This window comes from Hyperolius riggenbachi, chromosome 10 (genome assembly GCF_040937935.1).
Source record: "Hyperolius riggenbachi isolate aHypRig1 chromosome 10, aHypRig1.pri, whole genome shotgun sequence".
Taxonomy (NCBI): Eukaryota; Metazoa; Chordata; class Amphibia; order Anura; family Hyperoliidae; genus Hyperolius; species Hyperolius riggenbachi.
In genome coordinates, this window is record NC_090655.1 from 27,168,713 (window position 1) to 27,312,891 (window position 144,179).

Below are 144,179 nucleotides of genomic sequence, written 5' to 3' on the forward strand. Positions count from 1 at the left end.
AACAGGCCACTGTGCCTACACTGTGCGGCCCTGTCCACGCACGTCCTTGTTCCTACTCCCGCCACCTGGAGCATCCGGCGAGATTTTCTTTCACTGCGTCTGCCCAGAAAGCTCCCGGCGAGTTCAAGTCCACTTTAAGTTTGTTTAGAGGGGCCCAGTGCTGGAACCATGGAATGAAGAAGGAGGATGGGGAAGCCTCTGGACTATACAAAGGCCACAGAACATAGCCTAACTTAGATGCAAAGTAATGAAAGATGCGACACATTCTGTAAAACATCACAGTTGGTTTTATTGGGCTTTCCAAGTGAAATGAGGACATAAAGCAATAAAACATATAAAAATACATCTTTTGTCGTTTATTTGAATGTAAAAGAAACCTGTACTGGGAGTTATATGGAGGCTGCTGTTGCTGAGCTCTGACTGAAATACCTGCTGCCTGACCATCATGCTAATCCTTCACCTTTTCTACAATCCACAAGGAGTTTTGCTAAATGAGATGGGTAGTACAATCTGGGAAGAAAGAACAAAGCTGTATCCACTTCAGTTATCCAATCACAACCAGAGGCGTTGCTGTTGTTTTTACAATTCCTCACACCTAATTGGATACTTAAAGGTAACTCCGCCTCCCTGTCTTCACTGCACATCAGCTCATCCAGAACAAGTATGCAGATCAGGAGTTCAGACATAAACTGCAGGATGCTTGTTCAGCAGAGACATTCAGTGATCACTAAAGCCAGCGGATCAGCACGACAGCCTTGTGAGGGGAATCTGTTGGTTTTCACTCTTGGACAGCTGGCCGCATACCAAGTAACAGTATAGGGTGGTGAGCGCTGTATCAGCTTCTGAAAATTTGGATCAGCACGACAAATAAACTAGTGTGTTGTACAAAGAGCTCTGCAAATGCAGCATCCATATTCACTTCAGTACAGTTTTCCATCGAGAAGCAGGTGCTGTAAGTTGGTCCTGTAAAAAGTTGATATTTTGACATCCCAGCATCTGTAGTGAGGGTACGATTATCCGGGATCCCTCTGTGTCATAAGTATCACCTGGAAAGGAAGCACACAACAGTTTAGAAACTTCATTTAGGGCCCGATCACATTATTAATGTTGGCAGTATCAACAGAATTACTTTAAAGAGACTCCGTAACAAAAATTGCATCCTGTTTTTTATCATCCTACAAGTTCCAAAAGCTATTCTAATCTGTTCTGGCTTACTGCAGCACATTCTGCTATCACAGTCTCTGTAATAAATCAATGTATCTTTCCCCTGTCAGACTTGTCGGCCTGTGTCTGGAAGGCTGCCAAGTTCTTCAGTGTTGTGGTTCTGCTATAAACTCCCCCTTCCAGGCCCCTCTATGCACACTGCCTGTGTATTATTTAGATTAGAGCAGCTTCTCTCTTCTCTCTTATCTTTTACAAGCTGGATAAATCGTCCTCTGAGCTGGCTGGGCTTTCACATACTGAGGAAATTCAGACAAGGGCAAAGCTGTTTACAGGAAGAAAAGAGCAGCCTGAAACTTCAGTGCATGAGAACAGGGGGAAAGAAACACACAAATGATCTCTTGAGATTCAAAAGGAAGGCTGTATACAGCCTGCTTGTGTATGGATGTATTTTCTATGTGTGTACATACTGTACATCAATCTACTTCCTGTTTTGGTGGCCATTTTGTTTGTTTATAAACAAACTTTTTAAAACTGTTTTTAACCACTTTTAATGCGGCGGGGAGCGGCGAAATTGTGACAGAGGGTAATAGAAGATGTCCCCTAACGCACTGGTATGTTTACTTTTGTGCGATTTTAACAATACAGATTCTCTTTAAACTGCAGTACAGTAAAGCAACCACAAGAGGTCACTGTGTATGTAATACTGTACTGTTATACTGAAGATTGTTCAAGGTTGATACCAAGGCAGGCTTTTACTTTTTTAATACCTTTCATTCTCGAAGACTAATAGTGGTCTTTAGCTAGTCCATCCTGCAAACATACACTGTATAGGCTTCAGTTGCTGGTTTTCTGTCCCTGAATGAACAGGTAAAGGATTGGCAGTGCTCAATAAGGCTGCAACTGAAATGAAACCAGCAGAGTAGTGCACCGCCCTCCAGGGACTTACAGAGGGACTCCAGTGAAAAGAATGTAATAAAAAGTGCTTCATTTTTACAATAATTATGTATAAATGATTTAGTCAGTGTTTGCCCATTGTAAAATCCTCTCCCTGATTTACATTCTGACATTCATCACATGGCGACTTTTTTACTGCTGGCAAGTGATGTCGGTGTAAAGAGCTGCTGCTTACTGTTTTGGCAGTTGGAAACAGCTGTAAACAGCTATTTCCCACAATGCAATGAGATTAACAGACAGGAAACTGTCAGGACCATGTTCCTGACATCATACTGTGGGAGGGGTTTCACCACAATATCAGCCATACAGAGCCCCCTGATGATCTGTTTGAGAAAAGGAAAATATTTCTCATGGGAAAAGGGGGTATCAGCTACTGATTGGTATGAAGTTCAATTCTTGGTTATGGTTTCTTTTTAAATTACACACCTTAAGTACTAATAAGATGCAAAACTATGCACTAAACCCTAATCTAAATAAGTTGAATGCAAACTGATACACATGAATGCAGCTAGCCATAAGTAGACTTACATTTTTGTACAACAGGAGATATTGGCAGCGCTTCCAGATAAAGGCTGCACTTGAGTTGACCAACTGCATAGATGTGCGGAGCCCACACACGGGCAGATTACACAACTTGCATTCAAAACAAGCCCTGCCAATATCTCCTGTTGTACAAAAATGTAAGTCTACTTGTGACTAGCTGCTTCCATGTGTATCAGTTTGCATTCAATTTATTTAGATTAGGGTTTAGTGCATAGTTTTGCATCTGATTTGCATTCAAGGTGTGCAATTTAAGTGCCTGGGGGTCGTGCATGCCTCTGTTGGTTTCATTTCAGTTGCAGCCTGATTGAGCGGCGCCAATCCTTTCCCTGTTCTTTAGAAAATGTGTAGACCATTTATGGCTAGCAGCCTGAGATTCATACTATACTACAACTGTTAGCTAGTGGTTATGTGTCTTCCTAGAGGGCACCTCATCGTCGTGGAAGAGTTTAGTATTGTACAATCTGTGCGCAGGCTGTCCTTGAAGCCAAAGTCTTCCTGTGCTGCATCAGTTTTGAATGCAAGCTGTGTAATCTGCCTGTGTGTGGGCTCTGCATATCTATGCTGCTGGTCAACTCGGGTGCAGCCTTTATCCGGAATCGCTGCCGATATCTCCTGCTGTCCCTGAATGAGCTGTCAAGATAAAAGGCTTTTCTGAAAGATGCAGAGGTCAGCACTGCCTGTGATGTCACTTTTCACATAAACTCACCTCTGCTGCCAACAGATTGTTCCAATGCTTATACAACTGATTCAGCTTTTGGCTCTGATATTGAACATGAAAAAGTGGGAAAATGTTCACACAGTTATTAAAGCGGACCCAAACCCAGAACTTCCTCTCTGCTTCAAAAGGTAAACAGCATAATAACCTTGAAAAAATAAATTCTTTGTTACAGCTTCCAAACCTCCTACAATACATTTGCAGTGTGTCTACTTCCTGGTTTCATGGGAGCACAGAAGGAGTTAACCTTCTATGCTTACATATTAGCACACAACTCAGCACACCTCGGCACAGATCAGACAGAGCTGACAGCTCAAATTACACTGGCTTGTTACTTGCAAATAAGGGAGAATTAGACAGGCGGTTCTTTCTAAACACATACAGGGTTGATTTCTCTGTGTTTTACTAGTGTCTTGTGCAAGAGTTTACGCCCACTTTAAATAATACTTAAACATTATTTATGCATTATAGTTTTATAGCACTTGGCAACTGACAGTCATCCTTTAGGGGGAGGCCCAGCACTGGCATTTTGGTACAAAGTAGGGATGGTCAGCCGCAAACAGTTCTAGCTTGCCTGCACATTTAATGTAAATTGTGTGCATATTGGAACTGGGCCAATGAAAATAGCAGGCAGTCTATTTGGCCAGCCAAATTGTAAGCATGCCAATAAATTGCATGAACTGCAAGCCAGAACGATTAGCAGCTCACTGTCTAGTGATGAGGTAGTTTCCATATTGCTGTCCTCAGTGCCCTGTTTGTGTGAATGGCGCTACCATAATCAAAATATTCGGCACCAGGACATCCAACGACTTCAGCAAAGTGAATCAGATGATTGAGAGCTTTTACAAACAACTCTAGAACCTCGGAATTTGCATATAGGAAGGATAATGATTATATAAATGAACGTCTACAACAGGGGTGCCCAATAGGTCGATCGCGATCTACCGGTAGATCGCGACCGCCTATTTGGTAGATCGCGGCCGCTTGGCCGCATCTCGTCAAATTTAGCTGCGCTGTTGCCTCCTGTGTTCCCGCGGCTGTCAGAATATACTTCCCAGCGCGCGGCTGACTGAGGGAAGAGGCGCGGCTGAAGGGGAGAGGCGCGGCTGAAGCGGAGAGGCGTGGCCGAAGGGGGAAAGGAGCCAATTGTGACCATCTCCTCTCCCTCCTCTATGATAGCGTTGTGACCACGCCCCCCCCAGGTCATGCGGGTTTTTAGGGCGTTACGAGACCAGTAACCACCGCTCCGCCATCCTGTGAGAAGTGGCGATTCGGCGAACGGATACTTTGCTGCGAGGTGGGCAATTTGAAATTATGTTGGTGAGTCGGGTCGTGTGGGGTGTATTCCTTACTGCGGGGCTGACTCTGAGGCCTAGTCTAGTAGTATTTGCAGGGGGAAGGGGTCATTAGAAGCCATGTGCGGGGCGGTGGATAAGTGAGCTAAACATGTGGGCACTGAAGAGGATTCTTTGTATATGCTGCCAGCCTGCCAAATATGCTGGGGTGGGGAGGGGGGTTTATGCGACTGTGTGGGGAAAGATTCTGTGTGCTGCCAAATATGCTGGGGTGGAGAGAAGTCATGAGAGAGAGAGAGAGTGTACCCCAGCAGTCATCAGAGTGTGTGTGTGTGTACCCCAGCAGTCATCAGGGTGTGTGTGTGTGTGTGTACCCCAGCAGTCATCAGAGTGTGTGTGTACCCCAGCAGTCATCAGAGTGTGTGTGTGTGTGTGTGTGTGTGTGCGTGTGCGTGTGTGTGTGTGTACCCCAGCAGTCGTGTGTGTGTGTGTGTGTGTGTGTGTGTGTGTGTGTGTGTAAGTGTGTGTAAGTGTGTGTGTGTGTGTGTGTTATGTCAGTCATGGTTGTGGTGCAAGGTGCAATTCTGATAGCCAAATCCAAGATATCTACCAACATTTCCCATGCTAAACTAAGCATTTCACGCTGTTATATGACTATACATGACTTGTATAGTAGTATACCAGCATTCTTAATGCTAGGTTCAGTATTTTAAATGTTGGTAGATCTCCTGGCCTCGGCGAATTTTAAAGTAGCTCGCGAGCCGAAAAAGTGTGGGCACCCCTGGTCTACAATATAATAAATGAATAGAAATCTAATTTACACTTCTGGTTGGGTGTTCATGGATATGTACCTTTTTAACTGCAGGGGGCGCTGTACTTGGTCACAGCATAATCACCTGGAAGAGAAGAGGGGTTGTGTTATAAATAACCAGAAAAAAAGGTCATACCCAAAGTCCTGCATTGTCCACCTTTGTGTAATGAATGGGTGTTATAGCAAACCTCTAGGCTCTGAGATGATGGAAATAGTGCTACACATAGCAGGGCAGTTTCTAGGCTACGTAGCTTGCAGGGCGACGGTGTACAAATTGCACCCTCCCTTCCCCTCTGTATAGGTAGCCAGTGAGCCTCCCCTTTGTATAAGTAGCCAGGGAGCTCCTCCCCTCTGATGGTGTGGGTAGCCAGTGAGCCCCACTGCCCTCCCACAGTATAGTTAGCCAGTGAGCTTTCCCCCTCCCCTCTGTATAGGTAACCAGGGAGGTCCCCCATATAGATAACAGAGAGCCCCCACCCATCCCACAGTATAGGTAGCCAGAGAGGTCCCCCTCTCTCCTCCTCCACTACTCTGCAGTAGTAACTTACAGTACCTCTCCATGACCCACACACTGAATAACTTCTTCCTCCTTCAGTCCGTTTAGTTGCACCGGTAGCAGGCAGCCTCTTTTTTTCCCCTACAGGTTTACATTAAAGAGGTTCTGTGGAGTGCTGCAAAAACCAAAAACTGACACTTACCTGGGGCTTCTATCAGCCCCCTGTAGCTGTCACGTCCTCCTCTGATCACTCGTTCCCCGCCACTGGTCCAGGTCTATTTACGCATCTAACGCTACTGCGGCTGTGTGGCCGCGCACGTGCTCGCTACCGCTCGCGTCTCCAGGAGCTTACTGCACAGGTGCAGTACAAGAAAACCTCGTACTGCGCCCGGGAAGCGAGCGGGAGTGAGCACTACTCATCTTGTTAGAGGAATAATTGCCCGGTGCCGGCAGCGGGGAACGGCCGATCGGAGGAGGACGGCGCAGGACATGACAGCTACAGGGGGCTGATAGAAATCCCAGGTAAATGTTTTTGTTTTTTGCAGCACTCCACAGAACCCCTTTAAGTCTCTAGTTATTACCTGTCTCATAATAGTCGTAGACTGATGCTGTAGCCGGCCTCAGGTTGCTCATAGGAATGTCTTGTTCAACGGAGAACATAAACGTCTGGACATCTTTGGTCAGCTGAGGAGGAGAACGGGAGAAGATGAATACAGAATCACGATCAAGTTTATTTGGCCAAATAAGTTCTGGGAATTTGACTTGGCAGTTGCATGATGGATGGACACAGACAAAACAATACAAGGACAGACAGTATGGCTACTAAAAGGCAATCTAGGTCGCTCTCTTTCTGCACCTGCTAACGTAAAGATCCTGCAGGCTGCAGGGAAGGTAAGCTGGAGCCAATGATTCTTTCTGCTGATCGAATGATGCGCTGCAGTCTCACCTTTTCTCATACAGAGCAAGAGCTGAACCAGACAGTCAGGTCTCATTCACACTGGAGGCGTTTTCGTCCTTTTTTCATCCGTGGCCGATTTTTTAAAACCGCCCCCCCCCAAACGCTTGTGCAGTGCATGTCTGTGAGAAGGTTCATATCAGCGTGGGTTGTGCGCTGTTCGTTCAGTAAAGCGGTGCGTGGACCCATTTTTGATGGAAGGTATAGGAAAACGGCAAAACACTCACAAAATTGATTTGTGCATCGATTGCGTTTGATTTTTTAGGAATAAATACATTGTATTTATTCTTTTCCGGTTCAAAGAGTTCACTTCCAGACTGACGTCAGGAAGTGAAAAATCGCAATCGCTCGGCAAAACCGCTTAGAAAAGTGTTTAAAAAACAAAACAAAAACAGCGCGCAGGTAATCGCCAGGGAATTGCTAAAGAACCCCCCAACAAAACCCGCCCAACCCGGACGGATACTCGAACGGAACACAATGTGAACGAGGTCCCATAGTTAATGTCATGATGGATTCGATGATCACAGTGTAGAATGCACCAATATTTTTTGTGGTTAGCCAAACTTTTTCAGTTGCCATAGGTGGTCCATCCTCTGGTGCACTTTCTTGATGATGTTGACAGTATTGTTGTCCCATTTTAGGCTGTTGGAGATTGTGGACCTAAGACATTTGATTGACTCTACCAGGTCACTGCAGATCCATTTCTGGTTACGGGGAGGTGCTGATGGATCAGTCACATGGAAAATGCCAATTTACTTGTGGCCACCACTTGCTTTCCATTGCACATTCGTGGTAACATATGCAGCAAATTGAATATACTTCTGTTTTATTTCATTCCCTCTTACTTTGCTCCCTTTTAAAGCCTCCTGTACGGTATTACTATTATTACAGAAATTACCTTCTCGTAGTAGACAATGACTTTGTTGGGTTCACTTGTTGCCATTTTTATCATACTGTTGCTGGTTAGCTGAAAAAGAAGAAATTCGTGTGAATAATGTACAGGTGTGTTATGTGTATGAAAGCTCATGGAGAAGCCTGTGATACTGGTCTGATCAGGTGATAGATGTGTATGGCTCTGATTTGTCAGTCATGATAACGTGTCACTTCTGTTTCCTGTGGGGCCTGAAGAAGGAAGTGATCACAGTATTAATGTTAAAATATGGTGATTAAAAACAGTTACCTCTTTGGATAACAAAAGTCTTGAATTTAAAGAGCCTCTAACAAAAATGTCATCCTTTTTTCTACCATCCTACAAGTTCCTAAACCTATTCTAATGTTCTCTGGCTTACTGCAGCACTTTCTACTATCACAGTCTCTGTAATAAATCAATGTATCTTTCCCCTGTCGGACTTGTCGCCCTGCGTCTGGAAGGCTGCCAACTCTTCCGTGCTGATCTGTTATGCACACCCCTCTCCAGGCCCCTCTATGCACACTCCCGTGTGTGTGTTATTTACATAAGCCAGCAGCGTCTCTGCTCTCTGATATCAGTGAGAGAAGAGAGCTGGATAAAAATTCTCCTCTGTTAGGCTGGGAAAAGAACTGGCTGACACATACAGAGGAATTACAGACACCGGCAGAGCTGCCTGCATGAAGAAACACTCTTCCTGTCACTATTCAGTGGATGAGAGCTGCAGGGGGACAGAAGGTAAACACTCAAATGATCTCTTGAGATTCAAAAGGAAAGCTGTATACAGCCTGCTTGTGTATGGATGTATTTTCTATGTGTGGACATACTGTACATCAACCTACTTCCTGTTTTGGTAGCCATTTTGTTTGTTTATAAACAAACTTTTTAAAACTGTTTTTGACTACTTTTAATGCGGCGGGGAGCGGCGAAATTGTGACAGAGGGGAATAGGAGATGTCCCCTAACACACTGGTGTGTTTACTTTTGTGTGATTTTAACAATACAGATTCTCTTTAATGCATTACTTGCACTCTTTATTTAGGATACATCTTTTTTGGGGTTACTTCCTTTAGCATAGTTTTTGATTTATTTACAGTGTCTACTGGATTTTGATTCCTTATTCCCAATCTATTATTTGAGTGCGGAGAGCGACCAGACATTTGGCTGAAGGCACTACATGGCTGGAAAGAGAGTAATATCTCTATGGACGCTAAATAGTAATAATCGAAATCAGCTAGTTAAGATTATGCAAAATGTTGTGTAAATTCAGCAATTACGCCCATTTATTATGTTTTGCAAAATCAATTGATTTTTGTAATCCATTTGCAATTGCGTAATTTTGTGCTGACTTAAGAAGTTAAAGTGGACCCAAATTAAAAATACAAGATTTCAGAAATAAAATCTATTTTCTAAATTATAATAATAAATAGCAGTCTTTTTTCAGCTGCATGGTGACAAATATAAAATATTTTACATTTATTGGAGGAACCCCTCCCCTTCCTTTCAAATTGCCGGGACAGAATCCGGCAAAATGCTGGAGTAGGTAGTGTCTGGCAAAGGAGGGATTGCTAATGGCTGCCACCTGTATAACTCTAGTTATGAACAGAGGAGGGTGAAAAGCATGCACTGAAATGCTCATAGGCTTGAAGGAGTGTTTATTTATCTTTGTATGTGTCAGAGTGGTGCAACCAAATATTTTAAATTTAAAAAATGGTTGGTTTGTGTCCGCTTCAATAGCAAAATGCTATTGTCATCAAAATTGCCACATGTTAAAGTGGTCTGAAACTCCGACATAACATTCAATAAAAGTGTGTTTTCCTACTTTTTATTACTCATACAGTTATCATATTTGCTTTTGTGCACAAGTAATATTGTCTGCTTACAAAGTTCAAGTTTCCAAAGTGTAGTTTATCCTACCCTGAAAGCTGGCATTGCATAAACAGCTTTTTATTATATATTAACATCTTCAGATGAGCTTTTCTGAACTGTGTGGGTGTGTGTCTGAAGCACAGAGAGCTCCTTTCCACTTTTTACACAGTGTTTACACACATTGTTACAACATTGGAATGCAAACAAAGATACTGTTATCTACAGTTTGGATGTAGATTGAAGCTGAACAGCAGGACAAACTGCTTTTGTTTAACAATTTCAGTGATGTTCTGCTAAAAAAAAATCTGGGATAGTAGCTTTCAAGCTGTGAGGAATCTTCTTTTAGAGCAAAGTAGAAATGCTGTCTTTCAGACCACTTTAAGGAGAATTATGAATACAAGTCAAAAATGCAAAGGAAAATTGTTTTTAAACTTTTTTTTTTTTTTTTTACTTTAAAAACCATTTTTTCTTTGAATTTTTAAAGTCCATTTTCTCAAAAACGACAAGGTCTTTTTTGATTGTACCCATTATTGCACCACACTAAATTTGACTTAGACCCACTATTCTCCTTAGCAATTTTGGTTACAATAGCATGTATGGGTGGGCTTTGCTATTTACTGCTAAAGCCAGCACACAATTACGCAAAAATTGCGCAAAAATGCAAAGTTACGGTTCCTGATTCCAATTAAAGATGAAATTAATTATGATTTTTCCTGAAATTTTGCATTGCGATTTTGCATCGTAATTGCGATTTTCGATAGGGACTCTCCTTCAGCATGGATTGGGTTGCAGTCCAGTAAAAACAAAACACACAGAAAAGGAATGGCTGGATAATTATCACAGGTTACACCCCTGGTGGAAGGGAAGAACTGTGCACAAATTCAGAGGAGGTGCCCCCAAAAGTAGTATGTGATCAATTTTGATGTCGGTGAGGATTTGGATTTCTCCAAGTTTGTGTGTGCAGTTGCTAAAGACACTGTACTATAAACCTGAAGAAGGGGGCAGGCCCCGCGAAATGTGTTCTCATTAGTGATGAGCTGAAATTTAGCATTTTCGGAATTACGACACGAATTTGTAATTGTAATTCGTAATCAGAAATTTCGTAATTCCTAATTTCGTGTCCTAATTTCGTGTTAAATCATAATATTGTGTTTCATTTCGGGTTATTCGTTATTTTGTATTTTCTTGTCCAACAATAATATTTAATAGAATTATGAAATTATGGGTAACATGAAATTGTAATTTCGTGTTTTAAACTAAAGTTCGTCCTGAAAACTACTTGTTATTTCAAAAATTTTCTTAACTCCGAAAAATGTCATCATGAAAACAATTGTAATTACAAAAATTTGTGTATGGTAAAAATTACACAAAATTTCACATACTTTTTTATGATTACGATTTTTCCATTAAGACTGTAAATATAAAATCGTAATTAGCAGTTTACAATCATCACTAGTTATTTCTGGTGGCAAATATAATCTTAAACCTCCAATTTGAGTTTATTTATTTCCTGTTTAGATCACGACTTTTATCCTACACTCAGAAGCTCCTGGCCCCATCTTTTCCTTTATTTAAGGTCCTTTGAATCCAGTTTTTTTCTCCACAAGTTCTGCTACAAACCAACACCTAGGCCTCGATTCACTAAGCTTTATCAAACACTTTATCGAATGTCTTATAATTTACCTTATGGATAAAATCTAATTTTGAATTCAATAAGGGGTTATAGATTTTTTAAACGAGGTAAATTATCAAACGTTTGCCAAAGTGTTCGATAAAGCTTAGTGAATTGAGGCCCTAGAGTCCAGAGTTTTGCATGACCGGACCATTTGTAGTATATGTACTGACCTGCCTGACAGAGGACTTTACAGGAGAGAAACCAGATGGCAGCTTTACATCCACTATGGCCATGTTGGAATTGTCCCGACTGCCAGTGTAGCTGTGAGAAACAGAAGGAGAATCATGAATTCATTTCAGTGGACTTCTTAGTAGTAGTCTTCTTAGGAGTAGTCTTATAGGAATTAAAGAGAAAGTTAAAGCGGAATATAACCCAGCATTTCAACTTTTCACTAAAACATTATTTACAGCATATTATATGCAACCAGCATTTTTTTTTTTACTAGACCAGCATTGGAAGGGTTACACACAGAGCTTTAAAGTTCCGTGGAGAGAAATGCAGATGCATCCTAAGTTTAGATAGATACATTTAAGTAAACACAATGTAACAAGTGTGGAATGTGACTCACACTCTGACTGTCCAGGAGCTCCCGGACACAGAGAGAGAGAGTGAGTCACATTCCACACTTGTTACATTGTGTTTACTTAAATGTATCTATCTAAACTTTGGCTGCAGAAGCATTTCTCTCCACGGAACTTTAAAGCTCTGAGTGTAACCCTTCCAATGCGATCCTCCAATCCAAAGTGAGAAGTTAAAACAGAGAGAGGTCAAGAAGTGACTGATATTGTATGTAATTTGTTCGTATTGTTTGATCCACAATCAGCCTGCATGTAATCATCTTCACTACTGGCAGACGTGAAACAAACAAACAAACACCACCAACTGCCATTATCTATGTCCACATCCACTAACAATGCAATAGGTCTTAAAGGTTTTTTTTTAATATAGATATTCATATGCACAGAGGGAGGTACTGGTTGCTTGGCAGTTGGAACCAGCCTAGGTCCTGACATCACACTGTGGGAGGAGTTTCACCTCAAAATTAGCCATGCATGCCCCCCGATGGTCTAATCGAGAAAAGGTAAAGATTTCTCATTGGAAAGGGAGTATCAGCTACTGATGATTAGGATTAGAATTTCAATCCTTGGTTAAAGTTCCTCTTTAATTCTGGATATGGGATTTCACAGAATATGGCGACTGGCGAGTATGGATTCACTCATGAGGCTGAGTATATGTCGTGCTACCCAGCAGGGAAGGGATGGAATTTAGAGTAAATTCACAGAAAATATGTGTGGAAATGCCTGGCAGGGGACGGGGAATTAGAGTCTAATCAGAGTCTAATCATTCATGATAACATTGCCCAACACCTGCAGAGACACTGCCAATGCTATGTAGCCTCACCTCACATTGACAGCAATGCTGAAGCCCTTGATGGATTTGGCGCTGCATTCCTGGGGTACCGTGGTCACCGTCAGGGCGAATGGAGCGTCACCTTCAGGAGGGGGGACGTTGTATTTCAGAACACTCTGCAAGACAAACGGGGTAATATCACACAGCTGAATTCCGATTTCGTCGAAATTTCGTGTACCGCATGCGAAAACCGAGTTTCGCGTTCCGAATTTTCGTGTTCCGAGTGCATTTCTATTGAATTAAATAGTGTTAACTTCTGCGGTTAATTGTAAAGCCCCCGTACATGCTATCATCACCAAATTTGGCATGTATGTTAAGCAGATGAGTAGGAACATGGTAAAAAAATTTTTTTGTGAAAAGAGCTTATAGTTTTTGAGCAAATCGATTTCAAAGTTTCATAAGAAAAATGTTTTTTAAACTGTGTAAAATGACACTGCTGCAGAGCAGGTTACTGCATTCCGAGTTCTGTATACGTATTGTATACATTTCATGAAAACAGACAGCGTGGGGTCCCCCCTCCCAAGCCTCCTTAACCCCTTGTCCCCCATGCAGGCTGGGATAGCCAGAATGCGGAGTCCCGGCCACGTGGGGCTTCACACCCTGAGCTATACCAGCCCGCATGGTCCATGGTATGGGGGGGCTCTGGAGGAGAGGGGCGGCCAACCTCCCCCTCTCCTCCAGAACCCTTGTCCAATCCATGGACAAGGGGCTCTTCCCCACCTCCGGTGCCCCAGGAGGAGGTGGGGGCCGCCGACGTCCTGGGGGGTTCATGGTGCCATCCGGGGTTCCCCTTTAACAAGCGGACCCCGGAAGCCGCCCCCTACCCAGGAGAAATGAGTATAGGGGTACACGGTACCCCTTACCCATTTCAGCAGAGTTAAAAAAAGAAATAAAAACACGACAACTAAAAAAGTCCTTTATTGTTCTAAATTAACCAGGGATACTTACCTTGGGATAATCTCACGCCAGTAACCTCAGGAGTGGTCCCACGCCAGTATCCTCTTATGACATCCCACCTCCCTCCCACACTGGCGAACTCCCACCACTGAATGGTCACAGTCAGCCTCTGCATCTGTATAGCAGAGGCTGAGAACACGAAAATTTTGCCTTTAAAACAAGAAATTTCGGCAAACAGTGATGCAATCAAAATGGCCACTGGGAAATCCCCGATCGCTGGAGGCCACACTAGAGTGGCGAAACCAGTGATTTTTCACATAGATGGTGGGTCCAGGTGACCAGAGCAGGAGGTGCCCTAATCCCCTGGACCCACCCATTCATGTGAAATAACGCGTATTCTGACACTCTGAGGTGGCCTCCGGGGAACGGGGATTCCCCAGCAGCCATTTTGTTTATGACACTGTTTGCCGAAAATTCTTGTTTTAGCAAACAATTTTCGTGTTTCTAGCTTATGCAATACAGATTGCAGAGGCTGTCTACAGCCATTCATCCCCAGGAGTTCTGCAGGATCGGCAGGTGCGCGGGACCTCCTAAGAGAATAGAGGGGGGCACAGCGCAGGAAGGTGGGAAAGTGGGCACAGAGCGGCGGGGAGGGGGGCAAGCCTCCCCTCCCTCACCTAGGGCCCCCCCTTGCGCACTCCCCCTCACCTCCAGAATTTCAGCCAGCCAGCGGAACGGCTTACCGAGAGCGATAGCTCTGTGTGCCGCTGGTCTGGTATTCTGCACTGACACTGTCCAATCACGCTTGCGCAGTACTTCCTGTGAGAGCGTAATTGGACAATGCAATGCAGGAGACCAGACCAGCAGCGGCACACAGAGCTCTTCTCTCGGTAAGTGATTCCCGCTCGCTGCCGCTGCTGGCTGCAATTTTGGAGGGGGAGCATGGAAGGTTGACCTTGTATGTAAACAATGTAAACACGAATTCGGTACTCGGAATTGCAGAATTTTCGAGTTTCGAGTGCTTACTCGGAACTGCCAAATTCCGATGGCAAACTCGAAATTCGGAATCCGAGAGCTCAGCCCTAAATATCACCACCATACCGTGCTACTATTCTGTACTATATTCACAGCAATCAGACAATTATACTCCAACTCTATAACATTAAGAATACATTTTAACTTATTATTTGAGAAAGTGGCAAGACGCAACCTAGAAGTGGGAATGGTAAACTAATGCATAGGGAAAAGAGGGAATCTTACCTCCAAAGGAAGAAAATGGAAATCAAGTCTGGTAAAAGAAGGTGCAGACCTTATTCACAACGCGTTTCACCAGATGACTCTGGCTTCATCAGGTCTGCCTAATGCAAGTATCAATATTAGCAGCGCATCTGAAATGCATCAGAAATAAAGTCCTTACCTTCTTCAACCAGACACCGTTTTCTTGTTTTGGAGGCTACTGTGCTTTTCCTATGTATTAGCAGGGCCGGATTTGTGCTCTTTACCGTCCAAAGCCACTGTTACCAGCTGCCCTCCTTCAGTATAGGTAGCGAGTTGATCCTCCCTCCCCTTCCCTCCAATATAGGTAGCCAGATGATCCCTCCCCCATTCCCTCTAGTATAGGTAGCCAGATGACACCCCCCCCCCCTAGTATAGGTAGCCAGATGATCTCTCCCCCCTTTCCCTGCAGTATAGGTAGCCAGACCACTCCCTTAAGCTTTCCCCCTCCCCTTCCCTTTTCAGTATAGGTAGCCAGCTCGTCTTCACACTGCACCAGCCACCCGCATCACTCATTTCTCCGCTCGTCTCCAGTGCAAAAGCTTCCTTTTCCTCTCCTTCTCCAATGCTGCCCAAGTCCATAGCCGCCGGCCACAATGCAAACATGCACACTGCACAGACAGCAAGGTGGCTGCTGCACAGGTGGCTATCAGCAGAGTACCGCTGTCAGGCACTCGCCTGATCTCCCTGCATTGCGGCATTTGCATGCTTGCAAATACTGCACCAGTTTAGCCTGTTGCTTTGGTGCCCTTGCTGCTGTGGTGCCCTAGGCCATGGCCTAGGAGGCCTTTGCCTAAATCCAGCCCTGTGTATTAGGATATACTTCACACTTTTTAGGGCATTTCTTGGTACAATCACATTTAGTTTGCAGTTCCTTTTTTGGTTCAAACCCTTATTCTAACTCAGGCAACACAAGAGTGAGTGACCATCGACCATTATGACTGCAGGCAGTACGAGACAGTCCTGGAAATTCCTTTGCCCAAAGCTTGCCTAGTGCTTGTCCCTGAACATCCCCAACCTGACAGTTGTGAGATTTCCCACCCAATTATATTTAACCCCTTTGGCAAGCATGAGGGTGATTACCACCAGGGCCAGATCCAAGGGGGCACCTGAAAATGAAAAACAGGTTGCTGTATATGAAAGAGAAGGCTGCAAATGGGGAGCAACACCTGAAAGAAGTGGAGCTAATATCCAAGGGAGCTGTACATGAAAGAGAGGAGATACAGCACAAGGAAGATACACATGGAATTGGGGGCGGCACATGGAATGGGAGGGGCGCTGCTGCATAAGGAAGGGGAGTCCCAACACACTTGGCCTAGGGGCAGAAAAAGTATAAAACCGGCCTTGACTACAACAAATCCAGCTCCCCAGGTGTTCCATTCTGCTTTATTCTACTTAACCTGCACTGTGGAGTTATTTTCAGAAAGTGGGCTAACCTATCCTGTAAGATATTTAAAGCGGACCCAAACCAAACATTTTTTTTAATTCAAAATGTTTAGTTGCACCACTCTGACACATACAAAGATAAATAAACACTCCTTCAAGCCTATGAGCATTTCTGTGCCTGCTTTTCATCCTTCTCTTTTCATAACTAGGGTTATACAGGTGGCAGCCATTACTTCTGAGCTTAGTAGGAGGTTTTAGATTATGGGTGTGTTTGTCATCAGCTACCCTCCCTCACAGGGGCGTCATCTATATGAAATCTCACACAAGCTGAGATCACCTCCCCTGTGACATCATCAGTAGCAGCCTGTGTTTTGTTTTTTATCTCCTCCACCAGTCTGCAGGAAGGGAGGGGTTCCTCCAATAAATGTAAAATATTTTATATTTGTCGTCATGCAGCTGAAAAAAGGCTGCTATTTATCATTATAATTTAGAAAATAGATTTTATTTCTGAAATCTTGTATTTTTAATTTGGGTCCACTTTAAGAGCCGAATCTTCCACAAGGCAACTAAGGCAGGTGCCTGGTTATGGGGTCTGTGCAGGTTTCAGCAATCCCTATACATCACTCTAGAGATTATGCCACCTCCTACACCAGAACGCGTGCATGAAAATAGGGTGCCAGGAAAAAAGGGCATGGCTGGATAGCGAAATGGTGTTGGTGGATAATCTCAATAACTATAATTGGTTAACGATAAATAACGTTTTAAAACAGACGGTAGTTGATAACAAAAATATATTAACGTTAAAAATCGTTACGTAAATCGACAATACAGCTTAACCCAACCCTACTCTCACACAGAACCCTCCCCTGGTGGTGCCTAAAACTAACCACCCCCCCGGTGTTGCACAACCTTACCCGCCCCCCAGGTGGTGCCTAGCCCTAACCACTCCCCGGAGGTGCATAACCCTAACCACCCCCCCGGTGTTGCACAACCCTAACCGCCCCCGAGGTGGTGCCTAACCCTAACCCCCCCCCCCCCCTGGAGGTGCATAACCCTAACCACCACCTCAGTGTTGCACAACCCTAACCGCCCCCCAGGTGGTGCATAACTCTAACCACTCCCCCTACAGAAACACCATTTACACATAGAAACGATAATACTGTATCTTTCATAACGTAAAGTCTGTACATACAAACTAAGTAAAATGACAAAAACTACAACGCTGCAAGCTTCTAAAACGATAACACATTTAAAAAACTTGAATGTTGTAATGGTGTTAAGATATTTATCGGGCGCCCTTTTTTCTGCTTTGGGCGCCATATTAACGATAAATGCATTAGCGTCTATGGCGGCGCCCGTTTCGTCCACTAGCCATCAGCGTCCTTTTTTCCAGCTTCCATTATTCAGGATACCCACTTTTACGTTAAAGTGGAGCTGAATTCTTGCACAGGACAGAAGAAAACATAGAGAAATGCACCCTGTATATATTTAGAGAGTTTAGCCTGTCTGATTCCCACTTATCTGGGACTAAGCACAAGTTGCAATTTTATCTCTCAGCTGTGCCAGCTGGCTGCCTCTGCAGAGCAGCTAATTTGTAAACACAGGATGTTAACAATATGTCTGCTTCCATGAAAGCAGGAAGTAGACACACTGCAGACTTATTGCAGGATTTGTATCAGTTGTAACAAAGAAATGTTATTCTTTTAAGATTATTATTATGCAGTTTATTTTTTAGAGCAGAGAGGATGTTCTGAGTTCAGGTCCACTTTAAATATCTTGGTTTCAGCGTCAGAAACACTACCTAAACCTATACATTCTGTATATATTGGTTATGTAGCCACGCCCTCCCAGTGATGTCACAGCCTAGGCTGTTTAGCTATGCGGAATTCTCTTCCCAGAGCATTCTGGGAGACCAGGCACTATTTTCACTGGCTTTGGCATTATCCGTAAACAAACATTCCGCAGAGTTGCACCTGACAGGACTAAAGATATCGCAACCTGTGATAAATGTCAGAATGTAAATCGGGGTGAGGAAAGTTTTTACAATGGGCAAACACTGACTTAATCATTTATTCATTAATATCGTAAAAATACACAATTTTATTCATTGCATTATTTTCACTAGAGTTCCTCTTTAAAGTGTAAGGAAAATAAATCGGTTTAAAATAGGAATAGACGATCGGATTTCAAATATTTACAGACGATTGGACTTCAGCCTGGTCACATGCAGAGCAGTACCGTCCTGTTTGTGCACTTATAGATGACCTTTAAAGATAAGTCTTGATTTTGGCCACAGGCATTGCCAAGGCTGAAATACGAAGCTGCTGGGACTTATGCAAACATGGCCAGATTGCATAAGAGATCCTAAAAAGGGCTGTATGTGGGAATCAAACACGGGTATTCCGGTAAATGAGGCACAAAGAGGTTAGCTAAAGAACACCAGCAGTCAGTGGTGTAACTAAGGAGCTTGGGGCCCCAGCAGGGCCGGATTTACCATAAGGCAATGTAGGCACGTGCCTACAGGCGCCTGATGATACAAAGGCGGCTCACTTTGCTCCTCGAGTGCCTTCCTCCATTTTCCCTATGCAACTTAATACTGAGGGTACCTCTGGCTACCTAATACTAAGCACAGAGCTGGATCTTCAACCAGGCACTACAAGCGTCCGCTTAGGGCCCCATTCAGTTCTAAGAGCCCTGTCAACATGTCATTTTTTTGTCCTAACATGCCTGCTGCTGCTGCTGTGGCTAAGGGGCCCCAGCATGTAATAACTGGACTGCAGAGTGGCTCTCTACCTTCCTGCCTGTTGCAGCTGCAATCAGTTTCTGAAAGGCTGAGCATCGGGTTACCATGGTAACGGGACGCTCTCGCCACTCCAGCCTGCACCATGTGACTCTAGTCAGCATGCTCTAGTGATGGGAATTCCGGCTCTTCTGAGAGAATCGGCTCTTCTGAATCTGCTCCCATTAAAGAGCCGGCTCTTACGGCTCTGAATCGGCTCTTCATTAAATATCACTAGACACCACTCAGAATTGTAGTAAAAGCCCCGCCCCGTCTCCATGACAACTCCAGACTGCTTATCTGACTGGGGCAATCCCTCCTGCTACTGCTCTGCTCCGCCCCATACACTCCTACAAGCTGCAAGAGGAGGAATACATCTCCCAGCATGCCTCAGCACCCTTTATTACACAGCAAATCAGAGATGTGTGGGGCGGGTGAGGCATCGGCTCTTTCAAAACTGAGAACCGGCTCTTGTCGTTCGCGAACGACCCATCACTAGCGGTGCTCACTGTGGCTGGGAGACACTGCTGACCTCTTGGCGCACTGCAGTGAGACTGAGATCCCGGGCAGCGAGGAGGATGAGAAACATCAGGTCTCCTTCCTCCAGTCAGAGGCACATATTCCTTGTTCTCATGGTGTCTCTCTCCAGCTTCAGCAAATGCTAAGGAGAGACGAGATGCAGCTAAGCCCGCCTCATCCCCACAACAGACACTCAGCAAGTAGAAGGAAATATGGTTGTTCTCCATTAGTGATGGGAATTCCAGCTCTTCTCAGAGAATCGGCTCTTCTGAATCGGCTCCCATTAAAGAGCCGGCTCTTACGGCTCTGAATAGGCTCTTCATTAAATATCACTAGACACCACTCAGAATTGGAGTAAATGCCCCGCCCCCGTCTCCATGACAACTCCAGACTGCTTATCTGACTGGGGCAATCCCTCCTGCTACTGCTCTGCTCCGCCCCATACTCTCCTACAAGCTGAAAGAGGAGGACTACATCTCCCAGCATGCCTCAGCACCCTTTATTACAAAGCAAAGCAGAGCTGTGTGGGGAGGCTGAGGCATCGGCTCTTTTAAAACTGAGAACCGGCTCTCGTTGTTCACTATTCTCCATAGTAATATAGGGCGGACAGGGGCACTGATAGCACAGGAGGACACAGTGACATATAAGTCAGGAAGTCTCAGGACAGAAATCCCTCCAGCGTGCTCCTTAATGCAGAGGCTGTGTGGCTGTGTGACTGTGACCTCCAATGGACCTCAGCCAGACACAGGTAATAAAGTGCAGCAGATACAAATCAGTGGTGCTGCTTGACAAATCTAATGTTATGTGATTCCTGACAGAGCTTTCCTGTGTTGTAGCCTGTGTTTGTAAATTACATTTTCCATATAAAGGTGCCCATAAGTTAAATGATGACTGAGCACATCGATCTCTGATTGTAGGGAGATCTCTTGGCTGCCCATACACCCCAGGTTAATTCAGAAGCGAGAGATTTTAGCATAAAACCTCTTGGGAATCAGCCTTGTGATGCCGCCTCCATCGCTGCCCCCCACCCATGCAATTAATACTTACCTGTCCTCCGCTTTCACCCGCCGTGGTCCCCATTCATCTTCTGCTTTGCGGACGGGCTTCCGACGTTAAGCACATGGGATGTGTGACTTCACAGACGCTAGGTACACTGACCAGACATCCCGCTTTACCCGGGACAGGTCCCGTATTCGGGGTCCCCTGTCCCAGGCTGCATGAGGCCTCGGGACTCTGGCCACCGTACCATTGCATGAATTGCCAGTTCATAGCCCGCAGCCCTGCTCCAGCAGCCTGCATAGTGTTTGGCAGACAGAGCAGGGCTAAGGGAAGATGGCGTCCGGAGACTATTTGTGTCTCCAGTACAGGGCTTCGGGCGCCATCTTCCCGTAGCCCTGCTATTCCTCAGCGCCGGAGATTGCAGAAGCAAGATCGTCCGGGGGAGCTGCGCGATGCCGGCGCGTCACCGCTCGTCCACGTGTGCGCACGGATCGATTCCCGCTGCGGGGATCGAGCTGGTAATCTATCCGGCGGATCATCGGACCTGTCGGATATTATCAATCGAGCCATCAGCGGCTCGACTGATAAGGAAACAAACTAACTGTGTATGCCCAGCATTAGAGGCAGAAGATCAGCAGGACAGCCAGGCAACTGGTATTGCTTAAAAATAAATAAATTAGGCAGCCTCCATAACCCTCTCGCTTCAAGGACAACTGAAGCAAGAAGGATATGGAGGCTGCCATATTTACTGTATCTCTGTTTAGACACTGCATATTGCCTGGCTGTCCTGCTGATCCTCTGCCTCGAATACTCTTAGCCATAGAATCTGAACAAGCATGCAGAACAGATGTTTCGGACTAAAGTCTGACTGGATTAGCTGCATGCTTGTTCCAGGTGTGTGATTCAGACACTACTGCAGCCAAATAGATCAGCAGGGCTGCAAGGTAGCTGGTATTGTTTAAAAGGAAATACACTATATATGTCAGCCTTCTTCTCACTTCAGTTGTCCTTTAAAGAGTAACTCCAGTGAAAATGACGTAATGAAAAAAGTGCTTCATTTTTACAATAATTATTTATACCGTAAAAGTCAGTCCCTTTAGTCAGTGTTTGTCCATTAGAATGTAAATCAGGGAGAGAAAATATTTTGTGACATTTATCACATGGTGACATTTTTTCTACTGGCAGGTGATGTCAGTGGAAAGAGACAATGTATTTTTGGCAGTAGGAAACAGCTGTTATTTCCCACAGTGCAACAATGCAGCGTGATGTCAGCACCCTGGTACAGACTCTCCTGATGATCCGTTTAAGAAAAGGAAAGTATTTCCCATGGGAAAGGGGGTATCAGCTACTGATTGGGATGAAGGTCAGTCCTTGGTTACGGTTTCTCTGTAAGTTGTCCTATAACAAGACTATGGCAGGGTGCTATAGGCAAAAAGCACAGTTACCTTCCACACGTGATGACCTGATGCAGTTTTATCCCTACCACAAGGAGAACAGTTTGAAGCAAAATGAACGAGGCCCCTTGCATTTTAGTACTGTACTGACAGAGATGTGGTTGTTGTGACCTCTGCAATCCCAGTCTGGGGAGCCCTAAGGAGCCTCAGACCCTAGGTAATTGCCCAGTTTACCTCTGTAAAAAAGCAACAACCCGGATTGTAAGAAGAGCTATACTAGTGTAATTGAAGACTGGTGCCCACTAATCATGTCACCAATATCAAATGAGTAGGGACGGGATGATAATAGGAGCCAATGGAAGCACCATAACAAAGCACACCTGAATTTGAGCCAATGGTCCATTTTTACGCATCCATGCAAAAAGGGCGTAGGGAAAAAAGGGTGCGTGGTGTAAACGATAAGCGGTAATAGCGTTTATAAAGATATTGTGTTGAATTTCGTTTACAATAATGTTTTACAAATTGAAAACCTTTAATAATGTTTATGAAATCGCAAATTGTGAAAATGACAATCTTCCCTGTTTTGAAAGTGAAACCTATAATTACTGTACGTTTGTTAAAAACGATAATATATGTATAATCGTTATAATTGTATAATATTGTGTATAACCTTCATTTATCGTTTCTTCATGTAATAAAATCTGAAAATATTGTTTAGAACAATGAAAAAAATAACTGTAGTAAATAATAACAGTAGTAAAACATTAGTAAATATGACTAACATTTTTACTACAACTAAACCTAACCCTACTCTCACACAGAACCCTCCCTCAACTTATCCCTAATCCTTAGACCCCCTGATGGTGCCTAACCCTAACCACCCCCCTGGTGGTGCCTAACCCTAACCACTCCCCTGGTGGTGCCTAACCCTAACCACCCCCCTGGTGGTGCCTAACCCTAACCACCCCCCTGGTGGTGCCTAACCCCAAGACCCCCTTGGTGGTCCCTAACCCTAAGAACCCCTGGCAGTGCCTAACCCTAAGACCCGCCTAGTGATTGCTTTATTGTGTGGATAATAATGTTTTAAAATGAGTGACTGTAAAAAATATATTACGATTTACTTACTGATCGCTTTATTATGTGGATAATAATGTTTTACAAATAGTAAGTGATACAATTTTAAATAACGGTTTATTTAAATACGATAGATATGTTTAGTATATTTGCAAACGTAATTCGTCACGGGCGCATTTTGTAAACTTAGATCATCACAAGAGCAGTTTGAAAACGTTAATAATCTCTGGGAGCCCTTTTTTCCTGTTCGGCGCCCGTCAAACGATAATAATGATTAATATAGGAGTGAATGTCCACTTGCCTCATGCGCCCAAATTTCCTGCTTCCCATTTTTACATACCTACTTCCAGCCTTGCATAGTCATTCAGGTCCCTCTGTGTCCTCCCACTCCCATCCATTGTGCGATTGCTCTTCTGAAAGGTCTGCGACTAGATCCTCAGCTGCGAGCTTCTGCGCATGTGCAGCCCCCTCCGCACAGTTCTTGGATTGCGCTCCCGTCGCTGGAAGCATTTAGCACATTCGCAGCACAATTCTTTTGAGAGCCCCACATGCTCAGAACACTCACAGTGATGAGAGCACAATTGAGGAGGTGCGCAGATGGGGCGGTGCATGGGCAGTAGACTGCGACTGGAGTTGTAGTGCAGATCTTTCGGAGGGGGCAGCGGCACAATGGAGGGCACACGGTGGACACAGAGGGACCTTAAAGCGGATCTGAGATGAAAAACTAACTATAACAAGTCACTTGTCTATACATCGTATCTAAAGTTTACACAGCATATCTAGCTGCAAACAGCTTCAACAGTTTATGATTATTTCTTCCGGTGATACAATGAGAGCAGCCATATTCTGCTTGTCATTACACAGGCAAGTTGCTCTGCATCTCCAGCCCTCAGCCTGTGAAAACTCCACTCCCCTCTCCACCCCCTTGCCTCTGAAATCTCTGGCTGATAATGCCTCCTCCTTCCCACCAGACTGAGATCTCATAAGCCCTTGCTACATGGGTCTCAAAGTGCCTAGGCGCCGGAGGAGCTGTGGGCGAGGCTTATTTAGTTTATAGGGAATTAGGGTATTAAAACAAAACAAAAAAAGCATTTGGCTAGAGGAATGCCCTATAAACTACTGTATATGTAAGAAGCACAATTATGCAATGAGTAAAAGTTTATCTCGGATCCACTTTAAAGATTGGGGGGGGGGGGGGGTGGAAGAGGCCCCAGGTAAGTATAGGTCTACTTTTTTGGTCCAGTTCAGGTGTGGTTTGGCAGAGGAAGGGGCAAGCACAATTTATGACTCTCTCTATGACTCCAGCGGAAATCTCACTCCGTATACATATGGTACATACGGTATATAACAGACAATTTCAGAGAACATAAGAATAACATTGAAGCTGGAAATGGAGAGATTTTGTAAGAGGGCATCACGTTGAGGGTTCTCATAGGTTTGCTTTGGTTCTCAGGGTTTGGATACAGGTTCTCTTTGCAGCCCTGTCCTGTACGTCCAGCATCTCTCCGGGATATTCCTATATGTGTGTGTATATGCGTCACTGACCTGTATGAAGACGCAGCCTGGTCCACTGATGGACACGCTATAATCTCCAGGCACGTTGGGCAGTGTAGCACGCTGCAGAAGTAGACGGTTGGTGTCATCCACGTGGAGGTTGGCGACTGGAGCCCCTTCTGCAGTGACAGCGACTTCCCGAGGTCCATCATGCTTGTGGGCGTGGTGACCATAGGTGGCCAGGGCTTGGAGAGCAACCACCGTGTCCTGATGAGAGACAAAGGGAGGGCATGGCTATTGTTTATCACTGTCCAGTCCTATCTCCAGAGAGCTACTCCAGACTAATAGAACTTTACCAAATCACACTCACATCAACATTCACACAGCTTAGGAAAGTTTGGGCCAATCATGAGACAATGTGGCTTCTAATCATTGTTTTCTGAGGTATTGTGTTATATATGATGGGGCTTTCACCCTGGTACAGTAAAGTCTAACACTATGAGCGAACAGCTGGCTGCTCATCATTGATGGAATGCTAGCCATGCTCTCCATATCACACATGGACTCCTAGGTCTCTAACACTTTCCCCCTTTTTGACATTCCACGTATACCTACCTCAGCCCTGGTCCTCATTATGTGACTGCTTCCCATTAGGGTTGCTTCCTAACCTAGAAAGATTGTTCTACCTTGTTTTTATTCTTTTTTACTTTTCTCTTACTCCTTCTTCTCTCCTCCTTTCTTCCTCTCTGTGTGGTGTTCCTCTTATTTTTTTTTTTTTTGCCTTAAGGTGCCCCTACATCAGACAATTATGGGCAGATCAAACAAGAGACAGATCACTCTCTGATCGAATCTGATTGGAGAGAGATCTGTTGCCTGCCCATACAATGCAGGCCGATTCCCAATCAACAGATTTTGAATACCATGAACTAGATGGAAGTGGTAAAACTGGGCAACCGTTGGCCAATCAAAATTGGATCCCTTGAGTGACAGTTCTGTTCCGATGCTGTACAGATGTGTCAGTAGCCTCCAGGGTAGTGACGCATCTGCTGCTATTGGGGGTGTGTGTGTGTGGGGGGGGGGGGGGGGGGAGGGTGGAGCGATAATGAGTGGCACATGATAGAGCTGATTCCCACAGGACGGAGAGGGGGGAGAATGATGTGTTTGGGTGGTGTTTGGGCATCGGAGATCGCTAAGGATCTGGCATGCTGGATCTTCAAGAGACATTATGCGGCCACTCTATGCACATTGGGTTGACTCACGATTCTCAGTCGAGTTCAGCCAGTGCAGAGTACAAACCAGCATGCGTATGTAAGAGCTGGAGACTACTTTTGTTTTATTTCTGTATAATAACTGCCACATGGGAGCTTGCTGATTGGTGTGACATGTAATGAGGCATGAACATTGGAGAAAGGAAGAAAAGTAGGGAAGACTGAAGATAACAAGTCACGGGTGGCACTTACTTGGGTTGAAGTGAAGCCACCATTGGGGTTCTGCTGCTTTATGATCCATGAGACCACCTTAGTGGCATGCGTCAGGTCCTCATTAGTGAGCTCAGGCTTGTGTAACATGGCCAGCAGAATGTAGGAAGTCATCTCAATTTCCAGTGATGGAGCCCTGCTGGACGGAGTCCATACTTTGCCAGAGCCTTCCGAGACTTCTGGACGATGCCAGTGGATGGTTCCCTCTGGAAGAACAAAATATTATTAGTGACCATAATCAGGCCCGGATTTACATCACAGGAGCCTATAGGCACAGATGTCCTGGCATGTTAGACTTCACACTTCATGGACCTACAAACCCTCACCGAACCGCACCGCAAGTATGCTGGCTGGTCCAGCTGTCACCTCTCCCCCACTTCCCCTGCCCAGAGTTGATAGCTACAGGTGCCCCTTAGTATTAGGTAGAAAGAGGTGCCCTCGGTATTAAATAGCTAGAGGTGACTCTGAAGGGAGATCTCATCAGTGGAATGCAGAGAGCAGGGTGAGTAACCTCTCATTTATATCTGCTCAGGACTCTGCATAGGGAAGGTGGGAGGGAGGCACCCAGAAAGGGGAGAAAGCCCTCTTTCCATCATCGGGCGCCTGTAGACACAAGCCTACAGAGCCTTATAGTAAATCCGGTCCTGACCATAATTATTACCAACAAGCTCTAACAGTGAAGATCTGCCTGTTTTATGTAGTTTTTGTGGCATCTATTCATTAACTCCTTGAGTAGCTGTGGCCTACAGATCATCAAGAGCGAGGTAGTACATGCAAATTGTACAAATGGTGTATTCTACTCTGTCTTGGCACGTTGCTTGGCAGAGAGGGATTAATATGAAATGGGTCCCAAGGCAAGGTAGTGGTTTGGGCTCCCCGACAATCTTTTGAGTAAGCTGAGGTCAGAGAGGGGTCAGGGAAGGTGGCAGCCACCAGCCAGGCCCTCCGACACCCACTGGGCCCCAGGAACCTGCCTAGGCTGCCTTTTGGATGATCTTGTTATGATACTTGATTTTCACTATGACCAAGATGCACTAAACATTTTGGATAAGTTATTTCACGTTTATTTATTCACCCTATCTATAAATAGCCCTTCAGCTTATTGACAGCAGAGAAAACCCTCAACAGGCCTAATTTCCTGAGCCCCGGTACTGCAGTTTGCAATCCGTTGGCTTGTCATGCCCGGCCGGCAGCTGTATTTGTCAGGCAGGAAACAATCGCTTCTGAGTGTGGCTTGCAAAGTGCAATAGTGTGCAGAGAATTATGGGTTACCGCTGCCGGGCATAACATATGGGAAGCCGTGAATGGCCCAATTGTGTGCACCAATCCTTAGTTGCAGTATGTGCCACACCCATCGTTATGCCCCCTGCTTTGTTTATGAAAAAAAGTGCATGCAGTGCAATGCATATTCTATTCATGTACATGCAGTTTATTAAAGCTGTCTTGGACAGTTAAAAAGGGACACCACGTTGCGGAGACATAGCTAAGGGAGGGCAAGGGAGGACATGTATCCCTGGGCGCAGCATCTGCTGGGCGCTGGATTGGACCGTTCCATCCTCCAATACCTTCCGGTCCGTGCAGCACCTTTGAAAGAATAAGGAAGGGGCAGATCTTATCCCCTGCTCTATCCTGCTGTCTGCCCATTCCCCATCTATTTCCCGCCTCTCTCCAGCCCTCCTCTCCTCATCACTGATAAAGTACCTACTTTCAGTGCACTTAATTTTATATTTTTTTGCACAGGATCCAGTGCTCCAGTCCACATATGTCATTTGGCCCCACTGGTTCATTATTGAGTTAGTTCAGCTAACTAGTTTGGCAACAAAATGTACCCAACCGTAATAAGCTACACGTGCGCCACAGGAGTTTACCAGGTGGCACAAAAACCGTATTTGTCCCCGGGCGGGGAAAAACCAAGCTATGCCTCTGCCACGTTGCTGTTCGAACCAGTGAGCAACTAGAAGAGGGACCCATAGGCGTGTCCCCAATCTCCTATAAGCTAACACTGAGGGGTGAAATTGCGAGGGAAGGGGGGTGGGGAGAAGGGTGTGTGTGGAAAAATCCTTTGTAAAGCACCCTTGGCTCAGTGTTGAGGGACAAAATGCTTCTCCACACATCCAACCCCTCAAAAAGGATATAAATGTAATATGGTCGTGGGTAGCTAAGGTTTGGGGGTGTTGGGGGGAGGGTTATATGTTATATAGCCACACTCAGAGCCGAGACAATGTCCTCCAGCAACCAAGGCTGAGACAACAAAGTGCGCCCCTCCACCCCCCCACCCCAGCCGTCACACACTGATTGCTATTAGACTAAGAGGGCCACAGGGCCCCCAACCCCCCTAACAGCTTAATCTCTAGTTATCTGGCTTTTAGTCACTGCCATGTATCCCCTTTTCTTATTTATCTCTGCTTCAAACACAATAAGGGAATTATAGCGGAATGAGTTGTGCACCCCCTCCTACACTGGCCCTGAGGCTGGAGCCTCTCTCGCCTCTGCCAGGCTCACCTTGTGCCCCCTCCTACACTGGCCCTGAGGCTGGAGCCTCTCTCGCCTCAGCCTTGCCCCCTCCTACACTGCGCCCTGAGGCTGGAGCCTCTCGCCTCTGCCTCGGCCCTGCCCCTCCTACACTGCGCCCTGAGGCTGGAGCCTCTCTCGCCTCAGCCTTGCCCCCTCCTACACTGCGCCCTGAGGCTGGAGCCTCTCGCCTCTGCCTCGGCCCTGCCCCTCCTACACTGCGCCTTGAGGCTGGAGCCTCTCTCGCCTCTGCCTCGGCCCTGCTTCTCCTACACTGTGCCCTGAGGCTGGAGCCTCTCTCGCCTCAGCCCTTCCCCCTTCTACACTGCGCCCTGAGGCTGGAGCCTCTCTCGTCTCTACCTTGGCCCTGGCCAAACTTTTAATTGCAGTCTGATTAAAAAGTTACCACAACCCAGTTATGCAGCTAAGTAGAAATGTCTGTATCGGATCTCTAACTTGGTTCTAATGATGATAAAAAGGACCAGTGTGGTTTGAATTTTAAAATTACATCTTTTGCTTATGATGTGGTACATTTGCATAACTAGGGGTGTGGCAGGTGCATGTGTAGAAGTGTGACACAGCCTAAGTAAAGGTGTAGCAGGGGCGTGTCTTAAATGGTGTACCCCCTCTTTATCTCAAAAAGATCATTAGCGGTGTGGCAGGGTGTGTCTTAAAGGTGGCCTTCCTTATCTCAAAAAGTTCGGAAGTATGTAATAAACTTGTATTCTGTCCTACAATGCCCACTTAAAGGTAAGGTCCAGGAACAAAAAAATCCACTTACCTGGGGCTTCCTCCAGCCCCTGGCAGCTGCCCTGTGCCCTCGCCACAGCTCCGGTGGCTCCCGGTCCTCTCCGGTGCAGATGCCGACTTCGCTAGGTTGGCATCTGCTTGAGCTTCACCATGTGGCTCACTGAGTCGCACTGATGTCATCCGGACTGTACTGAGCAGGAGCAGAACTTCTGCGCTTGCGCAGTACAGTCCAGATGACGTCAGCGCGACTAAGTGGGCCTCTGGTACCAGAGGGGACCCCGGGCTACTGTCGGGGAGCAGAGCTGTGGCAAGGGCACAGAAAGGCTGGAGGAAGCCGCAGGTAAGTGGATTTTTTTTGTTTGTTCCTGGATGTGTCCTTTAATTTTTAGCATGAAATTCAACCAATTCTGAATGCGGGTTAGGCTGAACACTGGTACACCACTAGTGGGCGCTGTTTGATCTTTTCACATGATCACGCGCAGGTCAGGGACAATGCAGAAGTACTGAGGAGTTGGTGACTGCTTTGAGGACAGGTAGATACCTCAGCAAATCCTATTTCCTCACCTTGTTTAATGGCCTTCTCATCCAAGGAGTGCAGAAGCTGGGACCGAATGTCCATTTTTCCAGCGAGAGTGAAAGCGTAAGCCATTAAAGCCTTGGTGTAGATATTGAGGTCCCCCTGTAGCGCACTCTCCAGGCAGAAGAAGGCATTGCGGACCACAACATCCTGTGAAGACAGCGAGATCACTTATAAAGCTGCTGTAGGTGTGGCTAAATTATACAAATGGCAACATAAGTATTTCAGCTGTTTGACTCGGGAAAGTGTTCCTCATGCCAGCAGAGGCGCATGGATCAGGGGGGTGGTCAGCTTCGTGGCCACTTGTTCTATACACAGCTCCTCATGTATAGTGTAATGGCTACATCTTCTACGTTTTTGTCTATATTCACAATAAAGCTATGTACACATGATGGATGCAACGTGATCTGAGGTGGGCGTGTCCGCAGAATATCCTAAACTGCCAACAGCTGCTCTATGGTGTGCTGCACTGTCTTCCATCAGAGATTCATGAAGTTTAGGCACTCTTCTTCAGAGATTTACTAGGTTTTGGCGCCCTACAGAGATTCACTAGATTTTGGCACCCTACAGAGGTTCAATACTTTTGGCAACCTACAGAGATTCACTAGGTTTTGGCACCCTACAGACATTCACTAGGTTTTGGCACCCTACAGAGATTCACTAGGTTTTGGTGCTCTACAGAGATTCACTAGATTTTTTTTCCCTACAGAGATTCACTAGATTTTGGTGCTCTACAGAGATTAACTAGGTATTGGCACCCTACGGAGGTTCACTTGGTTTTTCTTCCCTACATAGATTCACTAGGTGTTGGTGTTCTACAGAGATTCAGTAGGTTTTGGTGCTCTACAGAGATTTACTAGGTTTTTCTTCCCTACAGAGATTCACTAGATTTTGGTGCTCTACATAGATTCACTAGGTTTTGGCACCTTACAGAGATTCACTAGGTTTTTCTTCCCTACATAGATTCCCTAGGTTTTGGTGTTCTACAGAGATTCACTAGGTTTTGGTGCCCTAGAGACAGGGCTGAATTTCTTGAAAAGCCACAAAGGCCTGGGCCTTGGGCACCTGCAGCCCAAGGGGGAGGCTGGACATTACATAGGGGCTGCTGAACAAGGTAGACAAGGATATACATTTAAAAAAAAGAGGGTGGAAATGGGGAGCAACACATGGAAAAGGGGTGCTGCTGTCTATGAGAGCTGTGCATGAAAGAGAGATGCCTTTGTACACTGATAATACACATAGAATCGGGAGGCTGCACATGCCATGGGGGGGAGGGGGCTGCTGCACACGGAGGGAAAGTAACGAGAAAGTTGGCTTAGAGGCACTAAAAGTATAATCCGGCCCTCAGAGGCGTAGCTAGACTTAATAGGGCCCAGCAGCAGAAATGATAGCATGGGGCCCCCTTGGTCCTCAAACCTCATGAGGGTCATGTGATTGGGAGCTGTTGAATGGCAGCACAGAGTGTACTGCTGTGAAGAAGCATCTGGAAGCAGCAAAAAATTACAGACGCCCGCTACTCGCTACTCTGCATGGTGGGCCGAGGTGGCGGGGAGCGTACGAGAGAGAACGGCGCCGGAGACTTGGGCGCAGGACACAGCCAGTATATGACTGATCCTGCTGCCGCACAAGTCCAGGCCGTATTACATACTATTCCCCCTCCAGGCCGACATGGATAGTGGGGGGAATGAAATAATTCGGCTTCCAGCAATCGCTGGAATCCGAATTATTGTTTTAAAAGCAACTTCAGGTCCGTCTTCTGACGGCGCTGAAGTTACTCCCTGTAGTTCCTATTACGGCCTATGGTGGCGCCGGCTGCGCCCAAGTCTCCTGCGCTGCTGCGCCCAAGTCTCCAGCGCTGGATTTACCGTGTTCGGGCGGGGACGGTTTTTGCTAGTGAACAGGGAGATTTAATTGCTAATTGGCTGCACTTGCAGCTGGGGAGAGGGAGGTGGAGAAGCCCCCAAAGCCTTTGGGCCCCCTTGTGATGGCAGGGGCCGCAGGGGTGATTGCTACGCCCATGCTGGCCCTGCCTACAAACATTCACTAAGATTTGGCACCCAACAGAGATTCACTCTGGTTTTGGTGCTGCAGGTATGGGTGCCCTGCAGAGTGTCACTAGGCTTTTTTGGTTGATGACTCCTTTAAAGAGCATTTTATTGATAAGATGTAAAAATATCACTTAGAGGAAAACTTAGGAGAGAAAGGGAATGAAATAAGGGCAATCAGGTCTTACCAGGCCATGCCATAGGGGGTAAATATGGTCAAAGGTATCCATGTGGTAAAAACAAAAAACAATTTACATTGTACGGAACAGAGATTTATTGTTTACACTAAATTAAATTTGAATTACTTGCAGGTTCTTAGAATATAACACCTGTAAGGTAAAGGGAAGCAAAAGGTTTTTGAACCACAAAACCAAAACAGTTGGTTTTGTCTAATGTTTTTATTAGTGATGGGAGTGCCCTCTCTAGCACCTATAGGAAGCCATGAGGACATGCTGCTAGTGGGAGCCATGAGGACATGATACTGGTGGGAGCCATGACGACTTGCTGCTGGTGGGAGCCATGACGACTTGCTGCTGGTGGGAGCCATGGCGACATGCTGCTGGGGGGAGCCATGACAGCATGCTGCTGGTGAGAGTGCCCTCTCTAGCACCTATGGGAAGTCATGAGGACATGCTGCCGGTGGGAGCCATGACAACATGCTTCTGGTAGCTGCTCCACCTCTAATGTCACCTATTGTCATACCGTAACGGGACGGTGCATTTCCAGCAGTGTGATGGTGATATAGGCGGCCAAGGCAACTTCATCATTCACTCCTCCCTGGAAGAAAACAAATGCATTATCCACAGATGTCTGTTATGTAACAACATGAATTCATTCCACAGGCACGTCCCTGACAGTACTGGGTTCCTTAACCTCCTGAGCGATAATCCCGAGCTGAGCTCGGGGTATATCGCGCAGGAGGATTTCTCAGGCCCTGGTGGGCCGATTTGCATAATTTTTTTTTTGTTACACGCAGCTAGCATTTTTCTAGCTGCGTGTAACTTCCACTTGCCGCCGCTCCGCGCAGCCCCCCCCCCCCTCCCCGACCCCTTGCGCAGCCTGGCCAATCAGGCCAGGCAGCGCTGAGGGGTGGATCGGGACTCCCTCTGACGTCACGACGTCCAAGACGTCGGTGACGTCATCCCGCCCCGTCGCCATGGCGACCGGGGAAGCCCAGCAGGAAATCCCGTTCTAAACGGGATTTCCTGCTTACTCTGATCGCCGAAGGCGATCGGAGTGGGTGGGGGGATGCCGCTGCACTGCGGCTATCATGTAGCGAGCCCTGGGCTCGCTACATGATTTAAATTTTTTTTTAAAAAAATAGTGCTGCGCCACCTCCTGGGCGATATAATTGTATCGCCCAGAGGGTTAAGCTACGCATTCATCGTGAAAGATTCTTGTCACCTGAAACGATCACTCATTTCATCATTTCAGGTGACAGATTGCTGAAGTGCACTGTACAAACACTTCACAGCTCTCTGCTGCACAACTTCCTCTGTCCTATAGAGACAGGAAGGTGAGCAGGAGGCAATAAAAGTCTAGCGTGTGTAAAAAATTCTACCAATATTTTTAAAAACTTAAACCCCCCAGTGACCAGGCCATTTTTTTTACAAAATAGACCATTGTAGCTTTAAAAGGGAAGGTTCAGGGAGGGTATTGAAAAAATAAAAATCAATTTCCACTTACCTGGGGCTTCCTCCAGCCCGTGGCAGGCAGGAGGTGCCCTCGTCGCCGCTCCGCAGGCTCCCGGTGGTCTCCGGTGGCCGACCAGGTCGGGTCGGCCACCGGAGACCACCGGGAGCCTGCGGAGCGGTGGCGAGGGCACCTCCTGCCTGCCACGGGCTGGAGGAAGCCTCAGGTAAGTGGAAATTGATTTTTATTTTTTCAATACCCTCCCTGAACCTTCCCTTTAAGGGCTCGCTGCAGGCCTTACAACTCAACACACAAGTGATTCCCCCCAGGGGTCTAGTCCTGGGAAAAGAAGTAAGTGGACTGACTTGCGGCGCGCCAAAAATGGGCGTGGTCAAGCACACCATGGGCGTGGTCATGGGTGGAGCCAAATATTCATGACCTTAGCAGTGGTGTAAAAGGTCTGCCGAGGAAGTTTGAGCTCTGCTGTAGTGTATCCCCCAAAAATAGATGTAATCTGACAGCAATTCACCAAAAAGACACATAATGTGGTAGAAGTTCCTCCAAAATACAGATAATATGGAAGTGGTTCCCCCAAAATAGACAATGTGGCAGCAGCAGTTCCACCAACATACACATAATTTGGAAGCAGTTCCCCAAAATACGCGAAACCTGGCAGCGGATCACCCAAAATACACGCAACACCCAAAGGACATATAATCTGGCAGTAGTGGTCCCCCAAACATACATAATCTGGCAGCAGTCGTTCCCCTAACATACACATAATCTGGCAGCTGTTCCCCAAAATAGGTACCCCCAGGTAGCCAGGTCTATAGGTGTCCCCAGTATAAGTAGCCATGAGTATAGTAGTCCCCAGTATATGTAGCCAGAGGTATAGTTGCCCAGTATATGTAGTCAGGGGTATATGTGCCCAGTATATATAGCCAGGGGTATATGTGCCCAGTATATATAGGCAGGGGTATATGTGCCCAGTATATATAGCCAGTGGGATATGTGCCCAGTATATACAGCCAGTGGGATATGTGCCCAGTATATATAGGCAGAGGTATATGTGCCCAGTATATGTAGCCAGTGGGATATGTGCCCAGTATATGTAGGCAGGGGTATATGTGCCCAGTATATGTTGCCAGGGGTATATATGCCCAGTATATGTCACCATGGGTATATATGCCCAGTATATGTAGCCAGGGGTATATATGCCCAGTATATGTAGCCAGGAGTATATATGCCCAGTATATGTAGGCAGGGGTATATGTGCCCAGTATATGTCGCCAGGGGTATATATGCCCAGTATATGTTGCCAGGGGTATATATGCCCAGTATATGTAGCCAGGGGTATACATGCCCAGTATATGTTGCCAGGGGTATATATGCCCGTATATGTAGCCAGGGGTATATATGCCCAGTATATGTAGGCAGGGGTATATGTGCCCAGTATATGTGCCCAGTATATGTAGCCAGGGGTATATGTGCCCAGTATATGTAGCCAGGGGTATATATGCCCAGTATATGTAGCCAGGGGTATATGTGCCCAGTATATGTAGCCAGGGGTATATATGCCCAGTATATTTAGGCAGGGGTATATATTCCCAGTATATGTAGCCAGGGGTATATATGCCCCGTATATGTAGGCAGGGGTATATGTCCCCAGTATATGTTGGCAGGTGTATATGTCCCCAGTATATGTAGGCAGGGGTATACAGTATGTGCCCAGGTAGCCAGGGGTATATGTGCCCAGGTAGCCAGGTGTGCCCCCACCCGGAGGGAGCAGAGCAGAGAAGGAGAGCTATGGGGACAGTGGGGATGGGCGGACATCCCCCCCCCATCCCTCACCTTCGTGCTCCCCTTCCTGCCTCTGCCCTCCAGTGTTGTGAAGTGTCGGGCCCGGCGGCGAAAGTGGGCGGAGACTTACCTCGTTCCAGCCGCAAGGGACGCTCCGCTCTGTGTGCGGCTAGTCTGGTCTTCTAGCCGCACACAGAGCGGAGCGTCCCTTGCGGCTGGAAGAAGGCGGAAAGTCTCCGGCCACTTTCGCCGCCGGACCCGACATTTCAAAACGCTGGAGGGGAGAGGCAGGAAGGGGAGCACGAAGGTGAGGGATGGGGGGGAGGGGGAGATGTTTTTTTTGGACAAATATTTAGGTTTTCCTTTTTTTATAGTACTGTATATTTCCCTATTTCTTTAAAAAATGTTTTACACCTCCCTCCCTCCGCCAGCTAGTCAGCGTGATCGGCTGTCATAGGCTTTAGCCTATGACAGGGGATCACTTTTGTGTGTCTCAGGGGGACATCCGTGTCACACGGCTGACCCCAGTACAGCGCTGCCTTAGATCTCAGCATTGTGCTGTGTTATTAGATGGTGGTTTCACCTTCTAACAGTCTCCTAGTGGCAATCGCCGCTGGGATTCTGATGGCGGAGCAGAGCTCCGTCATTCGAGTGAGGATGCGCGTGCATCGGTGCATGCGATCCCCTGCAATCTCCGCCCTTAGCACTTGGCATGGAGAGGTCCTGGGGCCGCTGCTCTGCTCACGCAGCAGTCGTTTAGCGGTTAATATATACCGTGTGTGTCACCCATGCAGGCTGGGCTAGCCAGTATTTGGAACCTGGAACGCATGGGGCTAAATGCATACATAATAAAAGGGCGCCTGGAAATGTTGGCGCTCAGGAAAGCAGATAGTAAAATATTGGTAAATGTATCAATATTCTACTGTTAATGTGTAAAGGAGGATCATAAAATATCAGTATCAAATTCCAATATTTTACTATGGCTAAACCTAACCCTACTCTCACAGAGAACCCTCCCACTACACCCTTTCTAATAGAAACAGCTCCCCTTCCCTACCCACTTTTGGCCTCTGACGAAGCAGGGGAAAGGCTGTCAGGCCATCCTTGTTCACTTCCTAATGTAGCCTTGCTGTACTTTTTGGATTAAAAATTACACTGAAGCATCAGACTGATGCCCGACCTGCTTTCCTTCTCCGTACTGGATCTATGTCTAGGGATGAGCGTAATGACTTAATTACGAATTTCCGAAATTTCGCGAAATTACTACAATTACGATTTTAGCAGTAATCGAAATTTCGTAATTTTCGCAAATTACGCAAATTTTCGTAATTACGATTACGAAATTTAGTATTTTAAAGTTTGCAAAGGTTTCTATCCCTCTAGATGCCTAAAATGAATAACCAACCAACTCCTCCTCCTCCTCCTCCTCCTCCTCCTCCTCCATCCAGGAAAAGACATGCCTGGATGGAATCGAACCTGTAACCTTGCTGTTACCAGCCAGACACACTAACCAATTGCACCACAGCCAGGCTAGCTGTGACCTAACTCTACATGGCTATCTGGGGCTCTGTTGGCTCTGTTTGGACAACTGTTGAACGCAAAAGGAAAAGACATGCCTGGATGGAATCGAACCTGTAACCTTGCTGTTACCAGCCAGACGCACTAACCAATTGCACCACAGCCAGCCTAGCATTTAGCATTGTGAAACCATCCTCTGCTAGGCATGATTTCATTTTTGCACCTCACTCTATCGCATGGTCCATGGTCCAATCACAAAGCCCTGCACCCAGCATGTGTCTCATATGACTGTCTACAAGTAAGATTTAGGTTAGCAGTCTATTTAGTGTGTGTTTGGTGGTATGGTGGTGAGCATAGCTGTCTTCCATGTGGTTGGCCTGGGTTTGATCCCTGGACATGTCATGAATGTGAGTATGGTTTTGAAATACTACAGATCTCTGGAGAGAGAGAGAGAGAGAGAGGGAGGAGGAGGAGGAGGAGGAGGAGGAGGCTGGCTGTGCTATTCATTTTAGGCATCTAGAGGGATAGAAACCCTTACAAACCTGAAAAAGTAAAATTTCGGTTGGAGACATGAAATTCGTCATTACGGGAGTGAAATTTCGATTACGAAATTGTAAATTACGATTTGAAAATTAATTACGAAATTACGAATTTGGGTCGTAATGTTAAATTTCGCATTCGTAATAAAAGCAGTTCGAAATTTCGAAAATTTCGGCTCATCTCTATCTATGTCTAGTCACTGGTGGTGAGCACAGACAAGTGTAGTCTTCAGTATCCAAGTGTTTTTCTCCAGCATGCTACGAGTGCCAGTCACTCTTTTCCACCTATTGCAATAACCCCCCCCCCCCCCTCCACAGTACTAACACCCAACCTGATGCCTAACCCTAATAAATATGCTTCCCATGGAGCCTGTGCTCCATTTTTGTCAGCATAGTGACTCCCCTGTCCCGGCGCTCCGCTCCAGTCCATGCTTCATCCTCACTGGGGTGTCTCTTCTCAGTGACCCGGCGCACATAATTACATGTACAGGCCATGGAGAAGAGACAGCCAGTGGGGGCAAAAATGGCAAGCACAGATGTAGCAGCGTACCGGGGCAGGTGAGTTGCTATGCTATACCCAAAAATAGGGTCTCGGGGATCACAAGCAAGTCAACAGTAGACTGGGGGGGGGTTGGCTGTATCGCTTGAGGGCCTATGGTAGCTCCAGCACTGCCAGTCGGCATTCTTACCTGCAAAGCATTATTAAAGAGATTGCCAATGTTCTGGAAGCAGCCATTTTCTTTCTGTCGCTGTGAGAGCCAGGCTAACGAGTCTGATATGTGCTTTGGATCAATGAATATGTGTGACTGAGCCCTGGCGAAGGACCTCAACACGAAAGCTGTCAGCCTATAGAGAGAAACGGCTGTGAGTCAAAGTTAAACTGACTGCAGAGGATGCAAAATGGCAGCTCCTCTTTTAAACATTTCATTCATTTATCTCACCCTGATAGTTGTCTTTCCCAAGCACAGAGTACATGTGGTGCACAGTTACCATCCATGGGACCAACGTTCAGTAACCAGAAGAGGTAGTCATTCCCTAAACTCCTTAGTTCTCCTATTTCTCTATTGGACAAATGAAAGTCCTCTCACTTGTAAATATCCCGGGTAATAATTTATCTAGTGTGATATTCAGAGCACAATTAAAGGGGCACTACAGCGAAAAATTGTAAAATTTAAAATATGTACAAACCTATACAAATAAGAAATACATTTTTTTCCAGAGTACAATGAGACATAAATTGCTTTTCTGCTATGTTGCTGTCACTTACAGTAGGTTGTAGAAATCTGGCAGAAGTGACAGGTTTTGGACTAGTCCATCTCTTTATAGGGGATTCTCAGGGATATATTTATTTACAAAAGCACTTAGTGAATGGCAGTAGCTCTGTCCAACTGCCAAAAAACTGTGTAGGGAGCAGGGAAGCTGGCCAGCATCATTGTTTAAATCCTTTTTAGGGAATATCTTTATAAAGAATAAAAGCCTTGCTGAGAATTCCCTATGAAGAGATGGACTAGTCCAAAACCTTTGGCTTCTGTCAGATTTCTGCTACTTACTGTAAGTGACAGCAACATAGGAGAAAAATCATTTATGGCTCATTTTACTCTGGAAAAAACATACTTCTTATTAGTCTATGTTTGCACATATTTTAAAATGTTTCGCCATAGTGCCCCTTTAACTGTTCAAGAAGGCAGGTGCTCTCCATGGTGCTGATTTTTTACTGGCACTGTCAGAAGATGCCTGATTTTCAGGAAACCTTTCATTCAACTTGTCATGCTGTGGCCCACCGAAGGGATTTCCTCCCACTTCCTGTTCCAGTCAGAGGTGTCATCCAGAACAGGAAGTGAGGTGAAATATCTGAAATATCCCCACAACAAAAGCCTGGTAATGTATGCTACACGCAATAAACGTCTAACACTAATAAATCTTGTTAGTAACGTACTGGAGAATGCAGCAGTTTGCCTACCAGGTATTCGCCTGTGAAAATCGGGATCCAAAGACGCTGTAAGAACCATCTGGCTGTTTGTACATCAGCTGCCTCTGATATCCTGTAAGATAACATAGAAGAGTTAGAAGGAAATAAAATAACGCAAGGTAGCTGGGGCGCCTGAGCCACACTCCAGGGTGGAGTTTGGTGTAGTGCAGCCCACATTTAGCACAAGGGAATGGAGCTGCCCATTTCTGGGCATGGTAGAGGATGGTTCTGTGTGGGCTGCTCTGTAAACTGACACAATACATCACCCGCGGCAACATGAAAATATGACATCTGCCACTTCTAAAGCTTTAACCACTTAAGGACCACAGGCTTTACGCCCACCAGTGACCAGGCTATTTTTTTTTACAAATTAGGCCACTGCAGATTTAAGTACATTTGTCTATTTTATTTTTTATTTTTTCCAAGCCCTCCCTCCCCCCTGCCAGCCAATCACCGCGATCGGCTGTCACAGGCATCGGCTCCTAAGTCTCCCAGGGGGACAGCCAAGTGATACGGCTGTCCCCAGTACAGCGCTGCCTTAGATCGCAGCGCTGTACATTGTAAATAGATGGCGGTTTTGCCATCTAACAGTCCCCTAGCGGCGATCGCAGCTGGGAGACTGATGACGGAGCGGAGGTTCATCATTCAATCGGAGATGCACGTGCACCGGCACGTGCGATCCTCTGCAAAACACGCCCCCAGGACTTCACGCCAATTGGTGTTGAGCGGTCCTAGGGGAGCTGCCGCGTTCATGCTAATTGGTGTAGAGTGGTCGGCAAAGTAGTTAAAGGTGCCCATTAATGATACAATTGCACGAACAATTGACTGTATGATCAATCGGATCGGGTTCCATCAATCCAAATTTCGGAACGATTCATTGATTGGATTTATTATTATTATGTAGCGCCCACATCATCCGCAGCGCTGTACAGAGTATATTGTCTTGTCACGTAAATGTCCCTCAGAGGAGCTCACAATCTAATCCTTACCATAGTCATACGTTTTGCAATATCATGTAGTGTATGTATTGTCGTCTAGGGTATTACCTCAGCGACATAGACTCAAATGGTCAGTATCCAGTAGAAAAAATGGTTTACTCGTACACGCCAAAAAATGTAACGCATTTTAAGAGCATTTACCAGCTTCATCAGGCAATCAGTTAGGAGTAACTGGTTTGGGGTTCTGAGCAACCAAAAGCACCTCCGTGTCACTGGATACTGACTGTTTAAGGTCATAAAACATGGGTGATCATCATAATCTTTACGCACAAAGTGTAGCCACAAAAACACCTGGTCTGAAGCATGGACCCCTTTATCAGAGGGAGTCAAGTAGTATTTTTTGCCCCCTTACAGCACTGGACCCCCCTGCAGTCGCAGGAGCTGCTCCCATGTAGTTACACCTCTGCTTACAGGAACCCAGAGGGGTCAGACAATGTCCATCGAGGATAATAAGAGCAATTAAGTTTCAATGGAAGGTCACTGAATTAATTATATACAGTGCGATTTGCAATTTTCCTCTTGGAAGACGACCCCTGTGTGCGAAGGGGAATCCCCCCCCCCCCCCCATATCCCGCATTGTTTGTGAGCTGTCCCCTCTGCATGTGGCAGTACGGGTAACATATATGATGGCAGCACTGTCATGTGACCTACAGACTGACATCTCTCACCGGTGTTCAGGTGGGTCAGAGCTTTTGATTTGAGGTCTGGAGTCAGCTGACCGGTGCTATTCAGATACTCCAGCACGTAGATGTTTGGCGTAAAAAGGGCGATGTTCTGCTCTCCACATCCAGATGGCATCTGCAGCAGGTTACCTAGATTCTGCATGGCGGTGCCCATGATGTCACCTGAAAGGGAAGAACACGCAAAATTATTCAATGCCAACTCAATGCAACATGTTCCGTAATAGACACCTGTCTAAATAAGTTCCTCCCTGTGCTAATAGACATGGACCAGGTTGGCTTTATCTCCAACAGACAACCATCGGACAATGTCCGCTGTAACCTGCTACTTATTAACATGGTAACCTGAACAAGAGCCCTCTTGTATTGTTGAGCCTGGACATGGAAAAGGCTTTCGACAACCTGGCCTGGCCCTTTCTATTTGCAGCCATGTCTAATGTGGGTATATCTGGCAACTTCCTCTGTCTCACTTGCTCCCTATATTCCCACCCCACCGATATCCTGAAATTGCCCACCCTTATGCTCTCAACCATAGCCATTCAGAAAGGCACAACGCAGGGATACCCCTTGTCCCCTGCTCTATTTACATTGGCCGTCAAACCTATGGCTCAGCAGATTAGGGCCAGGCCCGAGGCAGAGGTGAGAGAGGCTCCAGCCTCAGGGCGCAGTGTACAAGGGGCCCACAACTCACTCAGCTATCATTCCCCTATTGTGCTTGAAGCAGAGAGAGATAAGAAAAGGGGATACATGGCAGTGACTGCAAGTCAGATAACTAGAAATTAAGGTGCTGGGGGCCCTGCGGCACCTCTTAGTCTACCAGCAATCAGTGTGTGACGGCTGGGGTGGGAGGGGTGGAGGGGCCCACTTTGGTGTCTCAGCCTTGCAGCAGATCCAATTGCACTTTTACCCCTAAAATAAGTCTCTTCACCGATGACATCAATTCCTGACCTTTTGTCTATTCTCAATAAATTTGGCGAGATATCTGGGCTAAAAATTAATCTAGCAATGAAAAAAATTGTAATGTGTGTGGGCAACTTTAGGAAAACTTTTTGGCAAACTCACCAATCACGGAGAAGTGGGCGCGGCCTGATCCCTCCACGACCTGTTCCGGGAGCTTCAGAGAAATCTTCTCTGTTGTATCAGAGCCTAAATATAAGAATGAGTTATTAAAGCACATTCCATTTTCTACCTAGTGTGCAAAATCACAATCTGTAAGAGATCTGCTACATACAGGCCTTAAGCTGAATATTCACCTGACGGCACAGAAAGATGGATCCCAGCGACGTCCCCCAATGACGAGCGGTACCCGATCCATCTCCCTGCCCCCGGGGAACACGCAACGTCACGCGATGACACATGATAGGTGCGACGAGAGTTCAAACGATTGCGGCACTTTGCATGGGAGCTGTTGGGGATCTTAAAGATCTGATCCACAGTGTTTATAGCCCTGCGCGTTGCCAAGCGCCGTTTGTGTAATCTCGTGCCTGTACTCATGTCTCCAGATAACAGAAATGATTGCTCGTTGCATGAAAAATCACTGGTCGGCAGAAAAATCGTCATAGAAATCGCTTAGTGGGGGTGGGCCTTTTCTTAGAACTTTTAAAAAAATTTTTAACAGATTTTTGTTTGTGCTGTTTCTTAATTTTGGAAATAAGCTTGGCCAGGCCCGGATTTATATCACAGAAGCCTATAGGCACAGAGGTTCTGGCAGCCTAGACTTTGCCCTCCATGAACCTACAAACCCCTATCGAACCGCAATACAAGTGTGCTGACTGACTGGCCCAGCTGTTGCATCCTTACATCCCTTGCCTGTCATAGGTAGCTACAGGTACTCAGTGTTAAGTGGCCAGAGGTACCCCCAATTTTACGTTGCTAGAGGTGCCTTCGACTGAAAGGACATCTCATCAGTGGAATGCCAAGAGCCCTGTGAGTAATCTAATTTACGCTTCGCTTTGGACTCTGCGTAGGGAAGGAGGGATGAGGCACTCAGGGAGGAGATTGAGCCGCCTTTCCATCATCATACGCCTGTAGGCACGAGCCTACACTGCCTTATGGTAAATCCAGCAATGAGTTGGGCTTCAATTCACAAAGGGCTGTTAGATTAAAAAATTTTTTTTTAAATACAGTTCGGTAAAATATCACATTTGGTATTTTAGACTTTTTCCCCCAAATTTGCAAAGATTTTCACAGGTGCGGTAGAAGTTCAGTAATTTAGTGAGAAATGTTGCTTCAATTCGCTAAGCCCTGTTTGCAGGGGCGTAGCAATAGGGGTTGCAGAGGTAGCGACCGCATCGGGGCCCTTGGGCCAGAGGGGTCCCGAAGGACCCTCCCTCAACTACAGTATTAGCTCTCTATTGATCCTGTGCTCATAATAATCACTTCTATAGATACTTTGAATAGTGGTAATCCTTAACAAACTGTTCCCCATCCCCTTCTTGCACCTCTGACACTGTAGTTGCCATTGGCAGGTTTTGGTGCGCCGTATCAATTGTTATGTATAGAGTGCTTGGGGGGCCCCAATGTAAAACTTGCATCGGGGCCCACAGCTCATTAGCTACGCCACTGCCTGTTTGGTATGAAGTGGAGAGTGGAGTAGGTTTCTGCAGCAAGCTGTGCGGACTGGTCTGCATTAGTTGCTCCTATGTTGGAGAGGAAAAGGATTCCTGCATCCCTTTAGATGTGCTTACTGTACATGCCACTAGTCTTCTCTTCTGTGTATGACTATATAGATCTGCACATCTAAAGTCATGCAGAAAAGTCTCACTTAATGTCTCCTTCTCCTGCTCTCACTGTCATGATGGCCCACCCGCAAGTGCATTGGATCGAATGGGGTGAGAAGCAGGAGGGGGAGGCTCTTCCTATTGGCTCTCTGTCCTCTGCTGTCTGTCAATGCTATCGCATGCTATCTTCCACTTTCTGTCAGATCGGAGCTGGAGGTAAATACCGAACATCTCTCACAGCTTTACTGCATGCTCACATCTTTGTAAATTGACATTTACTGACACACGAGGTGTTTACTGCGCAATTCGGTAATTTAGCTCAATGGTCATAAATTTCAGCTTGCCATGCGGTAATAGCCTTAGTGAATTGACATGTCACTAAATGTTCGATAAAATCAGCTGTTTTCTGTGGACAATGTTTTGTGACTTGAAGCCCTTGGGCCTGATTCACTAAAACGTGATAACTCAAATATCACACCTTATCAAAGATATCACACTGTATAAATGTGAACCCGCCTTATCAGAGTAGCATAGCGAGCGCTACGAACTTGCAGGGGCTCAGGGCAGGACAAGTACCATTGCCAATTAGCAGGCATAAGTTTGAAGCGCTCGCTATGCTACTCTGATGAGGCATGTTAACTTTGATAAGGTGTGATATCTTTGATAAGGTGTGATATCTTTGTTAAGGTGTGATATTTGAGTTATCACGGTTTAGTGAATCAAGCCCTATGAGTGATAAAGGAAACCTGGTGGGAACTTCAAATTGAATAAAAAGATCAGAGACCACACCTGTATTGCAGATCATGGCTGAGTGCGTCTCCTCTTTCTCCACCCCCTCTGCCTGTAATAAAAGACAAACAAAAAACATAATGTTTCGTTTTAGTGTTCTGCAGTCTGTACAGCATTCATAAATCCTTATACATTTTCCAGGGTTCATTTAGGTAGATGCTATGGGCAGATTTTGCACATACTGAGTAGTGATGAGCACAAATTTCGCATAAACGTAATTTTGCATAATCGTAACTCACAATTAAGAAGCAAAATTGTAATGCGAAATTTGGGGTAAAATCGTAATTAATTGTGTTGGTAAATGTACTCAGGAACCATCATTTCACAATGTTGCTAATTTTTGCGTTATTTGCGACATGAATGGCTTACAAAAAAATCAGTTGAATGTCCAATTCCTAGTTTCTTGCAAAAATTACGAGAAACTGTGATTAGCAGGTTAGAAGCATCACTAATACTGAGGCGATATGCACAGCAGTGGATGGTGGGATATCAGATTAAATATAATACAGTTACAAGAATATGTATATTCCCTGCCCATAAACAACTGAAAACTATGTATATATTTTTTTAATTAAAAACAAAAATGTGGGGTTTATTTAAAATGTAACTGTATTAAATACATATCAGACCTGATGGGTGTCACAATTCATTAGAGTGACTTGAAAGAAATCAGCTTTTCTTGATCCTGGTCTTAAAAACAGTAAATTCCACCATGCAATGGCACACCAATATACTCGGATCATGTAAAGTTGATTTACTCACGCTGATGTTTACAGAATGGGTATCAGGTAAATCAGGTGCATGCCGCTTCTGGACAACTCAGGCGCCACCATAGACTTTAATTGAAAATATTGGCAAGGCGGCGACAAAATGGAAGTTTGGGCAACAGATGCCACCTGGTACTTATCGTTTTTGTGCTGTTTGTTTTTACTCCTCTTAGTGCAGGGGGGTAGTTAGTTTGAGGCATAGAGTTAGGCACCACCGGGGGGGAGGGGGTCTTAGGGTTAGACTCCACCAGGGGGGTTCTTAGGGTTAGGCACCACTAGGGGGGGGGGGGGTCTTATGGTTAGGCACCACTAGGGGGGGGGGTCTTAGGGTTAGGCACCACTAGGGGAGGGTCTTAGGGTTAGGCACCACTAGGGGAGGGTCTTAGGGTTAGGCACCACTAGGGGAGGGGGTCTTAGGGTTAGGCACCACCAGTGTGGGGGTCTTAGGGTTAGACTACACCAGGGGGGTTCTTATGGTAAGGCATCACCGAGGGGGGGGGGGGGTCTTAGGGTTGGGCACCAACACTGTGGTCTTAGGGTTCGGCACCCCCAGGGGTGTCTCAGGGTTAGGCAAAACCAGGGGTTGTCTAAGGGCTACAGCAAATAATTGCAGACTTTTGGGAAAGAAATGCAAATGCTAGTGTCTTGGGATTGCAATTCCTGATTCCTAGTGGGCTCCAGCTCTTAAAGGAAACCTGAAGTGAAAATAAACTTATGATATAATGAGTTGTATGTGTAGTACAGCTAAGAAATAGAACATTAGTAGCACAGATATGAGTCTCATATTGTTTACAGTACGGGAAGTGTTAAGAAACTTCAGCTTGTTTCTATGCAAAAGAGCTTCTCTGATCTCTCCGACCAAACTTGGATCGAAGTCCTGTTTTCTTGCACTGCTCAGATCGCTCCCACGCCGCCGTCCTTCTCTGCCCGCAGCAACAGGAACATTGTCCCATCACTTCTGTCAGTTGGCTCCAGTCTCCGCAGTAGAAATGCGCCCTCTGTGTATCTCTCCAGCAGCTGCTGGAGAGCTACGCAAACACACTTCTCCTGCGTAGACTGGAGCCGACTGACAGAAGTGATGGGATCCAGTTCCCTTAGCTGCGGGCAGAGGAGGACGGCGGCGTGGGACTGATCTGAGCAAATGGGGCTGGAGGAAGCCCCACCCAGGTATGTATAAATCTTTTTTGTTTTTTGAGCTCTGGTACACTTTAAACAGCCAAGAAGCAGTGAGTGACAGCTTGATATCAGGTTTTACTGCAGGAAAGTTCAAAAGGTCATTAGCTCAGCTTTGTTTTAGAGCTTAAAATACTGTGTGGTTTGTAAACTGCAACTGTGACAGAATGATGTAATGTTATATATAAAAAAGCTATATAACTGAAAATAAAAATAAGAGACTAATTTTTCTTTGCTACTAATATTCTATTCTTTATCTGTACTACACATACAGTATAATTCATTATATCATGTGTTTTTTCCACTTCAGGTTTGCTTTAAGGAAATTTATTTTTTTCACACTTTATCCACTTGTCAAAAAGATTTTAAAGATTTGTTTCACCATGTTTATCTAAGAGTAATAATTTGTTTCACTATGTTTATCTAAGAGTAATCATTTGTTTTACCATGTGAGAGTAATACATTGTTTCACCAGGTTTGTCTAAGAGTAATAAATTGTTTCACCATGTTTATCTAAGAGTAATAAATTGTTTCACCATGTTTATCTAAGAGTAATAAATTGTTTCACCATGTTTGTCTAAGAGTAATAATTTGTTTCACTATGTTTATCTAAGAGTAATCATTTGTTTTACCATGTTTATCTAAGAGTAATAAATTGTTTCACCATGTTTATCTAAGAGTAATAAATTGTTTCACCAGGTTTGTCTAAGAGTAATAAATTGTTTCACCAGGTTTGTCTAAGAGTAATAAATTGTTTCACCAGGTTTATCTAAGAGTAATAAATTGTTTCACCATGTTTGTCTAAGAGTAATAATTTGTTTCACCATATTTGTCTAAGAGTAATAATTTGTTTCACCATGTTTATCTAAGAGTAATAATTTGCACAGGCTTCCGGAGTGTAAATTTTATAACAGGATCAGCCAGTAAGTAACTTGTGTGGAGGAGAGAAGGGAGAGAAGGGAGAATTGCAAGAAGCAAGTGTTTTAGACTAGTCTCTACAGTTGAATCAGGTGACATAAGATTCTCACCTCCACCAGAATGTGCTTGGTAATTGTGTCCTTTCTTCCTTGCGCTGGATCGACAATCTCATTGCCGCACAGTCCTCCTCCTGGCATGGTCTGAGCACTCACTGTCATGTCCACCTCACCTGAGACAGAGAGAAATGTTGGGGAAATTAGTTATGGGACAGTATTTTTCAGGTCTGTTCATCATCTGGGTGCAGTAGTTACAGAAAAAACTTCAGCTTGATAGGCGAGTGTTGCCAACTAATCAGGTTACCAACAAGGAAGAGTGTGCAAAAAAGTGTGTTCCTTGCGCTCAAACTCTGGACCACCAAACCAGTCAAATCCAAATGTGTCAATTGTCCAAACCAGATGACCACACGATGTGCTGCTCCAAAACAGGGTATACATACAAGGAAATCTAAGAGAAGAAGGAGCGCTCTAAGTGCGTTAACCAGGTAGGACTTTATTTGCGCATAACAAGTGAATACTTACAAGAGGAAGAATTAAAAAGCGCTTATCTGCGGGTAAGCCACCCGCTCTACCCCTCTGCGGCAGGCTGCACGCGCTGTGGCCAGCAACGGCGTGTCCGGTGTTAACAGGAGGCTCGTCTTGCGAGGCGGTGGGCGGGGCTTATTGTCGTGGTGCGTGTAGCGTCATGACGCGTTTCGGCGCCCTGCGCCTTCATCAGATGACCAGCGCCGTTGCTGGCCACAGTGCGTGCAGCCTGCAGCAGAGGGGTAGAGCGGGTGGCTTACCCGCAGATAAGCGCTTTTTAATTCTTCCTCTTGTAAGTATTCACTTGTTATGCGCAAATAAAGTCCTACCTGGTTAACGCACTTAGAGCGCTCCTTCTTCTCTTAGATTACCAACAAGGAAGGGCTGGGGGGGAAGGGACACAGAGGCAGAGACGGTTCTAGATACAATGGGGCACCAGGGAAAAAGTTACCTGACCCCCCCACCCCCCGAACTTGGATAAGGTGAGTGTGTGCCTGCCCCCACTGCCTCCATAATGCTTCAGGGAGTGTGTGTGTGTGTGGGGGGGGGATGGGAGGGGGAGGGGAGGAAACATAATTTAGTGGGGTGATGGGGACACTTGCAGGCCCCTATGGATGCTGGGCCTCTATGGTAGCGTCGACCCTTGACAGGGTTGGTTAGCATTAGATATGAGAACAGTTTAGTGGTAGTTTATGCTTAAGTCAGGGGTTAATGAGTAAGGTTAGAAGGTTAGAAGTTGAATGGTTAGGTTAGAGTAAAGTGTAGATCAAGCGGTAAGTTAAAGTTAAGTGTGATTTGAAGGGTTAAGGATGGGGTTAGGTACAAGGGTAAGTTTAAAGTGTACCAGAGATCTCCACTCACAAAGATTTTTTACTTACCCGGGACTTCCTCCAGCCCCACAAGCAGGGATGCATCCCTCACCGTCCTCCCGTTGTCCTCCGTTTAACGGCAATCAGCCACGGTATATGGCTCAGTGACGTCAGCCGTGGTCTTCTGTGCATGTGCAGGAGGTTCGCACATGCACACAAAACCCAGACTGAAGCCGACTGAGCCAATTACCAGGGCTGATCGCAGCTGAACGGCAGACCGTGGGAGGACGGCGAGGGACACATCCGTGCTTATGGGGCTGGAGGAAGCTCCGGGTAAGTAAACAATCTTTGTGAGCGGAGATCTCTGGTTTTCTTTAGGTATCTGGGTTAAGGGGCATTAAGGTTAGTTGCAAGGTAGGGTTAAGCTTGTTAGGAAGGTTAGGGGTCAGAGGAGTTATGACTAGCATTAGACACGGGGGTACAACAAAGCACACGGAGACATAAAAGCACAGGATATTTGGTTTGCTCCTTCTTCTGCTTAAAGGGAGACTTAAATCAACTTAAAAAATGAGTTTAACTTACCTGGTGATTTTTGCCGCTAACTGGAGTCATCCTGTGCCCACGATGTCCTCATGAGTTCTCCGGCCAGCAGCGGCGACACCCGCAAAGCTAGCAGGTCGCTGCCTATAGGTGGCTACTGCGCATGCGCGGCCCTGAGCCACACGCACCCTGATTGCGCTCCAGTAGCTGGGAGCACTGTGCGCATGCACAGTTGGTGTTTTCATGTACTGAGCTTGAGCAGTTTGAAGAAGGGCTTGTCCCGAAACAGCGGTCTGTCCTGCTGCCATTTTTCACTTTAATAAAGAGCTTTGATTACATGTGAGCAGTGCCGGTCCTTCCTTGTTGTATGGACTAGTTGCTCCCCAGGAGGCACTGGGGTTTGGAGTCGGACCTGGGCACGCTTCAACTGCTGGCATTCCGGTGCTGCCTTCCAACTGTCCTGCACATGCACAGAACACTCCTGTCCGTGGGAGCGCGGTGAGGAGGCGCATGCAGGGCCGGAGCTACCATAGGAAAAAATTAGCAATTGCCCCAGGGCCCCAGAGCCTGTAGGGGCCCCCAAGTTGTCCCTCCTCCATCTTAACTGTTGCTCCCCAGGGACTCTGCAGAGTCTGTTAAAGAGAATCTGAAGCGAGAATAAATCTCGCTTCAGACCTCATAGTTAGCAGGGGCATGTGTGCCCCTGCTAAACCGCCGCTATCCCGCGGCTTAACGGGGGTCCCTGATCCCCCAAATCCCCTCCGTACAGCCGGGGAGCGCTTCCGCATTGGGGCAGGGCTAACTGCTGCAGCCCTGCCTCATGCACGTCTATCAGACGCGTATCTCCGCCTCTCCCCCGCCCCTCTCAGTCTTCCTTCACTGAGAGGGGCGGGGGAGAGGTGGCGATGCGCGTCTGATAGACTTGCTGAGAGGCAGGGCTGCAGCCGTTAGCCCTGCCTCCAGGAAGAGAAAATTTACGACCAAGTTAACGACCAAGTTTTGTGGGGGTGGGTTTGGGGGTGAAGGGACCCCCGTTTAGCCGCGGGATAGCGGCAGGGGTCGAGTCCTGCGTGGACGCGGGTGAGCGGCGTTCACCCACTTTTTCTTCAGAGTGAACGCCGTTCACCCTGGCTTGTGTGGAGGGAGCAGAGCAGAGAAGGCGAGCTATGAGGACAGTGGGGATGGGCGGACATCTCCCCCCCATCCCTCACCTTTGTGCTCCCCTTCCTGCCTCTCCCCTCCAGCGTTGTTAAGTGTCGGGCCCGGCGGCGAAAGTGGGCGGAGACTTTCTGCCTTCTTCCAGCCGCAAGGGACGCTCCGCTCTGTGTGCGGCTAGAAGACCAGACTAGCCGCACACAGAGCGGAGCGTCCCTTGCGGCTGGAACGAGGTAAGATGTCCGTCCATCCCCACTGTCCTCATAGCTCGCCTTCTCTGCTCTGCTCCCTCCGGGTGGGGGCACACCTGGCTACCTGGGCACATATACCCCTGCCTACATATACTGGGGACATATACACCTGCTTACATATACTGGGGACATTAACCCCTGCCTACATATACTGGGGACATATACACCTGCTTACATATACTGGGGACATATACCCCTGCCTACATATACTGGGGACATATACCCCTGCCTACATATACTGGGGACATATACCCCTGCCTACATATACTGGGGACATATACACCTGGCTACATATACTGGGGACATATACACCTGCTTACATATACTGGGGACATATACACCTGGCTACATATACTGGGGACATATACACCTGGCTACATATATTGGGGACATACACACCTGCCTACATATACTGGGGACATATACCCCTGCCTACATATACTGGGGACATATACACCTGGCTACATATACTGGGGACATATACACCTGGCTACATATACTGGGGGCATATACCCCTGCCTACATATACTGGGGACATATACCCCTGCCTACATATACTGGGGACATATACCCCTGCCTACATATACTGGGGACATATACACCTGGCTACATATACTGGGCACATATACACCTGCCTACATATACTGGGGACATATACCCCTGCCTACATATACTGGGGACATATACCCCTGCCTACATATACTGGGGACATATACCCCTGCCTACATATACTGGGGACATATACCCCTGCCTACATATACTGGGCAGATATACCCCTGGCTACATATACTGGGCAGATATACCCCTGCCTACATATACTGGGCATATATACCCTTGGCTACATGTACTGGGCATATATACCCCTGGCGACATATACTGGGCACATATAACCCTGCCTACATATACTGGGTATATATACCCCTGGCTACATATACTGGGCACATATACCCCTGGCTATATATACTGGGCACATATACCCCTGACTACATATACTGGGGACATATACCCCTGACTACATATACTGGGGACATATCCCACTGGCTACATATACTGGGCACATATACCCCTGGCTACATATACTAGGCAACTATACCTCTGGCTACATATACTGGGGACTACTATACTCATGGCTACTTATACTGGGGACACCTATAGACCTGGCTACCTGGGGGTACCTATTTTGGGGGAACTCCTGTCAGATTATCTGTGTATTTTGTGGAACCGCTGTTATGTATTTTAGGGAACAGCTGCCAAGTTATGTGTATGTTAGGGGAACGGCTGCTGCCAGATTACGTGTATTTTGGGGAACTGCTGCCAGATTGTGTATGTTTGGGGACCACTGCTGCCAGTGTCCTTTGGGTGTTACGTGTATTTTGGGTGATCCGCTGCCAGGTTTCGTGTATTTTGGGGAACTGCTTCCAAATTATGTGTATGTTGGTGGAACTCCTGCTGCCACATTGTCTATTTTGGGGGAACCACTTCCATATTATCTGTATTTTGGAGGAACTTCTACCAGATTATGTGTCTTTTTGGTGAAATGGTGTGAGATTACATCTATTTTAAACTTCCTCGGCAGACCTTTTACATCACTGCTAAGGTCATGTATATTTGGCCCTACCCATGACCACGCCCACTGTGTGCTTGGCCACGCCCATTTTTGGCACGGCGCAGGAACTCTCCGTGTGAGTCCACTCACGTCTTTTCCCAGGACTAGACCCCTGGATAGCGGCGTTTTAGCAGGGGCACACATGCCCCTTCTAACTATGAGCTCTGAAGCGAGATTTATTCTCGCTTCAGAGTCTCTTTAAGTTGGGAGTTGATTGGGGGAGGGTCAGCAGCCAGCTCAGGGGCCCCGGAGGGAAGTTTGGCTGCAACAAAGGGCCTCTAATGACGCTTTTTGGTCGGGGGTGTCTGTTGGGGTGCCCCCAGGCTAATTTTACCCTAGGGCCCAATTGTTACATGAACCCGCCCTGGGCGCATGGCTGGCCAGCTTTGCGTCATAACAGTCTGTCCTGACTACACCCAATTTTTACTGCTTCTTTATTGCACTCAGGAGTGTACTGGATATTCTGGGAGCCTAGCAATGCCACCAGGGACAAACTATTATCCTTTCTCAAGCCGGATTGTAAAGGGAACCCGATGTGAAAGGCATATGGAGCTAGGCAATAATGCACATTGCCTGGCTGTCCTGCTGATCCTGTGCCTAGGGAATCTGAAGAGAAAATAAACCCATAATGAATTGTAGGTGTAGTACAGCTAACAAATAAAACATTAGTAGCACAGATATGAGTCTCATATTGTTTCCAGTACAGGAAGAGTTAAAAAAAACTTCAGTTATCCATGTGAAAGAGCTTCTCTGAACTCTCCATCTAATTTAGTCAGAGAGCAGTGCTATTTTCTGAAGCACTTATACATCAAAGAAACAATGGGCTCGATTCACAAAGCGGTGATAACCCAGTTATCACGCCTAAAAGACTTTAGGCGTGATGACCTTTTCACCACTGAGTTATCACCGCTTTTTCCTGCTCTTCGCGCGAAGTTACCGCGCGTACGCGCGTTCGCGCGTACGCGCGTGAGAGCGCGCGCAAAGTCCCATAGGGTTTAATGGAAGCTTCGCGCGTACGCGCGGTAACTTCGCGCGAGTTTCTTCTTATCACGCCTAAAGTGAGTTTAGGCGTGATAAGGGGCTTTTCACTGGCGTGCAAACACTTTGCACCGCTTTGTGAATCAAGCCCAATGAGAGACAACTTCAGATAAGATTTTACTGCAGAGAAGTTCAAAGGGACATTAGCTCTGCTCTGTTTCATAGTTTAACCACTTAAGGACCAGGGGATTTTCCAATGATCGGTGCTGCGTGGGCTCGCCAGCCCGCAGCACTGATCGGGATTGTGGCAGGGCGATCAAACTTCCCCCCTTTTTTCCCTATTAGGGGGATGTCCTGCTGGAGGGGGGTCTGATCGCCGCCGGCTATTACTGATTAGCGGGGGGGGGGGGCTCCTCAAAGCCCCCCTCCGCAGCGTTTTCCGCCATCTCTGCCGTTCCCTCCCTCTTACCCACAGCTGCGCAGGACGGATATCTGTCCTGTGCCTCTTAGGATAGGCTTTAGCCTATCAGATGCCGGCGATCCCCGGCCAACCAGAGGCCGGGGATCGCCGATCTCCTTTACGGCGCTGCTGCGCAGCAGTGCCGTATTGATGTAAACAACGGGGATTTCTTCCCTGCGTGTTTACATTACGCGTGCGAGCCGCGATCGGCGGCTCGCAGGCTGTTCAAGGAGACACCCTCCGTGAACTGGCATGGAAAGGCCTTCGATCGGCCGTTTCCATGCTATACCACTAACGACCTGCTGACGCCTATCGGCGTTAGGCGGTCGTTAAGTGTTTTTTAAAATGCAGAGTCTAGTTTATAAATTGCAAATTATTAGAGAATGAAAGTGTTTTTTAAAAAAAAAAAAACTATGTAACTGAAAATAAAAGTAGGAGACTCTTTTTTTGCTACTAATGTTCTATTAATTATCCATACTACACATAGGGCTTGATTCACAAAAGCGTGCTAACAGTTAGCATAAAAAACATAAGTTTAGGCGTGATAAGTTTAGGCGTGATAAGTTTAGGCGTGATAAGTTTAGGCGTGATAAGTTTAGAGCGTGATAAGTTTAGGCGTGATAAGTTTAGGTGTGATACGTTTAGGTGTGATACGTTTAGGTGTGATAGGTTTAGGCGTGATACGTTTAGGTGTGATAACTATAGCACCAACTGGGTTAGCACCGCAGTGCACAGCTGATCAAAAAAGTTTTGCGCTAGCAAAGTCTGGTGCACTTCGCATAGAGTTTAATGGCGCTGCTTTGTGCGCGGGACTTTGCGATCTAAACATAACTTATCACGCCTAAACGTATCATTCATGCCTAAACGTATCACTCCTAAACTTATCGGGCTCGATTCACAAAGCGGTGCTAACCCAGTTAGAGACTTTAGGCATGATAACCATTGCACCACGCTGGTGAAAAGTCAGTTTAGGCGTGATAAGTTTAGGTGTGATAAGTTTAGGTGTGATAAGTTTAGGCATGCTAAGTTTAGATACGTTTAGATCGCTTGCAAAGTCCCGCACGCAAAGCAGCGCCATTAAACTTCATGCAAAGTGCACCAGACTTTGCTAGCGCAAAACTTTTGATCAGCTGTGCACTGCGGTGCTAACGCAGTTGGCGCTTAAACTTATCACGCCTAAACTTATCACGCCTAAAGTTATCATGCCTAAACTTATCACACCTAAACTTATCACACCTAAACTTATCATGCCTAAACTGAGTTTAGGCATGATAAAGGGCTTTTCACCAGCGTGCTAACTGTTAGCACCGCTTTGTGAATCGGGCCCCTCATGCCTAAACTGAGTTTAGGCGTGATAAAGGGCTTTTCACCAGCGTGCTAACTGTTAGCACCTCTTTGTGAATCAGGCCCATTATATCATAAGTTTTTTTCTCTCTCCTTGTTGATACTTTAAGCCATAGACCCTAAAACAAGCATGCAAATCAGGTGCTCTGACTAAAGTCTGACTGGATTATCTGCATGCTTGTTTCAGGTGCTACTGCAGCCACAGCTCCTACTGCAGCCAAAGAGATCAGCACGACTGCCAGGCAACTGGTATTGTTTAAAAGGAAATCAATATGGCTGCTTTCATATCCCTCTCACCTCGGGATGTTTTTAAAGTGCCCCATGCAAATCTGTCCAATCCTGTCCTTACCGAGTGACTGTAGGATCACCTCCAAATCAATGGTCACTCTTCCATTGGCATCTATACAATATCCCTCATCGTCTTCATTTATATTCTCAGCCATGTACTTGTCAGAACCCTCCAAGGTAATTTTTACCTGTTAAATAAGAATTTAAAAAAATGCAACGTACAATAAGCAAATGTAAATATGAAAACTGATTTCTGTAGGGTTGACGGTAAAGGCTCTGGCTCATACACACATCAGACCATAGTCTTTGGAAAATGAAAGATCACAGACCAATCTTACCACCCTTCGTGTAGTATGAGAGCCATTGGGCTCGATTCACAAAGCGGTGCTAACCCAGTTAGAGACTTTAGGCGTGATAACCATTGCACCATGCTGGTGAAAAGCCAGTTTAGGTGTGATAAGTTTAGGCATGATAAGTTAAGGTGTGATAAGTTTAGGCATGCTAAGTTTAGATACGTTTAGATCGCTTGCAAAGTCCTGCACGCAAAGCAGCGCCATTAAACTTTATACGAAGTGCACCAGTCTTTGCTAGCGCAAAACTTTTGATCAGCTGTGCACTGCGGTGCTAACGCAGTTGGCGCTTAAACTTATCATGCCTAAACTTATCACACCTAAACTTATCATGCCTAAACTTATCACACCTAAACTTATCACACCTAAACTTATCATGCCTAAACTGAGTTTAGGCATGATAAAGGGCTTTTCACCAGCGTGCTAACTGTTAGCACCGCTTTGTGAATCAGGCCCATACTCTACACAGTCTATTCTATGGAGCTGAACTCCCCATCAGATAGAAATCTTTGCAAGATGCTGCACACAATGATGCTGTAGACATTCAAAAGATCATTATCTGCAAAAGATCTCTTCCTGCAAAAGATCCATTCCTGCAAAATGCATTCATAGGGCCTGATTCACAAAGCGGTGCTAACAGTTAGCACGCTGGTGAAAAGCCCTTTATCATGCCTAAACTCAGTTTAGGCATGATAAGTTTAGGTGTGATAAGTTTAGGTGTGATAAGTTTAGGCATGATAAGTTTAGGTGTGATAAGTTTAGGCATGATAAGTTTAAGCGCCAACTACGTTAGCACCGCAGCGCACAGCTGATCAAAAGTTTTACGCTAGCAAAGTCTGGTGCACTTCGTATAAAGTTTAATGGCGCTGCTTTGCGTGCGGGACTTTGCAAGCGATCTAAACTTATCTAAACTTATCATGCCTAAACTTATCACACCTAAACTTATCATGCCTAAACTGGCTTTTCACCAGCATGGTGCAATGGTTATCATGCCTAAAGTCTTTTAGGCATGCTAACTGGGTTAGCACCGCTTTGTGAATCGAGCCCATAGTCTATGATATCTGCAGATCCTCATACACACCTTGTTTAACTGACATTCATCTGCAGATCAGATCCACCAGGATGGATTTTCAGATCTGCAGATGATTGTCTGATCTGCAGATGAATGTCAGTTAAACAAGGTGTGTATGTTGATCTGCAGATCTCATAGACTATGGGCCTGATTCACAAAGCGGTGCTAACAGTTAGCACGCTGGTGAAAAGCCCTTTATCATGCCTAAACTCAGTTTAGGCATGATAAGTTTAGGTGTGATAAGTTTAGGTGTGATAAGTTTAGGCATGATAAGTTTAGGTGTGATAAGTTTAGGCATGATAAGTTTAAGCGCGAACTACGTTAGCACCGCAGTGCACAGCTGATCAAAAGTATTACGCTAGCAAAGTCTGGTGCACTTTGTATAAAGTTTAATGGCGCTGCTTTGTGTGCGGGACTTTGCAAGCGATCTAAACTTATCTAAACTTATCACGCCTAAACTTATCACACCTAAACTTATCACACCTTAACTTATCATGCCTAAACTGGCTTTTCACCAGCATGGTGCAATGGTTATCATGCCTAAAGTCTTTTAGGCATGCTAACTGGGTTAGCACCGCTTTGTGAATCGAGCCCTATGAATGCAATTTGCAGGAACGGATCTATGGCAGGAACAGATCTTTTGCAGATACTGATCTTTTGGGCCTGATTCACAAAGCGGTGATAACTCAGTTATCACGCCTAAAAGACTTTAGGCGTGATAACCTTTGCACCGCTGAGTTAGCACCGCTTTGTGCTCTTTATCGCGCGCAAAGTCCCGCGCGCAAAGTCTTGCGCGCGCAATCACGCAATTCCGCGCGCAGCGCCCATAGGGTTTAGTGGGCGCATCGCGCGCCGCGCAATTGCACGCGCAAAGCTGTGCGCGCGGGAATTTCGCGCGAGGTTCATTTTATCACGCCTAAACTGAGTTTAGGCGTGATAAAGGGCTTTTCACAGGCGTGCAAACACTTTGCACCGCTTTGTGAATCAGGCCCATTGTGTGTCTGTACAGCATCTTTGTGTGCAGCATCTTGCAAAGATTTTTTTCTGATGGGGAGTTCAGCTCCATAGAATAGACTGTGTAGGTATGGCTCCAGAGCCGGATTAAGGCTAAATGGGGCCCTAAGCAAAGTAACTGATTTGGGCCTCCCCATCACGTCGTAATAGAATCAGAAGATGCAGCTGCACAGCAACATGCCGCACACACCGGGGCAGCCGAGCTACTGGTTATTATGGGCAACAGCCCGCTTTCCTCTGTGGGTGCACAATGCAGGGAATAGCAGCGGCAAAATGCAGAGTGAGAGATGAATGGCTGGGACATTTGCACTCAGGGGCTGGGGCACCCCTGTGAAGAGGGCGTCAGATATCACAGCAGCAGCACTTTCCCCCTGCATCTCCAGCCTGGCAATAGCAGAAAGCTCTGGACACCGCCAAACCGGAAGCCGTCCCCAGACAAAATTACATAACCACCCCCACCACCGAACAACCGATTTCCTCCCAAACTAGACAGCCACCATGCAGCCTCCATCCCAGTGAATACGATAGTCCAGCAGAGAAGGCACCCGTAGTGGGGGAGAATGACAGCACCAGATGACTCACATTCACCTATTGCGATCCAAGCAATAGAGGTCCCGTCATCCGGAGCCCATCTGTCTCCTCTAGAGTGCTGCCGCTCTGTTACTACTACTATTACTACTTCCTGTCTGATCTGAGAATCAGGAAGTTCAGAGTGAGCGGCTGGACTGTAGAAGAGACAGATGGGTTTCAGATGACGGGATCTCTATCGCTTGGATCATGAATAGGTGAGTGAGCGTTTGCCATCTGCTGCTATCATTCTTGCTGCAGCTGTGGTTCTCTGTGGGTAGGGAGGGAGGAGTGGGCAGTGGAAGAGTGCACAGTAGCAGGAGGGGGACCTAGGAGGAGAGCCTGGCTCTGAAGACAATCAGCAGCGCACGGCATCATTTGACAAGACAAGACAAATAACATTTATATCGCGCTTTTCTCCTGGCGGACTCAAAGCGCCAGAGCTGCAGCCACTAGGACGCGCCCTATAGGCAGTAGCAGTGTTAGAGAGACTTGCCTAAGGTCTCCTACTGAATAGGTGCTGGCTTACTGAACAGGCAGTGCCGAGATTCGAACCCTGGTCTCTTGTGTCAGAGGCAGAGCCCTTAAAGGGACTCCAAGCAGTGCCTGTGGGTATGCCTTTAAGCATACCCACAACTAATTAAATACTTCCGCACACCTACCAGCATGATGTTTGTAATTATATCCCCCTGGGTTCCTTATATTTCATTGCATTGTACTGAATCGAGCTGCCGACTTTGGAGAAAAGTCGTCCTGTGTAATCCAATGTAACTATGGAAAGATGCATATCATTTTGAAGCTCTCTTTCTCCTCTATCCAATGATAGATAAACTGCCACCCTACGCCTTTTAGTTTTCTATTTTCGCAATCGAAATTGCCTGGCCGCGATTTCGATCGCGAAAATAGCGAAAACTAAAAGGCATAGGGCGGCGGTTTATATATCATTAGAAAAAGGAGAAAGAGAGCTTTAAAATGATATGCATCTTTCCATAGTTACTGCACTGCTCAGAGTCCCTTTAACCATTATACCATCCAGCCACCGCTGACAGGATGGTGAGGCCTGGTTTGTGTGCTGATGGGGCCGCTTTGACTCTGAATGGGGACCCCAAGCGACTGCTTTTGTTGCCTGGTTGGTAATCCGGCCCTGTATGGCTCTCACGCTACATGGAAGGGGGTAAAATTGGTCTGTGATCTTTCATTTTCAAAAGACTATGGTCTGATGTGTGTATGCGGCCTAAGGCTCGGTTCACATTAGCATTTGCCAACGGAACCAGCAACACGATTCCATGGTCTATTCCGCTGAACGGACAAAGAAATGCAGCAGGACCCAATTTTCCAGACCATCTCACTCAGCGGAATGGAAACCGAAGGTTTTGTACCACACTGGCTGTAAAAACGGACAGTTTTCCCGGATCCAGTTGGCTGGATCCGTACTGCCGACTCCGGAAAAAAACGCAGATGTGAACTGGGCCTTAGTCACACTTGACAATAACCCTCCAAAAGACCACTTACTAATTTATTAAGCACATAAAAGATAATGGGGCATACTCACTAAATGGCGGTAGAGATGTCAGCCAATGGTGCAGGAACCGTTCGCCGGCAAACCTCTCACCCTGTACAACTTCCGGGTCGCTATGACCCGTATTAGTATGGCTGCGCTGGGCCGGCCGTGCGCGTCGTTGATCACATGCCTGTTGCCGGGCACTTTCTGCGCATGTGCGTGACGTCATGAGTGACGTTACGCTCATGCGCAGAGAGTGCCCGGCAACAGGCGCGCGATCAAAGACGCGCACCACCGGCCCAGCGCAGCCGTACTACTACAGGTCATAGCGACCCGGAAGTAGTAGCGGCCCATAGAGATTCGCTGGCGAACGGTTCGCCAGCATCTCTAAATGGCGGTCAAATTTTAGTTTTACCATTACTTGAACCAGTTAAATAGTATCTGTAGTGAGAAAAACATAGTTACCTGTAGTGAGAAAAACCTCCCCTGGGTGGTGCTCACCTGGTGTGGTGGAAGCCTCCGGATCCTATTGAGGTTTCCCCCGTCCTCCTCGGTCCCACAGCAGCGATAAAGCTCCCAGAACAGCGGGGATGTAAATATTTACCTTCCCGGCTCCAGCGCAGGGGCAGTATGGGCTCTCCGCTAGGAGATAGGCGGAAATAGCCGATCGATGCACAGTAGAGCAAACCCGACGGAGATCAGCTACTTTCGCCTATCTCTGTGCGGAAAGCCACAACAGTGCCCCCGCTGGAGCCAGGAAAGGTAAATAAATCAGCGCTTGTCAAGCTTGTCGAGGGAGGCAGTTCAAAGGAGCCAGCGCTGGACTGCCTGCAGCTACAGGGGAGGGGGAAGCCTCATTGGGACCCTGAGGCTTCCCCCTCAGCTTCACCACTATACCACCACCAACACTACATGCTGAAGCCAGCCTAGCATGTACCATTATGATATATCCAAGAGAAAAATGAGCTTGCTTAAGGATTTGTAGCATGTCAAAAGCCAACTCACATTGGCTGGGAATAGAACCCAGGCCTACCGCTCTGTAGGCTGCTATCCTAACCCTTATACCACCAACACAACACACTACAATGCTTTATGCTGAAGCCAGCCTAGCATGTAACATTATGATATATCCAAGAGAAAAATTAGCTTGCTTAAGGATTTGTAGCATGTCAAAAGCCAACTCACATTGGCTGGGAATAGAACCCAGGCCTACCGCTCTGTAGGCTGCTATCCTAACCATTATACCACCAACACAACACACTACAATGCTATATGCTGAAGCCAGCCTAGCATGTACCATTGTGATATACCCAACAGAAAAATGATCTCTCTCTCTCTCTCTCTCTCTCTCTCTAGGACTTGATGCCATTGAACTGAATTTTCAGCTTAAAACCATCAACGGCTACCGGCAGAATTTCTCAGGCAATTTCGGAATTCCGCCAAATTGAAAAAGCACCGATTTCCGCCTAAAATTGCGGAAAATACAATTCCACGGAAAGCGGTGACCATCCCTACGAGAGAGAGAGAGAGAGAGAGAGAGAGAGAGAGAGAGAGAGAGAGAGTGGGCTTGAACCACCAACCTTGCAGTTAACAGCCAAACGCGCTAACCAATTGTGCCATACAGACTGTGTACCACAAAGACTGTGCATGCAGTTGCTGTTGAATGATTTTATGGGGATGTATGTGTGTCTTTTGGAGGGACGAAGTAAGTCTGCTCCAAGAAGTTTCAGCATGTAGTGTTGGTGGTATAATGGTTAGGATAGCAGCCTACAGAGTGGTATGCCTGGGGGTTCTATTCCCAGCCAATGTGAGTTGGCTTTTGACATGCTACAAATCCTTAAGCAAGCTCATTTTTCTCTTGGATATATCATAATGGTACATGCTAGGCTGGCTTCAGCATGTAGTGTTGGTGGTGGTATAGTGGTGAAGTGAGCTACATACCACACACTCAGACCTGGGTTCAATTCCCAGCCACAGTATGTAAGCTGGCTTTTGAAATACTACAATTCCCTGGAAGATGAGACCCTCCTCCCTCCAGGAGGAAGGGAGGAGGGAGGAAGAAAAGGACTAAGGGAACAGTTAATAGGGTCTATGGGCTACCATATAGGATAAACAAGGTTACTTTAGCGATTATTATAATTTTTCCGATGGAATCCGGAATTCCGCAGAATTTCGTACAAATCCGGCGGAATTTTCATAGCGACGGAATTTAACCCTCACAGAATCCGCGATTTCCGGCGGAACGAAATTGGTCCTTCCGATCATCCCTAATTAGCATCTCAGCTAGGTGGATTCCATATAGCTGAGACAATTATTGCCCCACCTGTGCAAAGGCTAGGTTGCCTGCAAAACATGAACCATTTGGGAGTTACGAGGACAGGTTTGAGAAAAGTAAGGTTTGAGAGTAACAACTAATATTTATTATCTCATTTTCAATATTTTTCGGGAAATATAAGACGCTCCGGACTATAAACCACACCTAGGTTTAGAGGACAAAAACCAGGGAAAAAAATGTACTAAATCTGGTGCATCCATAGTCCAGGAACGTCTTGTAGATGTTCTCCCCCATCATGTGTCCTCTCTGTCCCCCGTATGTCTTCCGTCTGCACCCGTGTGTCCTCCTTTGACCCCCCTGTGTGTTTACCTCTGCTCCCCCCTTATGGCCTCCTCTGCTCCCTGTGTACTAGTATAAGCAGCGGCAGCACAGCTCACCTCATCCACTGCTCCAGACACCTCTTCTATTTCTCACTGTTCCCCTATTGCCGGCTTCTGCTGATCGCGTCATCAGTAGAAGCCTGCGCTAGGGGCACTGCGAGAGAGAGAATTTGGCATATAAGACACATGGACTTTTTCTTCACATTTTTCATGGAGAAAAAGTATGAATGATATGGTGAAAAATACAGTGATATCTCAACTGGGAGCTAAACGAATAAGGCAACAACCAGTGGGGAGGAAGAGAGGGGATTCTGGAGCCTTGGAGAGGACAGATGATCTTCCCACCAGCTCTGATGAAGACCTCAAAACAGGTGTTTGGACTTTGATTCTTCTTCAGATATGTTCTATTTAACTTCATATTAGTCAAGACTACGAGTCATTTGCAGTCACTCACCCTGATGGTTTCCTTCAGATAGTTGAACACGCTAGTTTTTAGGATGAACTTCTCCCCTCGGACAGCCGAGTATGGCATAGTGAGGTCCAAGAAGAAAGGTTGGAATGTTAACATGGATATCGTGTCTGCCTGTCCGAAGCCGACTTCCTCCGACATACAGAACGCCCCCACCTTCCATGTGGTTATGGAATCAGGTGCGGTGAGCTTCAGCGTAGTCTGCCCAATATCCCTGCAAGAGAAAAGCATCATGGGACTCTAAAGACATGGCTCAGTAATAAGCATCATGGTGGCCACAAGACTTCTTGATTAATGATCAAGACAAGATGCCTTCAGTCATTTCACTCTTCAGGATGGGACAATTTTGACACTTCAGCTGTGCCACTATTGATATAGCAATAACTTTTTCATTACTTATGATGACATCCAAATTATATATATATATATATATATATATATATATATATATATATATATATATATATATATATATATATATATAAGGACAGCCTAGGTTTTTGGGTTTTTTTTGCAATCGCAGGGACTGCTCCTTGTAACGGTCTTGTGTCGTAGCTCAGATGTCTGATTATGTGGTGATCTGCAGAATCACCAATAATGCCAGTATAGGAGACAAAGAGCTGAGTGTATAGTGATTTGGTGCAACCGTAACTTTAATAGTTTAATGAGACCTCACCAGAGGGCTGGTGAGGTACTATCAGTACACTGACCATGTAATCAGGTTCAAGCTCCAGCAAGCTGGAGATACAATACTGAAGAGACCGAATCTGCTGAGGGGCGGGTGATTCAGAGTGTACTGCAGCCGAGTGATCACCCGAGGAGCGGGTGACTCAGACTGTACTGCAGCCTAAGAGCAGGAGATACAAACAGAACTGCACCAATGAATAACTTCACCAGAGGAGCTGGTGGTGAAGCTAACACCTCACCAGTGGCGAGGGCCCACTGGTGAGTAGAAAGGTCTGACAGGCAAGGTTCGGCAACAGAGAGGTAAGTATCGGTACAGAATCGTGAGGCAGGAGAGTGATCGGTAATCAAGCAGAGGTTCAGCAACAGAGAGGTAAGTATCGGTACAGAATCGTGAGACAAGAGAGTAGTAGGTAATCAGGCAAAGGTTCAGCAACTAACAAGGCATATAGGCAAAGGTACAGGATCGGAAAGCAGGATCAGAGTCAGAGGAATAGCCAAGCGTCATACACAGGAGATCAATACAATAGGCAATATCCTAGTCTAGGTGTGACGTCCTTGGCATCAACACCCGGGAACTAGTCTAACAAATGAACAGTAACAATGAAGCAATATCCTAGACCAGGTGTGAAGTCCTTAGCATCAACACCTAGGATCTAGTCTAAGGTCTGAGCGCTAACACGCAGGTATTCATGACAACAGACAGCGTGTGAATGAAGCCCGGAGGCTTAAGAAGCAGAGGAGACCTCACTGGCACGCCCCCCTCCATCAACCAATCCTGGGCGCCGTGGGACTCCTCTGACAGCAGGTCAGCTGACGGGCTTCCTCCCCGCATAAAGGTCCTGTCTGTGTGCGCGCCCGCGCGAGATGGTGACCCCCTGCACAAGTGAATGTTCCGTCCTCGGCGTCCTAGACAGCGGACGGACGGATGGTCGCATGGAGGCAGCTGCGGCGGCGGTGCTGTTCGCCACAGCTACCTCGTGTATTACACTCCTCTCTAGTTACTCCCTCAACTCAAAAACTTATTTTAGGGCTCTTCCAGGTTAAAATGACACCGCAAATGCATTAATCCATTACTAGTTGGGCACCTAGATGATTATTATCCCCAAACTGCACATCTGTAATGATCGGATTGCTAGGATGATAGTTTGAGGGCCCCGATACTGTTCAGATACATCATAGGCAACGGCAGAGCAATACATCTGTAGCATTGGGGCCCCTGAACTGTTGCCCTAGCAATCGTATCCGATCACTAGAGGCAGCAGTCAGTTCAGGTGTGCACACATCTTAAGACCAAGCATAGGTGATGCATCGGGTTCATAGGCTAGGAAGGAGTTAACAGTTCATTACTTTAGTTTCAAAAACTTTTTTTATTAGGTAGCAAAATAGTAAAACACGCAAAAGAGCAATAGGAAAAGGGCAAGTTTGGCCCAGTATTAAAGTTAACAAGATAATACAAAGTGCTGCAAGGTGACATAATCAAAGTCCCAATAGTTAAGTTGCAAAAAGTGGATGAACTGTAAAATATAATGCTACCTTAAAAAATTAAGTTAATATTAAAATTATAACATCAACAAACAATACTTAGGGCATGATTCAGTAAGACAAATAGCATGCCTTAACAGAGTTAACACACCTTATCAGTGTTAACACGCCTTGGCAGAGTAGCACAGCGAACTTATGCCTGCTAATTGGCAATGACGAGAGCTCCATTCGTCCTGCACTGAGGTATATACTGTCTTGAACCACATAAGTGGTTAAAGAGGCACTGCAGTGAAACACATTAGAATGCAGTAACATATTCAGGATACCCACTTTTACGATAATTGTCCTGACTTCAGTATCAGAAACACTTCCTATATCTATATATTGCTGTATATTGGTAGTAGCCCCGCCCTCCCAGTGATGCTTAGCCTAGGCTGATTAGCTATGTGGAATTCTCTTCCAAGAGCATTTTGGGAGACCAGGCATTTTTTTCTACTGGCTTTAGAACACTGAGTATGCAAACATTCCACAGAGCTGCATCTGACAGCACTTTAAGATGTCATACCATGTGATACATTTCAGAAATGTAAATCAGGATGAGAAAATACTTTGCAATGGGCAAACGCTGACTAAATAATGTATAAATTAATATTGTAAAAAATAATTTTATTCATTATTATTATTATTATTATTATTTATAAAGCGCCAACATATTCTGTGGCGCTGTACAATGCAAGAAAACAAGGGATACATAATGATACAGACAATGATATACATCAAATATGAACACTGATACAAGATACAGTACTGCTGATTACAGTTTGATTTAACATGATGACTAAAATGTATAAATGTCTAACAGTGTGCAAGCAATTAAATTAATAACAGTCCATGACACAAAAGGGTGAGAGCCCTGCCCTTGCAAGCTTACAATCTAAAGGAATGGGGTGGAAACAAGAGGTGGGGGAAGTATACAGTATATGAACAGGCAGTGTGTAATTAGGTTATTTAGTGGGTGCATGGCCTAAGCTAGAGAATATGCTTGTCGGAAAAGGTAGGTTTTGAGGGAGCGTTTAAAGATTTCAAAGGTAGGAGAGTGGCGGATGTGCTGTGGAAGGGCATTCCAGAGGAGGGGTGAGGCACGTGAGAAGTCTTGTACACGTGAATGTGAGGAGGTAATTGTAGAAGAGGATAAAAGAAGCTCGTGTACAGATCTGAGATTGCAGTTGGGTTGGTATCTGGAGACTAGTGAGGAGATGTACGTTATTTTCACAACAGTTCCTCTTTCAAGGGTAACTTCTGGCCATTACTCATCTACCTCATAGTTTATTGTGATCTGTGCCTGCTCTGAAATTGGGCATTATTTTTATTTTTTTTAAAGTGCTCCGTGCTTTGGGAGAAGATGGTAGGAAAGTTATTCGATAATGATTTTTAGCACAGTGTGCCTTCCTCTTTCTTAAAGAGAAACTCCAACCTAGAATTGAACTTTATCCCAATCAGTAGCTGATACCCCCTTTTACATGAGAAATATAATGATTTTCACAAACAGACCATCAGGGGGCGCTGTGTGACTGATTTTGTGCTGAAACCCCTCCCACAAGAAGCTCTGAGTACCGCGGTACTCTGGGCAAACTGCCACAATGTAACAATGATCACAGACAGGGAATAGCTGCTTACAGCTGTCTCTAACAGCCAAAACAGCTAGAAACAGCTACATAACCTGCCCACAGTAAAAATGTCACCATGTAATAAATGTCAGAATGCAAATCAGGGAGAGGAAAGATTTTACAATGAGCAAACACTGACTAAATCATTTATACATAATTATTGTAAAAATGAAGCACTTTTTTTACTACATTATTTTCACTGGAGTTCCTCTTTAAAATAAGCTGTCATTAACTCTTTGGGGACCGGCTGCTTAACACCCCTTAAGGACAAGACCATTTAACATGCGGGGGGCGCATTTGGGGGGTCAGGCAGCTGGAGCCCTGGTGGGGCTAGCTGGGCATGGTGTCCCCTGTGTGGCCAGGTGTCCTCTTTATTGCCAGCAGCCTTTGCTCACCTCCCAGGCTCCAGCAATGAGCAGCTCTAGCCATCTCTGCTCTGGCCGGCATCCTCACCCGCACTGCCGTTAAGTTCCGGGTCACGGCTCGATGGCGTCATCAAGCCGGGACCAGACACTTATGTCAGAGCGAGCAGAGATGGCGGCTAGAGCGGAGGGGAGTGACGACCGCCGGGGGAACATCAGGAAGGTGAGTGGATCCTCTTCTTCCCCTCCTACCGCCGCTGCTTTAATAGTGATCACTACGATCCACTGGCGATTGTGGTGATCAGGAGCCAATCGCGATGGCTCCGGATCGCTGAGGGGAGATGTCAGCTGTCATATCACAGCTTAATCTCCCCTCTCGGGTGCGCATTATCGCGTTGGGAGTGAAAATGGCAGGTGGCGTAAATCTCACGCCGCATCAGACGTAGACCGCCACAAGTGCGGCCTTGGATTTACGCTCAGTGGTCCCCACTCCCCAACAGGTTAATAAAGGGGTACATGTTTTCCAATGAAAAAATGGGAGGGTCGGGTTAGCATGGTAGTGCCAGCTAATTAGCGGTCAAGAAAAAAAGGAAGGAAGAGTAGGAGATTAGGTAGGAAGAGGAAGGGCAGATGATTGGGTAGGAAGAGGAAGGGGGCGGAGACTGAGTAGGTAGAGGACAAGGAAGAGATTGAGTTGGAAGAGGAAGGGAAGGGGATTGGGTAGAAAGAGGAAGGGAAGGAGATTGGGTAGGAAGAGGAAGGGAAAGAAACTGGGCAGTAAACTGGTGGTCAGGAAAAAGGAAGAAGATTGGGTAGGAAGAGGAGGAGGAGGAGGAGAAGATTAGGTAGGAAGAGGAAGGGGAACAGATTGGGTAGGAAGAGGAGAAGGAGGAGATTAGGTAGGAAGAGGAGAAGGATGAGATTAGGTAGGAAGAGGAAGGTGAGCTAATTGGGTAGGAAGAGGAGGAGAAGGAGATTAGGTAGGTAGAGGAATGGGATCAGATTGGGTAGGTATAAAAGGAGGAGGAGATTGGGTAGGAAGAGGAAGGGGAACAGATTGGGTAGTAAGAGGAGGAGTAGGAGATTAGGTAGGAAGAAGAAGGGGGGGCGATTGGGTAGGAAGAGGAGGAGATTAGGTGGGAAGAGGAAGGGGAACAGATTGGGTAGGAAGAGAAGGAGGAGATTAGGTAGGAAGAGGAAGGTGAGCAAATTGGGTAGGAAGAGGAGGAGGAGATTAGGCATGTAGAAGAAGGGGAGCAGATTGGGTAGGTATAAAAGAAGGAGGAGATTAGGTAGGAAGAGGAGGAGGAGATTAGGTAGAAAGAGGAAGGGGAGCAGATTGGGTAGGAAGAGGAGGAACAGATTGGGTAGGAAGAGGAGAAGATTAGGTAGGAAGAGGAGAAGGAGGAGATTAGGTAGGAAGAGGAAGGTGAGCAAATTGGGTAGGAAGAGGAGGAGATTAGGTAGGTAGAGGAAGGGGAGCAGATTGGGTAGGTATAAAAGGAGGAGGAGATTAGGTAAAAAGAGGAAGGGGAGCATATTGGGTAGGAAGAGGAGGAACAGATTGGGTAGGAAGAGGAGAAGGAGCAGATTAGGTAGGAAGAGGAGAAGGAGGAGATTAGGTAGGTAGAGGAAGGGGAGCAGATTGGGTAAGTATAAAAGGAGGAGGAGATTAGGTAGGAAAAGGAAAGGGGAACAGATTGGGTAGGAAGAGGAGGAGTAGGAGATTAGGTAGGAAGATGAAAGGGGGCCGATTGGGTAGGAAGAGGAGGAGATTAGGTGGGAAGAGGAAGGGGAAAAGATTGGGTAGGAAGAGGAGGAGGAGATTAGGTAGGTAGAGGAAGGAGAGCAGATTGGGTAGGTATAAAAGGAGGAGGAGATTAGGTAGAAAGAGGAAGGGGAGCAGATTGGGTAGGAAGAGGAGGAACAGATTGGGTAGGAAGAGGAGGAACAGATTGGGTAGGAAGAGGAGGAGACTAGGTGGGAAGACGAAGGGGAGAAGACTGGGTAGGAAGAGGAAGGGGAGCAGATTCGGTAGGAAGAGGAGGAGGATATTAGGTAGGAAGAGGAAGGGGAGCAGATTGGGTAGGAAGAGGAGGAGGAGGAGATTAGGTAGGAAGAGGAGGAGGAGGAGGAGATTAGAGAGGAAGAGGACGGGGAGCAGATTAAGTAGGAAGAGGAAGGGGAACAGATTGGGTAGTAAGAGGAAGGGGAGAAGATTGGGTAGGAAGAGGAACAGATTGGGTAGGAAGAGGAAGAGGAGGAAATTAGGTAGGAGGAGGGGGAGAATATTAGGTAGGAAGAGGAAAAGGAGAAGATTAGGTAGAAAGAGGAGGGGGAGAAGATTAGGTAGGAAGAGGAGGAGGAGGAGATTAGATAGAAAGAGGAGGAGGAGGAGATTAGGTAGAAAGAGGAGGAGGAGGAGATTAGGTAGAAAGAGGAGGAGGAGATTAGGTAGAAAGAGGAGGAGGAGGAGATTGGGTAGGAAGAGGAAGGAGAGCAGATTGGGTAGGAAGAGGAAGGGGAGTTTGCCGTTCTCATTCTGGGTAATCAGTGTTCTCCTGCTGAAACAGAATACTTACTCTATTTCTACTAAATCCCATAGGAAGGTTTCTGGGAAGAATTTCCTCACGCTTTCTATAAAGATCTCTTCAGCCGCCCTTCCATCTGGTCCTGCTGCCCCTGGAGAGTACTGTCTCATTCCACCACGCATTGCCATTGGTGCACTCAAATATTCTGGAGGAGACAGAGGAGACGAAGCGGTTAATACCAAATGCATTTTCGTGTGCTCATAATACATTCCGTGTAATTACATTCAACCTGTTTTATTTCAATTCTACTGTCAGTGTCTGAATACCTAAAACACAAGTGTTCAGACGATCAAAGTGGTATAGTAGAGCATCCAGCAGCTTAACTATAAATCATGGGGTTCCCCAACAAAACGTTGATAGGGTCCCCTACCCCCTACCCCCCCCCGGCAGTGTTCACACCCTTTCCCTTGCCAACCCCTGGCCCTAGAGACCCTCACAGCCTGGGGGCCCATCTTACAGGGGTCATAACAAGTGTGGCCATCATGATTTTCACACACTGTATTTTTTGGACTATAAGACTCACTTTTCGTACCCCCCAAAAAAGTCACTGTGTCTTATAGTCCAAATGCAGGGAGTTCCTGCCTTGTGAACGCCTGCCAATACGAACTTCCAACCCACCGCAATGTTGGGGATTCTCTGTACTGTACCCATGCAGAGGAGGACACAGGGACAAACGGAAGACACAGGGGGACACAAAGGGGCATAGAGGAGAACCAAAGGGGGACTGTGAGGATCTGCATGGCTGCCTGCGCAGACAGGCAGCCTTTTGACCACTGTTCAGGTCTGCATTCTGCAGGTCTCTGGAAGAGAGACCTTCTGTCAGTTTTGCAGCTTGCTGCAGAGGAATTTGCATACGTTTGTCATGCAAATTGCCTAGCCACATCCTTTGTAGGCTTGCACTATGTATACCATGTGATATCACAGATCTTGGCTGGTCATAAGGATTTCTTCCTGTGAAACACTCCTGGAGGAGTGTCAGCCTTGCTCTTTGTTTGAAGATTAGCTTAGAGTAATTCCTGGAACTGCACTAGGCAGGTTTCCCTAGTGCAGTTAGGATTGCATATCTGTTTTGTTTGTCTGTTGCGATTGTCCTGTCCCAGCGGTGGCCGACAGGAGGTCGTTCTGATCTTTGTTCTTGGAGTATAGCTGGAGCAGCAGTTGCTACCAGCTATCTCATCTGATCTGTCTTGTCTGGATCGCACTCGCCTTGCGCTAGTGCTGTGGATCCTTCTGATCTCCATCTCTCTTTCTATACTTGGATCGCACTCGCCTTGCGCTAGTGCTGTGGATCCTTCTGTTCTGTTTTCCTGGATCGCACTAGCCTCTTGCACTAGTGCTGTGGATCATATCTCTCGCTTATTCCCATTTTCGTGTGTCTGTCTTGTCTGCTACGAACGCTTGCTGGAGGCTCGGTGAGGTAACCGCTAAGCAAGCGCTCACGTCCTCTGTTTCATGTTTGTCTGTCGGTGGTTAGTTAGGCGTGCTTGTCTCTGTTGTGCTTAACACGCGGAGACCACGCATAAACGTGTGCACTGTTGCGAATAAGTGCGGTGTTCGCGTTCAGCTAGAGTTTGTTATTTTCCTTATCTTCTCATTGTATGATTTGCTGTGCCTTTGCTACTCTCGTGCTCTGCCTTGCTGTAGCCTTGTGTCACGTCTGGCGATCGCACTTCTCGCGATCGCGTTCCTATTTCATATCTGCTGTTGTGTGTGCACTGTCGCGGGTTGGCGACTAGATTGGTGCACACACATACAATCTGTCTCTGTGCTCATCCTCAATCGCTTCCCTTGCGATTGCGTTTCTTGCCTTCATGCAATTCCTGTCTGGCGTCTGTGGTAGGGCAGAGGATCTGTTCCTCTACACTCCACAGCTCCACCTGCCGACAAGAATTTCCCTCTACAGGTGCATTGCACCTTTTGCTGGGTTCCCGCAAATTATACGCTTGTGGAGGATTTCCGCAGTGTCAGCGCACGTCTTGTGCGCTGATCACGGAGAGAATTCCACAATCGTTACAGGGACACAATGTGGCATAGAGGAGGACAGAGGAGGAAACAGGGAGACACAAGCGGTACAAGGACATATGAGGTACAAAGGGGGCATAATCCACAAGATGCCTCTTCTCCATGGATGACCCAGGTTTAGAATGACCCGGGTTTTATATTTTCCCCTGGTTTTTGTCCTCTAAACCTAGGTGTGTCTTATGGTCAGGAGCGTCTTATAGTCCGAAAAATATGGTAGTTGGGGTGCCCTTAAAGCTCTTGGCCTGTTTAAAACTGGCCAAATTTTTTAGTGTATATTCTGGTGCCTACATAGAAACAGCATATATAGAATGAACAGGAAGCATATAATGGATTTTATACCGGCACGCATACCGCTTCCCAGTACACCATATGACACAGTATGAACCCCCTGGCACGGCCTCGGGATCCTGATAAGAGTGTTTGTGGCAACCTTCAGGCCAAATTCCTGCAAACAAAAATAGGTCAATACATTAGAAGCAAGCAAAGCTAAGAGCAGAGAAGACAAGAGTATTATTATAATTTAGAGGTATCAGTAACTGTGTAGTCGGGAAGCTTAAGTGCCGGTGAACCTACTTACACAACATTATGTTTGATTAAGTTTCTCTTAAAGGAAACAAGAGGTGAAAATAAACGGATGAGCCAAACAATGGTATCTATCCTCCTTCTTAGTATTATTTTATTTTGAATTCTATTTAGTTCTAGGTTTTTATTGTTTCATTGTCTCTGCTCAATGACACATGCATTGAAGTATGCCAGAGCTAAGATCTATTAACCTCCTTGCCGGTTTTCCCGAGCTCAGCTCGAGGTAACCTGCGCAGGAGGATTTCTCAGGCCCCGCTGGGCCGATTTTCACAATTTTTTTTTATTGCACGCAGCTAGCAGTTTGCTAGCTGGGTGCATATCTCGATTGTCGCCGCTCGCCGCCGATTCGCCGCTACCCGCCACGCCGCCCCCCCCCCCTCCAGACCCCTTGCGCAGCCTGGCCAATCAGTGCCAGGCAGCGCTGAGGGGTGGATCGGGATTCCCTCTGACGTCCCGACGTCCATGACGCCATCCCACCCCATCACCATGGCGACGGGGGAAGCCGAGCGGGAAATCCCGTTGTGAACGGGATTTCCTGCTTGCAAAGAGCACTGGTGGCGATGGCAGTAGGTAGGGGGATGCCGCTTGTCAGCAGCTATCATGTAGCTAGCGCTAGGCTAGCTTCATGAATTAAAAAAAAAAATGGAAAAAAAAAGTGCTGCGCCGCCCCCTTGCCAACATAAGTGGAATGGCAAGGGGGTTAATTGTTGACCCTTTTTACTTATTTCCTGCTCTCATAAGCCATTTACTACCAGAAAAGTGTTTTATGGCTGTAATTCCTTATTGGTGAGGGTTACCCTATAGTCCGACTTGGTCCCGACCCTGACAAACTGTCACTAGCATACCTGATTTTTAACTCTTTCAGGCAGAGAAAGGAAACAAAAGGAACACAGCATAGTTATTTGTATGCTTGGCACTGTTCATACACTCGTCTAACTCATCATGTCACATTTCACCTTGTGTATCCTTTACAGGGACCCTGAGCTCCCGAAGCATTACTACACAGTGCGCCATCAGCGTACTGTGCGGTTCTCTAAACACTGTACCACGCCTCTGCAGGAGGCTCATGGCACCCGGTGTGATGACGCGACAGCCGCACTTTGGGAGCACGCACGGGCGACTTGTTTGGAAGTCGCAAGATTACCGGACTGGACAGCAGGACCATGGAAGAGGCCAGGAATATGCCAGGGGACCTTGCGGGCTACAGTGGGCTGGAGGAAGCCCCAGGTAAGTCCCGATTTTGTCCTCCCCAAATGTAAAATCTGCTCCATGCAGTATACTTTATCTGTTGGTGTCCACCTCTGGCTTCGAGCTCCGTTCACATACACGTGCTTCATGTGGTTGCTGGCATAACATGGGTGAGTGTGTGATGCCACACATGCTCCCACCTATTTGTCGGCAACCACATGGGACGAGTGTAGGTGGACAGAGGAAGGAGCCTGCGGCGGAAACCGACAGGTAAAATATACTGCAGTGGGAACATTTTACCAACTAGAGTTAAACAACGCAGGGGGTTCTGTCGCATTCGTCACTCGTCTCGATATCACATGCCATTACTGCCAATCCGTCACGTGAGTATGTTGGCCCTACATCTTGTAGCATGTCCGATCAATTTATGCCACCAACATCTGCCCAAAATTGGTTGCATCATTGATCAGGCATGCTCTTGGTGGCAACGATTTTTATCCGATTATCATAATCGAATCGAATGGTCGATCGGCCGCCAAGTCACCTGATATATGGCCACCTTAACTCTGTGCTTTGTGACCAAGCCATAAAAAAAGTTTTGATAGACATCATGGTCAGGGTCATAGAATATCAGTTGATCGGGCTTCTGATGTTACTCTATGAAGGTGTATTTGTATATTTCAGAAGATGAAGTAACTGACCTTTAGGATGGTGTAAGCATCAACTTCTGATGGGGGGAGAGTTGGTTGGTAATAAACGCCATTCAGAAAGATTGGCTCCAGTTTCAGGCAGGCTTCCTCAGATGGCTCCTCCAGGTAATGCCCATCGTGGTTGTAGCCAGACAGGTCTGTTACTTGCAGCAATTTATACACCTGAATTTAAAAAATAAAAAAGCAAAAAAGACATCTAATGCATCAGTTCCTTACTGATACAGGACAAACGAAATTGCTAGAGAATGTCCTCATCATATCCTTACTAGACTACTGCAAGACCCTCCTCGGTGGACTAACAATGTACCAGCTGACACATCTCCAGTCCATCCTGCTCGATTCATCCATCACCCATGTCTCTCCTCGCATACTGCTGCCTCGGCCATCACGTCATTTTTGCATAATGTTGTGCTGACTTTAGCGGTTAATAGCAAAGCCCTCATACATGCTACTGTCACTAAAATTGTGACGTACAGTATATTAAAGGGAACCAGAGACGAAGCACCCTTGTGTATTTTACCATATATATCAGTAAGAACATTAGAGAGAACACCTACCCTGCTCTCTGTTTCATCCTCACTGCTAAAAGTGTCTGTTACAGCTGTGATAAGAATCCCGGACTGAGCATTCAGTCTGGCTTTGCAGAGAATAATTATAGCTGAGTCATTGAAGCAGAGCCACAAGGGGGCAGGCTTGGGCTTGAAAAGACACCAGAGAAGACAGACTCTGCTATAATCTTTCAGTAGCAAAGCTAGACTGTGTGCTCAGTGGGGGATTCTTATCAAAGGTGATAACAGTCAGATTAAACAGAGAACAATGAAACAAACAGCAGATTAGGTGTTAACTGTCATGTTCCCACTGATTTATAAGGTAAAATACAAGAGGGTGCTTCATCTTTGGTTCTCTTTAAAGAGAAAAGTGGGGATAAGTAAAAAAAAAAAAAAAAAAAAGACCTTGTTTTTTAAACTCAGAAAAATGACTATTTAAAATCCATTTTTCCCTTGCATTTTAAAATAGATTTTCACAAGTCTTTTTGGCTAATTCCCACTATTCTCCTTAAATCGGATCTGAGATGAAAAACTAACTATAACTTGTCTATATATCTTTTCTAAAGTTTAGGTAGTTTACACAGCAAATCTAGCTGCAAACAGCTTCAAAAGTTTATGATTATTTATTCCTATGATACAATGAGGGCAGCCATGTTCTGTTTGTCACAGGCTGAGGGCTGGAGATGCTATCAGCTTGCCTGTGTGTAAATTCAGTCCTCTCTCCTCCTCCCTCCTCCCCATTGCCTCTGAAATCAATGGCTAGTAACCTCCAACTGCCCAGACTGAGCTCCCATAAGCCCTTGCTACAGTGCCAAGGCACAAAAGGAGCTGTGGGCGAGGCTTGTTTAGATTACAGGGAATTAGAGTATTAAAATAAACAAAAAAAGTATTTGGCTTGAGGAATGCCCTATAAACTATATGAAAGGAACACAATTATGCAATGAGTAAAAGTTTATCTTGGATCCACTTTAACATAGGTAGCAATTTGGGTGACATTAGCGTATATGGGGGTTTTGCTATTAACTGCTTAACCTCCTTGCCGGTTATCCCGAGCTCAGCTCAGGGTAACCCGCCGTGGAGGATTCCTCAGGCCTGGTGGGCCGATTTGTATAATTTTTTTTTATACACGCAGCTAGCACTTTGATAGCTGCGTGTTACTTACGATCGCCACCGCTCCGCGCCAATTCGCCGCTACCTGCCGCATCAGAGTGTGCCCCCCCGAAACCTGTGCGCTGCCTGGCCAATCAGTGCCAGGCAGCTCTGAGGGGTGGATCGGGACTCCCTCTGACGTCACGACGTCGATGACGTCATCACGCCCGTCGCCATGGCGATGGGGGAAGCCCTCATGGAAATCCCTTCAGAACGGGATTTCCGGATGGGCATACGCGCCGACGGTGATCGCCGCGTACGGGGGGCCGCCGCAGGGAGAGGGGAAGCATGCAGCTAGCGCTAGGCTAGCTACATGCTAAAGAGAAAAAAAAATTGCAAAAAAAAAACCCTCCCTGCCAGCACATTTTTAGAACGGCAGGGAGGTTAAAGGACAAGGCAAATAGGCAAATACGGTATAAAAATATTATTTCACGGGCGCGGGAAAACGCAGAGGACCAGGGCTGCGGCGAGGGCATGTGACGGCAGCTAGAATAAGCCCCAGGGGAGTAAAATCTGTTTTACCCTCTTTGCCTCGGAAGTCCTTTAAGTCAGAAAATGTCCAAATGTCCAAATCGTAATTATGTATGGTCATAACTGTGAAAATGTACGCAAAATTTAGTGTAATCGTAATTAGCAGATTGCGATCAGCACTAACTATCACCTCTTCTCCGCTACCCTAACACCCCTTTTTCTTGTATGAGTGTATGTGTGCCCCCCCTTCCCCCCAGAAGTGATGTAGCCCCCTTAAACACATACCGAATCTGCAGACAGTTCAGCTTCCGGTTTCAGCAGCAGTACGCTGGAGTCCACACCCCGTAAAGCGCACAGAGAGTTCGGCACTGAAGAGATGACCAGGTTGGTGGATGACCCTGGCAGGACCTCCTTATTGGAAAGAGAAAGCTGCACCTACACCAAAGACAAATGACACAGAGCTTGCACATGGCTCGTAACTGAGGAGAAATCTGTAGTCAACATTAAAGCACACCTTTATCCGGGAAATAAGTTTTCAAATAAGATAACAGGCTGAATACATAAAAGTACAGACTGTTGTCAGTGGAGGTACTGTACTGGAGCAAACAGCTAATAAGGATATACGGCCACTTCCTATTATTGCACTTGTCTCCTTAATAGTAATTAGAATAGCCAATTCCATAGAATAGGAGTGCAAGGGAATACTTGCCTCTGTGTCAGAACATAGAAGAGCAAAGCCTTGTACAGCCGTATGAGGCATGTCGCCGGGCGGACTTCAGGAACCGATCCCTCCAGCAACATTGCTGATACAGCACAAATGTGTTGCAAGCCTACAGGAGCCACTGGAGAGTCTGATTGAAGATGAAACTAGATGGGTTGAGCTAACCAGCTAACCACCTTAAAAAAATGGCTTCTACAAGCACTGGAAATAGCTCCGGAAATCGCTATACAAACGCTAGAAAAATGCTGAGCAATTGTACACCGGGAGTCATGGCAGCACTTTCAAACAGAAGTTATACCTGAATGATTTATCTGCATGGATGTGCAGAGCTCCATGAACTGGACTATATTACACACCTAGCACTCAAAACAGTTTTGAGTGCTAGGTGTGTAATTTAGTCCAGTTACTGGAGCTCTGCACATCCATGCAGATAGATCATTCAGGTATAACTTCTGTTTGAAAGCGCTGCCATGTCTCCCGCTGTACAAATTGAACGTAAGTATACTAGTGGCTAGCTGCATTCATTGCTTCAGATCTACATTCAAAATGTTTAGGTTAGAATTAGTACATCATTTGCATCTGTTTTACATTCAAGGCATGTACAGTGGGTTGCAAAAGTATTCGGCCCCCTTGAAGTTTTCCACATTTTGTCATATTACTGCCACAAACATGAATCAATTGTATTGGAATTCCACATGAAAGACTAACACAAAGTGGTGTACATGTGAGAAGTGGAACGAAAATCATACATGATTCCAAACATTTTTTACAAATAAATAACTGCAAAGTGGTGTGTGCATAATTATTCAGCCCCCTTTGATCTGAGTGCAGTCAGTTACCTATAGACATCGCCTGATGAGTGCTAATGACTAAATAGAATGCACCTGTGTGTAATCTAATGTCAGTACAAATACAGCTGCTCTGTAAGGGCCTCAGAGGTTGTCTAAGAGAATATTTTGAGCAACAACACAGTGAAGTCTAAACAGCACACAAGACAGGTCCAAGACAGGTCAGGGATCAAGTTATTGAGAAATTTAAAGCAGGCTTAGGCTACAACAAGATTTCCAAAGCCTTGAATATCCCAAAGAGCACTGTTCAAGCGATTATTCAGAAATGGAAGGAGTATGGCACAACTGTAAACCTACCAAGACAAGGCCAACCACCTAAACTCACAGGCTGAACAAGGAGAGCGCTGATCAGAAATGCAGTCAAGAGGCCCATGGTGACTCTGTACGAGCTCCAGAGATCTACAGCTCAGGTGGGAGACTCTGTCCATAGGACAACTATTAGTCATGCACTGTACAAAGTTGACCTTTATGGAAGAGTGGCAAGAAGAAAGGCATTGTTAACAGAAAGCATAAGAAGTCCCATTTGCAGTTTGCTACAAGCCATGTGGGGGACACAGCAACCATGTGGAAGAAGGTTCTTTGGTCAGATGATACCAAAATGGAACTTTTTGGCCAAAATGCAAAACACTATGTGTGGCAGAAAACTAACACTGCACATCACTCTGAACACACCATCCCCACTGTCAAATATGGTGGTGGCAGCATCCTGATCTGGGGGTGCTTCTCTTCAGCAGGGACAGGGAAGCTGGTCAGAGTTGATAGGAAGATGGATGGAGCCAAATACAGGGCAAACTTTAAAGAAAACCTCTTGGAGACTGCAAAAGATATGAGACTGGGGCGGAGGTTCACCTTCCAGCAGGACAATGACCCTAAACATAAAGCCAGGGCAACAATGGAATGGTTTAAAACAAAACATATCCATGTGTTAGAATGGCGCAGTCAAAGTCCAGATCTAAATCCAATCGAGAATCTGTGGCAAGATCTGAAAACTGCTGTTCACAAACGCTGTCCATCTAATCTGACTGAGCTGGAGCTGTTTTGCAAAGAAGAATGGGACAAGGATTGTAGTCTCAAGATGTGCACAGCTGGTAGAGACATACCCTAAAAGACTGGCAGCTGTAATTGCAGCAAAAGGTGGTTCTACAAAGTATTGACTCAGGGGGCCGAATAATTACGCACACCCCACTTTGCAGTTATTTTTTTGTAAAAAAAAATGTTTGGAATCATGTATGATTTTCGTTCCACTTCTCATGTGTACACCACTTTGTATTGGTCTTTCACGTGGAATTCCAATTAAATTGATGCATGTTTGTGGCAGTAATGTGACAAAATGTTGAAAACTTCAAGGGGGCCGAATAGTTTTGCAACCCACTGTATTTAGCCCCAGTGGGGCTCTGCATTGCCTCTGTTGTTCTTCATTTCAGGTACAGCCTTGAGCGTTGTCATTTGTCTGTCTGTCTGCTTGAAAACGCAAATGGTCGCCTTGCCCAAAAAATGTAAACTCAATTAAGCAGGACTCTCTTTTGTTTTGTTGCCTAAACTGGTGATTACATCAGGAGAACAAGGTAAACTTAAAGTGTTAGCACACTGTGAATGCGCAACCAAGAGTGGTGAGCATAAGCAAAATTGTGGCTGTTAATTTAATCTTCTCCATGTCACATATCGGTCAAGCCAAAGACAAGAGACAAAGCAAATAAAGTATTTTCTGAACCTGGTTTTCAAAGCACTTCTCCACTGTGAAGTCCACCCGATCAGCGATGACCTCACCCTTGTCCAAAATGGTGTAGACCAGAACTTTGGCCAGTGGAGCAGTCTTAACGGTGACAGGAAGTGTTAATGTGAACTGTCCATGTGACTCTACACAAGGAAGAGTGAAAAATTAGTGACCGAGCAGTCAATTTTACAATTCTTTCTACAGCCAAAACATTATGCTTATAAATGTCCATGAGCTATTGTCAGAACAGAAGTCCAGCAGGCCCATTGTACAAGTTTTAATCTAAAACTTAAAAGGATGATTAGATGATCAGCTTCTCCTACCAGTCATGTAGGATAAAACAGGAAGACGCCACGACACGTGATCATGCAACTGATTTGTAAACCTTTAATTGGCTGGCTGCGGTCAGGTGATCAAGAGCTACCGGTACTTCTGCTTCTTGGGTTAAATAATACATGATGCTAGAGTAACGCAGAATTCTTACATCTTTGATAGGCTGGTTGTCATCATGTGATCAAATGTCATTTTTACCTTCCTGCTCTACCCTGAATGATTTTTCCTTAGAAAAATTCTTCATATCTACTGCAGGGTCATTGTGGACTTGTGGACTGAATTCTGCATGAGATAAAGCAGGAGGTGACAAACTAGAGAACGTTAATTATGATTACACAAAATACATATACCGGTAATTACTATTTGGATATTCAAATATTTTGTGTGTAGTCCATTCACAGGTTTGTGTAATTGCTGCATAATTTTCATGTAATTTTGTGCCGACTTTAGTGGTTATTAGCAAAGCCCTCATACAGCCCCCATCATCAGCAAAATTGCTACATATGTTGTTAAGAAGGGTGGGAACAAGGCAAAAAAATATTTTTGATAAAATCGATTTTAAATATGCAAAGGAAAATATGTTTTTTTAAACTCAGAAAAATTAGTTTAAAAACCATTTTTCTTTGAATTTTTTTCAAATCGATTTTCTCAAAAACCACAAGGTCTTTTTGAAAAATTGTTTTGTACATATGTAGCAATTTTGGGGACAATAGCATGTATGGGGGCTTTTCTATGAAGTGCTAAAGTTGGCACGAAATTACGCAAAACAAAAAGGTGAAATTGCTAAGTTACGGTTCCTAATAACATTCACATATGAAATAAATTATGTTTTTTCCAAAAATGTTGCATTATGATTTTGCATCGTAATTGCGAATTACAATGGGAGATTATGATTATACGAAATTTGTGCTCATCGCGACAAAAAAATCTGCCCAACAAGAGTGCTGCCTTACGTGCAGTAGAACACACGGGAGAGTCCTACGGATAACTCTCCAAATTGCAGGAGGAGTCCACTGCACAGACCCATGTGCTTTAAGCCCCTCCCATTAATACAAGCCACACCCCCAAGCAAAACCAATCATCCCAATAGCAAAGTGTTTGTTTGGAAATGATTAACCAATTATGTGCTGGAACAGAAGAGGGACATCTGTAACGGTTTCAAAACACCCTAAATTCTTAGTACACAGTGATCCAAATCCTATCCCCTGGCAGAAATGAAGGCCAGAGATGGAGCTATTGTTAACAGTTATCGCATTTTATCATTCACTGATAATGAACATACCTCCTGTGGCATTCAGTTCCACTTTGTGCTTCCCTGAAGAGACAATTGCTCCTTTGGACATTATCTGCACAGCGATAAAATAATGAAATACAATTTTAAATATGATATATGATAATTGTGCTGGTAAAACAGTATACCCGACCACCCAAAGAACCTGATCATTTCCAGGTATATAGTAAATAGAAGCAACAGCCTGCCAGAAGACACAATGGGCTTGATTCACAAAAGGGTGCTAGCACAGTTAGCATGCCTAAAAGCTTTGGACGTGCAAACTAGGGTGCTAAGTAGTTTGCACGTCCAAAGCTGTTACTGTTCGCGCGTTAAGTTGGTGTGCGCGAAACGTCACACCGTTCACATGTAAAATAGCTTTTCAGGCTATTTTGCGCGCACAACGGTGCGACGTTTCGCACCGCGCAGCGCTAACCTTTTTTAGCGCATAAAGCGGCCGTTTTTGCGTCCTAAGTGCCTTTCCACTGGCGTGCTAACACTTACCAACCTTTAGTGAATCTAGGCCCATGCGTTTCATGAACAGTGTTTGCTTCCTCAGGAGTTCTGTTGCAATAACCCAAGAGCAGCTAAAAACGCAATAAACTAAAAAAACATTTAAAGAAAATCCATGAAAAGAAAAGACAAAGGATGAAAAAAAGTGCAAAGGGAAGGAAGGGGGAAGGGAATAGAAAAGAAAAGAAGGGAGAGAAAGGGAGAGGAAAAGGGTAAAAAAAATAAAAAAGGATGAGTGGAAAAGACAAGGTAGGAAAAAGGAGGAGGATTAATGGGGGGAGGTATAAGAGGGAGAAAGCAGAAGAGGAACTGGAGTGGAGAAAGAGAAAGCTAGCAGTAAAGAAACAAGGGGTTGGGGTAAGGAATTGCAGAGAAGGAAAAGGAGGGGTGGTAGAAAGATAGAAGGGGGAGAAAAAAAATGGGGAAAAGAGAGAGTTGAGAAAGAAAAGAGAAATGTGTTGTGATGAATCTGACTCCGCTAGCTGTATGCTTGTCCCATAAGTGTTGCCAGTAGTGTGAAAAGGCCACTATGCAGCTTTAATGTTTGTATTTTTATGATCCAATAAAATAATTTTCTAATTAAAAGAGCTGTGTCGGATCATCTTGGAGAAACAGTAGTGTGAAAAGGGTCCGCAATGGTTCACAGCTGTGCCCTGGATGGATTATGGATACTATACTTGTTACATAAAGGAAGCATTTGCTAAATGAGGGGCAGGAGGCTGCACGTTATTTAGGGAACATGATGGATGCTCCTGTTATATGGGGGCTGGACTTGTTATTTGAGAAGTCCTAATGGTGGCACTTCTTATATGATGGACATGATGGCTGCACTTCCGATGGAGAGGACACAATGGTGGCACTTGTAATGGAGAGGACATGATGCTGGCACCTGTTATTGAGATGACATTATGCTGGCACTTGTTATGGAGCGGACATGATAGTGGTACTTGCTATAAAGAGGACATGATGGTAGCACTTGTAATTATGGAGAGGACATGATGGTGGAACTTGATATGGAGATGGCCTGATGGTGGCACTTGTTATGGAGAGCACATGATGGTGGCACTTGATATGGAGCGGACAGTATGGTGGCACTTGTTATGGAGAGTACATGATGGTGGCACTTGCTATGGAGAGGACATGATTGTGGCACTTGCTATGGAGAGGACTTGATGGTGGCACTTGATATGGAGAAGACATAATGGTGGCACTGGTTATGGAGAGGACTTGATGGTGGTACTTGTTATGGAGAGGGGATGATGGTGGCACTGGTTGGAGAGGACATGATGGTGGCACTTGTTATGGAGAGGACTTGATGGTGGCACTTGATATGGAGAGGACATGGTGGTGGCACTTGGTGGAAGGAAGATATAATGGTGGCACTTGTTATGGAGAGGACATGATGGTGGCACTAGGTAATGGTGGCACTCGGTAAGGGGGGAGACATGGTGGTGGCACTTGCTATGTGGGGCACAAGTACACATGAAGAGAGGTCTCGACTACACCATAACAATTACTGGGGTGCTTTGACAACTCCAGGGTAAATGGGGAGAGAGGCTTTCACTGCACAAGGGCATGTATGAGGGCAAAAGACTAATTGCAACAAGGCAATTCATTCTGATGGACTGAGGTCACTGCAATCCTTGCACAGGGGATCACATTTGTCCAACTACACCACTTCACGTAATTTAAACAGCTCTTATGCCAAAAGAGCAGTGCAACATCCACGCTAGGTTAAGCTTTGTTTGGTTGACACCTTGAGAAGTCATATGGGGACACATAAGGTCAGGATATTGGATCTACTTTTGTAAGCTCTGGTTTCCCGTGCTGATGAAACTACATGTTCAACCCTACGTACACAGGTGTCAAACTTCAGGCCTGGAGGGCTAGATCTATGCCAATGTTTAGGATGGACTGAGAAAGAGAGGACTGTGTTCCACCTGATAGACCAAGCCTTTACGGATTTAGACCCATTAATTCATTTGAACAGTGTGGGAGGACCTCGGCCCTCGAAGGACCGGTTTCACATCTCTGCCTTAGTAGAAGGACAGGGACAAAATCCTGTCTAATCCACCCCACAAAAGATCTTTAACTTTTTCTGTCTCCTCTATACTTATGTTGGAGAGAATGATCCATTTCCTCTATGGACAGGAAATGTTGGAAACAAGGCTGTCCAACTCCCGACCTTGAGGGCCATATCCATGCCAGTGTTTAGGATGCACTGAGAAATAGAGAGATGTGTTCTAATGGATGACTACACCTCTCTTGTTTCAGTCTAATCAATTAGCAACTTAAGCTGTGCCAAAAATGTGTGAGGACCACGGCCCTGGAGGACTGGAGTTGCACAGCCCTGCTGTAGAACAATAATTGTACTGGTCTATGAGGGTTTGATAGCTCTGGACCACTTTTGCGGGATGTTCTTCTTCAGGCATCAAAGTAAAGGCCCCCTATGAAAACACAACTATAGTAGGCACTAGGCACTCACCAAGTGATAGAACTCTGCATGAGTATTCTCTCCAGCCCCTTTTGGTGTTAGCGTATAATGAACTAGGAGTCTCTCCTCCTCTGGGCACTTCAGAGTGCGGTATATGGGCTGGATCTTCAGAAAACTTTCACTTCTGGAGTAGAAGTGGTTAATGTTCCTTGATTCCTCTTCATATCTGGGTGACTGGGACCATTGACTGTAACAGCTTTCTACTGTTTTGTATGAAACCTGTCATAAGGAAGAAAATATTGTCACATCTCATTACTGTTACAAAGCTGTGGGTATTGCCAATGAACTCAACACGTTAGATATTTTTTGTTTGTCATTGACAAAGGTGAAAGTAAAGCATACACTTGTTACTTCCTATAACGCATGTATGTAGTAAACAGTACACACTAGCAATAAAGTTAGGGGCATCTAGTGGCCAAATAGTAAAATTACAGCTACATATATCCCATAAAAATACATAAAATATCCCATTAATTAAGCCCATATCGCCACTTCCATAGTTATCAAAATAAAACACTTTTATAAGAAAAAAAAAGGTGACATTTAGAAAACAATTAAGAAAAATACATAAATAGTTACCTTAGGGACTTTTTTTAATATGTATGTCATGAAGGTATATTACTTATTATTTTTGCAAATAAGGGGCAGACGCAAAACTGAGAAAATTCACCTTTATTTCCAAATAAAATATTGTCGCCATACATTGTACTAGGGATATATTTTAAAACGTATAATAACCGGGACAAATGGGCAAATAAAATGTGGGTTTTATCCACATTAGCACGTTTTATTTTAAACTATAATGGCTGAAAATTGAAAAAATAATGAATTTTTTTTATTATTCCTGTTTAAATGTATTCAGAATAAAATAATTCTTAGCAAAATGTACCACCCAAAAATAGCCTAAAAACAAGAAAAACAAGATATAGATCATTTAGTTGTGATAAGTAGTAATAAAGTTATTGGCAAATGAAAGGGAGGAGCGCTGAAATGTGAAAATTGCTCTGGTCCATAAAAACCTATTATTGATGAACTAGTTGATAACCTAAGAAATGTAGTCTAGAAAATAATCAGACTAAGAAACACAGGTGGGATGTGGCCATAGCACATTGGTTGGTGTACCCAAATGTAAGAATGATGTGAACAGATGCTCACAATGAGCTTATTAAGACAACCAAATTGCAGGTATACAGGGGAATTTTCTCTGCCCCGTTCCTCTCAGGCCCAATATCTTCTATGATAGTGGTGGTTGCACTCCAAAAAGTTATTCATTAGCTAAACCAGCTTATTTAGTTAGCACAGTTAGAGTACCATCCTATGATAATACACTGGGGTTAAGGTGAAGTTAGTTTTACAAATGTAACTTTAGCCATAACAGTCCCCACTTTTGCTGTAGAACAAAGAATTTTTTTCTTTAAAGGTTATTATACTGTTGCTTATCTTTTAGAGCAGAGAGGAAGTTCTGAGCTCAGGTTCTCTTTAAAGGGAAGGTCCACGGAGTTGGTTAAAAAAATAAAAATAGTATTCCACTTACCTGGAGTTTCCTCCAGCCCGTGGCAGGCAGGACGTGCCCTCGAAGGCGCTCCGGAGGCTCTCGGTCTTCTCCGATGGCTCACCCGACCTGGCCGGGCCGGCTTCCTGGTCGGGCTTCTCCTTGCGCTCCAACGTGCGTCTCACGTGGTCGCGCTGACGTCATCGGATGTCCTACGGACTGTACTGCGCAGGCGCAGAACTACTGAGCCTGCGCAGTACAGCCTGGAGGACGTCCGATGACGTCAGCGCGACCGCGTGAGACGCACGTTGGAGCACACAAGTGACCGACCTGGAAGCCGGCCTGGCCAGGTCGGGTGAGCCACTGGAGAAGACCGGGAGCCTCCGGAGTGGCGTCGAGGGCATGTCCTGCCCGCCACGTGCTGGAGGAAGCCCCAGGTAAGTGGAATACTATTTTTATTTTTTTAACTAACTCCGTGAACCCTCCCTTTAAAGAGACTCTGTACTGAAAAAAAAACTGCTTTGGGAGATACTTACCTCCGGAGGGGGAAGCCTCAGGGTCCCAATGAGGCTTCCCTGTCCCCTGTAGCTGCAGGCAGTCCAGCGCTGGCTCCCCTGAATCCTCCTCTGATAAGCTGGACAAGCTGTAATATACAGTATTTACCGCGCCGCGATCCTGTGCAGGTGCATTAGTGGCTCTTCATTCGGGTAAGGCGGAAATAGCCGAACCCGATCGTATCCGCTCTACTGCGCATGCGCCAAGGACTCATCGATCAGGTTCGGCTATTTCCGCCTTAACACGAACGGAGAGCTGCTAGTGCGCTTGTGCAAGATCGCAATAGGTAAATATTTACCTCGCCGTGGTTCAGGGGACTGCTACGCTGGATTGCGGGGACAACGAAGGATGGGGGAAGCCTCATTAGGATCCAGAGGCTTCCCCCTCCCGAGGTTTATTACAGATTTTCTTTAAAATAAACAAAAATTCAATTTTCTTCAACCATCCTGAGTGTTATTTGGAGGAAAAAAATGTTCTCACCCGAAGGTTAATGGACGAATGGAAAGACTTGGTGTCAACAGAGAAGTCTGCTGTCCCATCAGGTCCGGTGGTATAGGTGAAATTGGTTCCACTACTTCCCACAAACAGCGTCACCGTCTTATTGGAAAGAGGCTTGCCTGCTGCATCCTCCAGGAAGATCTGCGAGAGGGAAAGACATGAAGGTAATTAGTGTTTATGACTATGTGAGAGTTCAGTATTTTTTTGTCTTTTATGTGCTCGGTAACGGAGATACATAGATCAGACACTGTCTCGTATTGGCCTGAGGATGCGAGTAGGTGCCGTGAAACGCACGTCGAACAATTAAAATCTTCACCGCTTATCACGAGGTAAGACTGTTGACCAATCCTGCATTGTCTCCTCTCCTGTTCCAGGGAATACCTCTGTGACTACATCCAGTCTTCCTTTGTTTTTCTGGAGCGCAACCCATGCTGACCCAACCGAGTCATCCTAACTGCGTGGAGGTGGCCCTTCTCCACATGCCCGATATTGTGGTTGCCTATAGCACCCTACGTTTGTGAGTAGTTGTTATTTCTTTACATTTCCCATTAATGAGAAATACTACACTATTGTCGCTCCTGGTGCTCTTTTTGTCTCCTTTTCTTACCTGGGTTTCCAAACTGAAATTCTTCTACCGGACCACCCAGAATTATTTTTATTGAAGCTGACTATCAGCACAACCAAACTTCTCGCTCAACACAAAAACAAATAAGTTCGTAAATTTGGTTCCATGACAATTGTGATCATCACATGACCACTGCAGTCACTTCATCTTCCACCTTCTCCCGCCTCTGGTTGAAGAGCCATAGTGCCCTGTGGACTTTATACACTAAGGTTGGAGAACGTGATCCAGTAAGCTTGGCCTAGAATTTTTACAAAAAACTGGGTAATGGTGAGGTTAGTATAAAGCTTTACTGAGGTTGGAGATATCTTTGGGGAATGGAGGAGCACTGAACTATGTATTGGTGGTTGTAATATTTCGTGTGGTTGCTACTAGTTACTATCGGTCAGCACCAGCGATCCAATGACTGCACTCAATCTCGTATCAGCTTGACATTCACACAGCGTTAGCAGATGTCTACGTAGACTGTAGACCAGGGGTCTCAAACTCGCGGCCCGCGGGCCATTTCGGCCCTCGATACAATATTTTGTGGCCCTCGCAGGCAAAAGCTTCCTTATAGTTCGCCTCAGTGCTCCCAAGTAATCTGCCGCATCCCCGCCGCTAAACGAGGGCTGCAGATCCCCCAAATCGCCCAGGAGGCAATCCGCCGGCATTTCCTGGAAGGGGAAGAGCTTTCAGCTTCAGCTCTACCCCTCCTGATGTCAATCGCCGCACGGATCGCCGCTTCTCCCCGCCCCTCTCTGCGAAGGAAGAGTGAGAGGGGCGGGCAGAGGCGGCGATGCGCCGCGATTGGGAAATTCCTTATGCGGCCCAGCCTCATCCTGACTTTGCCTCCTGCGGCAGCCCAGGTAAATTGAGTTTGAGACCCCTGCTGTAGACACTTGCAAGCAGTTAAGGAAATGTATTGGCTTCAATCAGAAATACAAAGTGTTCATGTTGTCAGCATTCTTTGTTACAGGCAGCAACAAAGCAAGAATATGAATATCATTGCAAGTCTTGGACTAACATTGGAATCAAAAGTCCGCGCTACTAAGCTGAGCTACGTTCCATCAGAAGTGAGCCAAACTAAGCTGAACTAACATAAAGCAAAGAGAGGAAAGCAAAAGATAAAAGATAAGTTAAGCACTCATAGAACCAGGGATCCCTCATATACTGAAAAACATCTAGTTTACCAAGTCAAGTGTGTTCAATAAAATTTAAGAAGCTCTTTATACCTTACTTCGACTCTGAATGTCACTTCTCTAAAGGTAGGAGTATTGGCCATTTTTCTACCTTAGTCCATTTACTATCCATGTACAGTCTAGCTTTTTGAGACTACGGGCAACTACAATCTCCACCCAGCTAGTTTACCAAGTTTTACTTAATGACTTAGTTCCCACTGTGGGTGGGCCGTGGGTACCTCTGCAGCGGGGAGCGGTGCGGCGGCCGCCGCTCCCGCGTCTGACGTCACCGCGGATCTTGCCGCGTCATCTCAGGCATTCCCTTTCGGTAGAACAGGTTTCTCCAGAGTGCATCAAAGCAGGGCAGCGCATGCGGGCACCAGGAGACAGGACCTTTATGCTTTGAGAAGGCGGGTCAGCTGACCTGCCGGTCTGCTGACAGCAATGGACTGGCTTTCGCCACCGATTGGCTGAAGTCCGCAGGGCGGAACTTTTGGAATGTGCTGTTGTATTTAAGGCCTGAGCGATCAGTGTCTCATTGTCTGCTGTTACTGAAACTTTGCGGTTAAGCTCTCAGACCTTAGTCAGTTCCCAGTGTGTTTGAACCGGCAGGACCCCGGGGATTCACACATAGCTAGGAATACTATTGATAGCTGTAAAAGTAATATTCATTATTGTATTGATTATCTGTGTATGACTCTTTGCCTGAAACTCTTGACTCCGCCCTCTGCCTCTTGACTCTGTACTCTGCCTATCTGATTGTTGCCGACCTCGGCCCGACCTCGACTTTGCCTCGATATTGCCTCCTGATTTTGTACTTTCGCTCATCTGATCTGTTGCCAACCTTTTGCCTGGTTCTCACTACTCCTTTGCCTGACAACTCTGTACTGCCTCCTGACCGACCTGTTACCGATATTGCCTGTACGACCACTCTACCTAGTGATAGTCCCTACATCCAAGGGCTATCACATAGGAGTACTCCTGTGTTACTGTGCACTAAAAAACACATGTGATCACACTCTGAATAAAGTACTGACTATTGTGCTGTTAAGAGCTGTTACAGATCATTACAGCATGTCAGTCACATTAGGAGCTTTCTATTGGCTTCCGTGATTGAGTGATTGGCAGGCCCTACACTTATCGCTGCTGTGGAAGCTCTAGACTAAACGGGGAGCTTCCTGTGACCTGTACTTTGAGTTCCTGGAATCTATGTTTTTGAAATTAGGAGATTGTGTATAGCTTCTTGTGCCTAAAAGAAGTCATAGTTGACCTTTCTATATAGCAAGGGCGTCACTATAATCATCAGAATTATGTTCCTCTAGAATCTGTCTTAAGGGGGAACTCTGAATATAGTCTTCTGCTGAAAGAGTGGTTCTGAGAGTAAATTAGGGTTTTACATTGCAAAAACCCTGCAGATTCTTTGCTGGACTTTCTCCTTATTTTATATGTATCATTAGTTATTCAGTAGTTTAACTCCTAATTGCGTCATCTCAACTCACTTGTCCAAACAAGGGGATGCCTCGCTTAAAGTGGGAGTCCAGCTGTCGGAAGGAAGCCTTGGCGATGGTGGTTTTTATTTCAGAGGAGGCTTCTCCGCTTAGCTCCACACCTAGTAGGAACGGAAATGTACCATGTTAGAATGTTTTCCCTACTTTGGGTTAATTCGATATCTCCCCATGGCCTCCTCTCACCTGTCCCGTCCTCTGTTATCTTGGCAGTGGCAGTGAGTTTCATGTCGTATCCATTGCGCTTTAATTGAAACAATTTGGTCTTCACCACTTCAGAGAAACATCCGTCGTGATCAGCCTAAAAAGAAAGATGGGGAAGGAAGATAAATGACACATGACAGCGTGGTGACAGTTCCTACAGATCCTTCTAGGTTATCCCTTCCAAAATATGAGATTAATACAAAGACTCCAAGGAAGCAGAGGAGCAGATGGTAGAAATGAAAGCATTATCTGGAATAGGTTAGTATCGCTATATAAGGTGGTAGCATGGTCACCCAAGGTTACAGATAGGTGTGTCCTATTGTAAGGTCCAAGTTAATGTCAGGTTAGCAGTGAAGTGAAACGAGCAGCATTTTTAGCTGTCAGGGCATCTCAACGGCACATTAAAAATGCATGTTAACAATGTAGCTCATTACTAAAAATAATTTACATTCTACCTCTTAATTTTACATTTAAATCTTAGTAAGAGGCTTTTATTACCCTACTTCCATGGCCTGCTCTTTGCAGAAAGAGCAGGCAGATAAGTGCTGCTGTAATTAGCAGTAGCAATGAGCAAACCAAAAGCTTTCATTAGCAGGGGGGGGTGAGATAGGACACTGTGCTTCAAACAGTTTTGAAAAATCACACATGATTACCTTCACACCTTCCCCTGGATAAATAGATAAATAAGGGCAGAAGTAAAGGAGGAGGGGGTTGGCAGCTCCTACATCTGTTAGAAACCAGGACAACTGCAGAAAAAAGTTGCTTGGATCCCTTTAAGGAAGGGTCAGTGTGAAGGGAGGGATAGACTGAAGATCAGGTGATCAAGCTGGTGTTACGAACAGGATAACTTTCGTGTTAGAGGCTAGTTAGGGATAGGATCAGGTTAGTGTAAGTACCTGGTTAATTTTAGAGTCAGGTTAGGCATAAAGAAAGGGCTGGTGTGAAAGTCAGTTTAGGGTTGGAGTAAGGTGAGGGTTGGGGAGGGTTAATGTGAGGGGCAGGTTAGTGTTATAGTCAGGGTATGGTTAATGTAGAGTTTACAGTAACTTTAGTAGTTGGGGGGGGAGGGGGGGTTGGAAGGCATTAGCTATTTAAAGCTTACAGTATTGGGCAGAGGTGTGTGGAGGTTAGTGTTAGACACAAATGTGGGACAATTCATGTTAGGGACTGATTAGTAGTCATAGTTAGTGGTAAGGTGCCCATACATTTAGCGATGTATGAGCAGATCAACCAAGAGACAGATCTCTTTCAGATCTCTTTCAGATCGAATCTGATCAGAGAGAAATCTGTTGGCTGTTCATACTTACTCCGCAGAAAAAGTCCATTAATTACACACGTCGGATTTTTGCGAACGACCCGTCGTTTTGAAACGTTCCATCGTTCCGTCGTTCGCCACGTCAAATCCTGCGTGTGTACAGACTATCGTTCAGGTGATAACACTGGTGGATCGCTGAAAACCGATTTGACGTGCGAACGACGGAACGACGGAACGTTCAAACGACGGGTTGTTCGCAAAAATCCCGACGTGTGTATGGGCCTTAACCATCACAGCATGAAATACTGAAAAAAAACATTCATACCTCCAAACTTTTCGAGATAAGAAAGAGGGACACATTAAGATGTGCCCCCGTCACACCTCTAACCACACCCCCACCACACCCCTTGCCATGCATATCCTACCTAATAAAACCAAATGTCCCTGCGTACTCCTGTCCCTGTGTCTTTGGGTCAATGCTTTTTGCTACTGCGCATGTGTGCTGCACGAACAGCCAGACAGCCGTTGGGATAGGGAGTATGGGGCCAGTTAGCCGGACAGGTGCGCGCGCAGGGGAAGGGGTGCGCGCGCATGCGCACTGACATTCGGCGCTGGCGGCGTTAAACAGCCCTAGAGCTTGTTTTAAACGGGCTTAGGTCTACTAGTCACAAATAATTCAGAAGCAAAAGTTGTACTTTTATCATTCAAGCCGCATAGGTCCTTTCTATCATTATTTGTTTTTTCTTCAATTTAACATTTGAAAATAAGAAATATATCAATTTAATTGATGGGAATAAAGTTTAGAGTCAATTACATAAATTGTTCAGTAGAAAATACATACAGTATATTAACCCAGATCTGTACGTCAGTTTTAAAGGTAGACAAAAGGAGAAGAAAGAGGAGCCGAGGGATTTGGTTCCCAAAAAGGGGCTGTCCCTCCGAAACAGGGACAGTTGGGAGGCGGGAGCTATGGGCCACACTCACCCTTAGAAAATGACATGTGCGACATCACATAGGGCACAAAAGGAAGATGAGGAAAACCAAGTTGTGACACCCAATCTTCAATGTAGCCTGAGGGCCGGGCGTAGAAGAACAGCAGTCACATGACCGAGGAAGGAATAATCTTTATTGTACTTGCAGTTACTTTTTTTATAACAGTATTGCTTTGCTGTGGCGTTCAGAAGGGAGTGAGTTCTGTTAATGCGGAAAAGCATTTTAAAGTCATTGCAGAATATTGTAAGACTCACCTCTTTTGAGAGCTCTTCACACACTCTGTCTTCTGCTCCTGCACAGCTCGCATATCTCTGGAACTTCCTGCACACGCGGACATCGATCTTCCCTGACACGGGTTTCCCCATATGTGTACCTGAAAAGAACATGTGGTATATGATGTTAGCTGCTTACATGAAAAGCTCTGGAGCATAGTTGTGCCATAAGCCTTGCACTGTACAGGGCTGGATTTCTGGAAAGGCCATCTAGGCCCGGGCCCTGGTCGGCAGCTGGTCAAGGGGCGGCTAGACATGGAAGAGGGATTGCTGCATATGGAAGAAGAAGCTGCAAATGGAATATAGAGGGAGCAAATAAGGCACAACTTATGGAAATAGGGAGCTGCTCCCCAAGGGATCTGAATATCACTGAAGGGGCTGGTATACATGAATGAAATAGGGGGCAGCAAAAGGAATAGGAGGGGGGATGTTGCTCATAGAAGGGGAGCTGCAAGAAAGTTGGCCTTGGGGCTGAAAAGTATAAATCCGGTCTTGCTTGCAGAGATGCCCAGTTACTGTCCCCCAAAATGATCTACAGACAGTGATCGTTTTGGGTGACAGTTTAGGAATTAGAACTGCTGTACAGACATGCTTGCTTGGCGATCTCCCAAGCACCCTGTTCTATGGATTGGGGATGAGGGAGGACAAGCAACAAAGCCCCCAGTGTGAGCAGAGGGGTCATCTACAAGGCAACCTAGGCAGGTGCCTGGGGCCTAGTGGGTATTAAGGGGCCCAGCTGACACCTTCTCTGACCTCTCACAATGCTCAACCTGCACGATAATTATGGACATCGGACAAAAGTTGGACATGTCTAATCACTTAGACAGGGGACACACTTTTTTTTCTGCACTGAAAAACCGAGAACTGATGTTAATCAATGGGCTAGTTAACACTTAATGCGTTTTTTGTGCACAGAAAAAAAACAAAACTGTAATCCTGCAGGATAATTCTGCACATTTTGTCAGTTTTCTCCATCGATTACATCAGTTGCTGTGAAAAAAACGTGCGTGTTTCCCTGCACACAAACACACATGCGGCTTGATTCACAAAGCGGTGCTAACTCACAGCACGGTCGCACTAGCGTTTTGCGCGCGTTATAACGCACGTAATGGTTTTCGTGCGCCAATTGCACATTTTTGTGTGCAAACACTAATTTTTTGCGCAGCATTATAAGGCACGCAAAACGCTAGCACGACCAGGCCGGATTTAGGCCAAGGCCACCTAGGCCATGGCCTAGGGCACCACAGGAGGAAGGGCACCAAAGCAGCAAGCTAAACTAGTGCAGCATTTGCAAGCTTGCAAATGCTGCAATGCAGGGAGATTAGGCGAGCGCCTGACCGCGGTACTCTGCTGCTAGCCGCCTGTGCAGCAGCCACCTTGCTCTCTGTGCACGTTTGCATTGTGGCCGGTGGCTATGGACTTGGGCAGCATTGGAGATGGGAAGGAACAGGGAGCTTCTGCACTGGAGAGGAGCGGAGAAATGAGTCACACTGATGGCTGCTGCGGTGTAAAGGCGAGCTGACTACCTATACTGAAAGGTGTGGGGGGGGGGGGGGGAGAAGAAGGGATTAAGGGATCAAGGGAGTCATCTGGCTACTGGAGGGAAAGAGAGAGTAGTCATCTGGCTACATATACTAGAGGGAAGGGGAGGAGTCATCTGGCTACCTATACTGGGGAGGGGGGTCATCAGGCTACCTATACTAGAGGTAAGGGGGAGGGGTCATCAGGCTACCTATACTAGAGGTAAGGGGGGAGGGATCATCTCGCTACCTATACTAAAGGGGGGCAGCTGGTGACAGTGGCCTAGGGCGGTACAGAGTACAAATCCGTCCCTGAGCACGACTATGCTATGAGTTAGCACGGCTTTGTGAATCAAGCCCCATGGTGTGCCGAAAAATTCATGCAGAAAACTGAAAGACAAGTGTGTCCCTAGCCTTAGAGAGAAGCTATGAAAAGCATTAGTACGGCTGTACGGAATCTATACTTACTTTCCACATATGGTGACCGGAACTGCTTCATCCAGGATGGTGATCACTGAGGGCATCTTCACCTGAACGTCATACTTGGGTAATACTGAGAGGAAGACAGACAATGCGTAATGATTCTTACCATCATCACTCATAGCCATGGACCAGAGAGGCGTACATACAAAAAAGGCGCACAGAAATTTGGGAGCCCAGTAGTACTGATAGTAATTTTTTTTATACCAACATTTTACCATTTAAGTGTAAAACATCGCTAAACCTAACCATATGCTCACACAGAACCCTGACACCGAACTATAAACCCTCCTCCCACACAAACTACCTGACTGACGCCTAACCCTTAACTTCACTGCCCCCCCCCCCAACCAACTACTTACCTGACGCCTAACCCTAGCCCCCCCCCCCCCCCCCGAACTACCTACCTGATGCCTAACCCTAGCCCCCCCTCACAAACTACCTGACTGTCGCCTAACCCTTAACTTCACCGCCCCCCCCAACCAACTACTTACCTGACGCCTAACCCTAGCCCCCCCCCCCCCCCCCCCGAACTACCTGACTGACGCCTAACCCTTAAACACACCGCCCCCCAACCAAACTACCTACCTGACGCCTAACCCTAGCCCCTCTCACAAACTACCTGACTGTCGCCCAACCCTTAACCCCCCCCCCCCAAACCAACTACCTACCTGACGTCTAAATCCCCACAAACTACCTGACTGACTGCTAACCCTTAACTCCACCGCCCCCCCAACCAACTACCTACCTGACGCCAAACCCTAGCCCCACCCAACGTCCTACCTAACACCTAGCCCCAAACCTCCTCACCCCGCACAAACTACCTGCCTGATGTCTAACTCTGAACCCCCTTGCACAAACTGCCTGACTGACGCATAACGCATAACCCCCCTCCCCTCTGCACAAACTACCTACTTGACGTGTTTCCCTAGATCAAATGTCTTCATTTTAATTTATTTATTTTAGCACTTTTTTTTTATTTGTTACATTGCTTTGCTAATAATTAGTACTGCTGTAATGTGTTTATATGGCCACTTGTCACTAGGGGGCAGTGTGAGACAATAACAGAGGACTTTTGCTTTCAGTTTCTATATTTTCTGCTAGCAGAGAGACATTAAAGCATTCCAAGAATTTAAAGCACAACCTGTTCTGCCATTGAGGTCAAAAGCAGCACACTTATCTCAAACGTGATAATTTCTTTGAAGCTGCTAAATGGTTAAATGAAGGAGTGCTGTGCGTCTGGGTGCGCATGTGCAGACCTACAGGAAGTCCAGTGATGTGCTTCCTGCCCAGCAGGGAGTAAGTCACTGATCGGGGGGCGGGGCTATGCAGATGACCCTGTTGGCGCACTCTGCTGCAAGGTCACATGATTGACATTGTTTGGGTTGGGATGAGATGAGATGCAGCAGGAGCCTTAATTTACATAGTGAATCAATAAACAACATTCACGTAGAATTACCATACTCCTCCACAGTGAAGGTTTGCTCAATCTGCGAGCCTTTCTCCCTCTGCGCAACCACTGTGTATGTCCCCATCCTGGGCTCAGCGGCGAGGAGGAAGGACTCCTGGGCGATTCCTCTGCGTGTCTCCACATTCACCCACTGGCTGATGCGGTTTCTCTGGGGGTCCTGGGAGGAGACGCCACACATTATATCAGATGTATAGAAAAGACAAGCACACAACGCAAACAGAGACACAAAGAGGAACACTACAGAGCATAGACGAGACATGCTGTGAGAAATCCAATATAGAGAGATTGTATAGCGGTATTTATCTTGTTTGTTTTGGTTATTGTGCTTAGCATTAACCTCCTTAGCGGTAACCCTGTGCTGGCCCCCCTCCCTTGCCTGGGTCCCCCGATCTGCGCTCCACTCCAGCTTAAATAGGAAGCAGCCGATGCCCAAAAGTAAGGGGCACGGGCGCCGGGCGGGGAGGACTTACCTAATCCGCGTTCCAGCGTGCGCTCCACTGACGTCACTTCCTGCATCGCAGTCCACTTAGAATACAGTGGGCGGCGATGCAGGAAGTGACGTCAGTGGAGCGCACGCTGGAATGCGGAAAAGGTGAGTCCTCCCCGTCCGTGCCTCTTACTATTGGGCATCCGCTGCTTCCTATTTAAGCTGGAGGGGAGCGCAGATCGGGGGACCCAGGCGAGGGAGGGGGGGTCCAACCCCCCCTCCCCACCGCTAGGCCCAATACCCCCGTCCTGCCCGCTACCCCTCTGGCTCGGCGGCGGCAATTTTTTTCTAAATTTGCCTCAGGCGGCAAAAAGTCTAGGGCCGGCCCTGCGTATGCTAGATGGTTCGCGGCTGAGACGGACTGTCAGGAGCACCTCTGGTAAGAATCTAGCGTAGATACAGCCTTTGCTTTGAGAAAGGGGACACTTTGTGATCCCCGAAACAATTTTCAGCTCTATGCTGGACATTGGATGGATGTAACAAACGAGAAATAAACTATACATGGAGTTCTGAGCTGCTCTGGACTTCTCTACTCCTATTGGTATCGTCAGGGCCGCCATCAGAAATTTTTGTGCCTCATACTGGGCAAACCTGCTGGGCCCTCCTCACTCCTCTCTGCCCCCACATAGCAAATCACAATCTTTGAAGGCCTTAACACATGAACGTCTGTGCGTCCAGTTTTCATGCATTCCCATGGCTGGGAGCATTCTGTGTATACTCAGTTCATTAAGACCGTAACTTGCACAGAACATTTCCAGCTACAGCGACCCAGAACAATGCATGTGCAGCGCCCCACAACCCAGCTGTGCAGACTTCACAGAAGCACAGCGGATGGGACAGGAAAGGTATCGGGAGAGCTGACAGACTACAGGGGGTTGGAAGGAGCCCTAGATGAGTAAAAATAATTTCTCCTTTTTTTCTCAGTTTTACATTATTCACTAACTGACTAAGGTAACTCCTGGATGAGCCTCCCGACACCTCTCACTACACTAATGGGCAGCCAGAAGGACAGGCACAGACTGCAGCTGGGGCCCGTGTGTAGCACTGTTCACCAGGCCCCAGATTCACTTGGGCCCCATACAGCAGTCCCCCCTGTGATGCCCTGAAGGCGGCCCTGGGTATTGTTGCTTACTACCTCGGTTAAGCACCCATGAGTTTGTGTGATGCAGTGCTGCAGTGAACCCTGGACTTATTTCTCCATAGCAACAGAATGCGTCGCTAGCCTGTAGACTACCAATGCATCTGTATGGAAGTTGGAACTCTCCTGAGGGATCGAGTCCCGACCCAGCAAACAACAGTCCTTGTTGTTGTTGTATATGAGATTTTATATTAATAAAGCAAAGTCCCCAGACTTGGAGATTGATAACTAGGCTCTACGGTTTTATAAAGAGCTTTCAGAGCTTTGCTGTACTACAGTAAAATGAGAAGTATTCTGTAATCGCAAAGCTTGGCAATCAAGCAGGGATGGTTGGGAAATTTTACCGTTTTCAGAGTTTCTTATCAGAAATTTGTCTTTCTATAGAGGCGATTTAAAATTGGCCTTGGTATGCCACAGAAATGCTGCATTACCGCAACTCTCATATTTTAGCCCAATCAGGGAGCTTGGAGGGATTGGACCAATCATAGGATGCAGAATCTTTCTGTGGAAATTGTAATACCGGAGATTTTAGACCAATCCCGAGACTCGGATGCTACTGAGTTTTACTGAGTCTCGTGATTGGTCTAACATTTCAATGGTATTCCGGTTTCTGCAGTAAACCTCCGCATTTTCTGATTGGTCCAATACTAATGAGTATTTCCAAATTCAGAACCTTGTGATTGGCTTAAAATTGGAAAATTGAGAGTGGCCTAAAATCGGAGACACTCTTCCACCTTCTGGGATTCTGGGATATCACCAGTGATGGGGATTGAGCGGGTTTCTTTACCTAGGAAACCATCAGCAATAAGGAAAACACATGCCTTGAAATAGTCCAGTGCTTCGTGCTCCAAACATGAAAGTAAAAGTTTAGGCTGGTGATATTGTCAGTGCCCTAACTACAAAGTGCCAGGCCCCCTGCAGAAATCAGTTTGACTTGCATCATTCTGCTGTCAGACTGCCTGGGGGCGGGGCACAGGCTGAAGTTACTGAAAAGATTGCCCAAAGCCATGGAAGTCTGTCCTACAGGAAGTGGTCAGTGTCTGGGATTCTTAACAGGTATTTTAGGAGTAATGTGCGTCTGGAGTGGAGATTTGTTCAGCAAAGAGTGAAAGTGCAAAGATTCTGTAACAATAAATATGCATTTCTTACCTGAATGTAAATGACTGGAAACTGGGAAAAAAAAAGAATGGAAATAAAACATACAATTAATGATTTATATAATTTCAAAATAATAACATACATGTGAAAGCTTTGCAAAGAGAGTGGTTATCCCACCACTACTATATGCTGAGCCTCTGCCCCAGTGACCCTCACCTGCTCGAGCATCTCAAAACTGCAGCTGTTAATTAAGGGACCATATCCTGAAAGAAAAGATAACTTTGCAAAATTGCAGGAAGCTGTCAGGGGCGCTGTCCCAGAAGGCTGTGCCCCCCGCAGGGGAGGGGGCAACAACCCACAGAAAATTGTTACAAAAAAACATCATAAGTTGCTTTAGTGGCACAGACCAGAGATCTTCTAGGGAAGTAGCAATGCATCCATCTGAAAATGGCGCCTGTGAATAATGGCGCACAGTGTTGCCGCTAATCCATTTGCCGCTTATCGCTATTTAACGTTAAAGCCTTATTGTTATTTAGCGTTAAAGCCTTATCGTTATTTAGCGTTAACACACAGAACCCTCTCTGTACCTATCCCTAACCCCTAAACCCCCCCGTTGGTGCCTAACCCTAAGACCCACCTGGTGGTGCCTAACCCTAAGACCCCCCCTGGTGGTGTATATTGTACTATACCTAACCCTACTCTCACACAGAACCCTCCCTGTACCTAACCCTAACCACCCCCTTGGTGGTGCCTAACCCTAAGACCCCCCTGGTGGTGCCTAACCCTAAAACCCCCCTTGTGGTGCCTAACCCTAAGCACCCCCCCCGGTGGTGCCTAGCCCTAAGACCCCCCTCTGGTGGTGCCTAACCCTAACCTTGACAGTGTTACATTAAATCCATTCACCGTTTTGCAGTTAAATAACGTCTGCACTCTGCAGTTTGGCTTATGTAGGGCGCTATTGATAAATAACGTTAGTGTGTGCCACTATTGATAAATAACGTTCGTGTGTGCCACTATTGGTAAATAACGTTAGTGTGTTTTTCTTCTTTTTTTCCCTGTGCGCCATTATTATGCAGTACTAACGATAAATAGCGATAAGCGTATCTTTTTAATGCGGCGCCATTTTTATGCATAGGCGCTGTGCGCCATTATTTACTGATCCCAGTAGCAATAGCTCTATGCATTAGTCAAATTTTGACAAGTATGTCAAACACAAGCTACAACAGGTTGTCGCGTCAGAGGCTTATTTTTACAAAATGTTTGAGACAGTTAAAGTTTACTCAATAAAACTTGTGTGGAAAGGTGGGATGACACATAGAATATTTTTTTTCTATCAGCCATTACAGACTTTAGTTTTGGAAAATGCCTTACGCACCTTTTCATTGGTGGCACGGAAATCTTCATCCAGGGATGCAACACGGAACTGGACTACAGGAAGTAAGAATACAGATACAGTCAGTGCGTGCTTCAGGCAGGGCAGGATTTATCACTTTGAAGTTCTAGGCCAAATGCCTTGTTCTCCCCCCCCCCCCCCCTCTCCTTCCATGTACAGTAGTATGTTCCATCCAGGAGTGGCCCCCTATTCCCTGTCATCCACCTTCCCTGTGCATGGGATCTGCTTTCTGGTTGTCTGGAATGCACAGTAGCAGCCCCCAGTTCATGTGCTGCCCCATCTCTTACGTGCAGCAGCTCACTTGCCTATACTCAACAGATCCCCTCTATTATGTACAGCCTCCTCATTTTATGAGTAGCAACACCTCTCTGTTATACACAGCCACCCTCCTCATCCAGGAAGTAGCAATCACATTTATTATATCGTACCCCAAAAGTGCAACGTGTTTCGCAGGCCGAGCCTGCTTCATCAGGCAATAAACGTGGGGACAAAACTGTTTTGTCCCCATGTTTATCGCCTGATGAAGCGGGCTCGGCCTGCGCAACGCGTTGCACTTTTGGGGTACCATATAATAAATGTGATTGCTACTTTTCAGACAGTCTTTCGTGTCTGCTTTATGGAGGTAAGTCCACCACTTCCTCCAAGCAAATTTTAAAGGTTTTATCCACTTTCATTCTGCTGGGGCCTCTGTTCTCCTACTGCAAAATCGCGTCAACCCCTGGTGGAGGGGTTATTTTCCCCTTTTTCCTCATCTACAGAGAGCGACTTCTTAGCAGGGTTGCTCGTAAACTACGCCAGCGCGAATCTACGCGTCATAGTACACAACTACGCATCGTAGTTCGTAGGCGAAGTTTAAGAACTATACGTACGCATTTCCGCGTCGTCGTAGTCCCGCTATGCGAAGCTTCGCCTGCTACGCGTAGTTGACGTATGTATTGCGAAGTCAACTACGCGTGCCGTAACTGCATCTATATGGAACATTGCACATGCGCAGAAATATTATTGCCCTTTTATACGCATACAATTCCGCATTGGAAGGTGAAATGTACGCTATTATTAGTTTATATTTGCAAACAGGTTGAAAACAGGTTGAAAATTATTGCGGAAATTTTTCCGCATAAGGGCATAAGCGGTCGCATCAACTACGCTTCGCACTACGCGAAGCTTGCGTATTTTATCACGTAGTCTACGGAATGCAAACGTAGTGAAGTTTCTGATTTCATAGCCGTAGATTGCGAAGCGTTTTTGCGTAAAAATACGCGTAGTTGCAGCGTAGCGAAGTTGGCTGACTACGACCATCCCTGCTTCTTAGCCTTGAGTGAGGACAGGTCTAATCTCCTCACCTGCCCATACAGTCAGGGCCGGGCCGAGGCATAGGCTGGAGAGGCTCCAGCCTCAGGGCGCAGTGTAGGAGGGGGCGCAGAATTCATTCAGTTGTCATTCCTAATTATGTTTGAAGCAGAAATAAATAAGAAAAGGGGATACATGGCAGTGACTGCAAGCCAGATAACTAGATATTAAGGTGTTGGGGAGGTTGTGGGCCCTGTGGCACCTCTTAGTCTAATAGCAATCAGTGTGTGATGGCTGGGGAGGCAGGGATGGAGGGGCGCACTTTGGTGTCTCAGCCTTGGGCGCTGGAGGACCTTGTCCCGGCTCTGCATACAGTGGTTGCCTTTGTGGTAACCCACGTTTGTGAGTATATTCTTCTCACTAATTGGCCTTACTTCGTTTATGTTTTAACATATTACACTATATTGGGCTCTCGGTTTCTCTACATTTTACCCTCCTCATCCAAGTGCAGCATCCCTACTAGGGTTTGGACTATGAGTTCTCCAAGGCTGGCTGCAGGTGTATCTGTATACACTTACAAGCTCACATCTTTCATGCATATAATTGTCCAAGCCCTAATGAGGGACTCTTTACTTCCACAACCCCCCCCCCCCCACCCCATATTGTGGCCACCATGCTACCCATCCCCTCAATAACTAGTGCAGTCACTGTGCTACCTTCTCCTTCCATGTGCGGTCAATGAGTTACCTAAGTTTCCCCCGCCCCATAACAATGTAGCCATCAGGTTAATCAAGTCCTGCTTAGGGGGAAGAATTGCTACCAGGGGTGTGCTGGAGAGAGTCTACTGTATTGGAGCGAGAGAGGGAGGAAGATGTTGAGATCCTCTCCTGCCCTGCCCCCCTTCCTATATATATATATATATATACACACACACCCAGGGCTGGCCCGCTCATGAGGCGGGGTGAAACATTTGCCTCAGGCGGCAGATTTGGGGGGCGGCACCCGCCTGTCCATGTATGCTGGGGGCCGCCCGCCGAGCTGGAGGGGTATCTGGCAGAAAGGGGGTATTGGGCCTAGCGGTGGGCCTCGCCTGGGTCCCCCGATCTGCGCTCCTCCTCCAGCGTTAACTACCAGCCTGCATATGTGCTCCACTGACGTCACTTCCGGCAACGCCGCCCACTGTATTGTAAGTGGACAACCTTGCAGGAAGTGACGTCAGTGGAGCGCACGATGGAACGCGGAAGAGGTGAGAGGTGAGTGATTCCCCCGCCCGTTGCCTCTTCATCATATGCAGGCTGGTACTTAACGCTGGAGGAGGAGCGCAGATCGAGGGACCCAGGCGAGGGAGGGGAGATCCACCCCCCTCCCCACCGCTAGGCCCAATACCCCCTTTCTGCCAGCTACCCCTCCAGCTCGGCCCCCCCCCCCCCACGGCTGGGGGGGGCGGCGGCGATTTTTTCTAATTTTGCCTCAGGCGGCATAAAGTCTAGGGCCGGCCCTGCACACACCTGTAGGTATTATGCTGGTTAACATGTCTAACAACATAAATTCAAAGTCTTTAAATGGAATATTTCCATCTGTGGCTTCTCCAGGTTTATTGCCAGAACAGTGACTGCATGGAGCTTGTGTGTTTTCCCCATGTTCGCCTCTAGCCACGCCTGTTACCTCCCACATCCCAAAACATACTGGTAGGTTAATTGGTTCTCCCCAGAATTGGTCCAGGATGGTGGAAGGGATAACAGATGATGACTATGGTCGGAACATGCTGATGAGTATGGTAGGGACAATACGACTATGACTATGGAAGGGGCATTAGACAATGACTATGGTAAGAACATTAGACTTGGACTATGGTAGGAACATGATGATGACTACGGTTAGGACATCAGACGATTAGTACGGTAAGGACATTAGTTGCATGAATTGTTCAATGTACTCTGTAAAGCAATGAAGAAATTGTCAGCACTATATAAAAAAAATAATATCTGGTAATATGGCCCAGAGCTCACCTGTCTGGCCAGGCTTGTAGATGGGTTTATCAGTCTGGATGAACACCAGGTTGTAGAGGGGTCTGATGAGGACGCTTCTCTTTGTCCTGAAGTGCAGAGTGTCGCCCACAGCATTAAGTGTGATATAAGCTACTTTTGCGCTCTCTACATCCGGCGTCTAAAGTAATACATAATGCCAAACCTTAATAAAGATAATATCAAACGCTTAACAAATACACAGTGAGGGAAAGAAGTATTTGGGACCCTACAATATTCAGGTTGCAAATAACCTGCAACCGCCTACGAAGGAATAACCTCCTCCACTTGGGCTTGCGAGGGTCCTCGCTAGTTGCGCTCCTCATAATATATTTGGTGCCAAAAGGGGATGTACTAAAAAAATAAATTACCTCCCAATAGAGGTGTAGAAGTGACAGACTGGTGGATGAAGGCTCCTGGTCAAGACTCTGCAACCTACCTATAGAAGGACTAACGCTGCTGGTCAAGACTCTACAGTCTGCTTAAAAGGGAGTCAAAACTCTTTTAGGTATCTACAGAAGAGCTAATTCTGCTCATCAATACTCTGTGACTCTGTGACCTACCTATAGGAGGGCTAAATAAATCTGCTGATCAGGGAACTGAAGTCTGTCTGTCAATTGCAGAGCCAACTGTTCTCGTTAAAGCTGTGTAGTCTTATAAAACAATTAACTCAGCTGGTCATGACTCTAAAGTCTGCCTATAGGAGGGCTAACACTTTTAGTCAAGACTCTATGGTCTACCTGGTCTAGGAAGGTTGATTCTGCCAGCCACGGCCAAACTTTAAGCAGAAAGGATGGTGAGTAGTAGACCAAGTGTGCAAGAGAAGCAAAAGAGGCCATCTACATCTGTGGAAGGGGGACTTGTAGAGGGCTCTTTGATCATGTTTGCCTGACGTTTTGTATACAGGACAAACCCTCAGCTACACATTTAACTTACGTAATAGTGTGAGGTAGCTAGACTTTTGTCTGGATTAAGAAGATAACTACCTTTATTTAAGTAATCGCTTGACTCGTTAGAACTGGGTGGTCACTTAGCCAGTGATGAAACAGAAAAAGGTGTCCAATGGAAACTAGTATATTTTCTTCTGGATATACCACAGCCTGGGTGAATCAGAACCCTTTACAGACAGCATTGCCATTTATTTGTGATCAGGCTCCCACAAACATCTGACCAAGACTGAGGAACACAATCTGTTGCATTGGTTGCTACTCAGGAATAGTCGTTTTTTTCGGGCCGCTATAAATAAGTGCATGGATAGTTTTAGTCTTTCCATTCTGCTTTAATCACCTTCAGTCAGCCCACCGTATCTCACCTTAAAGGGGAAGCAGTTGTCCTCCTCTGGGTTGGTGACCTCCCTCTCTAGCAGTGTCACATTCTCCTCCGCCTCCAGGGCCACCGTCACACTGAGGGAATCATTGAGGTGGGATAACTGCAGGCAGAACTTCTGTTCATGTCCAGCCTTCAGCACCGGTGGGACCAGCAGCATGTACTGTCTGCAGGGAATAATACAGGGGACATTATTGTGTGGAAGAGGAAAAAAAACTATATCAGGCTGACAAGCAAGGATGACTTATTTCTTTACAGGAAGCAGATGGATGACAAGGTTGCAGCTTGCAAGTGTGGAGAACTCGGTCGGTTTAAACCGAGGGTGCTGGGGGGTACACTCCTACTCCATAGAGCCACATGAATCCATGCCATGCACTGATGAGGATCAATCAATCAATCAATCCGAAACAGTCCGTATGCATGTTGGATTAGTGTGGCTCTGCAATATTAACCACTTCACAACTGAGGGGTTTTACCCCTTGAGTACCAGAGCAATTTTCACCTTTCAGCGCTCCTTCCATTCATTCGTCTATAACTTTATCATTACTTATCGCAATGAAATGAACTATATCTTGTTTTTTTTGCCACCAATTAGGCTTTCTTTAGGTGGGACATTATGCCAAGAATTATTTTATTCTAAATGTGTTTTAATGGGAAAATAGGAAAAAATGTGGGAAAAAAAATATTATTTTTCAGTTTTCGGCCATTATAGTTTTTAAATAATGCATGCTACTGTAATTAAAACCCATGAAATGTATTTGCCCATTTGTCCCGGTTATAAAACCGTTTAAATTGTGTCCCTATCGCAATGTTTGGCGCCAATATTTTATTTGGAAATAAAGGTGCATGTTTTCAGTTTTGCGTCCATCCCTAATTACAAGCCCATAATTTATAAAGTAACAGTGTTATATCCTCTTGACATAAATATTTAAAAAGTTCAGTCCCTAAGGTAACTATGTATTTTTTTTTATTACAAAAAAAAAATATTGGGGAGTGTGGGAGGTAATGGGCCTGATTCACAAAGCGGTGCTAACCCAGTTAGCACGCCTAAAAACTTTTAGGCGTCCTAACTGTAGCACTAGCTAAGTTAGCACCGCTTTGTGCTGCTGATCGCGCGAAGCTCCCGCACAAAGTTTTGCGCAACGTCCCATAGGGTTTAATGGGCGCTGCACGCGACTTTCTTTTGATCACGCCTAAACTGAGTTTAGGCGTGACAAAGGGCTTTTCACTGGCGTGCAAACAGTTTGCACTGCTTTGTGAAACAGGCCCAATGAGTTAATTTTTAGTGTAAAACTAAGGTATTTGTATATGAAAAATGCTTTAGGGTGTAGTTTTAGTATTTGGCCACAAGATGGCCACAGTAACTTTATGTAAATGCGTCCTGCAAGCGTACAGGAAGTACGCTTGCAGGAATTTCAGGGAGGCTGGGAAACGTTTTTTTTTCACAATGATCACGCTCAGGGGCGTAGCAATAGGGGTTGCAGAGGTAGCGACCGCATCGGGGCCCCTGGGCCAGAGGGGCCCCGTGGGGCCCTTCCTAAACCAAAGTATAAGCTGTTTATTGGTCCTGTTCTGGTAATGCTCACTTCTATAGATGCTTTGAATAGTAGTAATCATTAACAAGCTGTTCCCCATCCCCTTCTGACACCTCTGACACTGTACATAACCTTGGCAGGTTTTGTTGCGCCGTATCAATTGTTTCATATAGAGTGCTAGGGGGGCCCAATGTAAAACTCGCACTGGGGCCCCAAGCTCCATAGCTACGCCACTGATCGCGCTGCTTCTCATAGAAGCAGCTGATCATTGCGGGGGGCTTAGATCAACGAACGGGAACGTTTTTTCCTGTTCATTGATCTCCAGGCGAGCAGGCGGCGGCGTTCACAAGAGCGGGTGCACGCGCACGAGCGAGCGGGAGCGCGGGCAGCGGCGGGAGCGCAGGAGGTGCGGATATCTCCGTCCCTGGGTGTGGAAGGAGGGAAAAAGGGACGGAGATATCCACACCATTGGGGGTAAAGTGGTTAAAGCAGACACAAACCAAACATTTGTTTAATTCAAAATATTTAGTTGCACCACTCTGACACATACAAAGATAAATAAACACTCCTTCAAGCCTATGAGCATTTCAGTGCATGCTTTTCACCCTTCTCTTTTCATAACTAGGGTTATACAAGTGGCAGCCATTACGTCTGAGTAGATCATGGGTGTGTTTGTCATCAGTTACCCTCCCTCACAGGGGCGTCGTCTATGTGAAATCTCACACAAGCTGAGATTACCTCCCCTGTGACATCATCAGTAGCAGCCTGTGTTTTGTTTTTGTTGTTTTTTATCTCCTCCACCAGTCTGCCGGATCCTGTCCTGGCAATATGAAAGGAAGGGAGGGGTTCCTCCAATAAAGGTAAAATATTTTATATTTGTCATCATGCAGCTGAAAAAAGGCTGCTATTTACAGTGATGTGAAAAACTATTTGCCCCCTTCCTGATTTCTTATTCTTTTGCATGTTTGTCACACTTAAATGTTTCTGCTCATCAAAAACCGTTAACTATTAGTCAAAGATAACATAATTGAACACAAAATGCAGTTTTAAAATGATGGTTTTTATTATTTAGTGAGGAAAAAAACTCCAAATCTACATGGCCCTGTGTGAAAAAGTGATTGCCCCCCCCCCTTGTTAAAAAAATAACTTAACTGTGGTTTATCACACCTGAGTTCAATTTCTGTAGTCACCCCCAGGCCTGATTACTGCCACACCTGTTTCAATCTAGAAATCACTTAAATATGAGCTATCTGCCACAGAGAAGTAGACCAAAAGCACCTCAAAAGCTAGACATCATGCCAAGATCCAAAGAAATTCAGGAACAAATGAGAACAAAAGTACTGTAATTGAGATCTATCAGTCTGGTAAAGGTTATAAAGCCAATTCTAAAGCTTTGGGACTCCAGCGAACCACAGTGAGAGCCATTATCCACAAATGGCAAAAACATGGAACAGTGATGAACCTTCCCAGAAGTGGCTGGCCGACCAAAATTACCCCAAGAGGGCAGATAAAACTCATCCGAGAGGCCACAAAAGACCCCGGGACAACATCTAAAGAACTGCAGGCCTCACTTGCCTAAATTAAGGTCATTGTTCATGACTCCACCATAAGAAAGAGACTGGGCAAAAAACGGCCTGCATGGGAGATATCCAAGGCGCAAACCACTTTTAAGCAAAAAGAACATTAAAGAGAATATGTACTCTAATATTCTTACAATAAAAAGCATACCATTCTATTCCTTATGTTCTCCTGTGCCCCTCTGTGCTGTTTCTGCCACTCCCTGCTGCAATCCAGGTTTTTAATTAACAGTTTTAGGCAGTGTTTACAAACAAAAGCCTGGCTTCTAACCACAGTATCATAGGCTGAGAACTAGCTTACTGTGTGACTCATGCAGAGCTTGGAGAGGGTGTGTAAAGCTTCTGCCAATGACAAGCAGTGCTGCACACAGACACGACAGAGGAAAGGAGATATGATTTATTACAGAGACAGTGCAAGTAGGAAAGGCTGCAGTAAGACAGGCCACATTAAAACAGGTATAGGAACTTATAGGATAGAAAAAATAAGGCTCAACATTTTGTTACAGATTCTCTTTAAGGCTCATCTCAATTTTGCTAAAAAACATCTTAATGATTGCCAAGACTTTTGGGAAAATACCTTGTGGACTGACGAGACAAAAGTTTAACTTCTTGGAAGATGTGTGTCCCGTTACATCTGGCGTAGAAGTAACACAGCATTTCAGCAAAAGAACATCATACCAACAGTAACATATGGTGGTGGTAGTGTGATGGTCTGGGGTTGTTTTGCTGCTTCAGGACCTGGAAGGCTTGCTGTGATAGATGGAACCATGAATTCTACTGTCTACCAAAAAATCCTGAAGGATAATGTCCAGCCATCTGTTCGTCAACTCAAGCTGAAGCAATCTTGGGTGCTGCAGCAGGACAATGACCCAAAACACACCAGCAAATCCACCTCTGAATTGCTGAAGAAAAACAAAATGAAGAGTTTGGAGTGGCCTAGTCAAAGTCCTGACCTGAATCCTATTGAGATGTTGTGGCATGACCTTAAATAGGCAGTTCATGCTAGAAAACCCTCAAATAAAGCTGAATTATAACAATTCTGCACAGATGAGTGGGCCAAAATTCCTCCAGAGCGCTCCAAAAGACTTGTTGCAAGTTATCACAAACGCTTGATTGCAGTTATTGCTGCGAAGGGTGGCCCAACCAGTTATTAGGTCCAGGGGGCAATTTCTTTTTCACACAGGGCTATGTAGGTTTGGAGTTTTTTTTTCTCACTAAATCATAAAAACTATCATTTAAAACTGCATTTTGTGTTCAATTATGTTATCTTTGACTAATAGTTAACAGTTTTTGATGAGCAGAAACATTTAAGTGTGACAAACATGCAAAAGAATAAGAAATCAGGAAGGGGGCAAATAGTTTTTCACATCACTGTATTATTATAATTTAGAAAATAGATTTTATTTCTGAAATCTTGTATTTTTAATTTGGATCCACTTTAACAAGCTGACACATCATTGCAGTCCAGCGGTTCTGGAGGTGTGTTTAGCTCACAGGGACAACAATGGGTAATTTGTATAGGTTAGCAGTGATGCATTGTGGGAGAAATCTCAGAGCTCACTCCAACCTGAATTACTGCATATACCTTCTGTTTTATGAACGCAAACTTTTGCATTCCATAGCATTTTAGTAAGAGGGCCGTTTGGTCCTTTGTAGCCCCCTTACACACTCCTAGGAGTTCTGGTTCACCATGAGCTTGCTGGGTAATCTGTAACTCGGGGTGTTTCAAGTCCTACTCCATAGAGCCACAATAATCCGTGCCATGCACTGATGAGGATCAATTCGAGACAGTCCGTATGCATGTTGGATTAGTGTGGCTCTGTATTATTAACAAGCTGACACATCATTGCTTTGCAGCTGTTCTGGGGGTGTGTTTAGCTCAAAGGGACAACAATAATTGATACTGTATTTCAGCAGTGATGCAGTGGGAGAAATCATTGAGCTTACTTCAACCTGAATTATTGCAAATACTCTCCGTTTTAAAGAGGAGCTGTCAGCCATACTATCTCAGAAAAAAAACTCATATATAAATAAATACTTGCTCTACTTACATAACATATGTATTTCACTGCCCATGTTTTGATTTTAGTGATTTTTTTTTTACAGTAAAAAAAGAGAAAATCCTTCTTAGCCTTTTCCATTCTAACTGTGGCTATTTTGAAGCCAATTCTGATGCCATTTCCTCCCTTATAGTGGCCATACATGGTACAATTTTTTCATACAATCTTACCATTTCTATGTAGTTTAAGGGTAAATTAAGTGAATATACTGAAAGGATAATTTAGGCAGTTCCCTTATACTACATAGAATTGGTAAGATTGGATGAAAAAAAAAGTACCATGTATGGCCACCTTTACTCTCCCTCTGCCTGATTGTGTATGCATAGCCCGCCCTTCACTATAGAAAGGGCATTGTTTCAGCATGAGAAATATTGGCCAATCAGAGAGGAACTGGGGTGTAGGAAGGGAAAACAGGAGGGAAAGAGGCTTCAGCCAATCAGGGTGCATTAGTTAAGTCTGAGGGGAAGTAGAGAAGCAAAAAAGGACAACCCAGCATGCCTTGCAACTACCTTTTTGTGTACCAAATTTTGTGTATACCAAATAAGAGTCAGGTAAACTGGGGAATGATCATTTATCAACAAGAAAAGTAAGAGTGATTTTAGCATCCTTATTACATGTTTACCAGATAAAAATAAAGAATTTATTTTTTATTTTATGCCCGACAGTTACACTTTAACCACCTGAGCGTTACGTCGCTCAGGAGGTGTTAATTTTTCCCCAATTTTTAAATAAATGTCTTAAATGGCTATAAATCCTCTAGCTAGCACTAGGCTAGCTAGAACAAGTCCCAGGCACCCTTTGATTGCCGCCGCTACCCGATTTATACGTTACCCAGCCTGGATCCAGCGATCGGCGCAGCCTCGCTGGACAGCTCCGGTCTTCACTATGGGGAGGATCGCAGATGACTTCATGACATCATGTGCAAAACTGATCCTCCCCCATAGAGAGACCGGAGCTGCGCCGGGAGGGTGCGAGATCGGTGGATCCAAGGGGGGTAACGTATAAACGGGGGGATCGCGGGGGGATCGGCGGGTGCTGGAGACTCTTACTAGCTAGCCTAGTGCTAGCTAATGGATTTACAACCATTTGGGACATAGAATTAAGGGGGACTCCTGGGGCCACAGAGCAGTATCCCCAACACAGTGTCGGGCATACCGCTAAGGAGGTTAAGAAAGCAAATGTTTGTTTTCCCTGCAGGCTATAATGCAGATTACTGCAATTCCCAGCGACACACAAGTAATCCATACACACACACGTCACCAGGGGACATACGAGTCATCAGGGGATTACACGCACTGATTATGTCCAGCTACTGATGATGACATCCTAATGAACTACTCTGCAAGAGACACGCTGGATAAGCAGAAGAGCAAAACATTGTCCTAACACACAAATCTTCACCGATCCACACAGTGGAAACCTGCTAACAAAAGTCACCAAAATAATTAACTGGCAGGTGACTGACTTAAAGCAAATCTGAAGCAAAAATAAACTTGTGATGTTTATTTATCTTTTTAATTAGGTATTTATATAGCCCCGACATATAAGGTAGTGCTGTACAGAGTATATAGCCTAGATATAATGACTTGTACAGTATATGTAGTACGGATAATAAACAGAGCATTTGTAGCAAAAAAAAAAATAGTCTCATATTTTTATTTTCAGGTTTCAGTTATATAGCTTTATTTATAACTTAGCATCAGACTTTCACAGTTGCATTTTAGAATCCACACTCTGTAGTTTAAGCTGTAAACCAAGCAGAGCTGATGACCCTTTGAACGCATGCATGAAAAAGGGGCGCAAAAAAGCATGGGCGCCCATTTTCGTTAAATAAAATATTGTTAATATCTACCAATATTCCTAGTTTTTAAAGTGCAAATAGTATTAATTATTGTAATAATATATCAGTATATATCAACTATATTGTAACCTAACCTAACCCTTTCCCTCACACAGAACCCTCCCCCCTCCAATGCCTAAACCTAAAACCTCCCTTCCTAACGCCTAACCCCTCCCTTCCTGACACCAAACCCTAAAACCATTGGCGTAACAATAGGGGAGGCAGCCCCTGAACCCGCGGGGGCCCGCTCATGGCCATTTTGGGGGGGCAGGAGGGGTCGCAGCATGAGGGGAGAGCTTTGCACATTAGCAGGGAAGAGGGACAGTCCCCCCCCTCCCTCACTTGGGGCTCTCCCCTCTGCATCTATCCAAGTGGCAGCAGCTATAATTACCTCCATTCACCACGGAGGTCTCCGATCTGCAAGGGCTTCTCATTACTTCCTGTTAAAACAGGAAGTAAAACCAAGGTTTTGCATCCTGCAAGCAGCCATTAGCGCATGTGCAAACATTACCTGAAGAAATGCACACACATATGACATGCATTGCCACAGGAGAAGCACCCAACACACACTCACAATCAGGGGCGCCGCGAGGCATAAAGCGAACCAAGCGGTCGCTTGGGGCCTCAAGATCGTAGGGGCCTCGGCGGCTCAGTGACGTCGGCGTGACGTCACTGTTTCCCAGCAGCCCCGCGGGGCTGGCAGAGCAGAGCAGGGCAGGGCTACGGGAAGATGGACGCCGCCGAAGCCCTGCTCTGGAGACTATTTATATGCCTCCAGTACAGGGCTTCGGGTGGCCATCTTCCCGTAGCCCTGATTCAATCAGCACGGGAGATTGGAGGAGGGAGGGAGCTCCGTGGGAACTGCGCGCCTGAGGAGCCGGCCAGGAGAGGAGACGGGGAGAGAAGACTTCTGCCAGTGCCACTGCCAGGTGAGTAAATTCTTTTCTTTTTGCAGCTCTGAAAATGTGCCCTAATTGTGTTTGATTTCTGCTGAACTTTTCCCTAATTGTGTTTGATTTATGCTGAGAATGTGCCCTAATTGTGTTTGATATCTGCTGAACTGTTCCCTAATTGTGTTTGATTTCTGCTGAACTGTGCCGTAATTGTGTTTGATTTCTGCTGAAAATGTGCCCTAATTGTGTTTGATATCTGCTGAACTGTTCCCTAATTGTGTTTGATTTCTGCTGAAAATGTGTCCCTAATTGCGTTTGATATCTGCTGAACTGTGCCGTAATTGTGTTTGATTTCTGCTGAAAATGTGCCCTAATTGTGTTTGATATCTGCTGAACTGTTCCCTAATTGTGTTTGATATCTGCTGAACTGTTCCCTAATTGTGTTTGATTTCTGCTGAAAATGTGGCCCTAATTGCGTTTGATATCTGCTGAACTGTGCCGTAATTGTGTTTGATTTCTGCTGAAAATGTGCCCTAATTGCGTTCGATTTCTGCTGAACTGTTCCCTAATTGTGTTTGATTTCTGCTGAAAATGTGCCCTAATTGCGTTTGATATCTGCTGAAAATGTGCCCTAATTGCGTTTGATTTCTGCTGAACTGTGCCCAAATTGCGTTTGATTTCTGCTGAAAATGTGCCCAAATTGCGTTTGATTTCTCCTGAAATGTGGCCCTAATTGCGTTTGATTTCTGCTGAAATGTGGCCCAAATTGCGTTTGATTTCTGCTGAAATGTGGCCCAAATTGCATTTGATTTCTGCTAAAATGTGGCCCAAATTCTGATTGTTTTCTGTTGAAATGTTGCACAAATTGCGTTTGTTTTCTGCTAAAATGTTGCACAAATTGCGTTTTTATTTTCTGGTGTCTGGGGTAACTGTTGCTGCATTTATTATTTAATGGTCATAGTTGGCTATATTTGCTGTGCTACGGTTAAGCTCCGCCCATACAATGTCATGGCCAAATCCATCTGCGCGCGCCTCAATCACCCCCACATCCATTTTCCCCGCAAACAGCCCCGCCCAATCCGCCCTCCAGCTCCACCCACATGTCATGGCCACGCCCACTTATGCGGGATAGCCACACCCATTTTTCGCCGCGGCGCGCAAAGGATAGGGCCACTTCCTACAGTCCGCTTGGGGCCACAAAAACCTTAGCTGCCCCTGCTCACAATCATGTAAGCACTCTGCATGCAAGGCCGCACACAGCCAGGACTTCATTCCACTCAGTAGCCCGATACCCCCTCTCCCATGAGAAATCTTTACCTTTTCTCCAAAACAACATCAGGGGGGTCTATATGGCTGAGACTGTGGTGAAACCCCTCCCACAGTGTGATGTCATGACCATGGTCCTGACAGTTTGCTATCTGTGAACGTTGTGCATTGTGGGTGGGAAATAGTGGCTTTTTCCAACTGCCAAGCCAATAATATCTCCCTCTGTGCATAGAACTCTCAGTAATGAAAATTTCATACAGATCACCTGGCAGAACTACTAGTGATAAATGTCACAATGTAAGTCAGGGAGAGGAAGGATTTCACAATGAGCAAACACGGACTAAATAATCTATAAGTGAATATTGAAAACAATAAGCAATTTTATTCATTGTTATTTTCACTACAGTTCCAGACCAACACATGTTAATTTGAACAAACTTTATCACTGCTAACAATCCATAATCTGACGTTTGGAGGCAACTGAGAGCCTCTTTATCAGGGAATACAAAACCAGAACATGTGCACCTTGGAAAGCCTCTGGCGTTGTGCACAGATGAGCAGCAGCAGCAGCAGCAGCAGCAGCAGACAAGGGGCATCGATCCATCCTGCATATAAGGAAGGGATATGGAAGCTGCCATTTTGCGTACGAGAGGAATTGGCGCGGGAGACTTGGGCGCAGGATACAGCCGGTATGGCTGATCCTGCTGCTGCACAAGTTCTGGCAGTGTTAAATACTATTCCCACTCCAGGCCGCCATGGATGGTGGGGAATGAAATAATTCGCAATTGCTGGAAGCCAAATTATAGTGTTTTAAAAGTAACTTCAGCTCCGTCTTCTGACGGCGCCGAAGCTACTCCCTGTGCGCCCAAGTCTCCTGCGCTGGATTCACTGTGTTCGGCCATTTGTATTTCCTTTTAAACAATACCAGTTGCCTGACAGTCCTGCTGATCATCCTGCCTCCAGTGGTGTCTGGATCACACAATGGAAACAAGCAAACAGCTAATCTAGCCACTCTTCAGCCAGAAACATCTGATTAGCATGCTTGTTCGGGGTACATAGCCAAAATTATTCGATATAGAGGATTAGCAGGACAGCCAGGCAATGTGCATGGTTTAAAAGGAAATCAATATGGCAGCCTCTATAATCCTCTCATGTCAGGTTCCCTTTAAAGAGAAACTTTACTCTCTAGTAAGGCCACATCTGGAATATGGAATTCAGTTCTGGGCACCACATTACAAAAGAGATATTGCAGTTTTAGAGCAGGTGCAGAGACGAGCTACAAAATTGATACGTGGGATGGAAGGTCTCGCTTACCAAGAAAGGTTAGATAAACTGGGTTTATTTAGTCTAGAGAAAAGACGCCTTAGAGGAGATCTAATTAACATGTATAAATACATTAGAGGGCAATATAATAGCTTGGCGGATGAGCTTTTTGTCCCTAGGCCTTCTCAAAGGACTAGAGGACATGAGCTGCGCATGGAGGAAAAACGTTTTAGCCATTCATTTAGGAAAGGGTTCTTTACAGTAAGAGTGATTAAGATGTGGAATGCATTGCCACAGGAAGTCGTTATGGCAAACTCTATACCTGCATTTAAAGGGGGCTTAGATGCTTTCCTTGCGTTGAAAGACATCCATGGCTACAATTACTAGGTTATGCCTATTGATGTTGATCCAGGGATTTTATCTGATTGCCATCTGGAGTCAGGAAGGAATTTTTCCCATTTGGGGCTAATTGGACCATGCCTTGTAAGGGTTTTTTTGCCTTCCTCTGGATCAACAGGGGTATTTGGGGGACGGGCTGGAGTTGTACTTTGTACTGGTTGAACTCGATGGACGTATGTCTTTTTTCAGCCAAAATAACTATGTAACTATGTAACTAACGATTGCTTATATTTTACAATATTCATTTATAAATGGTTTAGTCAGTGTTTGTTCATTTTAAAGTCTTTCCTCACGAACAGAATGTTTGTTGTGTGTTCCGAAGTGCACGGAAATAACACCTAGGCCCATATGCAATTAACTTTTTCACCTAAGATTTCTCCTAGGAGATAATTTTTCAACTTCAATTTAAAATAACTTTTTAGAACTTTGCAATGGAAAAAACACCAAAAAGTAGGTGAAAAAGTACTGTCAAAATTATTTTAAGTATTTGTTTACTTGCTGGTGGTATAACTACCTGCGGACCTCCGCAGTATAAATCTACGGCGGGCAGGGGGCGCTGCGGCTCTGACCGGACGTAAACTCTATGTCCCATTCACCGCGCGCCCCCGCCCGTCCCCGCCGCTCGATCTCCGCCGCAATGTGCTGCCCTGCCGCCTCCATGACGGCAGAGCACTGTGAGCCGGGCAGGAGCCGTTCCCATTGGCTCCTGGCCCTGTCAGTCATGTAAGCCGTTCCCATTGGCTTACATGGAGTGACAGGGTCAGGAGCCAATGAAAGCGGCTCCTGACCGGCGCACAGCGCTCTGCCGTCACAGCCACGGCAGAGAGAGCAGCCTGCGGCGGGGACAGAGCGGCGTGACCGGCGGGAGCGACGGATTATTGCGGCGATTCATCGGGAAGCGGCGGTTTACTGGACCAGCACCCTCTGGTCCTTAAGGAGGCAGAGGGTGCTGGTCCCGAAGTGGTTAAAGGGCATTTTATTTACAAGTTGTAATAATATCACCCAGGAGAAAACTCAGGTGAAAAAAAGAATTGCATATGGGCCCAGGTCTCCCAGAGGGCACTGGGAGGAGAAGTCTGGATGAGTGACATCATAGCCTAGGCTAAACATCACTGGGAGAGTGGAAGGACATACCAGTATACAGCAATATATAGCTATGGGAAGGGTATCTGATGCTGAAACCAGGAAAATTAAAGGACAACTGGAATGTTCGAGAACAAAGAGTTAGACACTCCCCCATGAAAAGGGAAGGCTCCAGATCCCCTGTCTATGCAATGGGGATTGTTGTATATTTGTATATTTGGAATATATTGGCATTTTGTAAACTTACACACACATTATATATATATATATATATATATATATATATATATATATATATATATATATATATATATATATATATATATATATATATCATTACTAGCCATTATTAGTTATCAATACAAACATCTAATAATAAAGGATAATAAAGCGGATCTAATTATACTGTATTTCTGCTATATAATTGTTCTTCTCTAAAATGGCTGCTCAGTAGTTGTTCATCTAACAGTGCAGCAGGAATAATATTGTATAAAAAATCCTTTTATCCTTTTTTAACTGTTATTAATATTACTAAATGTCTGTAAAGTTTATTTAACCCAAGAAATAAGTTGTTGATATTATTCACTTTTATTCTTCTATATCTTATTGATCATTGTTACTACTATGATGATGATGATGATAACAATACTTGTTAATTATATAGTATTATTAAGATAATAATAATAGAACACTTATTATTTAACATTATTATTACTTTTTCCATATACTACAGTGTATTAGAGTCTCGATAAATATGATAGAAAATGATGATAACACTAGCAAAAAACAAAACTAAAACAGCAACAACAGTAATAACGATGATTATGATGATGATAATAATAAAATATAAATAATAATAATATTATATTGTTAATTTTTTTTTTTGGCTTCTATGAAAAAGTTTATTATGTGATAAAGAACTTTGATGATAAAAATAACAGGAACAAAAATAATGACGATGTTGTTGATGATAATGATAACAACATAATACAAATAATGACAATAATAACAACAACAAAATAATAATAATAATAATAATAATAATAATAATAATAATAATAATAATAATAATAATAATAATAATGATGTGGTGGTTGTTGTTTTTTTATTTTATGACTTTCCATATATAAAAAGTTTATTAGTTGAGTCTTAAAAAATTTGATAGAAAATTATGGTAATTCTTAAAAACTGTAATAATTATATAATAACAATGAACATAAAATAAATAGTAATAATGTTAGTTATTTTATTTTCTCCACATCCAGCTGTTCATTAGTTTAGCATCTAAGGTGGAGAATTATGATAATAATTTATTTGATTACGGTTACCCCTCTAGTATTATATAATAGTCTAGCACTAAATATTGTACTAAAAAATTGCATTAAAAATAATAACAATACAACTGCTGGTCATGGTCTTAACACCACTACCCCTCAATCACTGTTTCTATGGTGATCCACTGACAGTGTTGTCATGATTGTTCAGTACTAATGCCTAGCCTCTGGTACAAGTAACATGCACAGGTACTGCTGGGATATACTCACGGTTCAGGGGTGGTGGGTTCTCCTCCATAGATAGCAGAGAGGAACAGGCACAGTCCCAGCGCAGAGCTCCACATTGCTGCCTCCCAGATATCTCGGTTAGGGAGAAGGACTCCGCAGAGAGAAGTTTTTATAAGCTGTGTCTATGTATAGCCCCTCTGGCACTCTGGCAATCCGACAAAAAGTGACCCACTCTTTACATACACTGACCCTTGCACAAGGCCTGCACTGTGGCTGATGCAGAGTGTTTGCCTTGGCTTGTGTCTGTTTACAGAGCTGTATTCCGGAATCCTATCCCATTACCATGTTTGTGTGGCCTCATGCCCAGACATACAAGATCTCCAAATTGTGCTGAGCATTACAGTGATCTATTAGCTTCACTGCCCTCACAGTGGGGTCTAAGCCTTGTGCAGCAGGGGAGGGTTTTGAGAAAATAAATAGGGCAGAGATTCTCAGGATGCATTGTCTCAGTGTGTTACTTGTACTTGTTTGCACCCCTGCTACCCTCCCCCCCACCCCGCCTAAAAAGCAAAGAGTTGTATATCCAGTTGTGGCTGGATAGTGTAATGGTTAAGGGCTCTGCCTCTGACATGGGAGACCAGGGTTCGAATCTTGGCTCTGCCTGTTCAGTAAGCCAGTACCTATTCAGCAGGAGACCTTAGGCAAGTCTCCCTAACACTGCTACTGCCTATAGAGCGTGCCCTAGTGGCTGCAGCTCTGGTGCTTTGAGTCCGCCAGGAGAAAAGCGCTATATAAGTGTTTGTCTTTGTCTCATCCTGTGCAATGCAGCAATATTGTTACCATCCCTGAATCTGACCAAGTTCCCTTTGTCTGTCTATGTGGCTCCCTCCCTCACATTTGTGGCTCATGTAGAAATCAGACCATTTCTTGAATAAAGGACAACTGAAGGCTGCCATATGTAGTTTCTTTTAAAGTGGCGTTGTCAGCTCTAAAATCAAACTCCATTTAGCCACTGCTCTGTGTTTATTATGCACTTGATCCTGCATTGCAAGCATTCCAATATAATCATAAATGTTTCTGCTGTAATGAATCTTATCTCAGTCAGCCTGGCTCTATTCTGGTACATTGCCGAGGAGAAGGAAGCTTGTTATCTCACCTCCCACATTCCTGCTCGTCACTGATTGGCTGAGGGTAGTTCAGTGGGACAGGCTAAGAAGGGAGAAGCTGCTGAAATCCGATCTATGCTGTGCTCACATGCATTTACAAAGCAAGCTAGATGTGACAGGGCAGTTTCAAGGAGAAAAAAAAGAGTAAGGGAGGAAATTACATCAGGATTGGCTTCAGTCAGAGGTAGTAGAAATAGAAAATGTGAGTTTTCTCTTTATTTGCTATATAAAAATTTGCTGAAATCAAAATGTGGGCAGTACAATACATCTGTTATGTAAATAGAACAAGCTTTTATCTACTTATATATGTGCTTTTTTCCTGGGGTAGTATGGCCACTACATAAAAAACATCATGCTGGAGCCTCTTAAAGGGAACCTAAACTGAGAGGGATACGGATTGTTTCCTTTTAACCCTCCTGGCGGTAACCCCAAACATAGTTCGGGGTAAGCCGCGCAGGAGGATTTCTCAGGCCCCGCTGGACCGATTTGCATAATTTTTTTTTGCAACACGCAGCTAGCACTTTGCTAGCTGCGTGTGCACTCCGATTGCCACCGCTCCGCGCCGACTAGCCGTCGCCCCCCCAGACCCAATGCACTGCCTGGCCAATCAGTGCCAGGCAGCGCTGAGGGGTGGATCGGGACACCCTTTGATGTCACGACGTCGGTGACGTCATCCCGTCATGGCGACGGGGGAAGCCCTAATGGAAATCCCGTCATTGCGACGGGGGAAGCCCTAATGGAAATCCCATTCAGAACGGGATTTCCGGACGGGCTTGATCGCCGGAGGCGATCGAAGAGGGTGGGGGGATGCCGCTGCACAGCGGCTGTCATGTAGCGAGCCCTAGGCTCGCTACATGATTTAAAAAAAATAAACTGCTGCGCTGCCCCCTGGCGGTTTTTAATAGACCGCCAGGAGGGTTACACAATACCAGTTGCCTGGCAGTCCTGCTGATTTTTCTGGCAGCAGTAGTGGCTGAATCACAGACCTGAAACAAGCATGCAGCTAATCCAGTCTGACTTCAGTCAGAGCACCTGATCTGCATGCTTGTTCAGGGGCTGTGGCTAAAAGTATTAGAGACACGAGATCAGCAGGAGAATCAGGCAACTGGAATTATTTTAAAAGGAAAAATCCATATCCTTCTCAGTTTAGGTTCCCTTTAATGGCTCAAGGATGTTTTAATAGGTCGCTCACCGTCACCATGCACGCCCGCCACTTGTAACCATCAGGGCACGGAGATCAGTGATTGGGGAAAGGAAAACAAGTGTTCCCCTAACCAATTGCAATGGACATGACTCCAATCAGGGGCCATGTCCATTCATAATAAAGGAAGTAATAAAACCATAGTAAAGTGTAAAACAAACCAAAAAAAAAAAACCAAAAACATTCCTGGTGAGCAAGGATAGCGTTTGCAGTTCCATCTAATTGTGACAAAGTAAAATTACACACACACACACACACCATACATTTATAATTAGAAATTAATAAAAGTTAAAGGAGAACTGTAGTGAGAGGTATATGGAGGCTGCCATATTTATTTCCATTTAAGCAATACCAGTCTGTCCTGCAGATCAATGTGGCTGCAGTAGTGTCTGAATCACACCAGAAACAGGCATGCAGCTAATCTTGTCAGACCTGACAATAATGTCAGAAACACCTGATCTGCTGCATGCTTGTTCTGGGTCTATGGCTAAAAGTATTAGGGCCCATTCACACTAGAGCGTTTTGCCGCGATTTTGGCAAAACGCTCAAACGCTAGCGCTTTTTAAAAGCGCGAGTGTAATAAAACCCTATGGGCCCGTTCTTACTTAAATCGCAAAACACAAACGTGTCGCCTGCACCATTTTCTGGTGATTTCCCGGCGATCGCGTTTCAGTGCTATATAAGCGCTACAATCGATCGCGGAAAAAATCGCCACAGTGTTCAGTGATTTTCCCATTGAAAAATCACTCACACAAAACGCCGTTAAGCGCCGGCGTTTTGTGCTTTCAAGTGTGAATGGGCCCTTAGAGGCAGAGGATTAGCAAGATACCCAGGCATCTGGTATTGTTTCAAAGGAAATAAATATGACAGCCTTCATATTCATCTCGCTACATAGTTACATAGTTACATAGTTATGTGGGTTGAAAAAAAGACATACGTCCATCGAGTTCAACCAGAGAACAAAGTACAACTCCAGCCCGTCCCCCACATACCCCTGTTGATCCAGAGGAAGGCGAAAAACCCTTACAAGGCATGGTCCAATTAGTCCCAAAAGGGAAAAATTCCTTCCCGACTCCAGATGGCAATCAGATAAAATCCCTGGATCAACATCACTGGGCATTACCTAGTAATTGTAGCCATGGATGTCTTTCAACGCAAGGAAAGCATCTAAGCCCCCTTTAAATGCAGGTATAGAGTTTGCCATAACTCCTTCCTGTGGCAATGCATTCCACATCTTAATCACTATTACTGTAAAGAACCCTTTCCTAAATAAATGGCTAAAACATTTTTCCTCCATGCGCAGATCATGTCCTCTAGTCCTTTGAGAAGGCCTAGGGACAAAAAGCTCATCCGCCAAGGTATTATATTGCCCTCTGATGTATTTATACATGTTAATTAGATCCCCTCTAAGGCGTCTTTTCTCTAGACTAAATAAACCCAGTTTATCTAACCTTTCTTGGTAAGCGAGACCTTCCCTCCCACGTACAGTTGTCCTTTAATCCCTTCAACTTCCCCAAAAAAAGCACTTGTTACAAAAAATACATAAATAGTTGCCCTAGGGACTCAGCTTTTTTTCAAATATTTATTTCATGATTACTGTTATTTTACTACATAAGGGCTTTTATTTATGGGCCAGACACACAAAAAAAAAAAAAACAGAAAAACTACACCTATATTTCTAAATAATATATTGTCACCATACATTGCACTAGGCACATATTTTAAATATTGTGATAGCCGGGACCAACTGGCAAATAAAATGTGTGGGTTTTATTTATAGCAGCATTGCGTATTCTAAAACTATAAGGAATGGAATTAGAACAATAGTGTATTTTTTATTTTCCAATAAAATGCATAGAAAATAAAGTAATTAATGAAAATAAGTATGAACTACAAAAAGCCAAATTTGTGGCAAAAAAAACGGTATAGATCATTTTGATGTGATAAGTAGTAATAAAGTTATTGGCGAATGAAAGGGAGGAGTACTGACAGGTGAAAATTGCTATGGCCCATTGGGGTAAAAACCCTTTGGGAGTTCAGTGGTTTACCAATACCAGTTGCCTGGCATCCAGTTGATCTTTCATGCATCAGTGCCTGAATCACACACCTGAAACAAACATGCAACAAATGCAGTTGAACTTCAGTCACACATCTGACCTGTATGCTTGTTTAGGGTTTATGACTAAACGTGTTAGAGGCAGAAGACCAGTAGGACAGCCAGACAATGTGCATTGTTTACAAGGAAATTAATTTGGCAGCCTCCATATTCCTCTCACTTCAGTTGTCCTTTTAAAGGACACCCGAGGTGACATGTGACATGATGAGATGGATATGTGCCTAGCACACAAATAACTAGGCTGTGTTCCTTTTGTTCTTTCTCTGCCTGAAAGAGTTAAAAAATCAGGTATGTAAGTGGCACTGGCAGTTTCTGTCTGGGTCAGGACTGGGTCAGACTAGAGCATAACCCTCACTGATTAGTAATTACAGCTATAAAATACTTTCCTGTCAGTAAATGGCTTCTGAGAGCAGGAAAGAGATAAAAGGGTCAATAGTTCATAGATTTGAGCTCTGGCATACTTCAATGCAAGTGTCATTGAGCAGAGACAACGATAAACAGTAGAAATGTAAACACTAGATTTAAATATAAAATAAAACTGGGATATCTTAAAAAGTAATTTTTAGGAGAAGAAGGATGAATACAATAGTTTTTCTGAAATCATTGGTTCTGAAAGCCAAGTTCTGCCAGGTCCCTGTTTGTCGTCAGTCTCCTGGAGACCTTGTCTCACTACTTGTTGAACAGGAGTTTTGATCTTGCATGCGGTTATACCCTGTCCCTTGGACCTATACCTGGATATCATATATCCTGTTTAACCCCGCTTTGAAGTTTTCAGCTTGCTTGAATTCTATCCTATGTCTATTACCTGATGAACTTTGGTCCCTTTCTGGATCCTCATGCTTTTCAGCTTGGCTATTTGGACTCTTGGATTGTTTACAGACTTGCCTCTCATTTCTGAATCTGAATACTCCTAGATTAAATTTGTTTTTTTTCCTAGCATCTTTCTAGCCAGTTTACCGACAACCCCTCAGATCTTGGCGATCTGGAGGGTTGGCTGAATTTAACCTCTCCTGGACCGACGCAGTACGAATCTACGTCCAGCAGGTGGTGCTGCTGGGCTCTGACTGAACGTAGACTCTATGTCGCAGTAAATTGCGCATCCCCGTCAATTTCTCAGCTCTGCACCCGCCGCAATTCACTTTCTCTGTACTCTATAAGGGGGCAGAGCTCTGTGAGCCAATCAGGAGCCGCTTTCATTGGCTCCTGGCCCTGTCATCACTGTAAGCCAATCCCATTGGCTTACATTGAATGACAGGGTCAGGAGCCAATGAAAGCGGCTTCTGACTGGCGCACTGCACTCTGCCGTCATAGAGACGGCAGAGAAAGTAGGCTGCGTTGGGGACAGAATAGCGTGACCGGCAGGAGTGCAGCGATTTGTCTGTATTTGTCGGAAAGCGCCGTCGTACAGTACCAGCAGTCTCTGGTCCTTAAGGGGGCAGAGACTGCTGGTACGAAGTGGTTAAGAATGCTGCATCATTTTTCGCGCGCTAAGGTCCTCCATTTTGTTAAGGTGCATAAACACACACAATCCCTGTTGCACACAGGGAACAGGGCTTGATCCCCACAGGCCAACAATGCCTCCGTTGCTATGGTGGGGTAGAAGGGACAATGGTGCAGCTTCTCGTGGGTGGGAAGAGGAGGGGATTAATATGCTCAGGGGTCGGCATCCGAATACTCCCCGCCTCCGCTGTTCAGCACCTGAACGAGAGAGAGGAGTTCACTGCCTTGCGACTCACGTTGCACTTCACGTGACTCTGATACTTCCTCCTTCCGGTTTGACCCTGTCTGATCTTTTGGGGGCTAAACTGCGGCGATTGGGAGTTTTCGGGTGTTCTAATTCACTATACTGAATTTGAACACCAAAGCTAACCGGGATTGGGACCCACAGGCTGAGCTTCCCGTGAGCTTGGTAGTGATGGCCCGAATAATATCACATTTTAGCTTCGCGAATTTCGATTGCGAATCTCCGCAAAAATTCATGACTCTGGTGAATCTGCAAATCTCTATAGACTTCAATTGACTGGTGAATTTTAAAACCTACAAAGACTGTTTCTGGCCACAAAGTGATGGAAAAGTTATTTCAAGGGGCCCAACACCTGGCTGAAGTATTGCCGGAGGGGGATCCATGGCAAAAGTCCCACCAAATATTATGGAGTTGATGCATAGTCGTGTTTTAATCGCTAAAGGGCAGAAATCAAATGCCATTCCTAAATTGGAGGAATAAAGTGCTTTAAAACATCCGGCGTCTGTACATGTCGATGAGGTAGTGTAAAGTCTATGCCTGCTTCACACTGACAGACGAAATGCACAAATAACTGCAAAGACCTTTAATGATTATGTCAGGTGAGCATAGCTTTGTTTTTACTAGTTGAAATAAATGTTAGTCCTCTCGGAGGCAATCTTTGTGTAGTGGGGTGTGCCGTGCTTTTGCAGGATTACTGGGTTATGGTGGGTACACTACTAGGACCAGCAGATCCTACAGCACTGAGATGTTACACAGGGGGCAGTGGATGCTAGATGCCAGTAGTGGTGTGAAGGATTACTGGGTTATAGTCAGCGCACTACTAGAACCAGCAGACCTGTCTCCAACAGCTAACTTGAGCACTGGCAGTGGCCACAGAAGAGCAGTACAATACAGGGGCGTAACAATAGGCCCTGCAGCCCCTGCGCTCGCGGGGGGGGGGGGGGGGGGGCCGCCCCCCCCCCCTGGGGCCCGCTCGTGGCCGTTTGTGGGGGCTGGAGGGGTGGCAGCATGAGGGGAAAGCCTTGGCCACAGTCGGCGGGGAGAGGGGAGGTTCCCCCCTCTCCCTCACCTCGGGGCTCTCCCCTCTGCGCTCCCCTCCAGCTAGTGTGCTAGCTCCAGTGTGTGGGCAGCGGGCAGATACATGCCTTCTTCTGTGCGTTCCATCGCAGACTTCTCGCTCTAGCGGCTGACGTCACTTCCGGAAGTGACGTCAGCCGCTAGAGCGAGAAGTCTGCGATGGAATGCACGGAAGAAGGTATGTATCTGCCCGCTGCCCGCACACTGTAACTAGCTGGAGGGGAGCGCAGAGGGGAGAGCCCCGAGGTGAGGGAGAGGGGGGGGGGACTTCCCCCACGGGCCCCATGGGAGGGGGGGGCGCTCTGAAATTCTGCAGGGGGGCCCGGTGGGGCTTAGTTACGCCCCTGGTACAATAGCAATAGTACAATAGCAAGAAAAGCAATGTATCAGCCCTAAGTAGGGCTTAGCTGTTCAGGACAATGTGGTAGCAGCAGGAATCTGCATTGAGGAAAGAGAACGTACACTTTTTAAAAATGAATTGAGTGACCAGTGGTGTAACAAGCGGTGATGCAAGGGTTGCAGCCGCAGGGGGGCCCATGCGAGGAGAAGAAACTACAAAGGGCCTGTGGGGGAAGTTTTATTTCCCTGTCCTGAGAGACTGACAACTAAGGGCGCGGAGAGAAAAAGCTTTCTGCTCTCTGAACAATTGTTCAAATGACTGCACCTGCTCAGCCAATGATAAGGAACTGTACAAAGTTTTGTAGACAAAGATTTGCAGGCAGTCCCTATTCAGTGTTCATCAGGGTCTTGTGTACAGCTTTGCTCTACCCCCGGCCTCTCTATCCCTCCTAAAGTGCTGTATACTGTAGCGATGCTGCTGGAGAAGTATGTAGAGCCAGTTCTGCTCCATCAGAGGAGGACAGAGTGAGTGTAATAAGCTGAGGCTGGAAGCACACTCGTCTGACAGTTTTCTATATACCATGTGTGTCTGTATGTGTGAAAACATGCACGTTTTTTCACAGAAACTAATGTAATCGATGGAGAAAATGTGTGCGGTGCTTCACTGCTCTGTGTTTATGTGCATGGGGAAAACACATACAAGCATACACTAGCCAATTGAATAACACTGGATCTCAGTTTACCTGTGCAGAAACCAGGGGGAGGGGGGGGGGGGGGGGGGTTCAGTGACTTCTAGTTACGCCCCTGGTGACCACAGCTTCTAAGACTCGGGGGTCAGTGACTTCTAGTTACGCCCCTGGTGACTACAGCTTCTAAGACTTGGGGGTCAGTGACTTCTAGTTACACCCCTGGTGACCACAGCTTCTAAGACTTGGGGGTCAGTGACTTCTAGTTCCGCCCCTGGTGACCATTGCTTCTAAGACTCATTATTCTCAAGTTTTCAATAACACAAACAACAAGGCAGGGTTTCCATATTACCAAACTTCCTGACACAGTGTCACCGAATGAGCAAAGTGCCTGGAACCTGCTGTAAAAACAAAAAAACACATTCCACACATAACAAAGACTGCATTACTTCACAATTTCACAATTGCACAATTGCAAAATTTCCCAGAACTACTTGGGGGATAAGACTCCAGGATCATATATTACATTCCAACTGGTACACACACGGAGTAAAACAGGTATTTTATTATTTAAAAAAAAAAAAAGGAAAGGTCCAAAACTTTCCCAAAAATACTTCAAGCGGATCCGAGATGAAAAACCAACTATAGCAAGTAACTTGTCTATATATATATTATCTAAAGTTTAGATGGTTTACACAGCAAATCTAGCTGCAAACAGCTTTAACTGTATATGATTATTTTTTCCTGTGATTCAATGAGAGCAGCCATGTTCTGCTTGTCAGATGCTCTGCATCTCCACCCCTCAGCCTGTGAAAACACCACTCCCCTCTCCGCCCCCTTGCCTCTGAAGTCTCATGCATGCTTTAGCAAAAGCCTCCTCCTCCCCAGGCTGAGCTCCCATGAGCACTTGCAGCATGGGACTCAGAATGCCTAGACGCTGGAGGAGCTGGGGGCATGGATACATTCATTTACATGCAATTAGGTAAGAAATAAAATTAAAAAAAGCATTTTGGGTTGGAAGAATGCCCAATACACTATATGTAGCGATAAATACCATTGTAAATTGGGCGCCAAGTAAAATAGCAAAAATATGTGCAGTTGTAATAGCAAGAGTTGTTTCACCAATATTTTACTACAAGTAAACCTAACCCTACTCTCACACAATCCTCCCCCCTCTGACGCCTATTAACCCTCCTGGTGGTCAATGAAAACCGCCAGGGGGCAGCGCAGCACAATTTTTTAATTTTTTTTTTTTAAATCATGTAGCTAGCCTAGCACTAGCTACATGACAGCCGCTCACCCTCTTCGATCACCTCTGGAAAGCCCGTCCGGGCTGAACGGGATTTCCATTAGGGCTTCCCCCATCGCCATGCCGACGGGCGGGATGACGTCGTGACGTCAAAGGGAGTCCTGATCCACCCCTCAGCGCTGCCTGGCACTGATTGGCCAGGCAGCGCATGGGGTCCGGGGGGGGCTTAGCGGCGCGGCGAGTCGGCGCGGAGCGGCGGCGATCGGGCAGTACACAAAGTGCTAGCTGCGTGTACAAAAAAAAAAATTATGCAAATTGGCCCAGCAGGGCCTGAGAAATCCTCCTGCGGAGCATAGCCTGAGCTCAGCTCGGGCTTACCACCAGGAAGGTTAAAGAGAAGCTGAGGTGGATCTTCAGGGGGCAGACAGGACACAGAGGCATGTCCTCTGCCTCATGATATCGTTCTGTGTCCCCACACTGCTGCTCTTTGCCCCCCCCACCGCCACGCTATAGCTCCCCCCCCCCCCCCCCCCGAGATTAGTGACAATTCTTGTCGTTATCTCAGAGGTAAAGATTGAGGAGAGGCATTCCCTGTTTAAAACGCCCACTAGTGGGCATTCCCACAGAGTTTACAAGGCTGCCATTGGGCAGCTCCGTGCCCTGGCCGCGCCTCCAGCCGCTCCCCCGCCTCCCTGCATGCTATGAGAGACACACCGTATCTCAGTGCAGTGTCGTGACCTGTAGGCCACACAAGTGAAAGTGGCCCATTGCGGTGCACAGGAGCGGTGTTTTTTGTGGCTACCTGATCCGCTCAGCCCTGCGGATCAGGTAGCCTGCCTTTTTTTTTTTTTTTTGAGCCCACCTCGGGCTCTCTTTAAAACCCCTCTTCCTGACGCCTAACCCTAAAAAGGTAAAATGTGTAAATACAAAAGACAAAAAAATTTGAAAAACTTTAACGATGTTAACGGTGTTTGCTATTTATTGGGTGCCCAATAGCTCATATTTGCATTAGGGCAAATGGGCCACCCAAATAATCAGGCCCTCATTTCCTGCTTCCCCTTCATCCTCATATCCACCCTTACCTGCATTATGGGAGGATTCAGATTCCATTGGTGCATCATAGGAAGTGGAGCAATCAGAGAGCTTGAAAGACTCGGGTCCGCCAGCTCATGTTGGACTTGAAGCCTCCGGTGTCCAGAACTTAGACATCTGTGATGAGCAGCAGAATCAACATCTTCAGCTTAAAGGACACCTGAGGTGAAAATAAGCTAATGAAATAAAGATTGCATCTATCCTCCTCCTCCTAAAAATTACATTTTAAGATATTCCACTGTTTTCATTTTATATTTAAATGCACTTTTTAAGTTTTTACTGTTTTATTATTTTTTGCTCAATGACACATACAATGAAGTATGCCAGAGCTAAAATCTATGAACTATTGACCATTTGTATTTCAAAGAACTTTATTAGCAGTAAACATAAATATAAACAACAATATGCTTTTAAATAGCAAATTATTAAAACAATACATAACATATGATTGCCATAACAGTTAGGCAATCAATAAAACATTGATCGACATAACAATTAATTATTATTTCCACAAGAATATATCAAGTAAAATATAAAATTGGACTAGTAAAGTTAAAACAAAGCTTATCACAAATTTGTTATAGTATAATAAAGACCTACAGCATTCAATTCCTCTACCCATGGAGACCAAATGACTTTAAATTTTCCCATATTATCATTCAATATAGCGTTTATCTTCTCAGTTAACATTATGCTAGATGTTTGAGCATAAGCCTCAGAAGTGTATAAGTGGGGAGACCTCCATCTTCTAGCGATAGTTATTATAGACCATGTTTCTTGTATATTTCGTAGATTGAGAAGTTTACCTAATTTTCGAATGTGGTAAATTTTAGCGAGAGGTTTTTTTTAAAGAGTAACTGTCAGGCTGCAGAAGCTAATTTAAACCTCTATTCTCCTGTGTTAAACAGTTTAGAAGGAAGCCCAAAAGCCATTAGTGAAGATAAAAATCTCAGTTACCTTTGATGTGTGCTTATCAGCAAACTGTTAGACCTAAGCAGGATGCAAGCCGCATACTATACTGCAAAGCATTCTGGGGCCCTCCCCTCGGCTGCTAATGAGACGTTACAGCAGCTTGTGTAATCAGTCCAGCGCGTAGCACTGATAAATCTCGGGCAGAGTACACTGCAGGAGTCAGCTATTGTTCCTAGCCACATGGCTCATTAATATTAACTGCACACTGTGTTATTTAGTACCAGCTTTTCTGTGATCAGGAAGCAGGCAGGACATGACGACACATTTGACAGAAAAACATGGAGCCTGCCATGAGCTGTCAGGAGCATCTATCTCTGCATATACTATATACAAATTCTGTGAAATCCAAACGTGGACAGTGAAATGCATATGTAATGTAAGTACAGCCAATCTTTAGCTACTGATATATGTGTTTATTTTCTCTGAGACCTTATACCTAACAGCTCCTCTTTAAAGGCAATCTCCAGGATAGATTGTTTGACCATAATTTTTTCGGTAAGTCTGGACAACCCGTTATTTCGAGAAGTGGAGATATTTTGTTTTGTAAATTATACCTAAATCTGTTAGCCCTCCACAAAGTCAAATAATGTTGTGTACTAGGTAAAACATTTGGTGCATTTTTGGGGCTAATAGCCCACATAAGACCCTGCCATGTAAATGGTGATAATAAATTAGATTCCATCTCTACCCATTTTGGTAAATTTTCTTTTGCTTCTATAGAAGATAATTGAGATATCTGACACGCTAGATAATATTTTCTTAGGTTTGGAATAGATAGGCCTCCATAATTTTTATGGTAGTATGTGGTGTTAATATTGATCCTTGGTTTCTTATTCTTCCATATAAATTTGCTTAAACTTCTCTGAAGATCTTCAAGATCTTTGTTGTTTATAGGGATTGGTATAGAGCTAAACAAATACATTATTTTTGGTAATGATATCATCTTGAAAGCATTTATTCTTCCAGTCCAAGATATGCACATTTCTGCCCACGTATTCATGTCATTTTTAATTTTTTTAAATAAAATTGGATAATTAAATTTGTACAAATTATTTCTATTGTTAGTAAGGTTTACCCCCAAATATTTTAAAGATTGTTTGGCTAAGACTTGCTGTATATAAAGTGGAGTATTACAGAAAATGGTCTCTGATTTTTCTATATTAATTTTAAGGCCAGAGATTTCTTGGAATTCCTTTAGCAGGTTTATCAAATTAGGAATAGATGCATGCGGGGAAGATAATGTCAATAGGATGTCATCCGCAAATAAATTAATTTTGTATATTTGATTATTTATTTTAATACCTAAAATTTCCGTAGATTTTCTAATATTTTCTGCTAATGGCTCCATCACAATGGCAAATAAAGCAGGGGAAAGAGGACAACCCTGTCTAGTACCTCTATGAATTTTTAAATTTCTACGAATAGGGGCCTGAATTTTTAAAGAAGCTGAAGATGTAGCATATATGGATTGTAGAGCTTGAACAAAATTGCCTTTGAGACCTCTAGATTCCAATGAAAAGATACTCCCAACCTATGGAGTCGAAAGCCTTCTCCATATCGAGGCTTAAAATTTGAAGAGGAGTTGTATTTTTATTTGCAAAATCTATAATATTTGTAATTTTCCTAATATTGTCCCCAGCCTCTCTACCAGCCACAAAACCTACTTGGTCTTTATTGATCATCTTAGGTAAAATTACATTTAATCTGTTAGCTAGGGTACCTGTTAAAATTTTGAAATCTAAATTTAAAAGAGAAATTGGCCTATAGTTTTTGGTTTGATTGGGATCTCTATTATCTTTTGGAAGGACAGTAATCTGAGCTACTGTAAAATCTGAATTTGCCTGTTTACCAGAGGTTAAATAGTAATTATAAAGAGAGGTTAAATAAGGAGTGAGAATATTTATTAATTTCTTATAATATATAGCTGTAAGCCCATCGGGTCCTGGTGCTTTTTTAACTTTGAGGTTCAAAATAGTTTGTTTAATTTCATCTTCTGTTATGGGTTTATTTAGGTTTCTATTTTGTTCTTCATCAATTTTTGGTAAATTAGCATCTTCCAAGAATGATTTTAGCTTAGATTTATCAGGAGGAGTATTCTTTGAATAGAGTTTTTCATAAAATTCGTAAAAACTATCATTTTTTGTGGACTAGAAGTTAAAACACCTGATGAACTCATTATTTTGTGAATTTGGTTGAAATATTGAACTCTTTTAAGCTTATTAGCTAATAGTGAATCTGGTTTATTTAGTGAAGTGTGAAATTTGGCTTTGACCCACCTTAATTTTTTTTTCTGTGCAATTACCTAGAAGGGAATTAATTTCCAGTTTGATATCTCTAATTGCCTTTTTATAGTAGATAGTTGGGTTTATAGTATTAGCCTGACATAACCTATCAAGCTTTCTTTGTAGATTGTAAAGTGCCAAAGATCTTTCTTTTTTAATTTTTGAACTTTTTTGAATAGAGAAACCTCTAATGTAAGATTTATGCGCTAACCAAAGTATCTCTGGAGAAGGTTGGTCAAAGTTATTTGTATCGAAATAAAATTTTAAATGTTCTTCCGTTTCTTTAAGGATTTGTGAGTTGGACAAAATGGAATCATTTAATCTCCAATTATATTGTGGTCTGTATTGTGATGTTAAATCTAATACAACATACATCATATCATGGTCTGACCATGATGATGGAATGTAACGAGACTGTAGTGTGTAGGGTATAAGATTATTACTTATTAACGTAAAATCTATTCTTGAATATATTCCATGAGATTGGGAGTAAAAGGAGTATGCTCTAGTTAATGGATGTAATTCTCTCCAAATATCTGCAATTAATTTTTTTTTCAAAAAATTGTTAAACCAGTTTCTTTGTTATTGACCATTTGTATCTCCTACCTGCTCTCAGACACCATTTTCTGCTAGGAAAGTGTTTTATAGTTTTAACTTCTTATCAGTGAGGGTCATACTGTAGTCTGACCCAGTCCTGACTCAGACAGGAACTGCCACTTACATACCTGATGTTTAACGCTTTCAGGCAGAGAAAGAAGAAAAGGAACACAGCATAGTTATTTGTGTGCTAGGCACTGTACATAACCATGTCTATCTCATCATGTCACATGTCACTTCGGGTATCGCACACAGACGGAATGTGAATTGTCTATTTGGGATATTGAACTCTGAGGCGCCCCTGAGGCGCCCCAACACCACCACTCTATTGTTGCCTTTCGGTTTACACATTGTACGATTGAACATCTGTTGTGTAATTGTTTCCTCACCCAACAGCTTTGTTATGTCCTGAAATACGGTTCTTGTCACTTTTTTTTGCCAACCACCTAATAAAATTAAAGTTATTGAACATAGTCAGTCACCAGGTCTTAGTGCCATCTGAACACAATTGTGTTTTTTTCTATTTATATGTTTTTTTTTCCTCATCAAATGGTGGTGTCTGAAGCCAATTTACCAGATATTGAAGTTGATTCACAAAGTTTACTAATTTTTACCTTAACTTGCATGAGATAAACAATTAACCTCCCTGGCGTTCTGATTTACCGCGGCCGGTGGGTGGTTTTTTTAACCTAATTTTTCTTTTTAATCATGTAGCTAGCCTAGTGCTAGCTACATGATACCCCCCTCCCTGCTGAATCCCACCCACCCTTCCGCTCGCCGCCGGCGATCATGCCCATCAGGAAATCCCGTTCCAAATGGGATTTCCTTCAGGGCTTCCGCCGTCGCCATGGCGGTGAACGGAATGACGTCATCGACGTCGTGACGTCACACTGATTGGCCAGGCTGCGCAGGGGTCTCGGGGTGGGGGGGCTCTGTTACGTGTCGGGTAGCGACGGATCGTCGGCGAGTGGAGAAACACGCAGCTAGCAAAGTGCTAGCTGCGTGTTTAAAAAAAAAAAATTATTCAAATCGGCCCAGCAGGGCCTGAGCGGTGCCCTGCGGCGTTACTGGACGAGCTCGTCCATACCGCCAAGGAGGTTAAAGAACAAGTGACACCCATGCTAACCTAGAAAAAAAAAACACATATATATAAGTAGATAAATACTAGTTCTACTTACAGATGTATTGCACTGTCCACGTTATGATTCCTGTGAATCTTATAAAGGAAAAGCAGAGAATCCTATTCTAGACAGTGGCTATATTGGTTATCTTTGACCTCCTGACATAATTTCCTCCCTCATTCTTTTTTTCTCCTCTTGCTAATTGTGTATTTGTTACCCACCCTCATTCCAGAGTCTTCAGACACTCCTTCTGAGGTCTATACTAGGAAGTGCACTTATGTGTGTCTTATGTCATTTGAAGGAGGGTAAATACAGAGGAGGAATATATTATAGATAAAAAGACCCCCTAGCATGCAACTGTTTGGCAATGGCACTTAAAGGGCCAGTGCTCCTAAGGTATGTGATAACTCCAAACCATAACAGCAGAAAACGTTTTGAAAGTTTTGAATGCAGGATTAGCATCTTTATCACTTAATACACTCAGACCAGTTGCTGTTGAAATTAGATTTTTATGGTGACAATCCCGCTTTAAAGCTGTAATAGGATTTATCACAACTGGAAAATACGCTGGCAGAGTGCAGAGCGGATGGGAGACAGAACAGTTTATACAACTTGTTCTCAGTTCCTAATGAAAGAAGAATTAAGGAATTAAGGCGAGGGATGTATTGCCTTGCCAGGAAAAACATTGAACATTATGACACTGATGACAGAGTACTCTGTAGATGGGATGTAACAACACATTACATTGTCATTTCATAAAATAACAGAAGCCAGAGTATATAGTACGTAAAGCTCAGCTGCTTAATTAAGTATATTAAATACCTGCAGGCAAAAACTAAAATCCATCAGCAGGCAGTATATACAGTATATGTTTTTGGGATATTATTACCATTATGCAGCCCATTAGTGTCAAACAAGCGCAATATTGCTCATGAGAAACTGATTTTGAAGTGACTGATGAACGCTACTGACTCTTTCTTCTGTGTTTTAAATCCGAGGGGTACACTCCCTCATAGGTTGAGCGATCCAGCTGCTAAAATTTTTATACCACTACCAAACTGTGTTTTGGTATATAGGAGGTGTGGATATTGAAGGAGCATACTTGACTCTATAGTTAGTTGTACACAAGCACACACACTACCTACCTAAAGCCTAAACCTAAATTTCCCGCCCCACCCACCCACTACCTACCTAATGTGTAAATCTAAATCCCCCCCCCCCCACCCCGCGCACACTAGACAAGACAAAAAAAGACAAGACAAATAACATTTATCTTGCGCTTTTCTCCTGGCGGACTCAAAGCGCCAGAGCTGCAGCCACTAGGACGCGCTCTATAGGCAGAAGCAGTGTTAGGGAGACTTGCCTAAGGTCTCCTACTGAATAGGTGCTGGCTTACTGATCAGGCAGAGCCGAGATTCAAACCCAGGTCTCCCGTGTCAGAGGCAGAGCCCTTAACCATTACACCATCCAGCCACCACTACCTACCTAATGCCTAAACCTAAATCCCCCCCCCCTCCCCAACACACACTACCTACCTAATGCCTAAACCTAAATTCCCCCTCCCCCGCACACACTACCTACCTAATGCCTCTCGCTGAAACCCCCCACCCACTAGCCATAGTGCGATACTATGCGATGATTGCATCGCATCCGCAGCAAAAAAAAAAAAAAGGTAAAATCTTAGACACCCTAAAATATCGGCATTTGGGTGCCCGATATATTGCGGGCATAGTATCAGTAAATTACCATTTACCGGGCGCCCAAATTTCAGCTCCGGTGCCAATACCGCTATTTTCTAATGGCGCCTAGGGCGGCGCCCATTTAGTCCACTTGCCTCATGCACCCTTTTTTACTGCTTCGGATAATTGTTCCTTCTCATAGCAGAGGCGACCCCTGATTACCCTGCTGATCTGCAGCACAAATACAGCATGTAAGAAAACGCGGAAAAGCCGCCGCGAGTACTCAGAGTAAGGCGGCTAATTCCGCGTCCAACATGGCGGCGGTTTGCACGCATGGGCCTACCACTAGCAGTATGGCTGAACGCAGGGAAACCGCCACATGCTCTGACAGCGGTGCGGCTGGCCCCGCGTTCAAACCAGCAGATACATTACAACACATGTCTGGTGTGGCTGGGACTGATAGTCCACACAGGTTCAGAAGGACGCGCGCCGCTGAGAGGCAGAGCCTTTATGACAGTCAGAAGGGTGTCAGCTGATCCAGCCGATCAGCTGACAATTCTATCAGGTTTCATTGGTCCAGCACTTAGGGGAGGCGCCGGAGAGCGCTCGTGTATATATACTGGGTGCTGGTCATTTCTCTGATGTCTGGCGTTGCGATCACTACGTGGTAGCACTCAGACCTTGTCAGTATCTGTGATATTTTCTGTGTTATTACTTCAGACTAGTTCCAGGGTGTTGATGATCAAGGAACTCACACCCAAGACTAGGGAACTGTATTACCATTCTGTTATACTTCAGACTAGTTCCAGGGTGTTGATGATCACGGAGCTCACACCTAAGACTAGGCATTGTTATTATCTGTTATGACTTTCTGCTTTCCTGACCACTGTCTTGATCTCTAATTTGGTACTTCGCTATATCTGATACTCTGTTGCCGAACCCTGCTTGTCTTAAGATTCTGAATCTGTCTCCTGTCTCTGTATCTGATCTGTCTGTCTGTTGCCGACCTGGCCTGTCTGACCTCGAGAACTAGCTTCCCTGTTTGGAGATAGTTCACAGACCTGTCAGTGACACTTCACCATTGGTGTCACTCACTCTCTGGTCCTTCCCACTCTCAGCCTGGCTCCGCCCCTAGGGGAGCATCAGACCATTGGAAGGAACCTGTTCTCTGAGCAGTATCTCTTACTGCCTTGCACCCTCTATACGGGTGCTCTCCTCAAAGTATTACTGTTGCACAAACACTCATATTACTCAGAAGTCCAGAGGTTAGAAATATATCTGATTATCGGTGATACTGCAGATCATCAATAATCGGGTATATATCTGTATTTTCGGTGATACTGCAGATCACCGATGATCAGATCCTCTCTGTGTTACACCGATCGTTACACAGCAGGAGCTAAAAAGTAAAAGAAATATTAGTTCCACACATGGAATGGGAGGGGCTGCTGTACATGGATGATACTTATGGAAGATCGGGCTGCACATGGAATGGGGGGGAGGGCCTTTCATACTTGGCCTAGGGGTGGAAAAAGTATAAATCCGAACTTAGATGCAGTATATGTGGGTGCAGGATAGTGTTGTACAGTGGGTGCAGGTAGTGTTTTTTTTCTGGTTAAACGTGATGTACGGATGTCTTTTTTTTCAAGCTGAATAACTAACTATGTATCGACCTTCTTCAAGGTCACCCCTAGTGGGCGGGGCTCCCACTTTCTGCCCCATCCGCCTACTGTAACAAATCTTTCTGGCTAACAATCTATAGTTACTGTAAGGTTCATTTTTAATACAGAAGAAATACAACTGTCAGTCACTTGGAATACAGTATCAGTGCAGAAGTTGGACACCATGGGTCCAAGGTCTGGACGTCCTCCAGCAACAAACAGCGTCAGAGGGAGGATGGCTTCAGATGACCTGCAGAGCTTTGTAGTTGGAGGCACGTGTGTGAGCAAATAGTGTTTCGTAACAGAAGCTCTATGCGTATTGCCAGAGACCTTCACTCCCTGCATGTCCACCTTTGGGAAACAGAACCTCAACTGCTTTAAACACACACAACCAGTGGCGGCGCTACACTGGGGCTTACCTAGGCTTAAAGGATACCCGAACTGACATGTGACATGATGAGATAGACATGGGTATGTACAGGGCCAAGCACACAAATAACTATGCTCTGTTCCTTTTTTTCTTTCTCTGCCTGAAAGAGTTCAATATCAGGTATGTAAGTGGCTGACTCAGTGCTGACTCAGACAGGAAGTGACTACAGTGTGACCCTCACTGATAAGAAATTCCCTTTTTTTTACCTCTTTCTTGCTCTCAGAAGCCATTTTCTGCTAGGAAAGTGTTTTATAGTTGGAATTTCTTATCAGTGAGGGTCACACTGTAGTCACTTCCTGTCTGAGTCAGGACTGAGTCAGCCACTTGCATACCTGATATTTAACTCTTTCAGGCAGAGAAATAAAAAAAAGAAACACAGCATAGTTATTTGTGTACTAGGCACTGTACATACCCATGTCTATCTCATAATGTCACATTTCAGTTCGGGTATCCTTTAAGCCCCAGCTGACAAGCTGTCAGCCCCCCCAAAAGCCCCCCTTCCTCCTGGGAGGGTTGCCAAGCAGCAGGTGGGGTGGAAGCGGAGAGAGAAGCGGGAGCGATGGGCACAGCGGTGGGGAAGGGGGGACATCTCCCCCCCTTCCCTCACCTTGGGGCTCCCCCTCTCTCCCTCGCTCCCCCCTCTAGATATGAGCAGCGGGCCGACGGCAGAAGACTTCCTCTCTTCCCAGCGCGGCTGATCTGTGCGCCGCTACTCTGGTCTAGTTTAGACCAGAGTAGTGGTGCACAGATCGATCTCTCTGTCCTGCGCTGGGAAGAGAGGAAGTCTTCTGCCGCTACTGCCAGCAGCTCATATCTGGAGGGGGGATCGAGAGAGGTGAAAAGCATAAGAAGTCCCGTTTGCAGTTTGCCACAAGCCATGTGGGGGACACAGCAACCATGTGGAAGAAGGTGCTCTGGTCAGATGAGACCAAAATGGAACTTTTTGGCCAAAATGCAAAACGCTATGTGTGGCGGAAAACTAACACTGCACATCCCTGTGAACACACCATCCCCACTGTCAAATATGGTGGTGGCAGCATCATGCTCTGGGGGTGCTTCTCTTCAGCAGGGACAGGGAAGCTGGTCAGAGTTGATGGGAAGATGGATGGAGCCAAATACAGGGCAATCTTGGAAGAAAACCTCTTGGAGTCTGCAAAAGACTTGAGACTGGGGCGGCGGTTTACCTTTCAGCAGGACGTCGACCCTAAACATAAAGCCAACAATGGAATGGTTTAAAACAAAACATATCCATGTGTTAGAATGGCCCAGTCAAAGTCCAGATCTAAATCCAATCGAGAATCTGTGGCAAGATCTGAAAACTGCTGTTCACAAACACTGTCCATCTAATCTGAAAGAGCTGGAGCTGTTTTGCAAAGAAGAATGGGCAAGGATTTCAGTCTCTAGATGTGCAAAGCTGGTAGAGACATACCCTAAAAGACTGGCAGCTGTAATTGCAGCAAAAGGTGGTTCTACAAAGTATTGGGGGATGAATAATTACGCACAGCCCACTTTGCAGTTATTTTTTTTTAAGGTTTGGAATCATGTATGATTTTCATTCCACTTCTCACATGTACACCACTTTGTATTGGTCTTTCATGTGGAATTCCAATAAAATTGATTCAGGTTTGTGGCAGTAATATGACAAAATGTGGAAAACTTCAAGGGGGACGAATACTTTTGCAAACCACTGTGTACCTCTGGCTACATATACTGGGCACAGTATATCATGGCTACATATACTGGGCACATCTATATCATTACATGCATTTACTGGTGAAACGCGGTCTCATTACATTCATTTACTGGTAAAAGGCTGTCTGTCGTTACGTCCATTTACTGGTGAAACGCTGTCTCTCATTATGTGCATTTACTGGTGAAAGGCTGTCTCTCATTACATGCATTTACTAGGGAAATGCTATTCTGTCATTAAGTGCATTTACTGGTGAAACGTTGTTTCTCATTACGTGCATTTACTGGGGAAACGCTGTCTGTCATTATGTGCATTTACTTCATATTTTTTTTTATGTAACTACATTAGCTGGTACAACTACATTAGTTAGCCCCGCCCACCTGACATCATGCCCACGCCCATTTTTACGCCGCCCAGCAAGCCATTGTGGAGCCGCCGCTGCACACAACTGTGCTTGACTGCATATGTGTAAGAGCAATCATGTGCTTAAACCAAGGCCGGTTCTACACTTTTTTTTATGAACCCCGCCTCCCACCCCCGATTTTGTGTGCGTAAAGCCGGACTGGAGAGGAGAGACATATCGGGCTGTGCATTGCAGGCACTGGCACTAGGCTTACCTCTCTCTGCGTCCTCTAAAACAGCATCTCCCTCCTGCTGGCCCGCAGCATCTGATCCCCAGGATGCCAGGTATGTGCTGCACCAGGGCAGTTTCTAGGCTAAATTGCACCCAGGGCGAGGGTGTAAAAATTGCCACCCCCCCCCCCTTTGGTGCCAACAGTATAGGTTACTCATGTCTAGTTGCACCTAGTATAGCTTAGCCAGCTATTGGTCCCTCAGTATAGGTAGCCAGCTATAGGTTCACTCAGTATTAGGTAGCCAGTATAATTGCCCCCAGTATAGGTAGCCAGTATAGCTGCCCCCAGTATAGGTTAGATAGGCAGGTGCACCTGGTATAGCCCCCAGTATAGGTTTGCTAGGTGGGTGCCTCCAATATAGGTAGCTAGTACAGTTGACCCCAGTATAGGTTAGATAGGTGGGAGCCTCTTATATAAGTAGTCAGTATAGGTGCCCCCAGTATAGGTTAAATAGGTAGGTGGCCACAATATAGGTTAGATAGATAGGTGACCCCCCCCCCCCCCCCCATAGGTGCCACACTGAGACTCAGCCGCCGGAGGGGAGCCTGACTTCTCCCCCTTCCTCTCCCCGCTCGGGAGACTGTTACACGGCGTGATCGTCGTCTATTTATATGGTGCAGTGCTGCGAACAGCAGCAGCGCTGCACTGGGGACAGCCGTGTGACACAGCTGTCCCCTTGGGGGACAAGAGAGCGATCGGCTCTCATAGGGTGAAGCCTATGAGAGCTGATCACCATGATTGGCTGGCTGGGGGGAGGGAGGGAAGGAGTTTAAAGGAACAGGTTTTTTCTTTTTTTAAAACACGAACAAAAATATTTATTAAAAAATAAATAAACATGGGGGAGCGATCAGATCCCACCAACAGAGAGCTCTGTTGGTGGGGAGAAAAGGGGGGGGAGGGGGATAATCACTTGTGTGCTATGTTGTGCTGCCCTGCAGCTTGGCCTTAAAACTGCAGTGGCCTATTTTACTAACAATGGCCTGGTCACTAGGGGGGTTTAGCCCTGCGGTCCTCAAGTGGTTAAAATAATACCTGTTGCCTGACTCTCCTGCTGATCCTGTGTCTCTAATACTCTCAGCCACCGTCCCTCAACAAGCATGCAGATCAGGTGCTCTGACTGAAGTCAGACTGGATTAGCTTGTTTCAGGTGTGTGATTCAGCCACTACTGCAGCCAAAGACATCAGCAGGACTGACAAGCAACTGGTATTGTTTAAAGGGAAACATCCATATCCCTCTCAGTTAAAGAGGAACTGTCTCAAAAATCTTAAAATTTAAAACACATACAAATAAGAAGTACATTTCTCCCACAGTAAAATGAGCCATACATTACTTTTCTCCTATGTTGTTGTCACTTACAGCAAGTAGTTGAAAGCTGACATCACCGACAGATTTTGGACTAGCCCATCTTCTCTAGGGGGGTTCTCAGGGTTTTCTTTATTTTTAAAAGCACTTAGTTAATGGCAGTTGCTCCACCCAACTGCCAAAATAGTGTGCAGCGAGCAGGAAGGCTGGCCAGCATTTTTGTATTAAAGGGGCACTATAGCGAACAATTGTAAAATGTAAAATATGTGCAAACATATACAAATAAGAAGTACGTTCTTTCCAGAGTAAAATGAGCTATAAATTACTTTTCTCCTATAATGCTGTCACTTACAGTAGGTAGTAGAAATCTGACATAAGTGACAGGTCTTGGACTATCACATCTCTTTATAGGGGATTCTCAGGGATTTATTTATTTTCAAAAGCACTCAGTGTATGGCAGTTGCTCCGTCCAACTGCCAAAAAACTGTGTAGGGAGCAGGGAAGCTGGCCAGCATCACTGTTTAAATCCTTTTTAGGAAATATCTTTATAAAGAATAAAAGCCTTGCTAAGAATCCCCTGTGAAGAGATGGACTAGTCCAAAACCTGTGGCTTGTCAGATTTCTACTACCTACTGTAAGTGACAGCAATATAGGAGAAAAGTCATTTAGGGCTCATTTTACTCTGGAAGAAATGTACGTCTTATTTGTATATGTTTTACATTTTAAAATTTTAAAGAAATCTTGTAATAAAAAAAAAATACCCCTCTGGGGATACTTACCTTGGGAGGGGGAAGCCTCTGGATCCTAAGGAGGCTTTCCCCCATCCTCCGGTGTCCCTCCGTTAAGTCCCCCGAAGTGCGGCGAAGGAAATATTTACCTCTCCGCGATCCTGCGCAGGTGTACTAGCGGCTCTTCCTTCGGGAAAGGCGGAAATAGCCCAACCCAATCGATCCGCTCTACTGCGCAGGCGCGAGTCCTTTTCGCGTAGCCCAAAGAAAGAGCCACTAGTACGCCTGCGCTGGATCCCAGAGAGGCAAATAAATCTCTGCTTGTCAGGCTTGTCGTGGGAGGATTCCGGGAGACTTTGGGGAGCCAGCGCTGGACTGCCTGCAGCTACAGGGATGGGGGAAGCCTCATTGGGACACTAAGGCTTCCCCCTCCTGAGGTAAGTACCCCCAGGGGAAACATTTTTTTTGATACAGAGTCTCTTTAAGGCGCCCTTTAACTTATCTAAAACTGAAGTGATATGGTCCAATATTTCTAAGTCTGCCGCTCAGTTTATGGACTCCACATTGGGGATTTCACTACAAATGAAATATCTCACATATCTTCGGTATTACACTCTCAGCTAAAGCAGGGGATCTTTCCACCCTACAAACCCTTATTGCTCAAACTTGGGACCACTGTCGCGAAAAATTGTACAATTTTAAATATATGTAAACACATAGAATAAAGGAGTAGGTTTCTTCCAGAGTAAAATAAGCTATACATTACTTTATGCTGCTGTCACTTACAGTAGTCTGACAGAACTGACAGGTTTTTGATTAGTCCATCTCTCCATGGGGGATTCTCAGTATATAAATTTATTCTTTACAAAAGGACTCCCTGGAAAGGATCGATGCAAAGATACAGGCCGCCCCCTACCTGTTGGACCACTATTCTGGCAGTTGGACTGAGCAACTGCCATTCACGAAGTGCTTTTGAAAAATAAATATAACCCTGAGAATCCCCCATGAGGAGATGGGTTAGTAGAAAAATACTATCAGTTCTGTCAGATTTCTGCTAAGTGACAGCAATATAGGAGAAAGTAATTTATAGCACATTTTACTCTGGGCAAAATGTACTTTTTATTTATGTGTTTTCGTGTATTTTACATTTTACAATTTAGTTTTTGCGATAGTGGTCCTTTAAACAAGACCTAAAGATCTGGAATTCACCCTCCATATCTTGGACGGGACAAATGCAGGCGGTTAGGATGACCCTTCTTCACAGCATTCTTTATCTTTTTAGATAACTTCCTATACAGGTCATGCAGCTCTCCCTTAAAGGGCACCTGAAGTGAGAGGTATATGGGCGGCTACCATATTTGTTTCCTTTTAACTGCTTGCCGACCACATCACGCCGATGGGCGTAAAGTCCTTGGGGCTCGCTTTGCAGGAGATCGCGCTCGCATCTCCGCTAGGTAGGCGGAGACTCTTAGACGGCCGTCTAATTACCTTGTACAGCGCTGCGATCTACAGCAGCGCTGTACTGGGGACAGTCGTGTGACATGGCTGTCCCCTCCAGGAGATCAGAGGTGAGCCTCTGACAGCCGATCACAGTGATTGGCTGGCTGGCGGGCGGGTTAAGTAAAAAAAAAAAAAAAAAAAATAAGGATATTTATTTAAAAATAAATACAAAAAATATTTACAAAAAACAAACAAACAAGCACTGGGGAGCGATCAGACCCCACTAACAGAGTGATCTGTTGGT

At 45.4% G+C, this 144,179-nt stretch overlaps 1 protein-coding gene and 2 long non-coding RNA genes across 3 annotated transcripts; 2 read left to right on the forward strand and 1 right to left on the reverse strand.

Moving 5' to 3' along the window:
• Positions 1 to 264: 264 nt before the first annotated feature.
• On the reverse strand, positions 265 to 118,858 carry LOC137535726 (alpha-2-macroglobulin-like). Its single transcript, XM_068257597.1, is given in 37 exon segments — positions 265 to 1,046; positions 5,523 to 5,567; positions 6,560 to 6,662; positions 7,832 to 7,900; positions 11,554 to 11,644; positions 12,785 to 12,909; positions 24,662 to 24,877; positions 26,071 to 26,294; positions 29,914 to 30,076; positions 32,674 to 32,748; positions 38,150 to 38,306; positions 39,421 to 39,502; positions 41,096 to 41,272; positions 42,170 to 42,253; positions 44,617 to 44,668; positions 47,585 to 47,703; positions 55,548 to 55,674; positions 63,100 to 63,328; positions 69,895 to 70,048; positions 72,265 to 72,370; positions 74,397 to 74,567; positions 76,859 to 77,008; positions 79,854 to 79,999; positions 81,472 to 81,535; positions 84,458 to 84,685; positions 86,994 to 87,152; positions 90,293 to 90,402; positions 90,485 to 90,599; positions 93,005 to 93,112; positions 93,114 to 93,123; positions 95,011 to 95,095; positions 96,482 to 96,650; positions 99,268 to 99,288; positions 100,592 to 100,644; positions 103,909 to 104,065; positions 105,236 to 105,416; positions 118,710 to 118,858. Coding segments are annotated over 36 exon segments (4,395 nt in total). The 5' UTR covers positions 118,784 to 118,858; the 3' UTR covers positions 265 to 1,046; positions 5,523 to 5,526.
• LOC137535728 (uncharacterized) lies at positions 19,477 to 80,537 on the forward strand. The gene is made up of 3 exons (XR_011024463.1): positions 19,477 to 20,397; positions 73,482 to 73,734; positions 80,445 to 80,537. It is a non-coding gene; the product is annotated as an uncharacterized lncRNA (long non-coding RNA).
• Positions 87,039 to 88,851, forward strand: LOC137535727 (uncharacterized). Its single transcript, XR_011024462.1, has 3 exons — positions 87,039 to 87,175; positions 87,386 to 87,528; positions 88,592 to 88,851. It is a non-coding gene; the product is annotated as an uncharacterized lncRNA (long non-coding RNA).
• Positions 118,859 to 144,179: the final 25,321 nt, after the last annotated feature.